Source organism: Leucoraja erinacea, unplaced genomic scaffold (assembly GCF_028641065.1).
Source record: "Leucoraja erinacea ecotype New England unplaced genomic scaffold, Leri_hhj_1 Leri_98S, whole genome shotgun sequence".
Lineage (NCBI taxonomy): Eukaryota > Metazoa > Chordata > Chondrichthyes > Rajiformes > Rajidae > Leucoraja > Leucoraja erinaceus.
In genome coordinates this window covers 108,662-237,137 of record NW_026576938.1, presented here as the reverse complement: position 1 = coordinate 237,137, position 128,476 = coordinate 108,662, and the positions used below count along the sequence as shown (strand labels likewise).

The 128,476-nt window shown below is 48.8% G+C and overlaps 4 protein-coding genes across 4 annotated transcripts; 2 read left to right on the top strand and 2 right to left on the bottom strand.

Moving 5' to 3' along the window:
- The first annotated feature begins 8,806 nt into the window (after positions 1 to 8,806).
- Positions 8,807 to 16,032, top strand: LOC129695211 (serine protease FAM111B-like). The gene is made up of 2 exons (XM_055631986.1): positions 8,807 to 8,917; positions 13,273 to 16,032. The coding sequence occupies exon 2, from the start codon at positions 13,299 to 13,301 to the stop codon at positions 15,105 to 15,107; it is 1,809 nt and encodes a 602-aa protein (XP_055487961.1). The 5' UTR covers positions 8,807 to 8,917; positions 13,273 to 13,298; the 3' UTR covers positions 15,108 to 16,032.
- Positions 16,033 to 19,032: 3,000 nt separating this feature from the next.
- Positions 19,033 to 59,702, bottom strand: cchcr1 (coiled-coil alpha-helical rod protein 1). The gene is made up of 17 exons (XM_055631994.1): positions 59,460 to 59,702; positions 56,640 to 56,847; positions 54,110 to 54,422; positions 52,217 to 52,650; positions 51,971 to 52,106; positions 49,230 to 49,340; positions 46,759 to 46,902; positions 44,272 to 44,382; positions 42,334 to 42,440; positions 37,143 to 37,255; positions 35,240 to 35,318; positions 32,818 to 32,942; positions 29,126 to 29,314; positions 27,392 to 27,493; positions 25,028 to 25,179; positions 21,210 to 21,363; positions 19,033 to 19,640 (listed from the first exon to the last, which is right to left on the bottom strand). Exons 1-17 carry the CDS (start codon positions 59,521 to 59,523, stop codon positions 19,537 to 19,539), a joined length of 2,646 nt encoding a protein of 881 aa, XP_055487969.1. The 5' UTR covers positions 59,524 to 59,702; the 3' UTR covers positions 19,033 to 19,536.
- A 5,037-nt stretch (positions 59,703 to 64,739) lies between these two features.
- On the top strand, positions 64,740 to 81,434 carry tcf19l (transcription factor 19 (SC1), like). Its single transcript, XM_055631989.1, has 3 exons — positions 64,740 to 65,229; positions 70,262 to 71,036; positions 77,150 to 81,434. The coding sequence occupies exons 1-3, from the start codon at positions 64,947 to 64,949 to the stop codon at positions 77,403 to 77,405; spliced, it is 1,314 nt and encodes a 437-aa protein (XP_055487964.1). The 5' UTR covers positions 64,740 to 64,946; the 3' UTR covers positions 77,406 to 81,434.
- Positions 81,435 to 98,908: 17,474 nt separating this feature from the next.
- On the bottom strand, positions 98,909 to 107,629 carry LOC129695202 (POU domain, class 5, transcription factor 3-like). The gene is made up of 4 exons (XM_055631978.1): positions 107,048 to 107,629; positions 103,790 to 103,901; positions 101,761 to 101,891; positions 98,909 to 100,297 (listed from the first exon to the last, which is right to left on the bottom strand). The coding sequence occupies exons 1-4, from the start codon at positions 107,627 to 107,629 to the stop codon at positions 100,115 to 100,117; spliced, it is 1,008 nt and encodes a 335-aa protein (XP_055487953.1). The 3' UTR covers positions 98,909 to 100,114.
- Between the last annotated feature and the right edge of the window lie 20,847 nt (positions 107,630 to 128,476).

The window sequence follows — 128,476 nt, the reverse complement described above, 5'->3', positions numbered from 1 at the left end:
CATTGGAAAGCAAAAGGGGGTTGAGTTTCCAAAGGGGTCGTTCTTTAATATTTAAAGGAAAGCCTAGGTCCAGTATCACAGGTGAGTGATCTGATATTACTATAGCAGTATATTCAATTTTCTTAACCCTAGGGATGAAGGGGCTGGCTATAAAAAAAATAGTCTATTAACATAGAAACATAGAAATTAGGTGCAGGAGTAGGCCATTCGGCCCTTCGAGCCTGCACCACCATTCAATATGATCATGGCTGATCATCCAACTCAGTATCCCGTACCTGCCTACTCTCGATACCCTCTGATCCCCTTAGCCACAAGGGCCACATCTAACTCCCTCTTAAATATAGCCAATGAACTGGCCTCGACTACCCTCTGCGGCAGAGATTTCCAGAGATTCACCACTCTCTTTGTGAAAAACGTTCTTCTCATCTCGGTTTTAAAGGATTTCCCCCTTATCCTTAAGCTGTGACCCCTTGTCCTGGACTTCCCCAACATCGGGAGCAATCTTCCTGCATCTAGCCTGTCCAACCCCTTAAGAATTTTGTAAGTTTCTATAAGATCCCCTCTCAATCTCCTAAATTCTAGAGAGTATAAACCAAGTCTATCCAGTCTTTCTTCATAGTCCTGACATCCCAGGAATCAGTCTGGTGAACCTTCTCTGCACTCCCTCTATGGCGATAATGTCCTTCCTCAGATTTGGAGACCAAAACTGTACGCAATACTCCAGGTGTGGTCTCACCAAGACCCTGTACAACTGCAGTAGAACCTCCCTGCTCCTATACCATTCTGGAAAAAGAATGGTGAACATGAGAAAAAAAAGAGAATTGTCTAGCAGTTGGGTTCAGAAATCTCCAGGGGTCCACATAACCATTTTGTTGCATAAACAGTGAGAAGGTCTTTGCCATACCAGAAGGTGTCCCCTTAGAACTAGACCTATGAAGCAGTGGATTAATAGCACAGTTCAGGTCTCCCGAAAAAATTAGCTGGTGCGTGTTCAGATCGGGTATTAATGACAGAACCTTATTTGCAAAGTGAACATCATCCCAATTAGGGGCATAAACATTCACTAAAACAACAGGCTTTTGAAAAAGACACCCGGAAACTATAATAAACCGGCCATTAGGGTCACTGACTACGTCAGACGGTGTAAACTGTATTCTTTTGTTGATTAATATTGCCACACCCCTGGACCTGCTATTAAATCTGACTGAAAAACCCACGTTTTACGCAGTCTATTATCATCTTGCAGTCTTAAGTGAGTCTCTTGTAAAAGTAGTATATCTGTTTTTAGTTGTTTGTGTGTTTTTAAGTGTTTTAATTAGCTATGATTCAATGGCGCAGTAGACTTGATGGGCCGAATAGCCTGATCCTGCTTCTATCACTACCAAGTTCCTCCAGCACTATGTGATCACAATTCCAGTAGCTGCAGTTCCTGGCATCTCAAACACCTCTTGCCAGTTATACAGGGGCAATGGAAATCTGACAAAGGAGATTTTTGAAGAGTTGTCGAACAAAGTGAAATTATGCCATCCCATGGGAAATGGTTAAAATATGTTTTTAGTTGGATTATGCGACTTGGCACACCCCGCCAACAGATGAGAGCCTTGTATGAATAAAAGGCAATATTCAGCAGATCAGGAATTGAATTGAATCCTTTATTTGTCATTCAGACCTTTCGGTCTGAACGAAATGTCGTTGTCTGCAGCCATACATATAATAATAAACAAAACACAATAAACACAAATTAACATCCACCACAGTGAGTTCACCAAGCACATCCTCACTGTGATGGAGGCAAAAGTCTTAGGGTTGCTGTCTCTTGTGCGTGAGGCGATAAATGGTAAGGTCCCGCGGTTCAATTCCGTGGGGGTGGTCGAAGCTGCCGCCCTTCCTCACACGCTGAAAACAGGCTTCACCTTTGAAAGGTTGATTCGGGCTCACTGAACCTCTTTAAGGTTGAGGGCTCAGGCGTCTGCTATACCAGATTCTGGCTGTGTATTTTTCATTTGACACTGGAACATATCTCAGGTTCGAAATCTGCCTCTTTTGCTTTTGATTATATTCAATGGCTAAGAGAATTCAAAGATTCATAGTTCTTCCAAGAGAAGCAATTCCTCGTCGGGGTAATCATTAATTCTCGACTCGTTATCCTGACGCTGGTGTTGGTTTGTTATTGGGAAACGTACGGAGGTACAGTGAGAATCTTTGTTTGCTTGCTCCAAGGAACTGACCAGACCAGACGCGGTCTGGTGATGGAAGGCACGCTGTCATAATCAAAATAGACAGTGGACAATAGGTGCAGGAGTAGGCCCTTCGACCAAGCACCGCCATTCACTGTGATCATAGCTAATCATCCACAATCAGTACCCCGTTCCTTCCCCCCATATATCCCCTGACTCCGCTATCTTTAAGAGCTCTATCTAACTCTCTTGAAAGCATCCAGAGAACCGGCCTGCTTTCTGAGGCAGAGATGCCACAGATTCTAGGTGAAAATGTTTTTCCTCGTCTCCGTTCCAAATGGCTTAACCATTATTCTTAAACTGTGGCCCCCTGGTTCTGGACTCCTCCAACATCGGGAGCATGTTTCCTGCCTCTAGCGTGTCCAATCCCTTTATAATCTTACATGTGTCAATAAGGACCCCCTCATCCTAAATTCCAGTGTATACAAGCTCCATTCTTTCAACATATGACAGTCCCGCCATCCCGGGAATTAACCTCGTAAACCTAAGCTGCACCTAAAATGCTAGAATGATGCCTCAAACCAGGTCGGTGGGAATAATTTGGGCTGAATGGCCTACTTGTATACTGTACAATCACTAATGAGTACAGTTAAACTACACATAAATACACATATACGTAGTGCAAAGAGAAAAATACCAGAGTACAGAAAATGTAAGAGAACTGCAAATGCTAGTTTAAATCGAATGTAGACAAAATGCTGGAGTAACTCAGTGAGTTAGGCAGCATCTCCGGAGAGAAGGAATCAGCGACCTTTCTTCAGACGGATGTCAGGGAAGGGGGGCAAAAAAAAGATAGAATGTAGTCGGAGACAGTAAGACTAGTGGGAGAACTGGGAATGGGAGAGAGAAAAAGCAAGGGCTATCTGAAGTTAGGGAACTCAATGTTCATAACTGCTGGGGTGTAAACTACCCAAGTGAAATATGAGGTGCTGTTCCTCCAATTTGTGCTGGGCCTCACACTGACAATCAAAGACCTTAGATCTAGCCCCTAGAGTTCCGCTCTGAGATCTTGGCTGACAATGGAGGAGGCCCAGTACAGAGAGGTCAGTGTGGGAATGGGGGGGAGGGGGATTAAATTGCTGGGACATCGGCAGACCCGGTAGGTTAAAACGGACTGAGCAGAGGTGTTCAGCGAAACGATCGCCGAGCCTGCACTTGGTCTCGCCAATGCAGAGAAGTTGACACCTGGAACAGCGGATACAGTAGATGAGGTTGGAGGAGGTGCAAGTGAACCTCTGCCTCACCTGGGAGGTTACAGCATTATAGTGTCACAGTTACAGACTGCTTACAAGGGGAAAGATCCTCTCCCAGATTTAATTTTAGTCCAATGCTGTGTAAGCCTTCTTGCCCACTGTGTTATTTTTTTCAGTTTTACATCCAAAGGCGTAACTATCACCCACCCCCCCCCCCCCCCCCTCCCCCCATAACATTCTGGTCTCTTCTACTCTCTTGTTCCGAGTACAGCCAATGAAAGACACATTTCTTTCCATTTCTCACTCTCTTCCCATCTGGTGAGCTGCCAAGAATTCCACATCCTTGTTTCCTTGGCAACCTGCTTCGAAATGTCGGCCTACGCTGCTAAATTTAAGTGAGTGCCACTTTCTCACAACTGAGGTTGGATCAGCCATTTTGTGTGCTGCAATAATTTCTAATGAGCTACACTGTGCTTCAAAATTATGCATTCTGTCTTTTTTTTTGGCTTCATTTATAATTCCCAGTGTCAGCTAGGGCTCAGCGAGTGGAACTCACAGTTCTACGGCAAAGGATTGCAGGTTTAAGTCCCAATGCTGAACTGTGAACATTTGGTTTGGTCTGAGATACTCGTCTCCAGCCCTCATTATACAGACTCAGCGCACATAATGCTATGGTACACAAAAAAGCTGGCGAAACTCAGTGGGTACATCACTCTTCAGGGAACGGGGGCTCCCCTCCTCCACCATAGATGAGGCTCGCACCAGGGTCTCTTCCATACCCCGCAACACTGCTCTCTCTCCCCATCCCCGCACTCGCAACAAGGGCAGAGTCCCCCTAGTCCTCACCTTTCACCCCACCAGCCGTCACATACAACAAATAGTCCTCTGTAATTTCCGTCACCTCCAACGTGACCCCACCACTCGCCACATCTTCCCATCTCCCCCAATGTCTGCCTTCCGCAAAGACCGCTCCCTCCGCAACTCCCTTGTCAATTCTTCCCTTCCCTCCCGTACCACCCCCTCCCCGGGCACTTTCCCTTGCAACCGCAAGAAATGCAACACCTGTCCCTTTACCTCCCCCCTCGACTCCATTCAAGGACCCAAGCAGTTGTTCCAGGTGCGACAAAGGTTCACCTGTATCTCCTCCAACCTCATCTACTGCATCCGCTGCTCTAGATGTCAGCTGATCTACATCGGTGAGACCAAGCGGAGGTTGGGCGATCGTTTCGCCGAACACCTACGCTCGGTCCGCAAGAACCTACCTGACCTCCCGGTGGCTCAGCACTTCAACTCCCCCTCCCATTCCCAATTCGACCTTTCTGTCCTGGGTCTCCTCCATGGCCAGAGCGAGCAACACAGGCAATTGGAGGAACAGCACCTCATATTCCGCTTGGGGAGCCTGCATCCTGCGGGCATGAACATTGAATTCTCCCACTTTTGCTAGCCCTTGCTGTCTCCTCCCCTTCTTTAGCCCTCGGGCTGTCTCCTCCCATCCCCCAGCCCTCGGGCTCCTCCTCCTCCTCCTTTTTCCTTCCTTCTCCCCGCCACCCCCCATCAGTCTGAAGAAGGGTTTCGGCCCGAAACGTCGCCTATTTCCTTCACTCCACAGATGCTGCTGCACCCGCTGAGTTTCTCCAGCTTTTTTGTATACCTTCGATTTTCCAGCACCTTCTTGAGCACATAATGCTATAATCTCTTCTTGCTCACTGTGTGTCTAATTGAAAAAGAAACATAGAAGGTAGACAAAAATGCTAGAGAATGCTTCGAGACCAGAAACGTCACCCATTCCTTCGCTCCATAGATGCTGCCTCACCTGCTGAGTTTCTCCAGCACTTTTGTCTACCTTCGATTGTTCCAGCATCTGCAGTTCCTTCTTAAACATAGAAACATTGAAAATACGTTCAAGAGGAGGCCATTTGGCCCTTCGAGCCAGCACTGCCATTCCTTGTGATCGTGGCTGATAATCCACAATCAGTAACCCATGCCTGCCTTCTCCTCATATCTCCTTGATTCCGCTAGACCCTAGAGTTCTATCTAACTCTTTGAAATTCATCCAGTGAATTGGCCTCTACTGCCTTCTGTGGCAGAGAATTCCACATATGCACAACTCTAACTCATCTCACCACTCTCATCAGGAAGAAGGTACAGGAGCCTGAAAACTGTAACATCCAAGTACAGGAACAGCTACTTCCCCACAGCCATCAGACTATCGAACACAACAAATAAGCTATGAGCTCTGAACTGCAAAAGACTATATTATTATTTGTTATTTGCACTATATTTATTATTTATTGAACCTGTTTCTTTTTTTTTGCCCCGCTATGTGCAATGTTTACATATTCTGTTGTGCTGCAGCAAGTAAGAATTTCATTGTCCCATCCAGGACATATGACAATAAAACACTCTTGACTCTTGAATTCTTCCGGTTGTATTTCCGGTGGCGCTGGTGCCAGCAGCCTCCACCTTCAGCCCGGTATCTTTTTGTTTTTTTAGTTATGGAGACTGTAGATGCTGAAATGTGGAGCAAAAAAAAAACTGCTGGAGGAACTCAGCAGTTTCAGTTCCTGGAGAGGAGGCGACAATTATTCGAGTCGCGTCCTCGCCCCCCCAGCGGCCTACCTACCTGGATTGGCGCAGCCTTTCCTGCCGGGATCGACCAGAGTCCAGCAGCGGTTCATGTAACGTCGCGGGGCTGGTATTTTTTCGCCGCTGGAAGGTGTGCACCAACATCATGGAGCTGCGGTTTGCGGAGCTCCTAACGCGGGCGGCGCTGATCAACAACGCTCAGCCTGTGGACTCAGGAGCTGCGGACTCCGGCTGCGGGAGGTGGCTGTTCAGGAGGTCCGGGCCGCTGAGGAGGCGGATGTGCACCGTCTGGGATCGGCGTCGGCGTTCCACCAGCTCGGCGTGAGGGCCTGAACATCGGGCCGCCCGTGCGGCGCCTGCGGGTGCTAGAAGGCCCAGCAATTGAACATCTGGGAAATTTAGGGGAGGCAATGGACTAATGCCTTCCTCACCTTGGTGCCACTGTGTTGTGTTGTGTCGTGGACTTTCTGTGTTTGTGCTTTTCTTTTATTTAATTCAATTCAATTTTATTTTTAATATGTTTTATTATTTATTATTTATTTATTTTTATGATACTGCCTGTAAGGAAAATTCATTTTGTTGTCTCTAATTGAGCCAGCACTATTCCTGCCTTCTCCCCATATCCCCTGGCTCCGCTATCTTTAAGAGCCTTATATAGCTCTCTCTTGACAGTATTCAGAGAACCGGCCTCCACCGCCCTCTGAGGCAGAGAATTCCACAGACTCACAACTCTCTGTGAGAAAAAGTGTTTCCTCGTCTCCGTTCTAAATGGCTTACCCCTTATTCTTAAACTGTGTGTGGTTTGCCCCTGGTTTGGGAACATGTTTCCTGCCTCTAGTGTGTCTAAACCATTACAGTCTGAAGAAGGGTTTTGGCCGAAACGTCACCTATTTCCTTCGCTCTATAGATACTGCTGCACCCACTGAGTTTCTCCAGCATTTTTGTGTACCATTAATACGATTAATCCTTATAAACTCCAGACTATACAAGCCCGGCCGCTCCATTCTGCCTTGTTTCTATGTTTTTGTTTTTCTATATATATATATGCATAACAGCATGAATTATAATCTGATTTCCATACATGAGTATACTAATGTGAGATTCAAAAATCACAAATGCTCTTGAGACAAATTCAGACAAAGAAGTGTTTTTATTAATTTCATATTCTGCAGAATAGGTGCCTCTCCTCTGATGTCCCCTAGAGGCACACTGAAGATGGAGATGCTTTCTATCTTTATACATTCCATTTCATTATTATCACATTCTCATCCCTCCCCATTGAGCTTCTTCCAATCATAACATAAAGCCCTGTTTCCCACAAGAACGTCTGGGAACGCCCACCTAACGTCAAAGACACCTCCCCTATCATGCATCGCATGTGCATTTAAATTAGGCATCTTGTCATAGTGGGTGTGTGTACATATTCATGTAATCTCATCAAGCATGCGTAGTTGAGCGTGACTTCGTGTCCCTTTCCCCTTCGTTCTAATTTCTTTCCTATCTCCTGCTGAAGTCTTTTTATCTAGAATTTCTCTCTGTTCTTATATCGTTACTTTCTAATCTACTAGCAGTCTGGTTTCTGCCTTATTTCTTTCTAAGTTATTTTTCTATCCCTAGTCTAAATCAACCATGCCTGTTAACTCTTTCCTCACACTAAGGTAATTCATGTGCTGCACCTGTTGATCAGAGCCTGGCTCTACGGTGCTTCCAAGGGATGCACTAGGAATCAGTGATACTCTTGCCCCTAACTAAGATGGCCGACGCCCCCCTGGTTCAGTGATGCTGGTGCCCCTAACTAAGATGGCCGCCTACCTCCCCGGTTCAGTGATATTTCTGCCCCTAACTAAGATGGCCGACGCCCCCTGGTTCAGTGATATTTCTGCCCCTAACTAAGATGGCCGACGCCCCCTGGTTCAGTGATGCTGGTGCCCCTAACTAAGATGGCCGACGCCCCCCTGGTTCAGTGATGCTGGTGCCCCTAACTAAGATGGCCGCCTACCTCCGGGTTCAGTGATATTTCTGCCCCTAACTAAGATGGCCGATTTGCCGGTGCCCCTAACTAAGATGGCCGACGCCCCCCTGGTTCAGTGATGCTGGTGCCTCTAACTAAGATGGCCGCCGCCCCCCTGGTTCAGTGATGCTGGTGCCCCTAATAAAGATGGCCGCCTACCCCCGGGTTCAGACACTTCTGCCCCTAACTAATGCCGCCTATCCTTGGATTCATGACACTTCTGCCCCTAACTAAGATGGCCGACGCCCCCCTGGTTCAGTGATGCTGGTGCCCCTAACTAAGATGGCCGCCCCCGCCCCCCTGGTGCCCCTAACTAAGATGGCCGACGCCCCCGGTTCAGTGATGCTGGTGCCCCTAACTAAGATGGCCGCCCCTAACTAAGATGGCCGACCCCCATGTTCAGTGATGCTGGTGCCCCTAACTAAGATGGCCGACCCCCCCAGTGATGCGGTGCCCCTAACTAAGATGGCCGACGCCCCCGGTTGATGCTGGTGCCCCTAACTAAGATGGCCGACGCCCCCTGGTTCAGTGATGCTGGTGCCCCTAACTAAGATGGCCGACGCCCCCTGGTTCAGTGATGCTGGTGCCCCTAACTAAGATGGCCGACGCCCCCCCTGGTTCAGTGATGCTGGTGCCCCTAACGAAGATGGCCGACGCCCCCGGTTCAGTGATGCTGGTGCCCAAAGACCTTTGCTGGTGCCCCTAACTAAGATGGCCGACGCCCCCCTGGTTCAGTGATGCTGGTGCCCCTAATAAAGATGGCCGACGACCCACTGGTTCAGAGACACTTCTGCCCCTAACTAAGATGGCCGCCCCCCCCCTCAGCGGCCGCGTCCCTCGTTGACGCCACATCCCGGGCCCGTTGCTGTAGTTACCGGTCGAGAGGGCAGGTGAGTGGGTGAGGGTGAGGGGCAGCGGCTGGGAACCGTGGGTGGCGAGACGGGGGGGGGGAGAGAGAAGTCCGTCCGCAGCGCGTTGGTTGCCGGCCGGGCCTGGAGCCTTTGGGCGGCGGATGCAACAACTAGGCCCGGTGGAGGGGAGACCACGGACTGGAGGTAGACGCCAGATACTGGAGGAACTCGGCGGGACAGGCAAGGCAAGGCGAGGCAAGGCAGCAGCATGTCCGGGTGGGAGGAAAGGCCACCCTGTCTGTCCCACTGAGATAGATATAGATATATAGATATGCCATTTATTGTCACTATACATGTACAGGATACTCCAGCATGTTGTGCCCATCTGTGGTGTAAACTTGCCTCTGTAGTTCCTTCCTGCACTAGTGACGGGGCCGAGTTGTGGCCTCCTGCTAACCCCAGGGACAGGTCCCCTTCTCCCCACCTCTTATCCTCGTTTATCATTGACCTTCCAGGGGCCCACGTTGCTCCCCTCCCCCCACTCCCAGTGGTTGTATGTTGCATGTTATTCACCCCCCTCCCCCAGTGGTGTATGTTACTGCCCCAAGCCAAGGTGGTTGTATGTTACTCCCCCCCCACTCCCAGTGGTTGTATGTTACATGTTATTTTCCCCCCCACACATCCCCAGTGGTGTATGTTACTGCCCCAAGCCAGTGGTGTATGTTGCTCCCCCCAAGCCAAGTGGTTGTATGTTGCATGTTTTCCCCCCCCCCAGTGGTGTATGTTACTGCCCCAAGCCAAGTGGTTGTATGTTGCTCCCCCCACCCAGTGGTTGTATGTTGCATGTTATCCCCCCCCACCCACCCCCAGTGGTGTATGTTACTGCCCCAAGCCAAGGTGGTTGTATGTTACTCCCCCCCCCTCCAGTGGTTGTATGCTACATGTTATTTCCCCCCTCCCCCAGTGGTTGTATGTTGCATGTTATTCCCCCCCACCCTCAGTGGTGTATGTTACTGCCCCAAGCCAAGGTGGTTGTTGGGATGTTACTCCCCCCCCCCCCCCCCCCCCCCCCCCCCAAGGGTTCTTGGTGTCTTGGTCCTCCAAAATATTCCAAACTGGAATTTAAACTGTGGAGGTGGTGAAGGGAGGGCTTAAGCCACAAAGGGTTATTGGGAAGAAAGGCTACTTTAAATTTAGTTGCTCGGGCGAGTAACTATTGGGTGTATGGTGCTCTCTCCCACCCCCAGGGGTCCACGTTGCTCCCCCCACCCCCACTGGTTGTACGTTTTCTCCCCCCACCCCCAGAGGTTGTATGTTGCTTCCTCCACCCACGGTGGTCCACGTTGATTCCCCCATCCCCTCACTGAGGTTTCTCATTGCATCTTTCCCCATCCTCTGGGATCAACACACTATACCCCCCCCCCCCCCCCCCCCCCCTCTCCCTTGAGGGTCCATGTTGCTCCCCCACCCCCTGGCAGAAAACGTTGCCTTCCTCCCCACCTTCTGGGGTCCACATTGGCCCCTTAACCCCCCTCCCCACCTCTCAAACTGCCAGAGACCGCTCTGAAAATAATTGAAGTAAAACTCCTCACTAGTGGTAGTTTCTGCACAAACTGTTAGTACATTGGCTGAAGCCTCTGTCACTGGTCTGTGTGTTTAGGAAGTAGGGTTTGTGTGTGGTCTTGCTTCATCTTCTTTGATTGGAGCGGCGCTATTGGGAATCAGAGAGAATGTGGTATTTTGATCAGGGGAAATATGACAGAGCAACATAGGATTTGGAATCGGTTGAGGGGTAGTTGGTAAAATGCAACACTGAGTGTCAAGGTTTGCAAACGGCTAACCATTCTTCCAAATAATCCACGGATGGCGGGTGTTGAGAGGGAATATTAGGGAGATGTGGCTTCTGACTCCATCAGAACAAACCACTTAGTCCAGAGTCAATGTAGACAAAACTGCTGGAGAAACTCGGCGGGTGAGGCAGCATCTATGGAGCGAAGGAATAGGCGACGTTTCGGGTCGAGACCCTTCTTCAGATTGATGTGGAGGGGAGGGGGGTAAGAAGCAAGGAAGAGGCGGAGACAGTGGGCTGTGGGAGAGCTGGGGAGGGGAAGGAGGGAGAAAGTAAGGACTACCTGAAATTGGAGAAGTCAATGTTCATACTGCTGGGTTGTAAACTGTCCAAGCGAAATATGAGGTGCTGCTCCTCCAATTTGCGGTGGAACTCACTCTGGCCATGGAGGAGGCCCAGAACAGAAAGGTTGGATTTGGAATGGGAGGGGGAGTTGAAGTTGTGAGCGTGTCAAGAGACAAGAGTGTTTCATTGTCATGTGTCCCAGATAGAACATTGAAATTCTTACTTGCTGCAGCACAACAGAATATGTAAACATAGTATGATATGATAAATGGCAGAGAGAAAAATAAATTCAGTGTGTGTATATATACACATACAAGCACACACACACACACATATATATTTATATACACATAGACCCAAACTCAAAAAACACCAATAATGGTGTAATAATAATAATAGTCTATTGTAGTTCAGAGCTTATATGAGGTTGTAGTGTTTACTAGCCTGATGGCTGTGGGGAAGAAGTTGTTCCTGAACCGGGACGTTACAGTTTTCAGGCTCCTGTACCTTCCTCCCGATGGCAGTGGTGAAATGAGTGTGTGGCCAGGATGGTGTGGGTCTCTGATGATGCTGGCTGCTTTTTTTCAGGCAGCGACTCTGATAAATCCTTTTGATTGTGGGGAGGTCAGAACCGGTGAGGATCTCAAAACTATGGGAGATCATAAGGTGGAGAGTGGAGAATTTCTTATGGTGAATAGCCAGTGGGACGTGAGAGTGCACTCCCAGAGTGAGGATGTAACTCCCCTGCTCCCAAGAAGCAGGTAGAGATGTTGCCTTACAGCGCCCGAGGGCCAGGTTGAATACTGACCTTCTGCGCGCTGTCCCTGGAACTTGGTGGGTTTCAATAGACAATAGGTTCAGGAGTAGGCTGCCAGCACCGCCATTCATGGCTGATCATCCCCAATCAGTACCCCGTTCCTGCCTTCTCCCCATATCCCCTGACTCCGCTATCTTTAAGAGCCCTACCTAGCTCACTCTTGAAAGTATACAGAGAGCCACCCTCTGAGGCAGAGAATTCCCCACTCACAACTCTCTGTGTGAAAAAGTGTTTCCTCGTCTCCGTTCAAAATGGCCTACCCCGTATTCCTTCTCTCCAGAGATGCTGCCTGTCCCCGCTGAGTTACTGCAGCTTTTTGCGTCTGTACCTTCGCTTGCATCCAAAGTGAAAGCTGGCTGCCTCGGAGCTAAGGTGGGGCAGGATGGGCTGGGGCTGCGGGGTGAAAAGCAAACGGCAGTATTTTTCAGGCTTTCAAGAGAGATCTAGATAGGGCTCTTAAAGATAGCGCAGTCAGGGGATATGGGGAGAATGGGGTACTGATTGGGAATGATCAGCCATGATCACATTGAATGGTGGTGCTGCCTCGAAGGGCCAAATGGCCTACTCCTGCACCTATTATCTATTATCTACTGAATGGGCGAAGTTTCATAGAAACATAGAAAATAGGTGCAGGAGGAAGCCATTCGGCCCTTTGAGCCAGCACCGCCATTCATTGTGATCATGGCTGATCATCCCAAATCAATAACCCATGCCTACCTTCTCCCCATATCCCTTAATTCCACTGGCCCCTAGAGATCTATCTAACCCTCTCTTAAATCCATCCAGTGATTTGGCCTCCACTGCCCTCTGTGGCAGGGAATTCCACAAATTCACAACTCTCTGGGTGAATAAGTGTTTTCTCACCTTTCAGGGTCGAGACCCTTCTTCAGAGAGATGTCAGGGGAGTGGGGTACTGATTGGGGATGATCAGCCGTGTTCACATTGAATGGCGGTGTTGGCTTGAAGGAGCCGAATGGCTTACTCCTGCACCTATTAAATGCCGACACACTGCACCCCCTCCACACACACCTGGATCCCCTGCCATCAGGCAAGAGACACCGCAGCATCAAAGCCCGGACAACCAGACTGCTAAACAGCTTCTTCCCACAGGCTGTGAGGCTGCTAAACAGTCACTCCACCTGATTCTGCTGCTTTTGCACTGACACTTTAAAAACAAACTCTGGCACTGGCCACTTAAATCAACTGCCCTGGACAATTTATAACTGTTTTTACTTGTTGTTACCTGCACATTTTTACTATTCCTACTGTTTTTATCAGGGACTGGATTGTTTTTATTTATGTGTGAAATGTTTCCGTTTTATGTGCGATGCTCTGGTATTCCCTGGGAAACGTCTTTTCATTTTGCACTGTACAACTGCTGCTTTGCAAGGTGATTATAAAGGTTGATTGATTGATTGACAATTTTTTTTTCTGTCCTCTCAGCTGAAGAAGGGCAGCAGGGGAGCAAAATGATGAGCGACGGTCTCCCGGGAGACAAGCGAAAGCTGCAGACCAGCCGTTACTCGGAGGAGTTCGTGCCGAAGAACGGGAAGATCCTGAAGAACTCGGCGGACCAGATGGACTGCGGGGCGGAGAACTTGGCGAGGAAGGAGTTCACCTTCAGCGTGTGCGGGGACCCGGACAACATCCAGCACGCCTTCACCGGCGACCCTGACGACGCCCTGATCACCGCCCTCAATTCCTCCTGCGACTTCGAGGAGAAGGTGAGGGTGGACAGCACCATCCTGGTGTACGGGGAGGGTGGGCTGAAGGGCCTGGTGAACGTGGACATCCTGTGCCGCTACCTGCCGCCGCACACGCACTTTCGCCTGCTCTTCCTGCGCTGCCCGGGCCCGGGGCGGGAGGGGGCGGGCGGCGAGTTGCGGCGACCCCCGGCGACCAGCCACGACTGCCGCCACGTCCTGTTCTACGTGGAGCCCAGCGGCCGCACGATGGTGAACACCGCCCAGCGCATCGTGCTGTCTGACCGCATCGCCCAGGGCCAGACCAAGCTGTGCGTCCTGGGCTTCGAGGGCCAGACTGTCCGCCAGGCGCTGACCGCCGACGGCCGCTTCGACCCCCGCGTCCACGACGACACCCACAAGCTGCTGGAGAAGGTGGAGCCGCCGCGCAAGATCCAGTTCAACCACGCCGTGGACGGGCTGAACGGCCGCAGCTTCCAGGTGGAGATGAGCAGCTACAAGAAGAAGGTGGCGGGAGACGACGGGAGCGGCGGCAAGAACTGGAAGCCGAGAGCCAGCAAGGTTGCCGAGGCGTTGCCGCCGTCGGACAGCGGCCGCTACCCCTTGCCCCGGTGGCATGTGGAGGCCCGCAAAGCCGCGCTGCTCAGGTTCAAGCTGGCCGTGTCGAGGAACGCCGAGCTGGGCAACATGTCAGAGAGGCAGTACTTGAACCGGCTCCACCAAGAGGCCCAGTCGCCCATCCCAGCCAGAGCCATCCGCCGTATAATCGAACGTCTGGCGAGCGTGGGCTGTCTCAGCTGGCAAACACCCAGTGCACAGGGGGGCGGCAGCTGCTTCTTCCTCAGGGACAGATACCTCCTCACCTCCTACCATGCCGTGGAGATGATGGTGGGGAACACCACCCCGCCCGACAGCTGGCCCGCAGCCGTCCGCGACGCCGGCCTGGTCTTCTTCGGCTACGAGGAGGACGGGCAGAAGGGCCGGCCGCTCAAGCTGGCCGCCTGGCTGGAGATCTTCGACCAGGCCCTGGACTATGCCGTGCTGGAGTTGGAGGAGAGCCCGCCCGGTGTGCAGGGTCTGGCAGAACACTGCACCCTTCTGCCGCCGGACGCTGGCAACCTCTACATCGCCGGACACCCCGATGGGCAGGTGAAGAAAGTGTGTCCTTGCTCGCTCATGACTTGCGACCAGCAGCGGGCAGCTGGAGACTCCGCCAACCTGCTGGAAAACCTGCGGACCGCCATCGCCGGGGGAGACGCCGAGAATTACCTGCCTGACATTGTCATGGTGGCCAGCCACGCCTTCAACAGAGCCAGGTTCCCCAATACAATCCTCTACAAGGCTGACTTCCACCACGCCGCCTCGGGCTCTCCCATCTTCAACGCCGACGGCCTCGTCGTTGGCCTGCACTGCGGGGGGGAGATCCACAAGAAGAACAAGGACCCCGAGAGGTTCTGCGTGGAACTTGGGCGCTCCATCAAGCTCATCGTCCACAACATGGCTTGCAAAAGCGACACGCTGGCAACGGAAAAATCAAAGCAGTTCATCAAGGATTTGCAGAGTTCTTTCAAATGAAATGTGTCTGCCCAGAGAGAACTGACATGCCGTGACCAGGCTGGATGCTGGATGTGGACTTCCTCATGTGTGTGGGAAAAGGTGCATCTGAGTATCGTTTCAAAGGTTTCCACCTGAAAAATGAACCCATCCTTTTCAGAACAGACCCTGCCTATGTTTATTGGAATAGCGATGATTCCAATACAATTTAATTTGCATGTGCTTTACATATTGGGGCCAATGAGGAAAATTGTATACAGAACGTTTGCCCGATGTAATAACATACATTTACCAGGGTGCTAAATACTTGAATTACGGAGTTATGAGTTTGGGAAATGCAGAGAACACATTTTCTTTATTCTAGCATTAGGTGACATTTGCTGTTCTGAAAGTTAATATGGTTAAAAAGGTATTTTGGTATTTTTGGACAGCATCTCTGGAGAAACTGATTAGGTGCCCTTCTTTGCATTTATTTCTTCTCTCCAGACCCGCTGAGTTTCCGCAGCTTTTTATGTCTATTGTCATTCCCATCATTCCAACGTTCCCCTCCATCTTAATCTCCAAAGGTTGTGTGTTTTTTTGCAAATTGCCGGTCCCAGAGCAGCTTAAAAAACCACAATAACAAACAACTTGCTAATAATTCATCGAGTTTAGAAATCAGGTCAGATTGGGCAGGTTTACTGGCTCCAGCCAGATTGGGCAGCTATTCTCGTCTCTTGTCAAAATGTTTACAAGATCTCGTTTCTTCTAAAAGAATGCCTTCATTTAAGGTTTTTGTTGTATGTTTTTGCATTTTTATGTCATTTACAATGAAGCTAAGGCATAAAAAAAAATTAAATGCAAAGTTAGCCTTCTGTCACTGACCACATGATTTAGTTTTCCCCTTGTATAATCTAGGATAATGTCCAGGAAAGTTGTTTAAAAGGACAGTGGTCTTTGTTTTATACATTTTTTTCTATTAGACATGTGAAAATATTTGTCCATGCAGTAAATTTGTCAATTTGACAATAAGCAAATGGTGATAATAACGATTTTAATTTGACTTCTTCAGAGTTGCAATTTCTTGCCTCGAGCACAGATCCCCCCCCCCCCCCCCCCCCCCCCCCCCCCCCCCCCCCCCCCCCCCCCCCCCCCCCCCCCCCCCCCCCCCCCCCCCCCCCACCCCCCCCCCCCCCCCCCCCCCCCCCCCCCCCCCCCCCCCCCCCCCCAATGTTTATGTTGGCATCTAGTCTATTTACATTTATAGAAATAACTTCTGCTCAAGATTCTTGCCAGCCAGAGCAAGATGTTAATGAAGCCTAGAATAGTACAGGAAGTGGCCCTTTGGCTCATAATATCTGAGCTGAAAACGGTAACAGGTTATTCTGCAGTTCCTTGTTTCTACATTTTAGGAAGAGGAAGAATATTTACACTTTTTTTCCCCCTGCCCTCCTTTGGCAATGTCCCCTCGTTATTTTTTCAGGCTACATAAAGTTAACAATTTTTTTCTCTGGACGTTATCAAGAGTGTAACCAGAAATGAATACAGTGGGATTGCGGAACAGAGGCGACTTGCCTAAGCGGGATTAGATGAGGAAAGTGAAACGGGTTCTAATGATGTGGTTACTTGTGTCAATCGGATGCATGAAATCTGGTTGCTTTGTTTATTTGTCTAAACCCAAAGATGCAATGATCAATTGTTTCATTTTGCTTGCCTTCAAACTCAACACAGGATTGGCAATGAAACCAGTCTGTGACTCGAAGAATCAAGTATTGTATTAATTTCTGAGCCAGATTGGCTGATGATTATTCATGAAAGTATTTAGGTGACTACTTACAGTTTAAGTCGGGATCAAAGTTATGCCTTTTCTTTGTAAAGCGGAGTTAAACACCTGGGCTATTGCATGTCATATTTTCACATTTGGATTTATTTTAGTATTGAGTTTGTTTCAAAGTCGTGTTCCTCAGCACTATAAACATGTTATTTACAATTAAAAAAAATCTGGCAAACCTGATTATTGTCTTTCAAATATAATATAGTGCACATAATATATACGAGTTTTCAAACTAACATTAGCGCTTTGTAAAAGGCCCGCTTCAAAAAATAGTTGAGAATTTATAAAATTCCTGATCGGAATAGTTTAAATAAAGCAAGGTTTAGGGATATTGATGCATACTTAAGTTTCGAAGTACACGATGAACATAAGTGATAGGAGTAGAATGAGGCCATTCGGCCCATTCAATCATGGCTGACCTATCTCTCTCCTAACCCCATTCTTCAGCCTTCTCCCCATAACCTCAGACACCCGTACAAATCAAAAATCTATCAATCTCTTCCTTAAATATATTCACTGACTTTGCCCCCACAGCCTTCTGTGGCAAGGAGTTCCACAGATTCACCACCCTCTGACTAGACATTTCTCCTCATCTCCTTCCTAAAATAACATCCTTTAATTCTGAGGCTATGACCTCTAGTCCTGGACTCTGCCACCAATGGAAACATCCTCTCCACACCCATTCTATCCAAGCCTTTCTAGAAACATAGAAAATAGGTGCAGGAGGAGGCCATTTGGCCCTTCGAGCCAGCACCATCATTCATTGCAATCATGGCTGATCATCCCTAATCGTGCCTGCCTTCTCCCCATATCCCTTGATTCCACTAGCCCCTAGAGCTCTATCTAACTCTCTCTTAAATCCATCCAGTGATTTGGCCTCCACTGCCCTGTGGCAGGGAATTCCACAAATTCACAACTCTCTGGGTGAAAACGTTTTTTCTCACCTCAGTCTTAAATGGCCTCCCCTTTATTCTAATGCCCCTGTCCCACTTAGGACACCTGAACGGAAACCTCTGGAGACTTTGCGCCCCACCCAAGGTTTCCGTGCGGTTCCCGGAGGTTGCAGGTGGTTGCTGGAGGTTGCAGGTAGTGGAAGCAGGTAGGGAGACTGACAAAAACATACGGGAACCGCACGGAAACCTTGGGTGGGGCTCAAAGTCTCCAGAGGTTTCTGTTCAGGTTTCCTAAGACCGTGGCCCCTGGTTCTGGACTCGCCCAACATTGTACATATTCTGAAGGTACACAAAATTGCTGGAGAAACTCAGCGGGTGCAGCAGCATCTATGGAGCGAAGAAAATAGGCGACGTTTCGGGCCGAAACCCTTCTTCAGACCAAATATATGTACATATTCTGTATGTTTCAATGAGGATTCCCCCCTCATTCTTCTGAACTCCAGCGAATAGAAACGTGGAAAATAGGTGCAGGAGGAGGCCATTCGGCCCTTCGAGCCTGCTCCGCCATTCAATATCATGGCTGATCATCTAACTCGGTATCCTGTACCTGCCTTCTCTCCATACCCCCTGATCCCTTTAGCCACAAGGGCCACATCTAACTCCCTCTTAAATATAACAAATTAACTGGCCTCAACTACCTCTGTGGCAGAGAATTCCACAGATTCACCACTCTCTGTTGAATACAGGCCCAGTGGCATCAAATTCTCATTATATATGTTAGCCTACTAATTCTTGGGACCATTCTTGTAAACCTCCTCTGGACCGTCTCCAGACCCTGTCCATTTCCCTTAAGCTTGTGACTGCTGTTTATCGCTATGATCTATATCATCTGGTGTTCAGAGGCTGAAAACGTGGTGCTGTTTATAGGTGTTAAATTATCTCTACCCCAGCGGTCACGGTGGCGCAGCGGGTAGAGGGTCTGCCTTACAGTGAATGCAGCGCCAGAGACACGGGTTCGATCCCGACTACGGGTGATGTCTGTACGGAATTTGTACGTTCTCCCCGTGGCCAGCGTGGGTTTTCCCCGAGATCTTCGGTTTCCTCCCACGCTCCAAAGACGTACAGGTTTGTAGGTTCATTGGCTTGGTATAAAAGTGGAAGAATTGTCCCCGTAGGATAGTGTTAATGTGCGGGGATCGCTGGTCAGCGTGGACCCGGTGGGTCGAAAGGGCCTGTTTCCGCGCTGTCTCTCTAAACTAAAAATGTAACTAAAGGAAGGCACATTTTTAAATTGTTTTTATTTTTTAAGTTTCTGTGGTTCTCCTTCACTTTTACAATGAAGCACCAGCTGTAGTGTTGAAACATACTTAATCATTTTACTCGTGATATATCATCTGATGTTTGCTGATGAAACATCGGCTCATATCGCTGAAATTTGCTTCGTCATGTTATTGGTGGTCTGGTGCTTGCTGTGATGGCGGTCTGAAGGGGTCCCAGCCTTGCAGCTACTGCTCAGTCACACAATCGATCCTCACATGACTCTGTATGCGAGGCCCACTCGAAACAAAAGGTGCTTGGAAACCACTGCGATGAAGAACTGCCTCGGCTGAACTCTGGGAGGAGCAAGCTCCAATCTTCATCACTTTCCATCCACTCGTCTTGTTCGTGGAAGACTTTGGTCGGCCGAGAGCATTGGCCAGTCGGTGATCTTCAAGGAGGCGGCTTGGATTTCCCTATCTTCCGCCTAATCTGTCCTTTCCTCCTCGTCAGTCATCTCCCTCTCCTCTTGGTCAGCGATCACTGCTGCACTCAGAGCCTGCAGTTCGTCCAGCACCTCTGCAAGAGAATCTGGAAGAGTAAAATAACCTATTACTCTACAGCTTTCATGACCCTTGATTTCCCTCTCTCCCCGTCCCTCCACCTTCCCAGTTCTCGAACCTGTCTGACCAAAGATCATAGAAGGCATAAGATAGACCACTCCTGCAAAATCCAATGGACAGATTTGTAGTGTAGTACGCAACGGAGCGGAACGTCCACCATTTTAGGAACCCGACTTCCCTTACGCCTCTTGGTGTTGCGGGGGAACAGTATGTGTTTGTGATATAGCTCATCTACCAATTCACCAATTCACATCTTTTTGTTGATTTTCTTTTTAAATGTTTTCCTCCCTGCTTATTCAATCGGGTTCTGCCCATTTCCCTCCCATCCTTCCTCCCCATCCCATGCTCTAGTATCCGAGTCTGACTGCCCCCTGATTACATGTTATCTCTGTTTGCTTTGTTGTCACCTTCTCCTAGCTAACAATGATCTATTCCACACGTTCCGTGATTTCCCCATCTCTTTTGATGTCTCGTTTTCACACCTCACCCTCTCCCCTGACTCTCAGTGTGAAGAAGGGTCTCGACCTGAAACATCACCCATTCCTTCTATCCAGAGATGCTGCCTGTCCCGCTGAGCTATTTCAGCATTTAGAGTCTATCTTTGGTGAAAGGCACGTTTAATACTAGCTGACGCTAGGAGCAACCTCATACAAATTACATTGTTATGATCTAGAAACAAAGAACTGCAGATGCTGGTTAATACACAACAGGATGGAAAGTGCTGGAGTAACTCAGATAATAGACAATGGACAATACGTGGAGGAGTAGGCCATTTGGCCCTTCGAGCTAGCACCGCCATTCAATGTGATCATGGCTGATCATCCCCAATCAGTACCCCGTTCCTGCCTTCTCCCCATATCTCCTAACTCCGCTATTTTTAAGAGCCCTATCTAGCTCTCTTGAAAGCATCCAGAGAACCGGCCTCCACCACCCTCTGAGATCAGGCAGCATCTTTGGAGGAGATGAATAGGTGACGTTTCGAAGCCAGCAGTACCATTCACTGTGATCATGGCTGATCATCCCCAATCAGTACCCCGTTCCTGCCTTCTCCCCATATCCCCTGACTCCGTTATCTTTAAAAGCTCTATCTAACTCTCTCTTGAAAGCATCCAGAGAACCGGCCTCCACTGCTTTCTGAGGCAGAGAATTCCACAGACTCACAACTCCCTGGGTGAAAATGGTTCTCCGCATCTCCGTTCTAAATGGCCTACCTTTTATTCTTTAATACTGTGGCCCCTGGTTCTGGACTCCCCCACCATGTTTTCTGCCTCTAGTGTGTCCAATCCTTTAATATCCTTATACGTTTCAATTTGATGCCCTCTCATCCTTCTAAATTCCAGAGTATACAAGCCCTGCCGCTCCACTCTGGACATATGACAAAACTGACATTGCAGCACCATTTCATGTACAACTTTCATGTATTTTGTGTTTTTATGACTGTGGGCAGATCAATTTCCCTCCTGGGATAAATAAAGTTCTATTGTATCGTATTTTCTGTTGCCATTGTTATCTGAAATCTCTGAATGGCCATCGTTACCTTTGCTGGAGTCCTTGGCTCTGGGCCTTGATGCCTGTGGCGGCTCTAGGGGTCTCGGTGGCTCCTGTTGATCAGACAGGGCAGCGGAGGTGTGTACAGCTGCAGCCCGATTTCTCTTGAACTGGCCGAGCAGCCCTTCCTGTCTCAGCGTGGCCTGCCGGACAAGAAAATCACAACATTCCTGGTCGTGTGTCCCCAGGGAATGAAGCCGGGTGTCGGCTCCGTGGGAACATGGACAAGGGAGAGCCAGTGGATGTGGTGTACCTGGACTTTCACAAAGCATTTGACAACATCCCGCATAGGAGATTAGTGGGCAAAATTAGAGCACATGATATTGGGGGTAGAGTGCTAACATGGATAGAAAATTGGTTGGCAGACAGGAAACAAAGAGTAGGGATTAACGGGTCCCTTCCAGAATGGCAGGCAGTGACTAGTGGGGTACCGCAAGGCTCGGTGCTGGGACCGCAGCTATTTACAATATGCATCAATGGTTTTGATGAAGGCATTAAGAGTACCATTAGCAAATTTGCAGATGACTCAAAGCTGGGTGGCTGTGTGAACTGTGAGGAGGATGCTATGAGGATGCAGGGTGACTTGGACAGGTTGGGTGAGTGGGCAGATGCAGTTTAATGTGGATAAATGTGAGGTTATCCACTTTGGTAGCAAAAAAAAGGAAGGAAGATTATTATCTAAATGGTGTCAAGTTGGGAAAAGGGGAAGTACAACCGGATCTGGGAGTCCTTGTTCATCAGCCAATTAAAGTAAGCATGCAGGTACAGCAGGCAGTGAAGAAGGTGAATGGCATGTTGGCCTTCATAACAAGAGGAATCGAATATAGGAGCAAAGAGGTTCTCCTGCAGTTGTACAGAGCCCTAGTGAGACCACACCTGGAATATTGTGCGCAGTTTTGATCTCCAAATTTGAGGAAGGACATTCTCACTATTGAGGGAATGCAGCGTAGATTCACAAGGTTAATTCGCGGGAGAGCTAGATGGTGCTCGTAAAGATAGCGGAGTCAGGGGATATGGGGAGAAGGCAGGAACAGGGTACTGATTGTGGATGATCAACCATGATCACATTGAATGGCGGTGCTGGCTCGAAAGGTCGAACGCTCCTGCACCTATTGTCTATAACACAGGAGAGCTCTGCAGTGACGTTGCTGATTACAATGCTGGAGTAACTCAGCAGGTCAGGCAGCATCTCTGGAGAACATGGGTACGTGATGCTTCAGGATGAGACTCTTCTTCAGATATCCGACCCGAAACGTTACCAATCCATGTTCTCTAGAGATGCTGCCTGACCTACTCTGAGTTACTCCAGCACTTTGTGTTCTTATGCCCTAGGGACGGCAGAATGGCGCAGGGGTAATGATGATGCCTCACAGCGCTAGAGACCCAGGTTCGATCCCGACTAAGGGTGCTGTCTGTACGGATGTTGCATGTTCTCACAGTGACTGCGTGAATTTTCTCCGGGTGCTCCGGTTTCCTTCCCACACTACAAATGCGTGCGGGTTTGTAGGTTAATTGGCTTCGGTAAAATTGTAAATTTGCCCCTGGTGTGTTGGATAGTGTTAAAGGGCCTGTCCCACTTTGACGACCTAATTCACGACCTCTGCCGAGTTTGCCCTTGACTCATACGCAGCATGGTCGTCACGAGGTCGTAGGAGCTCATAGGTAGGTAGTAGGAGGTTGCGATACTAGTCGTAGGTACTCGTGGCATCAAGTAGGTCAGGGCTTTTTTTTCAACATAATGAAAAATGTCCACGAGTAAAAGAGGTTGTGAATTAGGTTGTGAAAGTGGAACAAGGCCTCTGGTCAGCGTGGACTCGGTGGGCCGATTGGCCTGTTTCCACACTGTATCTCCGAACTAAAACAAAAAAACTAAACTCAGCGGGTCAGGCAGCATCTCTGGAGAACTTTTCGGGACAAAATCAGTCTTCTGGTCCCGACCCAAAACGTTATCCATCTATGTTCTCTAGAGATGCTGCCTGACCCGCTGAGTTACTCCAGCACTCTGTGTCCCATCAAGTATTATGTTTGTTCATCCCAATTTTCCTAGGACTGGGATAAGGGCCTCGCGTTTCACTGGAGACCTTCGGACTATATTTAAGAAGGAATTGCAGATGCTGGAAAAATCGAAGGTAGACAAAAATGCTGGAGAAACTCAGCAGGTGAGGCAGCATCTATGGAGCGAAGGAACAGGTGATGTTTCGGGTCGAGGCCCTTCAGAATGGCAGGTAGTGACTAGTGGGGTACTGCATCGCTCGGTACTGGGGCCGCAGCTATTTAAAATATACATCAATGATTTAGATGAAGGGATTACTAATAACATTAGCAAATTTGCAGATGACACAAAGCTGGGTGGCAGTGTGAACTGTGAGGAGGATACTATGAGAATGCAGGGTGACTTGGACAAGTTGGATAGCTGTAACAGGATCGGTCTGAATCAGCATGATTTACGAAGGGGAAATCATGCTTGACTAATTTTCTGGATTTTTTTTGAGGATGTAACTAGGAAAATGGACAAGGGAGAGCCAGTGGATGTAGTCTACCTGGACTTTCACAAAGCATTGATAAGATCCCACATAGGAGATTAGTGGGCAAAATTAGAGCACATGATATTAGGGGTAGAGTGCTAACATGGATAGAAAATTGGTTAAATTGATTAGACAAAAATGCTGGAGAAACTCAGCAGGTGAGGCAGCGTCTATGGAGCGAAGGAACAGGTGATGTTTCGGGTCGAGGCCCTTCTTCAGACTGATCGGGGGGGGGCGGGAAGAAGGAAGGAAGAGGCGGAGACAGTAGGCCCCGCACTTCAACTCCCCCTCCCATTCGACCCAAAACATCACCTATTCCTTCGCTCCGTAGATGCTGCCTCACCCACTGAGTTTCTCCAGCATATTTGTCCACCTTTGGACTATATTTGATTGGACTTCACTGGCTTTGTCTTGCACTATTCACGTTATTCCATTGGTCGTGTATCTGTATATTCTGAATGGCTTGATTGTAATCGTGTATCGTCTTTCCGCTGACTGGTTAGCACGCAACAAAAGCTTTTCATTGTACCTCGGTACACGTGACATTAACTTAACTGACTAACGAGTGTGGGTGATTCAAACCCGGGCTGATTTAGGGATAGGGGTACAAATTAGACTTTAGAGGGCCATTTGCAGATGTTGGGGGGAGTCCAGAACCAAGGGTCACACAGTTTAAGAATAAGTGGCAGGCCATATGTTGATAGAATGGAACGGCTGGGCTTGTATACCCTGAAATTTAGAAGGATGAGAGGATCTCTTATTGAAACATTTGATTATTAAAGGATTAGACATGCCAGAGGCAGGAAACATGTTCCTGATGTTGGGGGAGTCCAGAACAAGGGGTCACACAGTTTAAGAATAAGGAGCAGGCCATTTTGGACTGAGATGAAGAAAAACCTTTTTACCCAGAGAGTTGTGAATCTGTGGAATTCTCTGCCACAGAAGGCAATGGAGGCCGATTCACTGGATGTTTTCAAGAGTTAGATTTAGCTCTTTGGGCTAAAGGAATCAAGGGATATGGGGAAAAAGCAGGAACGGGGTACTGATTTTAGATCCGCCATGATCCTATTGAATGGTGGTGCTGGCTCGAAGGGCCGAATGGCCTAATCCTGCACCTATTTTTCTCTGTTTCTATGAGTCCGCGCCGACCAGCGATCCCCGTACACTAGCACTATCCTACACAGTTGGGGCAATTTACAATGTTACCAAAGCCAATGGCGACAGGTGTGAGGATCAGTTGGTCAGTGAGAATAAAGAAGCATTCAGCCAGGGAACCACTCACCACCAGCAGGGTCTTGTCCCTCTGCAGCTGGCGCAGCTGTCCGCTCAGCCGCTGCCTCTCCTGCTTGTGCTGCTCCTCCTGGAGCTTCCCGCAGGCTTCCAGCCTCTCCTTGTCCCGGGCTGCCTGGCGATCCGCTTGACGGAGAGCCACAACTGGATGCGTGAGAAAGCAAAACAACGTGACTGGCAAGTTGGGACAAGGGGCAGTACACTGGGTTTGTGTCCCCTAGTGTGAGACCACACCTGGAGTATTGTGTGCAGTTTAGGTCCCCTAATTTGAGGAAAGACATTCTTGCTATTGAGGAAATGCAGCGTAGGTTCACCAGGTTAATTCCCGGGATGGCGGGACTATCATTTGCTGAGAGAATGGAGCAGCTGGGCTTGTATACTCTGGAATTTAGAAGGATGAGAGGATATCTTATTGAAACATATAAGATTGTTAAGGGTTTGGACACGCTAGAGGCGGGAAACATGTTCCCGATGTTGGGGGAAGTCCAGAACCAGGGGCCACACACAGTTTAAGAATAAGGGGTAAGTCATTTAGAACGGAGACGAGGAAACACTTTTTCACACAGAGAGTTGTGAGTCTGTGGAATTCTCTGCCTCAGGGGGCGGTGGAGGCCGGTTATCTGGATACTTTCAAGAGAGAGCTAGATAGGGCTCTTAAAGATAGCGGAGTCAGGGGATATGGGGAGAAGGCAGGAACGGGTACTGATTGGGAATGATCAGCCATGATCACATTGAATGGCGGTGCTGGCTCGAAGGGCCGAATTGTCTATTGTCTAAAATAGGTGCGGGTGGAGGCCATTTGGCCCTTCGAGCCAGCACCACCATTTATTGTGATCATGGCTGATCATCCACAATCAATAACCCGTGCCTGCCTTCTCCCCATAACCCTTGATTCCACTAGCCCCTGGAGCTCTATCTAACTCTCTTTCAAATTCATCCAGTGAATTGGCCTCCACTGCCTTCTGTGGACACCATGTCATAGGAAAGGTGTCAAGCTGGAAAGGATTCAGAGAAGATTTACGAGGATGTTGCCAGGACTCGAGGGTGTGAGCTATAGGGAGAGGTTGAGCAGGCTGGGTCTCTATTCCTAGTCCTGGCGAGATCCTCGTAAATCTATTCTGAAGCCTTTCAACCTTGGCAATATATTTCCTATATCATGGTTCCCCGAACAGAACACAATATACTCCTCCTGTGCTCTGAGATCTTTGTTAGCAGCTGACCGAGTTTGGTCGCAAGAACGGAGTGGGGAGGGTGAAGGGGAGGCACGAGGGAGATGCGTGTGGGGGGAGGAGGGGAGAGGTAGGTATGGGCAATGTTGGAGGCTGGGGGGCTTGGACAACCGTCGGAAGGGCCGTCAGGGAGCAACTGATGAAATCAGGAATTGGTTCTCGAGTGTAGAGCGGAGGCTCTTGGTTGAAGATAAGACACAAAATGCCGGAGTAACTCAGCGGGACAGGCAGCGTCTCTGGAGAGAAGGAATGGACCGCCGTTTTGGGGTCGAGATCCTTCTTCAGACCCGTCTCGACCCGAAACGTCACCCATTCCTTCTCTCCAGAGGTCAAGTCAAGTTTATTTATCACAAGATGTGCAGTGAAATGAAAGTGGCAATGCCTGCGGATTGTGCAAAAAACAACAGAACAGAATAGAACAGAATCAGTATTTACATTATTAGAAAAAAAAACCCAGCAATTTTTAAAAAAGACACAACACAACAGTAAGTAAGTCCCTGGTGGGATCAGAGTTTACAGTCCTGACGGCCTGTGAGAAGAAAATCCGTCTCATCCTCTCTGTTGTCACAGCATGACAGCGGAGGCGTTTGCCTGACCGTAGCAGCTTGGAACAGTCAGTTGCTGGGGGGGGTAGGGGTCCCCCATAATGTTGCTGGCTCTGGATCTGCAGGGGGGGGCAGTGTAGTTCCCATGGTGTGTTCGGCCGAACGCACCACTCTCTACAGAGCCTTCCTGTCCTGGGCAGAGCTGTTCCCAAACCAGATTGTGATGTTGCCGGACAAGATGCTTTCTACAGCCGCTGAGTAGAAGCACTGGTGGATCCTCAGGGAGACTGAATGATCCTCAGAGGTTTGCGTCTAAGTTCAATTTTTAAACCAGCATCTGCAGTTCTTTCCTGCACAAGGCTCTCGGCAGATCGGCTTGGGAGGGGCTGGAGGAAGAGGGGGGTGAGGGGTAGGGGCATGGAGGGAAGGGGAAGGTATGAACAAGACGTTGGAGATGAACTGAGAACGTTGGTCCATGGGGGAGGGTGGGGGGGGGAGGAGGCTGAGGGAGTGGGAGGGGGAGCTATTCCACCACTGGTTCACCACCCCCCTGGAGGAGGGGGGGAAGGGGGTCCCACTCACCAGCCTTGGCGTGCTCCCTGCGGGCCTCGTTCAGATGCTTCTCCATCTCCGACAGCTGCTCAGCCATGAGGCTCTCCGCCGCCGCCATCTTCTCCTGCAGCGCTGCGGGGAACAAGTCAAGTCAAGTCAAGAGAGTTTTATTGTCATGTGTCCCAGATAGGGCAATGACATTCTTGCTTGCTGCAGCACAACACAATATGTAAACATAATACAGAACAGGAGATAAAAGTTCAGTGTGTCTATATACCATAGACCGTATATATATATACACAATAAATAAACGGACAAAGTGAAACAGACTGTTATAGTTCAGAGTTTGTTTGATGGTGAGTTTAATAGCCTGATGGCTGTGGGGAAGCAGCTATTCCTGAACCTGGATGTTGCAGAATTCAGGCTCCTGTACCTTCTTCCCGATGGCAACGGAGAGATGAGTGTGTGGCCAGGATGGTGTGGGTCTCTGATGATGTTGGTAGCCTTTTTGAGGCAGCGACTGCGATAGATCCCCTTCGACGGTGGGGAGGTCAGATTTCCAAGTCACTTCCTGGTTGAAGATACGTCTTTTCTCTGCCGCATCTTCGCCCCCCCCACGGCCTACCAACTGGATTGTGGTGGCGTTTCCTACCAGAGACTGGCCAGAACTTCAACAGCGGCGCAGCACAGAATTCCATCGCGGAGCGGGCCGATGCCTTACCGGGGATCACCACCTTGAAGCTCCGGAGTGTTGGGCCTGCTGCTTTAACACCGTGGAGCTGTGGTTTGAGGAGCTTCCGGCCTCGGGCGGCGCTGAATTTAACATCGCGGAGTCCTGGGATCCTTTGACGGGGGTCGCGGGTGTGTTGTTAGAGCTCGGCCTTCGGGGCTGCAGTCTCCGGTAAGAAGCGGCTGATTCGGAAACTCCAAGCCGCTGAGAGTGTTCTTCCGTTCTGACGTCGGAGGTCCGATCATCCCGGCGAGAGGGCCTGGACATCGGGCTGGCCATAGCGACGACTGCGGGGGGCTCAAAGGCCCCGACCACGGGTGAACAAAGAGGAAGATGACTGAACTTTATTGCCTTCCCTCACAGTGGGAAACCTTGATTCTGCTGTGTGGGGATGTCCATGTTAAATTCTATCGTGTATTGTGTTATTTTTATTCGTGTGGCTGTATGGTAACTCAAATCTCACTGTACCAATTAATGCATGTGACAATAAATGTATCTTGAACTTGAATAGAGGCAAATGCATAAATGACGGGTCTTTGTCCCAAACATTGTTAGTGCAAGGGGCACAAAGAGACAACTTTCACTGCCAACAGGCCCCAGTCACCCGTTGCATTCAAACATATAAGATTGTCATTGAAACATAAAAGATTGTTAAGGGTTTGGACACGCTAGAGGCAGGAAACATGTTCCCGATGTTGGGGGAGTCCAGAACCAGGGGCCACACACAGTTTAAGAATAAGGGGTAAGCCATTTAGAGCGGAGACGAGGAAACACTTTTTCTCACAGGGAGTTGTGAGTCTGTGGAATTCTCTGCCTCAGAGGGCGGTGGAGGCCGGTTCTCTGGATACTTTCAAGAGAAAGCTCGATAGGGCTCTTAAAGATAGCGGAGTCAGGGGATATGTGGAGAAGGCAGGAACGGGTTAGTGATAGGGGATGATCAGCCATGATCACATTGAATGGCGGTGCTGGCTCAAAGGGCCGAATGGCCTACTCCTACACCTATTGTCTATTGCATTGGCGATGGTGGTACTCACCCTCTTGGTACGCCCCCTGCTGGCTGCACAGCTCCCGACGCAGGGTCTCGGCAGTCTCCTGAGTTTCCTCCACCTCACGCTGGGCTTCGGTCAGCTGCTCGGTCAGTCTCTGCTGCGCCTGCACCTTCTCCGCCAACGCCTCCTGCAGTCGCCCCGACGCGGCCAGGCAGTCCTTCGTCTCTGCCTCGACTAAATCCACGACGGGGAAAAGAGAACGGAGAAAATGTCCCCGCTGTCATGAAGTTTCATGTGGATAAATGTGAGGTTATCCACTTTGGTAGCAAAAACGGAAGGCAGATTACTATCTAAATGGCGTCAAGTTGGGAAAAGGGGACGTACAACGGGATCTGGGGGTCCTTGTCCATCAGTCTATGAAAGTAAGCATGCAGGTACAGCAGGCAGTGAAGAAAGCGAATGGCATGTTGGCCTTTATAACAAGAGGAGATGAATTTAGGAGCAAAGAGGTCCTTCTGCAATTGTACAGAGCCCTAGTGAGACCACACCTGGAATATTGTGTGCAGTTTTGGTCCGCTAATTTGAGGAAGGACATTCTTGCTATCGAGGGAGTGCAGCGTAGGTTTACATGGTTAATTCCCGGGATGGCGGGACAGTCATATGCTGAGAGAATGGAGCAGCTGGGATTGTACACTCTGGAGTGTAGAAGGATGAGAGGGAATCTTGAATTATGATTATGAAAGAAAACTGGCAGGGAGCATAAAAACTGACTGCAAAAGTTTTTATAGATATGTCAAGAGGAAAAGATGAGTTAAAACAAATGTATGTCCCTTGCAGTCAGAAACGGGCGAATTGATCATGGGGAACAAGGACATGGCAGACCAATTGAATAACTACTTTGGTTCTGTCTTCACTAAGGAAGACATAAATAATCTGCCGGAAATAGCAAGACACCGGGTGTTAAATGAGATGGAGGAACTGAGTTAAATCCAGGTTAGCCGGGAAGTGGTGTTAGGCAAATTGAATGGATTAAAGGCCGATAAATCCCCAGGGCCGGATAAGTTGCATCCCAGAGTACTTAAGGAAGTAGCCGCAGAAATAGTGGATGCATTAGCCACAGAAACTAAGTGTCCCTCCGATAGATTTCTCCAGTCTCTCCGTCCACATTGTTTGCTTATTCTGTATTTTTATTTCTATATTGCACTATTACTACGGACTGACGCTAAACTGCATTTCGTTGTACCCATACTTGTATTTGTGCAATGACATTAAAGTTGAATTGAATTGAATTGAATTGAATTAGTGATAATTTTTCAAAACTCTTTAGATTCTGGAGTAGTTCCTGAGGACTGGAGGGTAGCTAATGTAACCCCACTTTTTAAAAAGGGAGGGAGAGAGAAAACGGGGAATTACAGACCAGTTAGTCTAACATCGATGGTGGGGAAAATTCTGCAGTCAGTTATTAAAGATGGGATAGCAGCACATTTGGAAAGTGGTGAATTCATTGGACAAAGTCAGCATGGATTTACGAAAGGTAAATCATGTCTGACGAATCTTATAGAATTTTTCGAGGATGTAACTAGCGTGGATAGGGGAGAACCAGTGGATGTGTTGTATCTGGACTTTCAGAAGGCTTTCGACAAGGTCCCACATAAGAGATTAGCATACAAACTTAAAGCACATGGGATTGGGGGTTCAGTATTGATGTGGATAGAGAACTGGCTGGCAGACAGGAAGCAAAGAGTAGGAGTAAACGGGTCCTTTTCAGAATGGCAGGCAGTGACTAGTGGGGTACTGCAAGGCTCAGTGCTGGGAACCCAGCTATTTACAATATATATTAATGATCTGGATGAGGGAATTGAATGCAACATCTCCAAGTTTGCGGATGACACGAAGCTGGGGGGCAGTGTTAGCTGTGAGGAGGATGCTAGGAGGCTGCAAGGTGACTTGGATAGGTTGGGTGAGTGGGCAAAGGCATGGCAGATGCAGTATAATGTGGATAAATGTGAGGTTATCCACTTTGGTGGCAAAAACAGGAAAGTAGACTATTATCTGAATGGTGGCTGATTATGAAAAGGGGAGATGCAGCGAGACCTGGGTGTCATGGTACACCAGTCATTGAAAGTAGGAATGCAGGTGCAGCAGGCAGTGAAGAAAGCAAATGGTATGTTAGCATTCATAGCAAAAGGATTTGAGTATAAGAGCAGGGAGGTTCTACTGCAGCTGTACAGGGTCTTGGTGAGACCACACCTGGAGTATTGCGTACAGTTTTGGTCTCCTAATCTGAGGAAAGACATTCTTTCCATAGAGGGAGTACAGAGAAGGTTCACCAGACTGATTCCTGGGATGGCAGGACTTTCATATGAGGAAAGACTGGATAGACTCGGCTTGTACACGTTGGAATTCAGAAGACTGAGGGGGGATCTTATAGAAACTTACAAAATTCTTAAGGGGTTGGACAAGCTAGATGCAGGAAGATTGTTCCCGACGTTGGGGAAGTCCAGAACTAGGGGTCACAGTTTAAGGATAAGGGGGAAGACTTTTAGGACCGAGATGAGAAAGTCATTTTTTACACAGAGAGTGGTGAATCTGTGGAATTCTCTGCCACAGAAGGTAGTTGAGGCCAGTTCATTGGCTATATTTAAGAGGGAGTTATATGTGGCCCTTGTGGCTAAAGGGATCAGGGGGTATGGAGAGAAGGCAAGGATGGGATACTGAGTTGGATGATCAGCCCTGATCATATCAAATGGCGGTGCAGGCTCGAAGGGCCGAATGGCCTACTCCTGCACCTATTTTCTATGTTTCTATCTTATTGAAACATATAAGATTGTTAAGGGTTTGGACACGCTAGAGGCAGGAAACATGTTCCCGATGTTGGGGGAGTCCAGAACCAGGGGCCACAGTTTAAGAATAAGGGGTAAGCCATTTAGAACGGAGACGAGGAAACACTTTTTCTCACAGAGTGATGTGAGTCTGTAGAATTCTCTGCCTCAGAGGGCAGTGGAGGCCGGTTCTCTAGATACTTTCAAGAGAGAGCTGTATAGGGCTCTAAAAGATAGCGGAGTCAGGGGATATGGGGAGAAGGCAGGAACGGGGTACTGATTGGGGATGATCAGCCAAGGTCACATTGAATGGTGGTGCTGGCTCGAAGGGCCGAATGGCCTAATCCTGCACCTGTTGTCTATTGTCTGTCATTTCAGAAGTATAAACGGTGGCGCTAGCATTGCTCAAGGGGATATTGGTGTTGGTATTGGTGTAGTTTAGAAATAAGTTCAACTAATCTAGCTTGTTTAGCTAAATAATGGAAGATTTATTTGACTGGAAACAGGCCCTTCCAGTGAGATGGGAGATTGCAACCTTCACGTGGTCCGCCCTGTTTCGACAAATGCAATCAACCTGGCGTGCACAATCAAATAAGAAAATAGAACAAGTTGTCCTGCAACTTTAGCCTGTGCACGCCATACACAAGAAGGCCCTTCCAGTCTGTGGTCAATAGACAATAGGTGCAGGAGTAGGCCATTCAGCCCTTGAGTCGCACCGCCATTCAATGTGATCATGGCTGATCATCCCCAATCAGTACCCGTTCCTGCCTTCTCCCCATATCCCCTTGACTCCGCTATCTTTAAGAGCCCTATCTAGCTCTCTTGAAAGCATCCAGAGAACCGGCCTCTGCGTACCCTGCTGCCCGGCGGAGGAAGAGGCTGCCTTCAGCAGGGCAGCAGTCGCGATGGACTCACATTTCAGCCGCGCCTCGGAGACCTTCTTCTCGATCAGCTGCGAGTTCCGCTTCAGCTCAGCTGCCAGTTGGTCCCGCTCCCCGTTCAGCAGCTCCAGCTCCTTCTCCAGCTCCTCGTTGGAGCGCCTGTGGGAGGGGGGAGTGGGAGAGCTAGTGAAGGCGGGTGCTTATGGCCTTCCACCAAGATGTACGTCAACCTCCGCCTGGGCAAGAGCAAACCCCCTTTAGTCTTTAATTTAGTTTAGTTCAGAGATGCAGCGCGGAAACAGGCCCTTCGGCCCACCTAGTCGGTGCCGACCAGCGACCCCCCCCCTACACTCATGCTAACCTACACACACTAGGGACAATTTACACCTCTTGCAAGCCAATTAACCTACAAACCTGTGTGTCTTTTGGGGGGTGGGAGGAAACCGAAGATCTCGGAGAAAACCCACGCGGCTCCATCTACATTCCTTCCTCCGGCTTCACAATTCGCAACTCTTCCATCCATCTGTCTCGCAATTGCTATTGAGGGAGTGCAGCGTGGGTTCGCCAGGTTAATTCCCGGGATGGCGGGACTGTCATATGATGAGTGAATGGAGCGGCTGGGCTTGTGTTCACTGGAGTTTAGAAGGATGAGAGGATATCTTATAGAAACATATAAGATTATTAAGGGGTCGGACACGCTAGAGGCAGGAAACATGTTCCCGATGTTGGGGGAGTCCAGAACCAGGGGCCACCGTTTAAGAATAAGGGGTAAGCCATTTAGAACAGAGATGAGGAGAAACGTTTTCACCCAGAGAGTTGTGAGTCTGTGGAATTCTCTGCCTCAGAGGGCGGTGGAGGCCGGTTTTCTGGATGCTTTCAAGAGAGAGCTAGATAGGGCTCTTAAAGATAGCGGATTCAGAGGATATGGGGAAGAAGGCAGGAACGGGGTACTGATTGTGGATAATCAGCTATGATCACATTGAATGGCGGTGCTGGCTCAAATGCACCTATTGTCTATTGTCTGGAAGGGCCTGTTTCCAATGAAATCAATCTTCCGTTATTTAGCTAAACATTTAGAACTGAGATCACATTTTTTTTTAACGTAGTGAGTTGTGAATTTGTGGAATTCTCTGCCTCAGAAGGCAGTGGAGGTCCATTCACTGGATGGATTTTAAAGAGAGTTAGATAGAGCTCTTTGGGCAAGCAGAATCAGGGGATATGGGGAGAAGGCAGGCACAGGAGGTATTGATTGGGGATGATCAACCATGATCACAGTGAATGGCGGTGCTGGCTCGCAGGGCCGCATGGCCTACTCCTGCACCTATTGTCGATGTATATATGTCACTGGGAGAATGTAGAAACTCCATACGGACAGCACCCGTAGTTGGGATTGAAGGCGGGTCTCTGGCGTTGCAAGCGCTGTACGGCAGCAACTACCGCTGCGCCACCGTGACATCCTCACAGTCCTCAGGGAATGGAGGGGCAATGGGAGGCACAGTTGTGCAGTTGTTAGTGCTGCTCCATCACAGCTCCCCGAGACCCCGATTCAACCGTGGCTCTGGGTGTGGAAGCTGGGAGGCAACCCGTGTCTCTGGCGCCGCAAGGCAGCGACCACACCATCGCTGCGCCATCATGCCGCTCGTGCGGGCATTTGGGCGGGCAAATGGGACGAGCTCAAACAGAGCATCTTGTTTGGCCTCCGTAACTCCCTGGACAATTCGTCCCTTCCCACCCAAACCACCCCCTCCCCTGGTACCTTCCCTTGCAACCGCAGGAAATGCTACACTTGTCGCTTTACCTCCCCCCTCGACTCCATCCAAGGACCCAAGCAGTCTTTCCAGGTGAGGCAGAGGTTCACCTGCACCTCCTCCAACCTCATCTATTGCATCCACTGCTCTAGGTGTCAGCTGCTCTACATCGGTGAGACCAAGCGCAGGCTTGGCGATCGCTTCGCCCAACACCTCCGCTCGGTCCGCAATAACCAACCTGATCTCCCGGTGGCTCAGCACTTCAACTCCCCCTCCCATTCCCAATCCGACCTTTCTGTCCTGGGCCTCCTCCATGGCCAGAGTGAGTCCCACCGTAAATTGGAGGAGCAGCACCTCATATTCCGCTTGGGTAGTTTACACCCCAGCGGTATGAACATTGACTTCTCCAATTTCAGGTAGTCCCTGCTTTCTCCCTCCTTCCCTTCCCCTTCCCAGCTCCCCCACAGCCCACTGCCTCCACCCCTTCCTTTCTTCTTCCCGTCCCCCCCCCCAACATCAGTCTGGAGAAAGGTCTCGACCCGAAACGTCACCTATTCTTTGTCTCCACAGATGCTGCCTCACCCGCTGAGCTTCTCCAGCATTTCTGTCTACCTTCTCCACCATCTGCAGTTCTGTCTTAAACATCTTTGTTGGCAAGATGGGGCGGGTGGAGTGGAAGGGGCACTGTTGCCCGGGCATGGTACCAACCTTCCGATATCTGGCCCCGGCTCTCTGCTTCTCTCCTGCAGATGAAGACGTACGAGGGCCTCCTTCCGAGCCCATAACCCTAGTCAGAGCAAGAAAGAAGTCATGACAATGGTGCCTGTGATTCAATGCCAACTACACCTGGCACGAGGAACACTTTCACCTGTTTACCCATTCACTATCACTAACCCAGGGCAGAGGAGTCTACTACTCCAGGGCATAGTTCTGCTTCAGTTCAGTTTAGCTTATTGTCACTTGTACCGAGTCACAGTGAGAAGCTTTTTGTTGCGCGCTATCCAGTCAGCGGAAAGACAATACATGATTACAATCCAGCCATTTACAGTGTACAGATACCTGATAGGGGAATAACGTTTAGTGCAATTTAAAGCCGGTAATGTCAGATCGAGGATAGTCCGAGCTAGACAAAAATGCTGGAGGAAATACAGCGGGTGAGGCAGCATCTATGGAGGGAAGGAATAGGCGACGTATCGGGTCGAGACCCTTTTTTAGATTAGTCCGAGGGTCACCGATGAGGTAGAAATAGTTCAGGACCGCACTCTGGTTGTCAATAGACAATAGGTGCAGGAGTAGACCATTCGGTCCTTCAAACCAGCACCACCATTCAATGTGATCATGGCTGATCATCCACAATCAGTACCCCGTTCCTGCCTTCTGCCCATATCCCCTGACTCCGCTATCTTCAAGAGCCCTATCTAGCTTTCTCTTTAAAAATATCCAGAGAACCTGCCTCCACCCCCCTCGGACGCAGAGAATTCCACAGACTCACAACTCTCTGTGCGAAAAAGTATTTCCCCATCTCCGTTCTAAGTGGCTTACCCCTTATTCTTAAACGGTGTGGCCCCTGGTTCTGGACTCCCCTATCAGCCAACAAGCGATCCCCGCACATTAACACTATCCTACACCCACTGGGGACAATTTTTTACATTTACCAAGACAATTAACCTACAAACCTGCACATCATTGGAGTGTGGGAGGAAACCGAATATCTCGGAGAAAACCCGCGCAGGTCACGTGCAAACTCCGTACAGGCAGCACCCGTAGTCGGGATGGAACCCGGGTCTCCGGCGCTGTATTCGCTGTGAGGCAGCAACTCTACCGCTGCGCCACCGTGAGCGCCCGACCACAATGGGTCTTCCATTGTTCTTCCCTCCCTGTCACGCCTGGGTCCCCATTATCTTCCCCCTCCCTCACGGCGATCCCATCTCGCCCTCGCCGCCCCCCCCCCCCCCCCCCCCCCCACCCTCTCCCACGCCAGGTCCTCCTTTCTTTGTACAGGATCTTGGTGAGACCACACCTGGAGTATTGCGTACAGTTTTGCTCTCCTAATCTGAGGAAATACATTCTTGCCATAGAGGGAGTACAGAGAAGGTTCACCAGACTGATTCCTGGGATGTCAGGACTTTCATATGAAGAAAGACTGGATAGACTCGGCTTGTACACGCTGGAATTTAGAAGATTGAGGAGGGATCTTATAGAAACTTACAAAATTCTTAAGGGGTTGGACAGGCTAGATGCAGGAAGATTGTTCCCGATGTTGGGGAAGTCCAGGACAAGGGGTCACAGTTTAAGGATAAGAGGGAAGTCTTTTAGGACCGAGATGAGAAAATCATTGTTTTACACAGAGAGTGGTGAATCTGTGGAATTCTCTGCCACAGAATGTAGTTGAGGCCAGTTAATTGGCTATATTTAAGAGGGAGTTAGATGTGGCTAAAGGGATCAGGGGGTATGGTGAGAAGGTAGGGATGGGATACTGAGTTGGATGATCAGCCATGATCATATCGAATGGCGGTGCAGGCTCGAAGGGCCGAATGGCCTACTCCTGCATCTATGTTTCTATGTTTCCCAAAGCAGTAACTTCCCGAAGCGGCCGTGGAAGGCTACCCACCGTGAATGGTATCAATCCGCTTGTTCGCGAAGGTCACCCTCTGACTCAGGTTCACCAGCTGACACAAGGCCTTCCTCAACTCTGCCTCCTGGTCCAAGAACTTCTGGTAGAAACTAAAGGGTCGCAGAAGTGGGGAAACAAAGACTTGGTCAATGAGGCCGCCCGACCTGCTGAGTTACTCCAGCACGTTGCGTGTCCTTTTTTGTTTGTGCAAGCCAGCATCTACAGTTCCCCGTTTCTGCAATTCGTGGATTGGAGTTTAGTTGGAGCTCGCAGGGTCCAATGGCCGTTGGGAAGATGGCCGTTCCTGAGGATGGATGTTCTGATCTGGGACAAGGCCTCCTCAACTCTGCCTCCTGGGCCAAGAATTGGTAAAACTAACGGGGCGCAGATAGTGGGGAAAAGAACTGGTAAATGATGGGGGGCGCCCGACCTTGCGGAGTTATCCAGCACGTTGCGCGTGTCTTTGTGTTTGTGCAAGACAGCATCGTACAGTTCCCAGTTTCGCAATCGTTGGATTGGAGTTTAGTTGGAGCTCGCAGGGTCCAATGGCCGTTGGGAAGATGGCCGTTCCTGAGGATGGATGTTCTGATCTGGGACAATGAGGACTGTGCAAGAAGTGTGTGGTGGAAGGAACTGCAGGTGCTGGTATACACCGAAGATGAGGCACAAAATGACAATAGACTATAGGTGCAGCAGTAGGCCATTCGGCCCTTCGAGCCAGCACCGCCATTCACTGTGATCATGGCTGATCAACCACAATCGGCACCCCGTTCCTGCCTTCTCGTCATATCCCTTGACTCCGCTATCTTTAAGAGCTCTATCCAACCCTACAGGTGATGTGATGGAATTTAGTGGTAACCTTTTGAAGACAGATGTGACAAAATATTTTCTTTCTCGAGGATCTGAGTCTTTGGGAATCTCTCACTCAAAGGGCAAGTGAGACAGAGTCTCTGAATAGGTGAAGATTCTGAAGAAGCGAAATAGTGGAGTATGCTGGAGTAACTCAGCGGGACAGGCAGCCTCTCTGGAGAGAAGGAATGGATGATAGACAATAGACAATAGGTACAGGAGTAGGCCATTTGGCCCTTCCAGCCAGCACCACCATTCAATGTGATCATGGCTGATCATCCCCAATCAGTCCCCCGTTCCTGCCTCCCCCCCCCATATCCCCTGCGCTATTTTTAAGAGCCGTATATCTAGCTCTCTCTTGAAAGCATCCAGAGAACCTGCCTTTGACTCTGACATCGGGGGGAGAGGGAAGTGCAGGGGAGAGATACGTTTTTTTTGCCTTCCATCACAGCGGGGTGGAGTTGCGCTGTGATGGATGTCTGTGTAAATTGTGTTGTGTCTTGGGTCTTTTTTTCTTGTATGTATGACTGCAGAAACAACATTTCACTTGAGCCTCTATGAGGTTCAAGTGACAAATACATTGTATTGTATTGTATCGTATTGCCTCCACCTCCACCTCTGAGGCAGAGGTGATGTTTCAGGTCGAGACCCTTCTTCAGACTGAGATTTGGGGAGAGGGAGACACAGAGATAAGGAGGTGTAAGGTGTGAAAAAAAGACATCAAAGAGGATACAACTCAAGGAAAATGTAGAATAGATCATTGTTAGCGATGGGAAGGTGGCAACAAAGCAAATGCAGATAGGTTACATTTTACGGTCTCGACCCATTGTGTGGAATATCACACATTCCTTCTCCCCAGGGATGCTGCCTGTCCCGCTGATTTACTCCAGCATTTTGTATCTATCTAAGTGTGTAAAAAAGAATAGCAGATGCTGGTTTACATCGAAGGTAGACACAAAATGCTGGAGTAACTCGGGTGGGGCAGCATCTGTGGAGAGAAGGAATGGGCGACGTTTCGGGTCGAGTCTGAAGAAGGGTCTCGACCCGAAACGTCACCCATTCCTTCTCTCCAGAGATGCTGCCTCACCTGCTGAGTTACTCCAGCATTTTTTGTGTCTACCTTTTGTATTTTTTCTCCTGTGCAAGGTGGTTCAGAATCTCTGCTTGGAATCAAATATTTGGGCAGTGAAGTAAACTAGAGGTTGTAACGACTCCAAATGGTCCAGTTTCAGCCGCCCGACCATACACCCACACAAATAGACTGCATCACATCACTTACATTTAACCTAAAATCCATCACTTCACTGTGATGGAGGCATCAAATAAACGGATATCTACTCCATCTGCATCCTCACCTACCCCCGATGTCCAGTCAAAGTGGCCCCCCCCGGCTCTCATGGCCTCCTCCCCCCCATACCAAGCCCCGCCGGTCCTGCGAGGTCCACACACCAGCCGGTCTTGGTCTTGGTCCCCAAGTCCAACCTCCGCAGTCCGGGGACATTCCAGCCGCGCCAGGGCAGCGGTGTCAGGCCGCAGGCTCTGGAACTCCTTCCCCCAACTGATCCGCAATTCCGTGTCCCTCACCATCTTCCAGTCCTGCCTCAAGACCCATCTCTTCACCTCTGCCTATCCTTAGACCCACGTCCTCCTCCCTTTTCATCTGTGCATTAATTGCCTCATATTGTGTTTTGTATTGAATTCTGTCTTTACTTTGTGTACTAGTCATGTCTCTACTATTTATTTCATTCCCCTTACATGTATTTCCTCTACCTGCTAAATTTTTGTAAGGTGTCCTTGAGACTCTTGAAAGGCGCCCATAAATAAAATTTATTATTATTATTATTACTGTGCCCAAGTAGTAAACAACGGTGTTTTTTAATATACAGATATACAAGGCCCTTCAGCCCACTGAGACCATGCTAACCATCGATCACCCGTGCACTAGCTCTATCCTCTTCTCCGTGGATTGTCACCTTGTCGTGGTGGAGAAGCTTGTGTGGACCTGAGATCCTGAGAGCGATGCCGCCTGGAGCTGTCTATGCTCCTGATAGGGCCACCCGTGGCGGCAAGGTCGAGGGGGAGGGTCTCTCTCTAACTCTCTCTTAAATCCATCCAGTGACTTGGCCTCCACTGCCCTCTGTGGCAGGGAATTCCACAAATTCGCAACTCTCTGGGTGAAATTTTTTTTCTCACCTCAGTCTTAAATGGCTTTATTCCAGAACCAGGGCCCACAGTCTTAGAATAAAGGGGAAACCATTTAAGACTGAGGTGAGAAAAAACTTTTTCACCCAGAGAGTTATGAATTTGTGGAATTCCCTGCCACAGAGGGCAGTGGAGGCCAAGTCACTGGACGGATTTCTTTTTTTTTTAAATATTTTATTTTATTAGAAGTAAGTACAATCATATGGCACCAAAGTGCCTAATATATATTTTCATAATTCATTTTATGTACAGCTTCTTCTTTTTTTTTGTTATATTAAAGAAAGATTAGAATAAGAAAAATAAATTAGATAGTAAAGGACAGAAAAGCGTGAGATATATAGCGTGTGAAGAAAAAGAAGAAAGACGAATGAGTGAAGAAAGTTGAGAAAAAGAAAATAGAAAAAAGAGAATAAAACATTAAAAAAATAAAAAATAAAAGTAAGATCATTGTTGATAATCTTGACCAACCCTCGTCCAGTCCTGAAACAGTTATTTTTTACAATTGTGTTGCACCATATGATTCCCACTGGATGGATTTAAGAGAGTTAGACAGAGCTCCAGGGGCTAGTGGAATCAAGGGATATGGGGAGAAGGCAGGCACGGGTTATTGATTGGGGACGATCAGCCATGATCACAATGAATGGCTCAAAGGGCCGAATGGCCTCTTCCTGCACCTATTGTCTATTATCACCAGTTCTATCCTCTTCTCCGTGGATAGTCACCTTGTGGTGGTGGAGAAGCTTGTGTGGACCTGAGATCCTGAGAGCGATGCCGTCTGGAGCTATCGATGCTCCTGGTAGGGCCACCCATGGCGGTAAGGTCGATGGGGGGAGGTCTCTGACAAAGAGCAATCCAACCAAGACCTCAACGATGGAACAGGCGGAGGACCTTAGTGGAACGTCACAGTCACAATGGCTGGGAAGGCGGATGAAGGCTGCAGCAGAAAAGAGTCTCCGGTCGTCTTGGACTCCATGCCACTGGATCCCGACCCAGATCTTAGAATACCGGGGGGTGGCATTTAAGACTGAGGTCTGTGCACTTTTTCTCCCTACAGAGTTATGAAGTTGTGCACAGGCTGCCTCCAGGGCAGTGAGGACAAGTCATACTCGGATTTCGAGTGACCGCCGATGATTTATTAGAAGTCCTACAATCACTAGGGACCAAAGTTAGAAGTTGGCATTTCATTTGGAATGTATGTAAGATTTCTTGTTTTTTTTGGTTTATTTGCAAGAAAGTCGAATTCCCGATAAATTAGATAGTTCGGCCCTCTGAGTGTGACCGACCAGCGTCCCCGCACGTTAAAAAGAATCCTGACGAATGAGTGGGGAAATTTTTTTTAAACATTTATAAAAAAGCCTATTAACCTCCAAACCTGCGCGTATTGGGAGTGTGGAAGGAAACCGGAGCACCTGCAGTTGTACAGAGCCCTAGTGAGACCACACCTGGAGCATTGTGTGCAGTTTTGGTCCCCTAATTTGAGGAAGGACATTCTTGCTATTGAGGGAGCCCAGCGTAGGTTCACCAGGTTAATTCCCGGGATGGCGGGACTGTCATATGCTGAGAGAATGGAGCGGCTGGGCTTGTACACTCTGGAGTTTAGAAGGATGAGAGGGAATCTTAATGAAACATATAAGATTGTTAAGGGTTTGGACACGCTAGAGGCAGGAAACATGTTCCCGATGTTGGGGGAGTCCAGAACCAGGGGCCACACAGTTTAAGAATAAGGGGTAAGCCATTTAGAGCGGTGATGAGGAAACACTTTTTCACACAGAGAGTTGTGAGTCTGTGGAATTCTCTGCCTCAGAGGGAGATGGAGGCCGGTTCTCTGGATACTTTCAAGAGAGAGCTCGATAGGGCTCTTAAAGATAGCGGAGTCAGGGGATATGGGGAGAAGGCAGGAACGGGGTACTGATTGGGGATGATCAGCCGTGATCACATTGAATGGTGGTGCTGGCTCGAAGGACCAAATGGCCTACTCCTGCACCTGTTGTCTATTGTCTATTGTCACCTGGAGAAAGGCCACGCGGTCACAGGGAGAACGTGCAAACTCCGTACAAACAGCAGCTGCGGTCATGATGGAACCCGGGTCTCTGGGGCTGCCGTTATGCCACCGTTGCCGCCCATCACCCCCACCTACCTGCCCGTTAGCTCCTGCAGTTGGCGCAGAGCACTGTCCGCTTGGTCTGCTCTCTCCTGAAGCCGAACCACAGTCTTCCGAGCGCAAGCCAGGTCATCACCGAGAGACTGCAAGGATAAACAGAGCTATGTGAGAACAGGGCTGTGAGGAGCAACAAGAGAAATAAAATGAGTAAAAAGGAAAGAGGAATTATTTAAAATGTAGTGAGACCATTTGCAGCGTTGAGAACTGGCTCCCGGGACATGTCTGAAGAAGGGTCTCGACCCGAAACGTCACCCATTCCGTTTCTCCAGAGATGCTGCCCGACCCGCTGAGTGACTCCAGCATTTTGTGTCCATCTTCGATCCAAACGTGAATCTGCTTCATATTTTGCCTGCTCCACTGTGAAATCTCCTCAAGGTATGCCGACTTTGAAGACATTCTCCTCCTCTCTCTGACGGGAGTTGTGCAACATCCCCTCTCACTGCTGCCCCCCTCCTCCTGCTCCCCGGCCCCCACAAAAGCAGTCTGAAGAAGGGTCTCGAACCCGAAACGTCACCTATTCCCTTCTCTCCATAGATGCTGCCCGACCCGCTGAGTTACTCCAGCATTTTGTGTCTATCTTTTCTGTACATGAAATACAAGGCAATAGACGATAGGTGCAGGAGTAGGCCATTCGGCCCTTCGAACCAGTACTGCCATTCAATGTGATCATGGCTGATCATCCACAATCAGTACCCTGTTCCTGCCTTCTCTCCATATCCTCGCTATCTTTAAGAGCCCTATCTAATTCTCTCTTGAAAGCATCCAGAGAACCGCCCTCTGAGGTAGAGAATTCCACAGACTCACAACTCTCTGTGTGAAAAAGTTTTTCCTCATCTCCGTTCTAAATGGCTTACCCCTTATTCTTAAACTATGGCCCCTGGTTCTGGACTCCCCCAACATCGGGAACATGTTTCCTGCCTCTAACATGTCCAAACCCTTAATAATGTTATATGTTTCAATAAGATCCCCTCTCATTCATCGAAACTCCAGAGTGTATAAGCCCAGCCGCTCCATTCACTCAGCATATGACAGTCCCGCCATCCCGGGAATTAACCTGGTGAACCTACGCTGCACTCCCTCAATAGCAAGAATGTCCTTCCTCAAATTAGGAGACCAAATCTACACACAATACTCCAGATGTGGTCTAACTAGGGTCGTGTACAACTGCAGAAGGACCTCTTTGCTCCTAAACCCGTTATGAAGGCCAACATGCCATTAGCTTTCTTCACTGCCTGTTGTACCAGCATGTTTAATTAGTTTTTACATTTATACCAAGCCAATTAACTGACAAACCTGTACGTCTTTGGAGTGTGGGAGGAAACCTGAGCACCCAGAGAAAACCCACACGGTCACAATGTTCCCGATGTTGGGGGAGTCCATAACCAGGGGCCACACAGTTTAAGAATAAGGGGTAAGCCATTTAGAACGGAGACGAGGAAACACTTTTTTCTCACAGAGAGTTGTGAGTCTGTAGAATTCTCTGCCTCAGGTGGAGGCCGGTTCTCTGGACACTTGCAAGAGAGAGCTAGATAGGGCTCTTAAAGATAGCGGAGTCAGGGGATATGGGGAGAAGGCAGGAGCGGGGTACTGATTGTGGATGATCAGCCATGATCACATTGAATCGCGGTGCTGGCTTGAAGGGCCGAATGGCCTACTCCTGCACCTGTTGTCTATTGTCTTGTATTGCATATACAGAAAAGATAGACACAAAATGCTGGAGTAACTCAGTGGGTCGGGCAGCATCTCTGGAGAGAAGGAATAGGTGACGTTTCGGGTTGGGGAGAATGGCCTACTCCTCCACCTATTGTCTATTGCAGACTCTTACACAGACAGCACTTGTAATCTGGGTGGAACCCGAGTCCTTGCCACTGTGAGTGTGTGTTCACTCTCGCTCCTCCTGTCACCACTGCTCACCTGGTTTTTCACTCGCTCCAGGTCCATCTCTGCCGTTCTGTCTTGGAAGCTGTGGCCCATCACCGCGTGCTCCTGGCCTTTCACCGCAAGCTCCTCCTCCAGGTCTGCTATCTGCATTGGGACAAGAGTTTGAGCTGCGAATGCTTCTCAATAAATGCGCCACTGAGCACAGATCAGACGCAAACTGCAGTGGCGCGGAGCCGCGGAGGATATCGACGCACCCTTGCAACTCCCACCCAGTGCCATCGCCACGGCAACGGGCCTTTGCGGCCATGCCAAGATTCTGACACATTTTTGTCTGATTTAGGTTAGAGACACAGCATGGAAACGAGAGAACTTTATTTATGAGATAAATGTGAAGTTATCCACTTTGGTGGCAAGAACAAGGAGGCAGATTGTTATTTCAATGTTGTCAGATTAGGAAAAAAGGAAGTGCAACGAGACCTGGGGGTCCTTGTACACCAGTCACTGAAAGTAAACATGCAGGTACAGCAGGCAGTGAAGAAAGCTAATGGCATGTTAGCCTTCATAAGGAGGATTTGCGTATAGTAGAGGTCCGTCTGCAGTTGTACAGGCCCCTGGTGAGACCACACCTTGAGTATTGTGTGCAGTTTTGGTCTCTTAATTTGAGGAAGGACATCCTTGCTATTGAGGGAGTGCAGCGTAGGTTCACCAGGTTAATCCCAGGGATGGCGGGACTGTCATATGAGGATAGATTGGAAAGACTGGGCTTTAGAGGGATGAGGGGTGATCTTATAGAAACATATAAAATTATAAAAGGACTGGACAAGCTAGATGCAGGAAAAATGTTCCCGATGTTGGGGGTCCAGAACCAGGGGCCACAGTCTAAGAATAAAGGGGAGCCTATTTAAGACTGAGGTGAGTTGTGAATTTGTGGAATTCCCTGCCTCAGAGGGCAGTGGAGGCCAAATCTCTGGATGGATTTAAGAGAGAGTTAGATAGAGCTCTAAGGGCTAGTGGAATTAAGGGATATGAGGAGAAGGCAGGCACGGGGTACTGACTGACTGTGGATGATGAGCCATGATCACAGTGAATGGAGGTTCTGGCTCGAAGGCCCAAATGGCCTCCTCCTGCACCTATTGTCTATGTTTATCCCAGGAAGGAAGTTGATCTGCGGACAGCCATAAAAACACAAGATACACGAAACATGAAATTAAAGTGACGAGTGGAAAGGTTTGGGGATGTGCAACGATTTGGGGAGCGAGTGAGGGGAGTCAGTCTACCACACAACAGAAGGGCGAGGAGTTGTACAGTTTAATAGCCACAGGGAAGAAGGATCTCCTGTGGCGTTCTGTGCTGCATCTTGGTGGAACCAGTCTGTTGCTGAAGGTGCTCCTCAGGTTGACCAGTGTGTCACGGAGGGGGGTGAGCTGTATATTGTCCAAGTGATGAAACAAGCCCTTCGGCCTCGATGTTATCCAACTTTGCCATTCACTCCCCACACACTTGGGACAACTTACAGAGGGCCATTTGGCCTACAATCCCGCACGGCTTTAGGATGTGGGAGGAAACAAGAGGAATAAGAGGAGTCGAGTTTTGGAGCAAAGAGGTCCTTCTGCAGTTGCACAGGGCCCTAGTGAGACCACACCTGGAGTATTGGGTGCAGTTTTGGTCCCCTAATTTGAGGAAGGACATTCTTGATATTCCCGGGATGGCGGGACTGTCGTATGCTGAGAGAATGGAGCAGCTGGGCTTGTACACCAGAGTTTAGAAGGATGAGAGGGCATCTCATTGAAACATATAAGATTGTTAAGGGTTTAGACACGCTAGAGGCAGGAAACATGTTCCCGATGTTGGGGGAGTCCAGAACCAGGGGCCACACAGTTTAAGAATAAGGGGCAAGCCATTTAGAACGGAGACGAGGAAACAATTTTTCTCACAGAGAGTTGTGAGTCTGTGGAATTCTCTGCCTCAGAGGGCGGTGGAGGCAGGTTGTCTGGATGCTTTCAAGAGAGAGCTAGATAGGGTTCTTAAAAATAGTGGTGTGAGGGGATATGGGGAGAAGGCAGGAGCGGGGTATTGATTGAGGATGATCAGCCATGATCACATTGAATGGCGGTGCTGGCTTGAAGGGCCGAATGGCCTACTCCTGCACCTATTGTCTATTATTCAAGGTGAAGGGGTTAAAGATTTACTAGGAATCCAAGGGGTAACTTTTTCACACAGAGGGTGCTGGGTGTATGGAACGAGCTGCCTGAGGAGGTAGTTGAGGCTGGGACTATCCATCGTTTAAGAAACAGTTGGACGGGTACATGGATACGGACCAGGGGCAGGCAAGTTGGACTAGGGTAGCCGGGATATTGTTGGCCTGGGTGGGCGAGTTGGGCCTGTTTCCACACTGTATCACACTATAACAGCAAGATAAAGCAAACATTGCAGTCATATCGAAGGCCGTTTCTGGCTTGTTTGGGTCAACAAATCCTTTGCTAAAGAGGCACGGAGAGAGGCATCAGGTCCAGGGCCTACCTTGACGTGGAGGTGATTGACATCGTTGGTGTGACTGATCTCCTGGGACTTCAGCTGCACCATCAACGCAAAGACCTTCTCCCTCCAGCGAGTCACCAGCGTTGCCTTCTTCCCTTCGTCACCGCCCCCGATGTCCAGCTTCGGCTGGCAAAAACACAAGTCAGGAGGAGCCTCACTAACCGCTGCCTTTCCTTCTCCTTCGATGGAGGTCTGTGCTGGCTCGAGACCCAGTCCGTGTATCCAGCTCCCAACGATCTGTCCCTTCAATCCAAACCCACTCTGCCCTCAGCCCCCCCCATGAAGCTCAATGCAAACATAGACAATAGGTGCAGGAGGAGGCCATTTGACCCTCCGAGCCCGCACCGCCATTCTTTGTGATCATGGCTGATCGTCCACAATCAGTAACCCGTGCCTGCATTCTCCCCATATCCCCTGACTCCGCTGGCCCCTAGAGCCCTCGCTTTTAAATTCATCGCCTTTCAATTTTACCCCTCATGAGGTTAATTCCTGGGATGGCGGGACTGTCATATGCCGAGAGAATGGAGCGGCTGGGCTTGTACACTCTGGAGTTTTAAAGGAGGAGAGGGTATCTTGTTGAAATACGTAAGATTATTAAGGGTTTGGACACGCTAGAGGCAGGAAACATGTTCCCGATGTTGGGGGAGCCCAGAACCAGGGGCCACACAGTTTAAGAATAAGGGGTAAGCTATTTAGAACGGAGACAAGCAAACACTTTTTCACACAGAGAGTTGTGAGTCTGTGGAATACTCTTCCTCAGAGGGATGTGGAGGCCGATTCTCTGGATGCTTTCAAGAGTGAGCTCTTTAAGAGATAGGGCTCTTAAAGATAACGGAGTCAGGGGATATGGGGGAGAAGGCAGGAACGGGGTACTGATTGTGGATGATCAGCCATGATCATATTGAGTGGCGGTGCTGGCTCGAAGGGCCGAATGGCCTACTCCTGCACCTATTGTCTCATCTCTAGTCTTTGACATTTCCACCCTCGGGAAAAGGTTTGGACTGTCTACCCTATCCTTATCCAGGCCTTTCACTATTCAGTATGTTTCAATGAGGTCTCCTCTCATTCTTCAAATCTCCAACAAGCCCAGTGGCATCAAACGCTCATCGTATGTTAACCCACTAATTCCTGGGATCATTCTTGTAAACCTCTTCTTGACCATCTCCAGAGCCAGCACATCCTTCCTCAGATAGACACAAAATTCTGGAGTGGCTATCTCTGGATGGCAGGTATGGGTGACGTTTCGGGTCGAGACTCTTCTCTCACGTCAAATAGCCCTTGCTTTCCCTCTCCCTACATCCCCTCCCGCTTCCCGGTTCTCCCACCAGTCTTACTGTCTCCGACTACATTCTATCTCTGTCCCGCCCCCTCCTCTGACATCAGTCTGAAGAAGGTTCTCGACCCGAAACATCACCCATTCCTTCTCTCCAGAGATGCCGCCTGACCCGCTGAGTTACTCCAGCATTTTGTGTCTATCTTCAGTGTAAGCCAGCATCTGCAGTTCCTTCCTATATCGGTCCTTCGAGCCAGCACGGCCATTAAATGTGATCTTGCCTGATCATCCTCAATCTGTACCCCGTTCCTGCCTTCTCCCCTTGTCCCCTGCACCATCTTTAAGAGCCCTATCTAGCTCTCTCTTGATAGCAGCCAGAGAACCTGCCTCCACCACCCTCAGAGGCAGAGAATTCCACAGACTCACCACTCTCTATGAGAAAAAGTGTTTCCTCGTCTCCGTTCTAAATGGCTTACTCCTTATTCTTAAACTGTGGCCCCTGGTTCTGGACTCCCCCAACAGCGGGAACATGTTTCCTGCCTCGAGTGTGTCCAAGCCCTTAACAATCTTATATTTCGATTTGTTGTGACCTGAAATTCACTGACTGAGAACGATGGAGATCAGATTATAGACAATAGGTGCAGGAGTAGTCCATTTGGCCTTTCGAGCCAGCACCGCCATTCAATGTGATCAAAGCTGATCATCCCCAATTACTACCCTACCCCAATCTATTTACATCTATTGCCTCCCCTTTCCCATCGTCCAAAACCTCTCGGTCCGCAATAACCACCAGTCCCTTACTGTCTGCGATTCTACATTCTATCTCTGTCCCACCCGCCAGCCCCTTCCTTGGTTAGTTTGACACCCAGCAGTATGAACTGAAAAAGGTTCTCTCCTCCCAAACATCCCCATTCCTTCTCCCACCAGATGCCGCCTGACTACCGCTGAGTTACTCCCTGCATCAGTCTGAAGAAAGGTTGACCCGAAACGTAGTCTATCTTCGAGTTGTGTAAACCAGCTGAGTTACTCCAGCATTGTGCTATCTTCCTGTAAAGCCAGCATATGCAGTTCTTCCTATATCGGTCCTCAGAATGGGGCCAAACGTTACTCACAATACTCCAGATGTGGCCCGAACAGCGCCGTATAGAGCCTGCCCTTTAGCCGCGGGCTGGGAGTGTACCTTGCCGCCGCGGTGGCTCTCCTGGATGGCGAGGATGTCCGTCAGCGAGGTCAGACGCACGTTGAGCAGCTCCACCGTGGATCGCAACGTCTCCCGCTCCTTCTCCAGATGCTGGCAACACAAAGCAACACAACAGTGACCGGCTACCACTCCTCATCCCATTCAACCAGCCTTCCATCGTCCCACCACAACCCGACAGTAGCCATAGATACATAGAAAATAGCTGCAGGAGGAGGCCATTTGGCCCTTCGAGCCAGCACCGCCATTCATTGCGATCAAGGCTGATCGTCCCCAATCAATAACCCGTGCCTGCCTTCACCCCATATCCCTTGATTCCACTAGCCCCTAGAGCTCTATCTAACTCTCTCTTCAATCCATCAAGTGATTTGGCCTCCACTGCCCTCTGTGGCAGGGAATTCCACAAATTCACAACTCTCTGGGTGAAAAAGTTTTTTCTCACCTCCGTCTTAAATGGCCTCCCCTTTATTCTAAGACTGTGTGTGGCCCCTGGTTCTGGAATCGCCCAACATTGGGAACATTTTTCCTGCATCTAGCTTGTCCAGTCCTTTTATAATTTTATATGTTTCTATAAGAACCCCCTCATCCTTCTAAACTCCAGTGAATACAAGCCTAGTCTTTTCAATCTTTCCTCATATGACAGTCCCGCCATCCCAGCGACTGCTCATCAGTCTCGGACTACTCATCAGTCTGAAGAAGGGGATATGGACCAAGCGCAGGCAGGTGGGACTAGTGTAGCTGGGACACGTGGGCCGGTGTGAGCAAGTTGGGCCGAAGGGCCTGTTTCCACACTGTATCACTCCATGACTCTGCGACCGTCTCAGTCTCGACCCGAAATGTCGCCCATTCCTTCTCTCCAGAGATGCCGCCTGTCTCGTTGAGTTACTCCAGCATCTTCGGTTTCAACCAGCATCTGCAGTTCCTCCCTACACTACTATCTACATCATTGGTGACCCTCAAACTATCTTTGTTCAGATTTTACTGGCTTTACCTTCCACTAAAGAGAGAGTCAGATAGAGCGCTTTAAGATAGCGGAGTCAGGAGATATGGGGAGAAGGCAGGAACGGGGTACTGATTGTGAATGATCAGCCATGATCACATTGAATGACGGTGCTGGCCTCGAAGAGCCACCTATTGTCAATTGTCTATTGACACCATCCTACACCCACTAGGGACAATATTTACATTTACCAAGCCAATGAACCTACAAATCTGTACATCTAGTACAGACACTAGACAATAGGTGCAGGAGTTGGCCATTCGGCCCTTCGAGCCATTCAATGTGATCATGGCTGATCATCCCCAATCAGTACCCCGTTCCTGCCTTCTCCCCTGACTCCGCCAATTCTCTCTTGAAAGCATCCAGAGAACCGGCCTCCACCGCCCTCTGTGGGAGAGAATTCCACAGACTCACAACTCTCTGTGAGGAAAAGTGTCTCCTTGAGTACAAACTCCGTACAGACAGCACCCGTAGTCGGGATGGAACCCGGGTCTCCGGCGCTGCGTTCGTTGCAAGGCAGCAACTCTAGCGCTGCGCCACTGAGGTGGAGGACGGAGGTGGAACGTGTTTCCAGCTTCAGGTTTCTGGGGGTCAACATCTCCGATGACCTCTCTTGGACCCACAATACCTCAACTCTGGTCAAGAAAGCTCACCATCGTCTCTTCTTCCTGAGGAGACTGAAGAAAGTCCATTTGTCTCCTCAGATTCTGGTGAACGTCTACCGCTGCACCATTGAGAACATCCGTACTAACTGCATCACAGTATGGTATGGCAACTGCTCTGTCTCCGACCGGAAAGCACTGCAGAGGGTGGTGAAAATTGCCCAATGCATCACCAGTTCCACACTCCCCTCCATTGAGTCTGTCCAAAGCAAGCGATGTCTGCGAAGGGCACTCAGCATCGCCAAGGACTGCTCTCACCCCAACCACAGACTGTTTACCCTCCTACCATCTGGGAGTCGCTAGGTAGAAGGTACAGGAGCCTGAAGACTGCAACAACCAGGTTCAGGAATAGCTACTTCCCCACAGCCATCAGGCTATTAAACCTGGCTCGGACAAAACTCTGATCATTAATAACCCATTTTCTGTTATTTGCACTTGATCAGTTTATTTATTCATGTGTGTATATATTTATATTATGGTATATGGGCACATTTATCTGTTTTAGTACTGCCTACATCTATTTCTGTGTGCTGAAGCAAAGCAAGAATTTCATTGTCCTATACAGGGACACATGACAATAAACTCACTTGGAAACTTGAACCTGTCGCCTCCACTATATTAGTTATCATTGGTTCTGGGTTTGAGGGGGAGGGGGAGAGAGAAGTGGCGAAGTGAGGAGCCCTACTCTCCCCTACTCTCCCTTCTCTCTCTCCCCTCCCTCCCACCCCCCCCCCCCCCCCCCCTCCCCCCCCCCCCCTCCCCCCCCCCCCCGGACACTCCTTCCCCCAGTGACTGATCTCCCCCCCCACCTCGAAATTTGCACTACTGCTACTGTATATACATATATATATATAGTTTACTGTTCCATTATTCTGTGTTGGCACATCTGGGTGAGATGCTAACTGCATTTCGTTGTCTCTGTACTTGTACACTGCACAATGACAATAACGTCTGCATCTGAATCAGTGACCGTTGTGTAACTCTGTGACTCTGTTGTGTTGTTGTTGTTGGGGGAACAGTGCCGTGTGCTGGTGGTGAATCGGGCCATGAGGCAAGCTGACCTGGACCCTGTCGTTCAGCTGTTCTTTCTCCTGCCGGGCCTCTTCCAGTTGCTTCTCGTCCGGCACCAGTTGTCCAATATAAGTGCGGAGTTGTTGGATCAAGGAGCTTTGAGAATCCAACTTGCCTCTGGCTTCACTGCAGCAGGACAAGGAAGACAAACCTTTTATAGTCTTTTGAACACATTGAATGGCTCGAAGGGCCGTATGGCCTACTCCTGCACCTATTGTCTATTGTCTTTCACTAACCTCATCTCCTCCTGCAGTGCGTCCCGCTCCCGACCCATGTCGTCCAGCCTCTCGCTCGAGAGCATCACCTCGCGCTGGCCTTCCTCTCGACACCGCTGCAGCTCCTCCCCCAACTCAGCCGCCCTTTGTCTCAATGTCTCTCCATCCACCTCCAACTCCGCCAACCTTTGCCGCAGTCTCTCCCGAACACCCTCCAGCTCGGCCACACGCCCCTGCAGCCTCTCACGGTCCTCCTCCACTTCCGCCACCCTCCGCCGCAGCCTCTCACGGTCCTCCTCCACTTCCGCCACCCGCCCCCGCAGCCTCTCACGGTCCTCCTCCACTTCCGCCACCCTCCGCCGCAGCCTCTCACGGTCCTCCGCCACTTCCGCAGCCCTTTGTCGCAGAGTCTCTCCATCCTCATCCACGCACCCTTTGACATCCGGGGATAACATCTGTTGGAACCAGGCGGGGAAAGATTTTAAATCAGTGGGATAATTGACCTCTGTGATTGCCCAAAGTGAGTTTAGAGTATCCTCCGACATTTCCGCCACCTCCAACGGGATCCCACCACTGGCCACATCTTCCCATCTCCTCCCCTTTCCGCTTTCCGCAGAGACCGCTCCCTCCGTAACTCCCTGGTCAATTCGTCCCTTCCCACCCAAACCACCCCCTCCCCTGGTACTTTCCCTTGCAACCGCAGGAAATGCTACACTTGTCACTTTACCTTCCCCCTCGAATCCATCCAAGGACCCAAGCAGTCTTTCCAGGTGCGGCAGAGGTTCACCTGCACCTCCTCCAACCTCATCTATTGCATTAGTTGCTCTAGGTGTTGGCTGTTCTACATCGGTGAGACCAAGCGCAGGCTTGGCGATCGCTTCACCCAACACCTCCGCTCGGTTTGCAATAACCGACCTGATCTCCCGGTGGCTCAGCACTTCAACTCCCCCTCCCATTCCCAATCTGACCTTTCTGTCCTGGGCCTCGTCCATGGTAGTTTACAGCACAGCGGTATTAACATTGACTTCTCCAATTTCAGGTAGTCCCTGCTTTCTCCCTCCTTCCCCTCCCCTTCTCAGCTCTCCCACAGCCCACTGTCTCCGCATCTTCCTTTCTTCTTCCCACCCCCCCTCCCTCACATCAGTCTAAAGAAGGATCTCGACCAGAAACGTCACCTGTTCCTTCGCTCCATGGGTGCTGCCTCACCCGCTGAGTTTTTTCAGCATTTTTGTCTACCTTAGAGTACAGAGCAGCGTTTCTCAACCTTTTTAGGAGCAAAGAGGTCCTTCTGCCGTTGTACAGGGCCCCAGTGAGACCACACTTGGAGTATTGTGTGCAGTTTTGGTCCCCTAATTTGAGGAAGGACATTCTTGTTATTGAGGGAGTGCAGCGTAGGTTCCCAAAATTAATATGCGGGATGGCGAGACTGTCATATGCTGAGAGAATGGGTCGACTGGGCTTGTATACTCTGGAGTTTAGAAGAATGAGAGGGGATCTTATTGAAACATATAAAATTATTAAGAGTTTGGTCACGCTAGAGGCAGGAAACATGTTCCAGATGTTGGGGGAGTCCAGAACCAGGGGCCATTGTTGAAGAAAAAAGGGGTAAATCAATTAGAACGGAGACGAGGACACACTTTTTCTCACAGAAAGTTGTGAGTCTGTGGAATTTTCTGCCGCAGAGAGCGGTGGAGGCCGGTTCTCTGGATACTTTCAAGAGAGAGTAAGATAGACCTCTTAAAAATAGTGGAGTCAGGGCATATGGGATGAAGGCAGGAACGGGGTACTGATTGGGGATGATCAGCCATGATCACATTGAATGGCGGTGCAGGCTCGAAGGGCCGAATGGCCTACTCCTGCACCTATTGTGTGTGTTGTCTGTGTTTCCCAGCCACAAGCAGCCGGCACACTGACCTGTGAATGCGTTCGGCTGCTCCGGTCTCTTTGCCTGGTCGCCCCATCCCGCTGTTCCCCGTGCTCTGGCACCGTCTCCCCGGCGGGACGGCGGTCCCGTTGCCGCGGCGTCGGCAGCTGGATCCCGGCGGGCGGCAAACCCTCCGGCCTCTCCCCCTCCAGCCTCCGCAGCTGCTGACCCAGGCAGGCCAGCAGCGCGTCCTTCTCGGCGATGGCCGCCGCCGCCTGCCGCAACACCGCGTTCGTCTGTATCCTCCCGTTCGGCTCGTCGGCAGGGCGGCCGGTCTCAGACGCCCTCTCCTGCTCCAAGGACCTGTGCCGCCGGTCGGGAAGAAGAGAAATACAGCGGTAAAAGCAAGGCAAGTGTTTGGAGCGCCCTCGGACACCTCAAGGTGGCGCAGCAGTAGAGTCGCACACCCAGCTTCGATCCCGACTGCGGGTGCTGTCTGTGCGGAGTTTGCACGTTCTCCCCGTGACCGCATAGATTCCCCCCGAGATCTTTGGTTTCCTCCCACACTCCAAAGATGTCCAGGTTTGTAAGTTAATTGGCCTGGTATAAATGTGTGTCGGGATCAATGTCACAATAGACAGCAGGTGCAGGAGTAGGCCATTCGGCCCTTCGAGCCAGCACCGCCATTCAATATGATCATGGCTGATCATCCCCAATCAGTACCCCGTTCCTGCCTTCTCCCCATATCCCCTGACTCCGCTATCTTTAAGAGCCCTATCTAGTTCTCTCTTGAAAGTATCCAGAGAACCGGCCTCCACCGCCCTCTGAGGCAGGGAATTCCACAGACTCACAACTCTCTGTGAGAAAAAGTGTTTCCTCGTCTCCGTTCTAAATGGCTTACCCCTTATTCTTAAACTGTGTGGCCCCTGGTTCTGGACTCCCCCAACATCGGGAACATGATGCCCGATCGCTGGTCAGTGCGGACTCGGTGGGCCGAAGGGCCTGTTTCCGTGCTGTATCTCTAAACTAAACCTCCCTGCTCTCACTGTTGCTTTAGTTTGGAGATGTGTTATGTAAACAGGCATTCGGTGGTGGATGGAGTGATGTTCAAGAGGTGCATTTAGTCCTGAATCATTGTCATAGAGCATCGAAACAGGCCCTTCGGCCCAGTTTGCCCATGTCGACCAATGTGCTCCATCTACACTAGTCCCACCTGCCCCACATTTTTGCCAATATCACTCTACAACGCTCCTATTCATGTACCTGCCCACATGTCTTTTAAATATCCCTTAAAAAAAGGGTGGCATGGTGGTGCAGCGGTAAAGTTGCACCGGAGACCAGGGTTCGATCCCGACTACGGGCGCTGTCTGTACGGAGTTTGTACGTTCTCCCCGTCAACTGCGTGGGTTTTCTCCGAGATCTTCGGTTTCCTCACACACACCAAAGACGAACAGGTATGCAGGCCAAAGTGTATTTGGGAGAAAATACCACTGGGAGATGTCGAGGCGGGTAACGTTGGAACATGGTGTAGGAAGGAACTGCAGATTCAATTCAATTCAATTCAATTCAACTTTAATGTCATCGCACAAATAAAAGTATGAGTACAATGAAATGCAGTTTTGCGTCAGTCCGTAGTAGTTGTGCATAAAGAAATTAAAAATATAGAAAGAGAGAAGATACAGAATAATCAAAAAATACAGAATAATTAAACAATGGGGATGGAGGGACCGGAGAAATCTATCGGCGGGACTCCGAGTTCAGCAGTGTGGTTGTGTTGTTGTAGAAGCTGTTCCTCATCCTACTAGTACGTGACCTGAGGCTCCTGTACCGCCTCCCTGATGGGAGGAGGGCAAACAGTCCATGGTTGGGGTGTGAGGGGTCTTTGATGATCTTCCCAGCCCGTCTCAAACACCGTTTTCGGTGGAGGGCATCCATGGCAGGGAGCGGGGCTGGTTTTTACACCGACGATAGACACAAAACGCTGGAGTAACACAGCGGGACAGGCAGCATCACTGGAGAGAAGGAATGGGTGATGTTTCGGGTCGAGACTCTTCTTCTGACGTCACCCATTCCTTCTCTCCAGAGATGCTGCCTGTCCCGCTGAATTACTCCAGCTTTTTGTGTCTATCATCGGTTTAAACCAGCATCTGCAGTTCCTTCCTACCTGCAGGTATGGCTTGGTGAATGTGTAATTTGTCCCTGGAGTGTAGGATATTGTTAAATGCGCGGGGATCGCTGGTCGGCACGGGGCCGGTGGGCCGAAGGGCCTGTTTCCGCGCTGTATCTCTAAATTAAACGTCATAGTTTCTGCCTCAACTACCTCCTCCCCGGCAGACAATAGACAATAGGTGCAGGAGTCGGCCATTCAGCCCTTCGAGCCAGCACCGCCATTCAATGTGATCATGGCTGAACATCCCACAATCAGTACCCCGTTCCTGCCTTCTCCCCATATTATTCCCGGCAGCTCATTCCATGCATCCACCACGCTTCCACGTGAAGAAGTCGCCCCTCGGATTCCCATTACACTTTTTCGCCCGTCCCCGTAAACCTATGTCCCATGCACCTGTGTCGAAACGTTACCTGGGTTTAATGCAAGCCGTTTCCTCTTCAACTCCTGGGCATCGTCTGCTCGATGGGACCAGCATCCTCCTCAGATGTTCATTCTCTTGCCTCAGTTCCAGGATCTCTTTGGTCGCCTTGGACAGAGCAGCCCAGCGGTTTGAGTCCGCTGGCGATGGGGCGTAGCTTCGGCCGCTGAAGTGCGACGGGGGAATCAGGCTCTGCGCTCCTGTAGATGTGAACAGGCGTCTATTAACACTCAGTGGGCACATCACTAAGACAGCAGAACCTCTTTAACCGTCCCTGAACCTTGGATGAATTAAACTCTAGTGAAATATTCACTGCCCAAAGCATTCAGTTGAGGCTTCAAAGGTAGACAAAAATGCTGGAGAAACTCAGCGGATGAGGCAGCATCTGTGGAGCGAAGGAATGGGTGACGTTTCGGGTCAAAACCCTTCTTCAGACTGATGTGGGGGTGGGGGGGGCAATAGACAGTAGGTGCAGGAGTAGGCCATTCGGCCCTTCGAGCCAGCACCGCCATTCAATGTGATCATGGCTGATCATCTTCTCCCCATATCCCCTGACTCTGCTATCTTTAACAGCCCTATCTAGCTCTCTCTTGAAAGCATCCAGGGAACCGGCCTCCACCGCCCACTGAGGCAGAGAATTCCACAGACTCACAACTCTCTGTGAGAAAAAGTGTTTCCTCGTCTCCGTTCTAAATGGCCTACTCCTCATTCTTAAACTGTGGCCCCTGGTTCTGGACATCGGGAACATGTTTCCTGCCTCTAGCGTGTCCAAACCCTTAACAATCTTACATGTTTCAATGAGATCCCCTTATATGTTTCAATAAGATCCCCTCTCTGGGGCGGGAAGAAGAAAGGAAGAGGCGGAGACAGTGGTCTGTGGGAGAGCTGGGAAGGGGAGGGGAAGGAGGGAGAAAACAAGGACTACCTGAAATTGGAGAAGTCAATGTTCATACCACTGGGGTGCAAACTGCCCAAGCGAAATTTAAGGAGCTACTCCTCCAATTTACGGTGGGAGTCACTCTGGTCATGGTGGCCTATTCCTTCGCTTGTCTATTGTCACCTGGAGAAAACCCAAGCAGTCACGGGGAGAACGAACAAACTCCGTACAGACAACGACCGTAGTCAGGATCGATTCCTGGTCTCTGACGCTGTGAGGCAGCAACTCTACTACTGTGCCACTCTTGTTGAATCATGGCCCATATTTTTTGCAAGCTTTTCTCCACACTAGTATTTCCCTGACATTGTTTGATGCTACTTTATTATCACATGTACCTAGACACTATTAAATTCCTTTTGGTGCATACTGTTCAGGAACAAAAATAAGTGCCATACACAGACACAATCCTACTGCACTAAGAGTGGTTGTTTACACTGAGACCCAAGAGTTGCCACGTTTCTGGCACCATTTTGGGTGATTGCTCGGTTGGCAACCCATTATCCAGCCACTCTTTCCCCACCCTCCTGCTTCACCCCCATCCCTTCCCTTGGTGTGCGCCCATTACACCATCCCTCTTCCTCCGCCGTCCTCCAGAACTCTTTCCCTCAAAGCGCGCCCATTTCCCTGCCCCTCGTCCTCCCCGTTGGATGTCAACCTCGCCGTGTGTCTCAGTGACCCCTAGAGCGATGCCAGTGGGAGAATCGTCTCCTGTTAGGGTCTCCCGTGCTGGACAGGTCGAAGGGTAGAGGCGAGACGAAGAGACGAAGAGCGATCCACTGCTCCTCCAGGTTGGAGGTTGAGCACAGGGCTAACAACCCTGCCTCATAGAAACATAGAAAATAGTTGCAGGAGGAGGCCATTCGGCCCTTTGAGCCAGCACCGCCATTCATTGCGATCATGGCTGATTGTCCCCAATCAATAACCCGTGCCTGCCTTCTCCCCATATCCCTTGATTCCACTAGCCCCTAGAGCTCTATCTAACTCTCTCTTAAATCCGTCCAGTGACTTGGCCTCCACTGCCCTCTGTGGCAGGGAATTCCACAAATTCACAACTCTCTGGGTGAAAAAGTTGTTTCTCACCTCAGTCTTAATAGAAAAACAACACCCGGAACATCAGGATTGATTCCTGGTCCTCCTAATTCCTGATCTCCTGAGTTCCTGAGTTCTCGTAAAACAAATATGTTACGGAAACAGCAACTGAAGAAATCAACACTGCTGGGCATGATGGACTTGCCCAGAACAGACAGAAGGACCTTCGTTGCTGCCCTGCATGCCAGGAGGCATAATATAATAAGTAAGTTCCTCCACACCCCACCCCATAAATTATCGGGGCAGAATTAGACCATTCGGCCCATCAGGTCTACTGATCTATCATTCCCTCTCGACCCCATTCTCCCCATCTCTGACATCCTGGCTAATCAAGACCTCCCCCCTTTCTCCCATTATCCCAGCCCTCTTTCCTCCTGTTCCTCCCCCCTCCTGCCGACCCATTTCTCCCATTATCCTGCCCCCGCTCCGTTCCCCATCCCCTTCCGCCAACATCTCTCCCCTCCGGCTTTAAATTTCATTATTCTTCTCTCCCCTCCTCCGAAAACCCTTTCGCCTCCTTTCTCATTTACTCCAGCCATCTGCCCACACACACCCACTACCCTCACCTCTACCCACCCGTTCCCTGCAAGGCTTTTGTCCTGCCCTCACCTTTCCTCCAGCCCCCCTCCCCCCCCCCCCCCCCCCCCCCCCACACCCCCAGTCAGTTCATCCTCCCACCCCCCATCCCCCATCCCACCCGCAGATGCTGCCTGACCCGCAGCCTTCCTCCCCTCCAGCACTTTGTGTTTCGCTCAAGATTATTTTAATTTTAAACAATCTTTGTACCTATTTTGCCCCAGAAAGCAGACGGCGGCTCCAGGCCTCTGCCAGGTCCCGGCCTCTCCTCCATCGTCCCGGCGATGATGATGTCCCTCTCCCCTTCCTCCGCCTCCACTCTCTCTCACCTCAAACCAGTGGCAAGCCCTTGTGTCCTTTTCCTCTCCCCCACTCCTCCTCCACTCTACTTCTGACCCCCCCTCCCCTCCCCTCCCTACCCCCTCTCTCCCTCCCACCCTCGTCCCCTCTCTCTCCCTCTCCCCCTTCCTCTCCCCTCTCTCCCTTCCCCTCTCCCTCTGTATCCCCTCCCTTCCCTCCACCCCCGTCCCCTCACTCTCTCTTCCTCCCTCCTCTCACTCCCACCCTCTTCCTCCCTCCCTCTCCTCTCTCTCCCTCTCCTTCCTTTTCTCTCTCCTTCACCCTCCTCCTCTCTCTCTCCTTTCCCCTTCTCTCTCTTCTTTCCCCTTCTCTCTCCTTTCACCTTCTCCTCTCTCTCCTTCCCCCCTTCTTCTCTCCCTCCTTTCCCCGTCTCTCTCTCCTTTCCCCTTCTCTCTCCCTTCCTTCTCTCTCTCCTTTCCCTCTCTCCCCCTCCCTCTCCTCTCTCTCTCTCTCCTTTCCCCTTCTCTCCCTCCTTTCCCTTCTCGCTCTCCTTTCCCCTTCTCTCTCTCTCCTTTCCCCCCTTCTCTCCCTCCTTCACTCTTCTCTCTCTCTCCTTCGCCCTTCTCTCTCCTTCACTCTTCTCTCTACTTTCCCCTTCTCTCTCTCCTTTCCCCTTCTCTCTCTCCTTCCCCTTCTCTCTCTCCTTTCCCCTTCCCTCCCTCCTTCTCTCTTTTCTCTCCCTTCCCCTTCTCTCTCTCCTCTCTCCTTTCCTCTCCTCTCTCTCTCCTTTCCCCTTCTCTCCCTCCTTTCCCTCTCTCTCTCCCTTCCCCTACTCTCTCTCTCCTTTCCCCTTCCCTCTCCTCTCTCCTTCTCCCCTTCTTTCCCCTTCCCCTCCTCTCCTTTCCCCTTCTATCTCTCCTTCACTCTCTTCTCTCTCCTTCACCCTTCTCTCTCTCCCTCCCCCTTCTCTCCCTCCTTTTCACCTCTCTCTCTCCTTTCCCCTTCTCTCTCTCTCCTTTCCCCTTCTCTCTCTCCTTCCCCCTTCTCTCTCTCCTTTACCCTTCTCTCCCTCCTTTTTCCCCTTATCTTTCTCCTTTCCTCTTCTCCCTCCTTTCCCCTTCTCTCTCTCCTTTCCCCTCTCTCTCTCCTTCCCCCTTCTCTCTCTCCTTTCCCCTTCTCTCTCTCCTTCCCCTTCTCTCTCTCCTTTCCCCTTCCCTCTCTCCCGCCTCCCACCAGCGCCAAGCCCGTGTGCCGCACCGTCCGTCCTCCGGCTGGAGAACGCCAGCAGCGCCCTCTCGGTCCCACCTCCACGATGCTGCCGCTCTCAAAGTCTGAGCCCTAAAGATTCATTCAGATTCAGATAAAGTTGCAAAGTGCTGCAACTTTCTTTATCACCCCGCCCCCTGCTTACAGGCATTGGTTTGGTCTTTTTGCAGTATTATTGTTGGTTTGTTTTTATCTGTATGTAATTATAAATGTAGAAGATAGACACAAAATGCTGGAGTAACTCAGCGGGACAGGCAGCATCTCTGGAGAGACCCTTCTTCAGACATCTGCCCTGAGTCCCCCTTCGCTTTAAACCAGCATCTGCAGTTCTTTCCTGCACATTATGTTTATGTATATAAGTGTGTGTGTGTGTGTGTATAATATAATTAAGAGCAAACAACATAATAAACCATACATTAAGTTATAATGTATATGTAATATATATTGGTTATATTTAAGAGGGAGTTAGATGTGGCCCTTGTGACTAAAGGGATCAGGGGGTATGGAGAGAAGGCAGGTACAGGATACTGAGTTGGATGATCAGCCATGATCATATTGAATGGCGGTGCAGGTTCGAAGGGCCGAATGCACCTATTTTCTATGTTTCTATATCAGCCTATTAAAGACTCCAATCTTCAAATAAGCTCTGAACTACATAGACTTGGGGGCATTGGTCTTGGCTTCTGGTACTATTATTGTTTGTTTTATGTCTGGATCTGGATATGGATGTAATACACTGAAAAGCTCAAGGTAGAGCATCTCTCAGCACTATGATGGTGGTGGACATGCTAGTTGAGGAGTGTATGTATCTGTACGTATATAGAAACATAGAAAATAGGTACAAGAGGAGGCTATTCGGCCCTTCGAGCCAGCATCGCCATTCATTGTGATCATGGCTGATCATCCACAATCAGTACCCCGTGCCTGCCTTCTCCCCATAGCCCTTGATTCTGCTAGCCCCGAGAGCTCTATCTAACTCTCTTTGAAATTCACCCAGTGAATTGGCCTCCACTGCCCTCTGTGGTATTGAATTCCACAATTTCACAACTCACTGGGTGAAAAAGTTTTTTCTCATCTCAGTTTTAAATGGCCTCCCATTTATTCTTGGACTGTGGTCCCTGGGTCTGGACTCGCCCAACATTGGGAAACATTTTTCCTGTATCCAGCTAATCCAGTCCTTTTATAATTTTATACGTTTCTATAAGTTCTCCTCTCATCCTTCTGAATTCCAATGAATACAAGCCCAGTCTTTCCTCATATGACAGTCCCATCCCGGGGATTAACCTCGGAACCTACGCTGCACTGCCTCAATCACAAGGATGTTCTTCCTCAAATTAAGAGACCAAAACTGTAAACAATACTCCAGATGTGGTCTCACCAGAGCCCTGTACAACTGCAGAAGGACCTCTTTACTCCTTTCCTCAAATCCTCTCATTATGAAGGCAACATAAATGTGTAATTGTGTTTTTATATGTATGTAAATGCACACACTGAACATTTTTTTAATTGTTTATTATATTGTTCAAGAGTAGAGGAAAGATAATAGGTGCAGGAGTAGGCCATTCGGCCCTTCGAGCCAGCACCACCATTCAATGTGATCATGGCTGATCATCCCCAATCAGTACCCCGTTCCTGCCTTCTCCTCATATCCCCTGACTCCGCTATCTTCCAGAGCCCCATCTAGCTCTTTCTTGAAAGTATCCAAAGAACTGGCCTCCACCGCCCTCTGCATCAGAGAATTCCACAGATCACCACTTTCTGTGAAAAAGTGTTTCCTCGTCTCAGTTCTAAATGGCTTACTCCTTATTCTTAAGCTGTGTAGCCCCTGGGTCTGGACTGCCCCAACATCAGGAACATGTTTCCTACCTCTAGCGTGTCCAAACCCTTAACAATCTTTAATGTTTCAATAAGATACCCTCTCATCCTAAACTCCAGAGTGCACAAGCCCAGCTGCTCCATTCTCTCAGCATACGACAGTCCCGCCATCCCGGGAATTAACTCCAAGAAGACCAAGGAGCTCATTGTAGACTTCAGGAAGTCCAGAGGCGGCACGCACACCCCATCCACATTAACGGGACGGAGGTGGAACGTGTTTCTAGCTTCAGGTTCCTGGGAGTCAACATCTCCGATGACCTCTCTTGGACCCACAATACCTCTACTCTGATCAAGAAGGCTCATCAGCGTCTCTTCTTCCTGACGAGACTGAAGAAGGTCCATCTGTCTCCTCAGATCCTGGTGAACTTCTACCGCTGCACCATCGAGAGCATCCTTACCAACTGCATCACAGTATGGTATGGCAACTGCTCTGTCTCCGTCCGGAAGACAGTGCAGAGGGTGGTGAAAATTGCCCAACGCATCACCGGTTCCTCGCTCCCCTCCATTGAGTCTGTCCAAAGCAAGCGCTGTCTGCGGAGGGCGCTCAGCATCGCCAAGGACTGCTCTCACCCCAACCATGGACTGTTTACCCTCCTACCATCCGGGAGGCGCTACAGGTCTCTCCGTTGCCGAACCAGCAGGTCGAGGAACAGCTTCTTTCCGGCGGCTGTCACTCTACTCAACAACGTACCTCGGTGACTGCCAATCACCCCCCCCGGACACTTATTAGTATTTATTCAAATCATTTGCTATGTCGCTCTTCCAGGGAGATGCTAAATGCATTTCGTTGTCTCTGTATTGTACACTGACAATGACAATTAAAATTGAATCTGAATCTGAATCTGAATCTAACCTGGTGAACCTACGCTGCACTCCCTCAATAGCAAGAATGTCCTCCCTCAAATTTGGGGACCAAAACTGCACACAATACTCCAGGTGTGGTCTCACTCCCCCAACATATTCTGTTGGAGGAGAGAGAGGGGAGAAATAATCAAATTTGTTCCATCTGTGACAGATGACAGTGAAGCACTCATGAGCCTGGAGCCTTGGGCACAGCAGCTGCTGACAGCTCTGCCTGGCGCCCATGGTCACGTCCGCCAGCATCAAAGATGGCGCCGCCCTGCCCCGTGTGCCCCCAGGTCGCCGACCCGCATGCGCGGAGCGTGAGATCTCGCGATGCGAGCCCGCCCGCCCGCCGGCCGGCAGCCGCAGCGCGCCAATTTTCAAAGGCGATTTCCTGTAAACAGAAGGAGAAGAGCGGGCGAGCGCGGGAGTTGCTGTCGTCCAGGGGAGCGAGCGAGCGAGCGCGCACCGTGGTCCTCCGGGTGACCGAACAATCGCCGCCTGGTCCTCCGGGTGACCGAACAATCGCCGCCTGGTCCTCCGGGTGACGGGACAATCGCCGCCTGGTCCTCCGGGTGACCGGACAATCGCCGCCTGGTCCTCCGGGTGACCGGACAATCGCCGCCTGGTCCTCCGGGTGACCGGACAATCGCCGCCTGGTCCTCCGGGTGACCGGACAATCGCCGCCTGGTCCTCCGGGTGACCGGACAATCGCCGCCTGGTCCTCCGGGTGACGGGACAATCGCCGCCGACCCCGGCTTTCCATGACGTGACCCCCCCCCCCCACCCCCACCTCCTTACCCGAACCCCACTTTCGATGACGTTCAACCTCCTGACCCCCGATTCCGATGACGTGACACCCACCCCCCCCCCCCCCTCCTGGCCCCGATTCTGATGACGTGTTGCCCCGAACCCCGAATTCGATAACGCACCCCCTCCCCCCCTCCCTCTCCGGATTTTGATGACGTAGTGTGGGGGGTCGGGTTGGAAGCGCGGGTTTCGATGAAGTGATGCCTCCAACCCCGATTTTGGTCACGTAAACCTTCCCCCTCCCCCCCGGGTTTTGGTGACGTAGTGTATCGGTGGGGTCGGGGAGCGCGGGTTTTGATGACGTGACCCTCTAGTGTGTCCCCCCCCGGGTTTTGATGACGTAGTGTATTGGTGGGGTCGGGGGAGCGCGGGTTTTGGTGACGTGACCCTCTAGTGTCCCCCCCCCGGGTTTTGATGACGTAGTGCATTGGTGGGGTCGGGGAGCGCGGGTTTTGATGACGTAGTGCATTGGTGGGGTCGGGGAGCGCGGGATTTGATGACGTAGTGTATTGGTGGGGTCGGGGAGCGCGGGTTTTGATGACGTGAGGGCGGCCCGGCTCCCGCCCGCCCGCCAGCTGTGGGACAGAGACAGACAGGGCGACGATGCTGTCGGAGGTGCAGCCGTGTCTGCAGCTGCTGCGGATCGGCCCCGGGCCCCAGCCCAGCCCCGGCCCCAGCCCCAGCCCCAGCGACCTCTACACCTTCCTGCCCCGCGGGCAACGCTGCACCTTCCGCCTGGGCCGACAGGCCGACCTCACCGACCTGCGCCTCAGCTCGGGCCGCGCCGACCAGCTCATCTCCCGGGTACACGCTGAGCTGCAGGCCCACAGGAGCCCGGAGCCGGCCGGGGAATGGACCGTGTACGTCGTGGACAGGAGCACCAACGGTGAGGACAGGGGAGAGGGGAGTGGAGAGGGGTAGAGAGAATCAAGTCAAGAGTCCAGGTGGGACAATGACATTCTTGCTCGATGCAGCACAACACAATATTGTAAACATAATACAGAACAGGAGATAAAAGTTCAGTGTAGGGGATAGGGGGGAGAGTCATGTCAAGAGTGTCCCAGATATAACAATTACATTCTTGCTTTGATGCAGTACAACACAATATTTTAAACATAATACAGAACAGGGGATAACAGTTCAGTGTAGGGGATAGGGGGGAGAGTCATGTCAAGAGTGTCCCAGATGGGACATTGATATTCACACAATGCAGCACAACACAATATTGTAAACATAATCCAGAACGGGAGGTAAAAGTGTGGGGAGGGGAGGGGGGCAGAGGTGGAGAGTCAAACCAAGAGTGTCCCAGACAATGAAATTCTTGCTTGCTGCTTGCAACAGAATATTGTAGACATAATACAGAACAGGAGATAAAAGTTCAGTGTAGGGAGAGGAGAGGGAGGGGGGAGAGGAGAGTGGAGGAGCGGAGGGGGGGGGGGGGGGAAGACAAGCCAAGAGTGTCCCAGACAATCAAATTCTTGCTTGGCTACAGCACAACAGAAAATGCGAACATAATACAGAACAGGAGATACAAGTTCAGTGTGGGGGGGGAGAGAGTCCTTGGAGAGGGGGGGGGGGACATTGGAGAAGGGGAGGCAACAACAATATTGTAAACATAATACAGGGAGGAGGGAGGGGAGGGGGGAAGGTGGAGAGTCAAACCAATTGTGTCCCAAGACAATGAATTCTTGCTAAACATTGCAACAGAATGTGTAAACATAATACAGGACAGGAGATAGAGTTCAGTGTAGGGAGAAGGAGAGAGGAGGAAAGAGGAGGGGGGGGAAGAGTCAACTCCAAGAGTGTCCAAAATGGGACAATGAAATTCTTACTTGCTGCAGCACAACAGAAAATGTAAACATAATACAGAACAGGAGATAAAAGTTAGATCGGAAGGCACACGTCTGAACTCCATTCAGACGTGTGCCTTCCGATCAAGTAACTTTTATCTCCTGTTCTGTATTATGTTTACATTTTCTGTTGCAGCACTGCAGAAAATGTAAACATAATACAGAACAGGAGATAAAAGTTCAGTGAGGGGAGAGGGGGGAGGAGTGGGGAGGAGAGGAGATAGGGAGGGGAAGAGGAGGGGGGAAGGAAGAGAGAGGGGGAGAGTGGATGTAAACAAAGGAGAAGGGGGAAAAGTCAGGAGAGGAGAGGGGAGGGGGGGGGGGGGGGGGGGAAAGGGAAGGAGATGGGGGGGGGAAAGAGTCAAGTCAAGTTGGTTTGTTGTCATGTGTCCCAGATAGGACAATGCAATTCTTACTTGCTGCAGCACAACAGAAAATGTAAACATAATACAGAACAGGAGCTAAAAGTTCAGAGGGAGGGAGGGGGAGAGGGGGGAGGAGATGGGAGGGGGGGGAGTGAGAGGGGGATGGAGAGGGGAGAGATGGGAGAGGAGAGGAGGGGGGGGGGGGGAGGTCAGTCAGAGTCGAGAGGATGTCTTGGGTCCCAGATAGGACAATGCAATTCTTACTTGCTGCAGCACAACAGAATATGTAGGAGGAACATGAGATAAAGGTTCAGTTGGGGGGGGAGAGAGGGGAGAATAGGGGGGGAGAGGGGAGGGGGGCGAATGAGGGAATGGAAAGCAGGAGAGAGGGGAGAGAGGGATTTACAACACGGCGAGTGGAGGGAGATGGGGGATAGTGAGAGAGGGGGTAGAGGAGAAGGCGAATTCAATGGAAAAGACAAATCTCTATTTAAACGAGGGATTCATGGGGGATAGATTTTCGTAGAAGAAGGCGAAGAGGGTAGGGAGTGATAATGAAGAAGGGTCTCAATAAACAATAGGTGCAGGAATAGGCCATTCGGCCCTTCGAGCCAACACCGCCATTCAATGTGATTATGGCTGATCATCTACAATCGGTAGCCCGTTCCTGCCTTCTCCCCATATCCCCTGACTCCGCTATCTTTAAGAGCCCTATCTATCTAGCTCTCTTGAAAGTGTGGAAATCATTATGTCTCACTTTGTCAACTGCCTCTGGCTGTCACTCTCATGACATTTGGCATTTGGGGTTGGGGATATATTAACGCAAGCTGCTTCCATTTGTTCATTAGAGGCCCACAATTGTAAATTGAGATGACTGCCCTGTTCCTGTAATCCCTCTCCCCAGACAGATGGCCCATTAGAAGGCAGCGCCATGTGGTTTGACAAGCGATCACATCTGTGATTTGCTCTCTAAACCAGCGCGGCATTCTGGTGTTTGTAATCCTGTTTACGCTGGGGCGCAGAGCCAGGTGCTTCTTCACTGAGAGGGGAAAGCAAAGCAGAGTCATGGGTCACTAAGTCTACATTAACGGGGAACTGTCTGACTTGCACCTTCTGAGTCAATGCCAAGAAATGCAAAAACGCGCACCGACAGATTCAGAATAGGTGCAGGAGTAGGCCATTCGGCCCTTCGAGGTCATGGCTGATCATACCCAATCAGTACCCCCCGTTCCTGCCTTCTCCCCATTTACCCTCACTCCGCTATCTTTAAGTGCCCTATCTAGCTCTCTCTTGAAAGTGTCGAGAGAACCTGCCTCCACCGCCCTCTGAGGCGGAGAATTCCATAGACTCGCAACTCTCTGTGTGAGAGATGCTCTGTGTAGGAAGGATCTGCAGATGCAGGTTTAAACCGAAGGTAAACATAAAAAGCTGGAGTAATTCCACAGACTCACAACTCTCTGGGTGAAAATGTGTTTCCTCGTCTCCGTTCTAAATGGCTTACCCCTTATTCTTAAACTGTGTGGCCCCTGGTTCTGGACTCCCTCAACATCGGGAACATGTTTCTTGCCTCTAGCGTGTCCAAACCCTTAGTAATCTTATATGTTTCAATAAGATGCCCTCTCATCCTTCTAAACTCCAGAGTGTACAAGCCCAGCCGCTCCATTCTCTCAGCATTTGAGGAATCAATTTCTCCTCAGCCGTTATTGGGCATCCAAACCATCCTATCATCAACTAGAGAGCGGTCCTGACCTACCATCTATCTCGTTGAAGACCCACGATGGCGCAGCGGTATAGTTGCTTTCTTACAGCGCCAGCAATCTGAGTTTGATCCTGATTCATTGGTGCTGTCTGTTTGGAGTTTGCACGTTCTCCCCATTACCTGCGCAGCTTTTCTCCGGGACTCCAGTTTCCTCTCACACTCTAAAGACGTCCAGGTTATAGGTTATTTGGCTTGATAATAGACAATAGGTGCAGGAGTAGGCCATTCGGCCCTTCGAGCCAGCTCCGCCATTCAATGTGATCATGGCTGATCATCCCCAATCAGTACCCCGTTCCTGCCTTCCCCCCCCCCATATCCCCTGACTCCGCTTTTTTAAAGAGCCCTATCTAGCTCTCTTGAAACCATCCAGAAAACTCCACACCACTGCCCTCTGAGGCAGAGAATTCCACAGACTCACCACTCTGTGAAACATAGACAATAGGTGCAGGAGGAGGCCATTCGGCCCTTCGAGCCAGCACCGCCATTCATTGGTATCGTGGCTGATCGTCCCCTATCAACAACCCGTGCCTGCCTTCTCCCCATATCCCTAGATTCCAATAGCCCCTAGAGCGCTATCTAACTCTCTTAAATCCATCCAGTGATTTGGCCTCCACTGGCCTCTGTGACAGGGAATTCAATAAATTCACAACTCTCTGGGTAAAAACGTTTTTTCTCACCCCAGTCTTAAATGGCCTCCCCTTTATTCTAAGACTGGTTCTGAACTCGCCCAACAATGTTTCCTGCATCTAGCTTGTCCAGTCCTTTTATAATTTTATATGTTTCTCCCCTCATCCTTCTAAACTCCAGTGAATAAAAGCCTAGTTTTTTCAATCTTTCAATCATGAGAAAAAGTGTTTGCTCGTCTCCGTTCTAAATGGCTTCCTCCTTATTCTTATGTGGTTGGAATTTGTCCCTGGTGCTTGTGGGATAATGTTAGTGCACGGGGATCGCTGGTCAGTTTCCTAGCCCGTTTCCACTCCGTATCTCCAAATGAAACTAAACTAATTAGACATTACTGGACTTTATCCTGCACTAAACATTATTCCCTTTATCCTGTTTAAGAAAGAACTGCAGGTGTTGGAAAAATCGAAGGTCGACAAAAATGCTGGTGAAACTCAGCGGGTTAGTTTCTCGAGCATTTTTGTCTATCTTCCCTTTATCCTGAATCTGTATAGTGTTGTCTGCTTGAATGGAATGACGTATAGTCTTCCTACCGATTGGATAGCATGTCATTATTGGATACCTATTCACTGTACCTCTGGAGCAAAGGAAATAGACAACTTTTTGGGTCGAGACCCTTCTTCGACCCGAAACGTTGCCCATGTCCTTCGCTCCGTAGATGCTGCCTCACCCGCTGAGTTTCTCCAGTATTTTTGTCTACCTTCGATTTTCCACATCTGCAGTTCCTTCTTAAACTGTATAAGATTGTTAAGGGCTTGGACAGGCTAGAGGCAGGAAACATGTTCCCGATGTTGGGGGTGTCCAGAACCAGGGGCCACAGTTTAAGAATAAGGGGTAAGCCATTCAGAACTGAGACAAGATGAAACACTTTTTGTCGCAGAGAGGGGTGAGTCTGTGGAATTCTCTGCCTCAGAGGGCGGTGGAGGCCGGTTCTCTGGATGTTTTCAAGAGAGAGCTAGATAGGGCTCTTAAAGATAGCGGAGTCAGGGGATATGGGGAGAAGGCAGGAACGCGGTACTGATTGGGGATGATCAGCCATGATCACATTGAATGGCAGTACTGGCTCGAAGGGCCGAATGGCCTACTCCTGCACCTGTTGTCTATTGCCTATTATCACAAAAAAGCTATTTACTGTACCTCGGTACTTGTGACAATAGACTGATCGAAATGTTTGCAAGCTGATTGTCATCTTACTTCATCGAAAATTGATTATTCTTATGGCTGTGTGTATGTGTATGTGTGTGTGTGTGTGTGTCTCTCCAGGTACTTTTGTGAATGATGTCCGCATACCCAAAGGAGAAAGGACGGAGGTGGCGGATGGAGACACGGTGACCTTCGGCCACCCGGATGCGGCGAACATTCCGGAGGGTTGTGTGGCAAGTCAGCAGGACTCCGAGTTTTACTTCCTGTTCCAAAAGGTCCGGGTGCGTCCGGCGGACTTTGACGCCATAACGCTCCCCAAGGTCCGGGAGCAGAGCGGATTCCGGCCCGTCCGCTCCACGGACAAGTGCATCTCTCCGCAGGGCGCCAGGATCCGCAGCTTCACCGAGGCGCCAGCGGCCTCGCGGGCCACGCTGATCCTCAACTCCATCGGCAGCATCAGTACGCTGAAGTCGCAGCTGCCCCCCTTCCAGTCCGAGTGGGGGGGCGGAGACGCGAGGGGGATCCCGGGCAAGTTCCGACGCTTCTCCCTGGACGGGCGCCGCCCGAGCGACTCCGCGGCTGCCGTTGCTACCGTCCCTACCCCAACGCGGCCGGCAGCCAAACACAGGCGGAAGACGGTTCACACTGTCCTCCCCGACATCGAACTGGAGGAGGAGATACAGCGGTTTTCGGTGGAGGTTCAGCAAAGTGCCACCAGTCGCCGGCACTGTAAGTCCGAGTCTGACGTCGACCCTGATCTCCTACGGCAATTGACTCTGGGCGTTCGGGCACTGACGCCGCCCGGTCCAAAGCCAACGGTCAAGAAGCACAAACTGGAGCACAGTGCTCATATTCTCCGAAGCCCGACGGATAATGCCCACCTCACCCCCACTGGGTAAGTCGTATGAAGAAAGACTGGATAGACTCGGCTTGTACACGCTAGAATTCAGAAGATTGAGGGGGGATCTTATAGAAACTGACAAAATTCTTAAGGGGTTGGACAGGCTAGATGCAGGAAGATTGTTCCCGATGTTGGGGAAGTCCAGAACAAGGGGTCACAGTTTAAGGATAAGGGGGAAATATTTTTGGACCGAGATGAGAAAAACATTTTTCACACAGAGAGTGGTGAATCTGGAACTCTCTGCCACAGAAGGTAGTTGAGGCCAGTTCTTTGGCTATATTTAAAAGGGAGTTAGATGTGGCCCTTGTGGCTAAAGGGATCAGGGGGTATGGAGAGAAGGCAGGGATGGGATATTAAGTTGGATGATCAGCCATGATCATATTGAATGGCGGTGCAGGCTCGAAGGGCAGAATGGCCTACTCCTGCACCTATTTTCTATGTTTCTGTTTCTATTCATTTATGATCATGTCATAAGAGCACAATTAGGCCATACGGCCCATCAAGCCTTCTCCGCCATTCATTCATGGCTGATCTACCTCTCCCTCCCAACACCATTCTCCTGCCATCTCCGCATAACCCCTGACACCCGTACTAATCAAGAATCCATCTGTCTCTGCCTTAAAAATATCCATCGACTTGGCCTCCACAGCCTTCTGCCCATTCGGCCCACTGAGTCTACTCTGCCATTCACTCATGGCAGATGTTTCTTTCCCTCTCAGCTCCATTCTCCTCCCTTTGCCCTGTAACCTTCGACACTCTTACCAATCAAGTATACACTGGAATTTAGAAGGATGAGAGGAGATCTTATTGAAACATGTAAGATTATTTAGGGCTTGGACCCGCTCGAGGCAGGATACATGTTCCCGATGTTGGGGGAGCCCAGAACCAGGGCCCACACACAGTTTAAGAATAAGGGGTAAGCCATTTAGAACTGAGATGAGGAAACACTTTTTCACACAGACTTTTGAGTCTGTGTAATTCTCTGCCTCAAGAGAATTACACAGTGGAGGCCAGTTCTCTGGATACTTTCAAGAGAGCTAGATAGGGCTCTTAAAGATAGCGGAGTCAGGGGATATGGGGAGAAGGCAGGAACGGGGTACTGATTGTGGATGATCTGCCATGGTCACGGTGAATGTCCCATTAGACAATAGGTGCAGGAATAGGCCATTAGCGCCCCCCCCCCCCCCCCCCCCCCCCCGAGCCAGCACCATCATTCAATGTGATCATGGCTGATCATCCACAATCAGTACCCCGTTCCTGCCTTCTCCCCATATCCCCTGACTCTGCTATCTTTAAGAGCCATATCTAGCTCTCTCTTGAAAGGATTGAAGGCCTACTCCTGCACCTATTGCCTATAAGAATGCGAATCATCTCTGCCCCCTAGTTTCAGAATTCCCTATTTTGGGGAGCAAAGAGACTGAGCATCCAACATATTTCTGCCACCCTTGATTTCATTATATACGCCTCGGGTCACACCTCAGCATTCTTTGCTCCAGAAAAAAAAAATGGGTTCAAATGATTCAATTTAGATCAATGTTGCATGTGGATGAAAAGTGTAATAATAAACTTCATGTTTTCTCGAGTAATACTGCACTTTGCAGATTGCACATTTGTGTAGGAAGGAACTGCAGGCACGCATTGCCAGGTATCAGAGGTTTTGGGGAGAAGGCAGGAGAATCGGGTTGAGAGGGAGAGATGAATTAGCCATGATAGGCCATTCAGACTATCAAGTCTAATTCTACTCCTGTTCCTTATGCTGGTTAGCAGCGAAGATAGGCACGAAATGCTGGAGTAACTACGGGACAAGCAGCCTCTTTGCAGAGAAGTCACCCCCCCCCCCCCCCCCCCCAGCCATCCATGCCCCCCCCCCCCATTCTATGAATCATTCTACGTTTCCTTAATCGTCATCTGCTTTGATCAGTCGTTTTCACACCTGACCCTTCCATATCTCCAGTTTCCCTCTCCCCCGACTCAGTTTGAAGAAGGGTCTTGACCCGAAACGTCAACCATTCCTTCTCTGCGAAGATGCTGGCTGACCCGCTGAGTCACTCAAGCTGTTTGTGTCTATGCTTAAGTCAATAGACAATAGGTGCAGGAGGAGGCCATTCGTCCCTTCGAGCCAGCACCGCCATTCAATGTGATCATGGCTGATCATCCACAATCAGTACCCCGTTCCTGCCTTCTCCCCATATCCTCTGACTCCGCTATCTTTACGAGCACTATCTAGCTCTCTTGAAAGTATCCAGAGAACCGGCCTCCACCGCCCTCAGAGACAAAGCATTCCACAGACTCGCTACTCCCTGTGTGAAAAAGTGTTTCCTCATCTCCGTTCCAAATGGCTTACCCCTTATCCTTAAACTGCGGCCCCTGGTTCTGGACTCCCCCAACATCGGGAATATGTTTCACGCCTCCAGCATGTCCAAAACCTCACTGATCTTATATGCTTCAATAAGATGCCCTCTCATCCTTCTAAACTCCAGAGTGTACAAGCCCAGCCGCTCCATTCTCTCAGCATATGATAGTCCCGCCATCCCGGGAATTAACCTGGTGAACCTACACTGCACTCCCTCAATAGCAAGAATGTCCTTCTATCAAATTAGGGGAGCAAAACTGCACACAATACTCCAGGTGTGGTCTCACTAGGGCCCTCTGTACAACTGCAGAAGGACCTCTTTGCTCCCGTACTCAACTCCTCCCGTTATGAAGGCCAACATGCCATTCGCTTTCTTCACTGCCACCTACACTCCATTCGTTTGCAATGGAAATATCGGATGGGAACTCAGATTTGTCCTGGTAACTCGTATTTCACTCTACCGTAACTGGTACATGTGACAAACTGACCTTGATATCTTGTTTTGTCGCGATGCATGCTGATTACGTGTGTTGCCAGCACTCTTCTCCCCTGTTTCCCCTCCATTGCCAGGGTGCAGCCATAGGCTTTACTTGGGTAGCTTATTGCCCAATGGTACAAACCAGGGATGGGAAACCGTTTCATGTTGGAATGCCGCATTAAGTTAGCTGTAATCTAATATGGTCGCATCCAGGAAACATCAATTAGATACACCTCAAAATGTACATTATTTTGTAAAAATCCAACTACTATGTACTAACTTCAAGAAAATGAAAAAAGTTTGTTCATTCTAAAGTTAACTAACTTTTTAATCAAAGATCCTATAGCAGAGCAAGATAGACCACTCCTGCTAAATGCAATGGGCTGATGTGTAGTACGCAACGGAGCGGAACGTGGGCCTTTTTTTCATCCATTTCAGTAACCCGACCCGCAGTGTAATCAACGTTGCGGGGGAACAGTTTGTGTTAATAAATTTTAATTCTGAAAATGAGGAGAAGAATTTTCCCAAATAACTTTTATTTTTACGAGGATGTTTCCGTAACCGGCTTCCGTCTCCGCACTAGTATCCTATGGGATCTTTGGTGCGGAGACGGAAGCCGGTGCTGGAAATGTGGCTGAAAATTACCCATGAATCTGCCCATGACCGTACTATGTCTTTTTCGTCGAGTGATCGATCTTGCTCACTATAGGATCTTTGGTTTTAATGACTTTGTTGTGACTGCTGTCCAGAGTCGCATTAGAACTAAATCACGAGCATAACAGGTGTTAAAACAGCCCTCATGACTTACTAATGTTTTAATTATGTCCGTCAGTCGGGGAGGATTATTTAGTTGAATCTTCTTTACTCTTTGGTATTTTAAATACGTTCATTTTAAGATTAAAATTAAAAAAAATAAAAGACGAATAAAGGCATTAATAAAAATAAAAGGATTTGTTCTACAAAATTCGGATTCATTCAAATGGCGGCACTTAATGGCCTAGAAGGCCACAGGTTCCCCACCCCTGATACAAACATTCAATTCTCCATTTTAGTTCCTAGTTTCTCACCAATTAAGAGGGAAATTAGCTATTTGCAAGCATATGGGCAACACTTAGTTATCCAATGTGCAATACTCCAGCAGTGTGGGGAAAAAAAAGAACTGCAGTTGCTAGTTCCTGTCGAAGATCGATACAAAATGCTGGAGTAACTCAGCGGGACAGGCAGCATCCGACAGGCAGACAGACTAGTCTGAAGAAGGGGCTTGATGCAAAAAAGGTCACCCATTCCTTCTGTCCAGAGATGCTGCCTGTCATAGAAACATAGAAATTAGGTCCAGCATTTTGAGGTCATTCTGCCCTCGTGATCTGCACCTCCATTCCTTGCTGATCATCCTTCAGTACCCCGTTTGCTGGATCCCCTTTTGGAAAAGTCCGCTATCCTGTGGTGCCCTATCTAGCTCTCTCTTTTGCAAGAGAACCTGCCTAACCGATTGCTGAGGCAGAGAATTCACAGACTCACACTCTGCTGTGATAAAAAAGGTTTCCTCGTCTCCGTTCTAAATGGCTTACTCCTTATTCTAAGCGGGTGGCCCCTGGCAGTCTCCCCCAACATCGGGCAGTTTCCTGAATAGTGTGTCCAAGCCCTTATAATCTTATGTGTTTCAATTTGTTGTGACCTGAAATTCACTGACCGAGAACGATGGAGACCAGACAATAGGTGTAGGAGTAGGCCATTCGGCCTTTCAAGCCAGCACTGCCATTCAATGTGATCGTGGCTGATCATCCCCAATCAGTACCCCAATTTCACATCTATAGCATCCGCTGCTCTAGGTGTCGGCTGCTCTACATCGGTGATACCAAGCGTAGGCTTGGCGATCGTTTTGCCCAACACCTCCACTCGGTTCACAATAACCAACCCGATCTCCCGGTGGCCCAGCACTTCAACTCCCCCTCCCATTCCGAAACCGACCGTTCTCTCCTGGGCCTCCTCCATGGCCAGAGTGAGTCCCACCGCAAATTAGAGGAGCAGCGTCTCATATATCGCTTGGGTAGTTTACACCCCAGCGGTATGAACATTGACTTCTCTAACTTCAGATAGCCCTTGCTTTCCCTCTCTCTCCATCCCCTCCCCTTCCCAGTTCTCCTACTAGTCTTACTGTCTCAGACTACATTCGATCTCTGTACCGCCCCCTCCCCTGAATCAGTCTGAAGAAGGGTCTCGACCCAAAACGTCACCCATCCCTTCTCTCCAGAGATGCTGCCTGTCCCGCTGAGTTATTCCAGCATTTTGTGTCCATGCAGATAAGTGATAGGAGCAGAATTAGGCCATTCAGCCTATCCCGTCTCCTCTGCCATTCAATCATTCCCAGCTCTCCCACAGCCTACTGTATCCGCCTCTTCCTTTCTTCTTCCCCGTTTCCCCCCACATCAGTCTGAAGAAGGGTCTCGACCTGATACGTCACCTATTCCTTCACTCCATAGTTGCTGCCTCACCTGCTGAGTATCTCCACCATTTATGTCTACCTTTGATTATTCCAGCATTTGTTTCTTTCCCACACAGCAATCTTTTACATGCAACCTTCCAAACTCCTTTACTCACCACAGGTAACAGACTTTTCCAAAAGTCAACCCAGCAAAAGGGAAGGAATGTAGAAGCAAGGAACTGCAGGTGCAGATCACAGACAGACTGACACAAAATGCTGGAGTAACTCAGCCGGACAGGCTAGATGCAGGAAGATTGTTCCCGATGTTAGGGAAGTCCAGGACAAGGGGTCACAGCTTAAGAATAAGGGGTAAGCCATTTAGAACGGAGACGAGGAAACACTTTTTCTCACAGAGAGTTGTGAGTCTGTGAAATTCTCTGCCTCAGAGGGCGGCGGAGGCCGGTTCTCTGGATGCTTTCAAGAGAGAGCTAGATAGGGCTCTTAAAGATAGCGGAGTCAGGGGATAAGGGGAGAAGGCAGGAACGGGGTACTGATTGAGGATGATCACATTGAATGGCGGTGCTGGCTCGAAGGGCCAAATGGCCTACTCCTGGACCTATTGTCTAAATCATTTTAAAAAAAAACTATTCTCCGTGTTTCGTTTTTTCTAGTATATTCAACTCTGTTTCCTGCAACTATCGACATTAGCACAATCTTTCACATGTTTTAGACAATATCCAATAGGTGCAATTCGGCCCTTCGTGCCAGCACCACCATTCAATGTGATCATGGCTGATCATCACTGCTCGGCAACGAGGAGGGTTTGTTGACTTTCGTGGGCTTTTGTCTTTCAGGAAGAAGCGGGGGAGACCACGGAAGCACCCTTTGGGCAACGTTCCCCTTGGCTCCAAGGTGACGTGTCAGGTCTTCAGCCGCACGCTGTACTCTGCCGAGCAATGTGCCGCTGAGCAGTGCCAGCTGCCGCAGGAGGACACCCTGGAGTGGGTGCAGTGTGATGACTGTGACGCTTGGTATCACACGGAGTGTGTGGGTTGCAACTACTCTGCCATGAAGGAGTCATCGGCGGAGTTCCACTGCGGCTGCACGTAATGGCCACCCGGCGTGCGCCAAAAGACAAAATATCCCCCACACCCACCCACTGCCCGCCCGCCGCCTCCCAGTCGTGCTTTGCCTTCAAGCTTTGTCAGCTCGAGTGAAAACGTCAGTGATCTGCAAAGTCCCTTTATCCATCATTTCCTTCCAGCGAACTCCACACTTTAAAAGGGCCCTCGCGCTTAAACTGGAGACGTGCTGGCCACATTGCGGGCACTGACAGCGGAACCCGACGAGCAAATTGAAACAAAAAGGCACCAAGTGCTGGAATAACTCGGCTGGGTCGGGCAGCATCCCCGGAGAACATGGGCGGACCGGTGCTTTTTTGAGTCGAACCTTCCTGGGACTGAAATGTTGCAATTTTGGTTGGTTTTCTCCAAAGGGGGACTCTACTACATTTGCCTCTGTGGTTGTATCCACCCAGACGAAGCCTGTATGGCAACCCTCAGACATCAGCACGGTCTTCAAACTTTGAAAAATGACTGTGAAGATCTGAGGAATTTAATTTCTTTGGCTGAATCGGGCTAGATCAAATTGCCCGCAACTTTCTTAATTCCGTTTACCAAAACTTTTTTCATGCCACAAGATTAACGTTCTGAACACATCTTTAAACAGAAAGAGGGAGCAAGCGTTACTTTTGCTGAATTCGGGCCATTATGGACTAAAGGGCCTGTCCCACTTGGCTGTCTTTCGCATGCCATTTAAGCGACCTGCTAGCGTGTGGGTAGTGCGGTGGCGGGCGCATGGAGTGGCGTGGAGGAGTGTGTACTTCGTCCTGCACTAAATCTTCGCCCGCCAACGGCCTGTCGCGTAACTGACGGCCAAAGTGGGACAGCCCAAGACCCTGGCCGACGCAACGTCTCACCTCCAACAGCAGCAGAAGCAGGCATACGATCGCCGAGCTCGGCCTGAGGCTCACGGCCGTTGCTGATCCGGATCAGCTCCTACTCCCAGAGCGGGGCAAAGAAAATTGAAAATAGACACAAAATGCAGGAGTAAATCAGCGGGGCCGGCAGCATCTCTGGAGAGAAGCAATGGGTGACGTTTCGGGTTAAGCCCCTTCTTTCCGACTGAAGAAGAGTCTCGACCCGAAACATCATCCATTCCTTCTTTCCAGAGATGTTGCCGGTCGCGCTGAGTTACTCCTGCATTTTGTGTCTATCTTCAAATGACGTCATGCGCTCCAGACGGCTGTGCGGACGCATGATGATGCGCGCGACTCTCACGGGACCGTCTCACTACCGGCCTGTCGCGTAAATGACGGCCCAAGTGGGACAGCCCCTTAATTGTTTCCTTAAAGGGACAGAACCATGGATGTTGCATTAATCTGGCTGCAATCTGACAACTTAGCTAATTGCAATAGCCTTTGCTATTCATCTACGTCTTCATAGGTGACAGGCGAAGAATTAGGCCATTCGGCCCATCGTCCATTCCTATTCAATCATTGCTGATCTATCTCTCATTCCTAACCCTGTTACATAGAAACATAGAAAATAGGTGCAGGAGGAGGCCATTCGGCCCTTCGAGCCAGCACCGCCATTCATTGTGATCATGGCTGATCGTCCCCAATCAACAACCCGTGCCTGCCTTCTCCCCATATCCCTTGATTCCACTAGCCTCTAGAGCTCTATCTAACTCTCTCTTAAATCCATCCAGGGATTTGGCCTCCACTGCCCTCTGTGGCAGGGAATTCCACAAATTCACAACTCTCTGGGTGAAATAGTTTTTTCTCACCTCAGTCTTAAATGGCCTCCCCTTTATTCTAAGACTGTGGCCCCTGGTTCTGGACTCGCCCAATATTGGGAACATTCTTCCTGCATCTAGCTTGTCCAGTCCTTTTATAATTTTATATGTTTCTATAAGACCCTCCTGCCTTCTCCCCAGAACACCTGACACTCGTACTAATCAAGAATCTATCTATCTCTGCCGTTAAAATATCAATTGATTTGGCCTCCACAGCTGTCTGTGGCAATGAATTCCACTTGTTGTTTATCATGAAGGGGTGAAAATCCATTTGGTTTCGTATTTGCCGATTGCCTGGTACGTTTATGTCAGTTGTCTGGTAGGTTTATGTGAAGACTGGATCCAAACACTGCTAGCATGTGCTGCAAATGTTGCCAGTGCCGATATGCATGGGCAGCTTGGCTCTTGGGTAAAGCCATGCCTGATGGCAATTGGTGCTTGACAGGATCCGGTGATTCCTGGTCGGGCAGCGTCTCTGGTGGATGTGGACAGTCAATGTTCTGTGTTGCACCATCTCTAGCACTTTGTGTTCAACGGGAAGATTCCAGCATCCTTGGTTTGTTTGTTTTTTTGTTTTAGTCAGGATTTGATGGTTGCAACATCAACCTACTACTCAGTCTTGTGGGAGGAGATTGCCTTAAATGCTGGAAGATAGACACAAAAGGCTAGGAGTAACTCGGCGAGACAGGCAGCATCTCTGGAGAGAAGGAATGGGTGACGTTTTGGGTCGAGGCCCTTCAGACAATGCAAAATTTGCCTGGTTAGAGTTGGATATTCAGGAGGTGGGCAGGAAGGCAAAGGGTCAGTCTGAGGAAGGGTCTCGACCCGAAACGTCACCCATTCCTTCTCGCCAGAGATGCTGCCTATCCCGCTGAGTTACTCCAGCATTTGATGTCTATCTTCGATGTAAACCAGCATCTGCATGTCCGTCCTGCACAAAGGATCAGTTGTTTAAGAAGGAACTGCAGATGTTGGAATAATCGAAGGTAGACAAAAAAAAAATTTGGAGAGTGGAGGAGAACTTCTTCAAAGGATCGGTTGATTGTTTTAACTGATTCAAGAAACCGATTTAGTTTCTTGCATCATTTCCGTAGATGTCAGCGATTCTTTTTGCTGCTGAGCTCCCTGCCGCATGAAGATACAAATTGTATTTATGTTATACAGTTTCTCATCCATCTTTGGATAGCAAAATGGGCAGTCGCTTGCAGGGAATTACGTTCATATACAGTTGTCAACCAATTTTTTGCATTTGCTTCTCGACTGTGCTCGGGTTTGTTTGATCATGTAAAGCCAATAGGCAATAGGTGGTCTTCCTCTAGTACGTCTTTGAGGAAGGACATCCCAAGCATGTACGGGTTTGTTGGTGAAGTGCATTTAGTAAAATGCCCCTAGTGTGTAGGGAGTGGATGAGAAAGTGTGAGTGGGTGATCGATGATGGGAGTGCACTAATTGGACCGAAGGACCTGTTTCATTTGCTGTAGACAATAGACTATAGGTGCAGGAGTAGGCCATTCGGCCCTTCGAGCCAGCTGTGATTCCCAATCAGTACCCCTATCCTGCCTTCTTCCCATATATCTTTATCAGCTCTATCTGTTGTGTATTTGGGTGCTTGGAACAGACTTAAAATAACACTCGGACATGGGAGTACACTAACAAGCTTCTTTATTCCACGACGCCACCTTCAGTCTTGCACAAGACATCACATATGCTAATTATATCACATACCTAACACTCCTCCCCCTTTAACTTGGAGGCAGGTAACACCATTTCTATTACATGCACCACACTCCTCCCCTTTAAACTCAATTTCACCTGCACGGTATATGCTCTTTACTTAACATATCATTGATTAATACACTTGCACAATTGTATTATTACAGTCATCTTACAATACATCCTCATAACTGTAATAATCCTATCTAAACCAGCACATTTGTACTCCTCCACCAGGCTTGAGACTGGCAATGAGAGGGCTCCATTCTTATACAATACAATACAATTTACTTGTCACTTGAACCTCATAGAGGCTCAAATGAAATGTTGTTTCTGCAGTCATACACACAAGAAAAAAAGACCCAAGACACAACACAATTTACACAGACATCCATCACAGCGCATCTCCTCCTCGCTGTGATGGAAGGCAAAAAAACGTATCTCTCCCCTGCACTCCCCATTCCCCTCCCGATGTCGGAGTCAAAGCCCCCCGGCGGGCGATGGCAATTGTCCCACGGCCATTAACGCCGGGTCTTGTTGTTAGAGCCCCCGGAGGGCGCTAGCAAAGTCCCACAGGGCGCTATCAAAGTCCTGCAGCCATTGAAGCCGCGCCGGGCGATGTCAGGCCCTGCTCCAGGCACTCCTCGACCCCGCGACTCGGGCGGGAGAAGTCGCCGTTGCGGAAGCCCCGAAAAGCGGTCTCCCAGCAGGGACCCGCGGGCTCCCGATATTACTGTCCACCGAACCTGCGGTGGAGCCTCCGAATCTCCAAGGGTCGGGTCGCAGCAGCGCGCCACCACAGCTCCACCCGCTCCGAACTCGGCCAGCTCTACGATGGCGAGTAGGACCGCAGCTCCGTGACTGGAGCCCCAGGTCGTTCCTGCTGGAGGCCGCTCCACGTTGCAGCCCCAATGACATCGGAGACCCAACAGGGAAAAGGTCGGGTTCTCCGTGCAGGGGAAAGATTTTAAAATTCCCCCCCCCCCCCACACACAAACACATACATACCCCACTAAAAAAAAGAAAAACTACATTAAAACGGGACAAAAAATAACAAAAAGACAGACGGACTGCAGAGGCCGCTGCGACGTGAGTCGCGCCGCCCACCGTATAGAGTCCTATGCTGCTGAGGCATCTCGGTAGCCCAAGCCACTTCCTCACTTGGGAGTTCACCAGTCTCTCCAGCTGGTTGACATGGGATAAAGTGAGCTCGTAGATGGTAATTGGCCACATGAGTCGGGGCAGTAGACTGAATTGAAGGCACCAAAGCTTCAGCTTCCCTGGGAGAGCAGTGTTGGTGATTTGCTTGAGGCCACTGATTATATCCTGCCTGAGTTGTTCCACCTGCTCTGCATCCTTGAGGTATGCGGTGTGCTATCACCTGAGGCTTTTGACGGGCTTCTCCGGGACAGTTGGTATTGACTTGTTATTGATGCGGAACCTTTCATTAGCGAGCCGGCCTTTTGACGATGGAAATAACGCTGGATTTGGTGCATGCTTTTGTTGTTGTTATTGATAATATGTCTGTATGACCTTCGAACGACCATTCCTTGGTAGACAGTACAACGCTGCTGCGTATCTTTTTTTTTCACTTAAATCTTTATTGATTTTTAAGAGATATTTTCAAAACAGTGCAATACCATGAATAAAACAAAGTAAGAAAAACAGCAATCAAAATAAAAAAAATAAGTAGATGGGGGGGGGGGGGGGAAGAAGTAAATTTAAAAAAAAATTGGAATAAGACCGTGTGGTTCACTTACCAAATTAAAAAAAGAAAAAAATCTTACATTGATTAGTTATCTGGAGATAATTCAACATTCATACCATCGAGTTCTATATAACGCAATCTTCCCATATCTAGCTTGGCATTTATCTAATTGGTGTCATGGCTCAAATAAACAGTCCATTTTTCCCAGATCTTCTCAAATTAATTCTCCTTGACTCTCAAGGAATATGTCAATTTCTCCATATTAAAGATGTCTCGCACAATTTCTAACCACTGTTCCTGTTTTGGACTTTTTTCAGTAAGCCACTGCCTGGTAATGGCCTTCTTACTTGCTGCAAGCAAAACCTTAATCAAATATGTATTTTCTATTTTTACACTATCTTTAATACGCTCCAGATACATCACAGGGCAGGTATTTGGGATCTTATAACCCAAGATATTATTTACAGCTGCATTAACATTTTCCCAGTATGGCCTTATCTTTACACAGTTCCAGAAAATATGCTAGTGGTCTGCCTCCGTACTCCCACACAGCCTCCAACAGTGTTGTTGGACAGCAAGTTGTCTGCCTTTTATTTTAGGTGTTATAAAAAAGCGAGATATATTCTTCTAGCAAAATTCTCTCCATACTAGTGAGCTTGTGGATGAACATTGTGTTTCACACATTTGATACCATTCTTCTTCTGTTATTTGAATCTTTAATTCTGCTTCCCATTTTGTTTTTATGTAGAGCGTTGATTCTCCCCCGCTTTCCACCAGAGCTTGGTAGAAAGCAGAGATGACCCGAGATCCCTTCTGTTTGTATGCATCCACAATCACCTTGATCACATTATTTGAAGTTTCATCTAGTCCTGGCCTTATCTCTTTTATAAAGTAGTCTCTTAATTGCAAGTATCTAAAAAAATCTTTGTTTCCGAGACCATACTTTGACTAAATCTTGGAAGCTCTTAAACTCGCCATTTTCTGAAACTATACATTGCCGTTATGCCTTGTTGTGCCCATTCTTTGAATTTTGAATCATACACCACCTGGCTTAAACTTTGAGTCATATGCGAACCACTTCAATGCTCTTTTTAATTTGTATTTTTCCACTATAACATTCCATATTTCTAACTTAAATGCTACTATTGGACCCATAGCATGTCTCAAAGCCCATCTCAGATATTTGTCTCCCACCAAAATCTGGGTCTGGTAACCCTGTATCTCCCTTTCCATTTCTTTCCATCGAGATTCATAATCGGGTCTACACCAACAAGCCAGAGATCTGAGTTGAGCTGCACAAAAGTATTTCTTCAGATTTGGTAAAGCCATTCCACCCTTGCTTTTCGGCAGTTGAAGTGTTGTTAATTTTATTCTTGTTTTTTTGTTATTCCAAATGAATCTAGAGATCATTTTATCCCAGGCTATGAATTTATCTCAGGGAACATTAATTGGGAGAGATTGGAATAAATATAGTAATTTAGGTTTGAGATTGGCCTGCAATGTTTACATTGCTGTTTGTCTTTGCCTTCCTTGGGTAAAATGGTAATAATTGCTTCCTTCCATGATGGGGGAGCCCTGCCCTCTTTAAGGGTCCAGTTAAAGCAAGGCAGGAGCAGAGGTGTTAGCTCTTTCTTAAAGGCCTTGTACCATTCTGGTGGAAACCTATCGCTGCCTGGTGATTTACTAGCCTTGAGTCTACTGATTGCAGCTTCCAGCTCCTTAACTGTAAATTGTGACATAATGGTATTACTTTGTGTCGCACCAATGGATGGCAGATCAAGTGAGTTAAGAAAACTTCTCATTGTCCTTTCGTCAGCTGATGGTGGTTTAGAATAGAGTTTCTTATAGTATTCTTCAAATATTCTTTCTATCTCATCTGGCTCGTGTGATAATTGATTGGTTTTAGGATCTGTTATTTTATGAATTGTATTAGAGGCCTGCTGTTTACGCAGGCGTCTGGCCAGGAGTCTAGTTGCTTTTGGACCTGCTTCATAATAGGTCTGCTTTACAAATCTTGCCCTTTTTTCCATATCTCCCCTGAGGATCTCATCTATCTCCCCCCTTTTTTCCTTAATCTGTTTTAGTACCAACTGATCCTGTATGTTTTTATGTTTTTTCTCCAATTCTTTCAGTTTTTCTACTTTATGTTCATACGTAGCTAGCCGGTCCTTTTTTTGTGATGATGTCAGGGCGATCAGCTTTCCACGTATAACTGCCTTCATAGCATCCCACAGTATTACAGGATCCACATCCCCGTTATCATTCTCTTCTATGTACCTTTTTATCTCTTCCCTTATTTGTTCCACATTTGCCTTATTATTCAAAATACCCACATTGAGCCTCCAAACAGTATTTCTTTTTCTACTATTCAGGTGTACTGTCAAGCTGATCGCACTGTGATCAGATACATCTGCCACCCCGATTTTACACTCTGTGATCCTGTGACTTTCACCCGTATTCATTAAAAAGTAGTCAATCCTGGAGTAGACTGAGTGAGGTACTGAATAGCGTGTGTAGTCCCTTTCTAAAGGGTGAAGTTCTCTCCAAACATCAATCAGGCCCATTTCCTGTACTGATGTGTTAATAAACTTGGTCAGGTGCATCTTGGTTTTTTTAAGCTTGTTGTATCCAAATTATGATTCATGACCACATTGAAGTCCCCTCCACATATCAAAATACCTTCAGTCTCTAAAGCAATAATGTCAAACAGAGTTTTGAAAAAAACATTTGCTACAAATGGGGAGGCTAGTTTTAAACTTGCTATCGGGAGCTCGAAATTAAGCAGCCATCTGCTCGCGTCGCCACTGGTAATCGCTGCTGCGTATCTTAATGTAAGTTTTGCAATCACTTTGCATTTGAAGGTTTGCCCGATAATGGGTTTGTACTATTATAGCTGCCAATCTCATTGCCCTGTACAGACGGTTTACTCTGTGCATTCTAAATGCTGCTTGGATTACCGTTGCTGCCTTGTGTTTGTTCCGGATCTCTCTCCGTACCTTCCTACCCCTGAATGCAGCTTGAATAGTTAGCGTTGCCCTCTGGATGGCAATGTCTCTTAGCCTTTTTTTTCCTTTGCCTTTTACATTTGGCCTTTTGCACTTGACCTTTGTCATTTGTCCACTTGACTTTTGTCACTTTGCACCTCCCGTTTGTCCTTTGAGGGACTCCCTGCCCTCTTTAGTTCAGGCTCCTTGTCTCTGGATGCCCTTGGCGGTTTTGCCGATAAATGAGCCATTAATGCCTCCTTACACTCCTCGTTCATTTTATCCCTGGGTGTTGCTGGCCACAGCAACGTACGTAAGGTGTGATAACCCTCTCTTCCTAAGCCTAATATGAACCATGATGTCTCATCTGCAGTGATATCATTGGAAATGAACGAAGCTTCCAAGACTTCAGTCCATTTCTCAAAATTAATCCCAGAATCTAACGGGGGCAACTTTCCTGCCATTTGAAAAGCCATGCTCCCTGTTGCTATTCAGGTGCCCTATATTCTGTTCTCTCACTGTGTTTTGTGTTTTCTGCCCTGGACTTAATCCTTTTACATTATAAGAGATTATCCAGCTCACTGACCATTACTTAATCTTATAATAATAGATTTATACTAATAACCAACATTTCAGGTTAATGCCAACTAGAACATTTTAAGCCATATTCCTTCTATGCACACAGGTTTACTGTTAATAGCAGTGACCAATACATTACATCCAAACAGTCCTGCTTTTACTGTGAAGGAATAGTGAACAACGCATTTCATTCAACCGGTGCTTTTATTATGAAGGATTTCACCGGTCCAGCTTTTAATTTGAATGATTTCACCTGTCCAGCTTGTCGGCCTGTGGACTCTGGTGCATCCTCGACTTCTCGGATTCTGCAGAGCTTCTCCCAAGGACACTGTTGCTTTTGTTGCTGGCCTCACCGGACCTCCACTGCTGCTTTCGCTGGCTCCCCCGGGCCTCACCGTCACCTTTTAAATACTGCTGGCCACTCTGGACTTCTGCCACTGGCTCAGCTGTTGCTGTTGCCTCCTCTGGCTCGCTGCCAAGTGGACTCCCGCTGCTCCGCTGACTTGCCTGCTGTCTCCCTTGGACGCCCTGCGGAAGGTAAGTCTCTGGCTCCCCGCTGCTCCGCCCTTCGAGGCTCCACAGTGCGGCCTCACTCTGCTAGGCCCCGCTGCTCGGCTCGTCGCTGGCTCCCCGTTCATCAGTACCCCGTTCCAGCGTTCTCCCCATATCCCCTGACTCCCCTATTTATAAGAGCCCTGTCTAGATCTCTCTTGAAAGTATCCAGATAACCGGCCTCTGAGGTAGAGAATTCCACAGATTCACAACTCTGTGAGAAAAAGTGTTTCCTCATCTCCGTTCTAAATGGCTTACCCCTTATTCTTAAACTGTGTGTGGCCCCTGGTTCCGGACTCCCCCAACATCGGGAACATGTTTCCTCCCTCTAGCGTGTCCAGACTCTTAACAATCCATGGTGAAGGTGGCATGTAATTGAGCTGACAGCCCCCCAGACTGTACCATGCTCAATTCACATCCGTTATCCTGGGCAGGGAAGTACATAACTAGGGCATTAGCAGGCCTGGTTTTTATAGGAAAGTGAAAATAAGGCTGGCGTTGTCTGTTCTCCTGATTATGACTTCCTTATCCAAAATCATTTCATCCGAAATCTTTTCAGCAACTAGACAGTCGCCGGCAGTCCTCGAAAAATCACCTAAGTGGGACAGGCCCATGAAGCTCTGAATTCTGAAATTGGAACGATGTATGTGGGTGTGTTGCTGAGAAAATGACACTGTTTTATTTGACCAATAAACCAAACACAAGCAGGTTGTAATTTCAAAGAACAGACTTCAGCTGATCTGCATTCTGATGGAAAAGTATTTTGGCACTAAAAGTATTAACATAGCACTTATGGGCTATTTATTTTAATAATCGGTGGTGTTGTAAATGGGGTTGGGGGTGGGAGGGGCGGGGGGGGGTGGGGGGTAATATGGTGTACTCGAGTAAGAGTGATGTAAAACTTTGTTAATTCAGCATTCACAACATTAGAATTCCGTTTAAATCTAGATCGATTGTAGGAATGATTTGAAACAAAATCTCTCTGGATGTTGCACAGAGGTTCAGCTCGAGTACAGCAAATGTTCTTGGAGCAAAGGAGGATTGGAGCTGAAATGAAATGGGCTGAATGGTGTGAGTGTGTATGCGGGTCGGTGGGGAATTTCCACAACTTTGCAATGCTTGATTTGCAATTGAATAGCATTGCATGGTCTCTGCAGGTCCCAAAGCACCTTACAGTGAGCTACGGTAGACAAAGATGCCGGAGAAACTCAGCGGGTGAGGCAGCATCTAGGGAGTGAAGGAATAGGCAACGTTTCAGAAGTGCAGTCCCTGGTCTAATGTCGATAGTTGCAGGAAACAGAGTTGAATATACTAGGAAAAACGAAACGGGGAGAATAGATTAACAAAAAAAATTGTTTAAAGTGATTTGTTGTGACCTGAAATGCACTGACGTAGAACGATGGAGATCAGATTATAGGCAATAGGTGCAGAAGTAGTCCATTCAGCACCGCCATTCACGATGATCATGGCTGATCGTCCCCAACCAGTACCCCGTTCCTGACTTCTCCCCCATATACCCTGACTCCGCTGTCTTTAAGAGCCCGATCTAGCTCTCCTTCAGATTCCTTGGTAATTATGTGTAGGAAGGAACTGCAGGTGCTGGTTTAAACCGAAGATAGGCGCAAAATGCTGGAGTAATTCAGCGGGACAGGCAGCATCTCTGGAGAGAAGGAACGGGTGATGTCATGGGTCGAGACTTTGTCTAGCTTTGGTATGAACCAGCGTCTGCAGTTCTTTGAATTTGAAAACTTTATTATCACATGTGACAAGTCACCTTCCCATGGTGTGCATATAGTCACCCATAAAGGGCACTTACAAAAAGTTACAGATTTCCCCCCCCCCCACACACACACAGTTCCCTTTTTTCACCCCACACACCCCCCCCCCCCCCACACACACACACACACACACTGGGTGTACCAAAGATCCTATAGTGAGCAAGATCAATCACTCGACGAAAAAAAAAATGTAGTACGGTCATGAGCAGATTCATGGGTAATTTTCGGCCCCATTTCCGTAACCGGCTTCTGTCTCCGCACCAAAGATCCCGTAGCGGAGCAAAGATACTAGTGCGGAGACGGAAGCCGGTTACGGAAACATCCTCGTAAAAATAAGTTATTTGTTAAAAATCTTCTCATTTTCAGTATCAAAATTTATTAACACAAACCGTTCCCCCACAACGTTGATTACACTGCGAGTCGGGTCGGGTTACTGAAATGGATGAAAAAAAGGCCCACGTTCCGCTCGGTTGCATACTACACGTCAGCCCATTGCATTTAGAAGTGGTCTATCTTGCTCCGCTATAGGATCTTTGGGGTGTACATCGTACATTCATACTGTGTTGATACCATTGTTATAATCTAACTAGACTAAGTGGGACCCGTTGGGTCCCAGTCACACGGGAGGCCTGGTCCCCCCCCCCCCCCCCCCCAACGCAACCCATTCCCCAACGGTATGCTCCACCACCCTGGGGAGGGGGTGTGGGGGAAAACCTTCATAACTTTTGTACCGATTTCACCGATCGGAACAAAAATTATTGACTTGCAGCAGAGGACAATGGTGAGTAAGGTGGCGAAAAATCGTAGCGCTATGGGGGATCGTTTTTGCGCAAATTTAATTACAACGTAGACAGGAAGTGGCCAAGATGAGACTTTTAGTAATAGTATAGATATTTTCTTCACCCTCCGCCTCCTACCCCACATTAAAAAAACAGCAAGTGTAATGAATCTTCAAAGAATCAGTTCATACGCTCCTGCTTTTGTTAGCAGGGAGTAGGCAGCTGGCTACCTACATTGCTTCCAAGTGATGACTATGTAGATTAGCTCAATGCTCCCCTGTTTCTTTATCTTGCCTCTTTCTTCCTTCCCCTGCTGTGGCACGATTGAATTCTCACTATTTATCTGCTTCTGTGCGATGCTGTTTTAAGCAGAGTGTGTCTGGTCTTTGTTGAAGCAAATTTCCTCTCAAATTTGAACCAAATGATAAAGCCATCAGCTTTATTTGTTAAAAAAGGATCGTGTATCGGCACTGAGTCCAGAGTTTTTTTAAGTTTGATATATAAATATCTCTTTGACAGTAGTAAATCAAATATGAGCATACGTTATAGACAATAGTTGCAGGAGTAGGCCATTCAGCCCTTCGAGCCAGCACCGCCATTTAATGTGATCATGGCTGATCATCCCCAATCAGTACCCCGTTCCTGCCTTCTCTCCATATCCCCTGACTCCGCTATCTTTAAGAGACCTATCTAGCTCTCTCTTTGTTGTAATAACTGTCGGCTGTTGTAATAAATGAAGCCTCACATAGAAACATAGAAAATAGGTGCAGGTGTAGGCCATTCGGCCCTTCGAGCCTGCACCGCCACTCAATATGATTATGACTGATCATCCAACTCAGTATCCCATCCCTGCCTTCTCTCTATACCCCTGATCCCTTTAGCCACAAGGGCCACATCTAACTCCCTCTTAAATATAGCCAATGAACTGGCCTCAACTACCTTCTGTGGCAGAGAATTCCACAGATTCACCACTCTGTGTAAAAAATGATTTTCTCATCTCGGTCCTAAAAGACTTCCCTCTTATCCTTAAACTGTGATCCCTAGTTCTGGACTTCCCCAAAATCGGGAATAATCTTCCGGCATCTAGCCTGTCCAACCCCTTAAGAATTTTGTAAGTTTCTATAAGATCCCCCCTCAATCTTCTGAATTCTAGCGAGTACAAGCCAAGTCGATCCAGCTTTTCTTCATATGAAAGTCCAGACATCCCAGGAATCTGTGATACACCATGATATAGGTCCAAAGACTTTATTAACGACATAACATATATAACTTCATGCTAGCATGTCTTTCTAATGCTGAAGGGAACAGGCAGGGAGGACTACTGTAAAAGCAAGTGGGCGCAACTACCAAAGCATGGCTCATAACATGAGTGACATTGATCTACACTCATGAAAGTATCCAGAGAAATGTTATTAAAAGTTAAAGGTAGACGATGCTGGAGAAACTCAGTGGATCAGGCACTTATCTTTCAAATGTAACTATTTTGTACCTGTCAGGTTGCAAGTTGGAACTTTTTTTAACGTTATAACAAACTTTATGACGTTGGGGAATAAATCGTGGAGTAAATTATAAAGTTATTATAAAGCATGGATGCTGTGCGCCTAAGGGCCTGTTTCCATGCTGTATCTTTCAATCAATACATGTGTGCAATGAAGGTTAAACCCTAGCTCTTCCCTTTTTTCCCCCAATTTCTCCTTTTCCTAGAATTGCATAATAAAGCAGATTGGTGATTAAAAATCAAAACTCAGGAGATGGAGTATTTATGTCTAAGGACAAGAAGTCCTAGTCTAGAATTTGAGTATTGTTGGTACGGCATCTGTCAATCATGATGCATGCCCTGTACGGTGTCACTGGCATAACAATTACAGTACCAAACGGACAAAGTGCTGGAGTAACTCAGCGGGTCAGGCAGCGTCTGTGGAGAACATGGATAGGTGATGTTTCACAGAGTGCTGGAGTAACTCAGCGGGTCAGGCAGCATCTGTGGAGAACATGGATAGGTGACGTTTCACAGAGTGCTGGAGTAACTCAGCGGGTCAGGCAGCATCTGTGGAGAACATGGATAGGTGATGTTTCACAGAATGCTGGAGTAACTCAGCGGGTCAGGCAGCGTCTGTGGAGAACATGGATAGGTGATGTTTCACAGAGTGCTGGAGTAACTCAGCGGGTCAGGCAGCATCTGTGGAGAACATGGATAGGTGATGTTTCACAGAGTGCTGGAGTAACTCAGCGGGTCAGGCAGCATCTCTGGAGAACGTGGATAGGTGACGTTTCAGGTTGAGATCCTTTAGACTGATATGCCTGAAGAAGGGTTTGGGCCTTGAAACATAACCCATACTCACCGGAGATGCTGCCTGCCTCCCTAATTTCCTCCAGCACATTGTGTCTTTTTCCGTAAACCAGCCTCTGCTGTTCCATTTTACTGGTCCATTTACAGTATCAAATCTGCTTATTTTTATTGCTGTTATTCATTTGTTTTTACGAGCCCTTTAAGCACAAGTCTTTGAGGGAACCACACTATTAATCATTATTCAGTCTTCTCTATTTGAAGAGGAGTGTGGTATTCTGGGTGGGTGGTTGTGTAATTACGTCTGAAAATCAGGTTATAACCAAAAAGAAAAAAAATCAGCTAAATAACAAATCATAACATATATATTGCATTTTCAAGTTATATTGTACAAGCAATTTGTAAATTGCACTGAAGCTTTACTGTCTGAATAGATTTGGTTGTGGACTTGCATTAATTATGAAACCATTAATTATTACAACTTATCATTTGCTTGTTTCTGATTGTAGAAAGATTCTTGCTGTATACCACTGCCGATGTTGAATAAATTAAATCACAAGGAGCGGTGGAGCCTTTTATTTTAATTGTTGGATACAACACAACAGACACACTTGTCCCCCCTTGATTCCATCCAAGGACCCAAGCAGTCTTTCCAGGTGAGGCAGAGGTTCACCTGCACCTCCCCCAACCTCATCTATTGCATCCGCTGCTCTAGGTATCAGCTGCTCTACATCGGTGTGACCAAGCGCAGGCTTGGCGATCGCTTCGCCCAACACCTCTGCTCAGTTCACAATAACCAACCCGATCTCCCGGTGGCTCAGCACTTCAACTCCCCCTCCCATTCCGAATCAGACCTTTCTGTCCTGGGCCTCCTCCACTGTCAGAGTGAGCAACAGCGGAAATTGGAGGAACAGCACCTCACATAGAAAATAGGTGCAGGAGTAGGCCATTCGGCCCCTCAAGCCTGCACCGCCATTCAATATGATCATGGCCGATCATCCAACTCAGTATACCTGCCTTCCATCCCTGCCTTTAGCCACAAGGGCCACATCTCTCCTCCCACTGGCCTCAACTACCCCAGAGAATTCCACAGATTCACCCCTTTAGCCACAAGGGCCAGCCCTCTGGCTCCTCCTCTTCCTTATCTAACTCCCTCTTAAATATAGCCATAATGCCTCAACTGGTCTACCTCAGACACTACCAAGGTTCCTCTGTGGCAGAGACCCCATTCCACAGATCTTCACCATTCTCTGTTTGTAGAGACATAGAAAATAGGTGCAGGATCATTCCTCATCTCGGTCTCTCCATAAAGTTTAGCCACAAGGGCCCTCTTATCCCTAAATAAACTGTGTGACTACCCTTGGCCTCCAGACTTTCTGTGTAAAAAAAATTTCCTCATCTTGGTCCCTAAAAGTCTTCCCTCTTTTTACTGTGACCCCTTCCAGATCCCATGACCCAAAATGTCCAGAGATGCCGACCCGTCACGCTGAGTTCTTCCAGCAATTTGTGTCCATCTTCGGTGTAAACCAGCATCTGCAATTTCTTACTACACATAAAATCTTGCGTTACGCCAGATTCGTAGGTTGATTGGCCTCTGTAAATTGCCCCGAGTGTGCTGGGAGTCGATGATAATAGGCAATAGGTGCAGGAGTAGGCCATTCGGCCCTTCGAGCCAGTGCAGCCATTCAATGTGATCATGGCTGATCATCCACAATCAGTACCCCGTCCCTGCCTTCTCCCCATATCCCCTGACTCCGCTATCTTTAAGAGCCATATCTAACTCTCCATTGAAAATATCCAGAGAACCGGCCTCTGAGGAGGAGAATTCCAGAGCCTGCACTCTGCTGAAGTGGTTTACCTGGCTGAATTGCTTCGATCAATTGGCCCTTCTGGTTGGGGGGGGGGGGGGGGGGGGGGAGGGCATTATGTGCTGTGGTTGCAGCATCTGCCCCCTGCTGAAGTACACAAACAAGTCTCAGGCAGAGGCTCAGCTTTGATTCAATGTCTTTCAAAGGCAGAGCATCCATTGTCCCTTTGTTTGTGCGTGCATGTTAAGAGGGGGACATGAATAATGGAATCTGTGCTTGGAGAACTACATAATCATGTTATGCAGGGTGAATGGTGACAGAAAAGGTGAAGGTTTCCTGCAACATTTTGAAAATAACATTAGCCAGAAGCCATATCTGCCACATTGAACCAGTTTATGCCTCTTGGTTCTTGGTTACTTGGCCCTCCAAAATATTCCAACTGGAATTTAAACTGGAGGTGGTGAAGGGAGGGATTAAGCCAGAAAGGGCTATTTCTAGTCGGTCTCAAACTGCACTCCTCCTTACTTTAATATTTCAGGATTTTTCAGATTATACACAATTTCACATCTTATTGAGGTATTTCATGCAGTGTTATTATAGTATTATTATAGAGTTATTATATTGTAGTGATAGTGTTATTATCACCATCACAGTGCTGAATGATGGTCTACCTGCAGCGTTTCAGCGTATTACATCCAGATCCAGGGTCAATAGTAGCTGAATTCAATTCAATTTATTTGTCATTTGGACCCCTTGAGGTCCAAACGAAATGACGTTTCTGCAGCCATACATTACAAACAAATAGACCCAAGACACAACATAATTTACATAAACATCCATCACATTGCTGTGATGGAAGGCCAAAAAAACTTATCTCTCCACAATAAAATTGTGAAAAAGATACATCTTCTAGATGCGCTGGGATGCATTCTGTGATGTGACATGGGGTCATCGGGTCTCACAACCTCAGACACCCTCACCCTGGCGACCCAGCCGGGGTTGATCAGGCCCCGACTTGCCTCCCAGCAGCAACCGCCCACGGATCAGCCATCTTGGTAACCACTCTGCAGGGGCTGGGAGATTCCAGTGCTGGGCTCTGTGGCGTGAGATCTGGCCAGGCTGCTCCTGCGTCTCGCCGGGTTCAAGGCCCGTGCGTGCGCTGCACCTTTCTCCTTCTCCGAGCATTTCATTCTCACCTGATGGATTTTTTAGGCCACGTTGGTTCATTAGGCCTTCCCGTAGCTTTTATTGGGTGACTTTCTCCCGAAAGACACAGACTGGGGTGCTAACCCAGCCTGTCCCGGGTGCCATCAACTCTCTCCAATAGCCACCAAACTATTCCTGGTTGTCACCCAGTCTATTCCTAGGTGCTGCTGGCTGAGCCAGTCTTCAGTGAGAAAAATATACATCTTCGAGAAGACATTTGGACTATGGTAAGTTCTTCTGTATGTGCAAGATTTAAAAAGACATTCTCTCCAGGATGTGGGTATTTTAGGTCAGGCTGGTTTTTTTTGTGGGTGGTAGAGCTGCTGCCTCACAGAGCCAGAGACCCAGGTTCAATCCTGACCTCGGGTGCTGTCAGTATGCAGTTTGCATTTTATTTGTGACTACGTGGGTTTCCACCAATTACTCTGCTTTCCTCCCATATCCCAAAGACATGCCCGTGCAGTTTTGTAGGCTTCTGGCCCCTGTAAATTCCCCCTATATTGTGTAGGAAGCAAAAGTGTGTTTACATACAACTAGTGTGCGCAGTTGATCGATGGTTGGTTGGGACTCACCAGGCCAAAGAAGCCCATTTCCATGCTGTATCTCTAAACTACATTGGACAAACAGCGGGTAGTTTCCCTATTTCCATGCAAACATGGCAGTCATTTGGCCCATTGAATGTTTGGTGGTTCATTGTAGAACAATTGAAGAACCTCCAACGCCATTCTCCAACTGTTCATCAGTCAATGGAAGTAAGCAGGGTACACAAAAATGCTGGAGAAACTCAGCGAGTGCAGCAGCATCTATGGAGCGAAGGAAAATAGGCAACATTTCGGGCCGAAACCCTTCTTCAGACAGAATGAAAGTAAGCATGCAGGGACAGCAGGCAGTGAAGAAAACGAATGGCTTGTTGGCCTTCATAGCAAGAGGAGTTGAGTATAGGAGCTAAGAGGTCCTTCTGCAGTTGTACAGGGCTCTAGTGAGACCACACCTGGAGTATTGTGTACAGTTTTGGTCTCCTAATTTGAGGAAGGACATTCTTGCTATTGAGGGAGTGCAGCGTAGTTTCACCAGGTTAATTCCCGGGATGGCGGGGCTATCATATGCTGAGAGAATGGAGCGGCTCGGCTTGTATACTAAGTTTAGAAGGATGAGAGGTGATCTTATTGAAACATATACGATTATTAAGGGTCTGTACACGCTAGAGGGGGGAAACATGTTCCCGATGTTGGGGGATTCCAGAACCAGGGACCACAGTTTAAGAATAAGGAGTAAACCATTTAGAACGGAGATGAGGAAACACTTTTTCACAGAGTTGCGAGTCTTTGGAATTCTCTGCCTCAGGGCGGTGGAGGCCGGTTATCTGGATACTTTCAAGAGAGAGCCAGATAGGGCTCTTAAGGATAGCGGAGGCAGGGGATATGGAGAGAAGGCAGGAACAGGGTACTGATTGGGGATGATCAGCCATGATCACATTGAATGGCGGTGCGGACTTGAAGGGTCGAATGGCCTCCTCCTGCACCTGTTGTCTATTGGGACAGTTCACTGTGAAAACTTGACTTACCAGTGAAAGGAAAAACTTGCATAAAAATAAGTAAACATCATTGGCGCTAGATCCTCCAAATATCGTTTATCAGACAACATGTATCAACATTTGTAAAGAACAAAGATTGAAATGAACACCATAAGCTAAAATTATTAAAAATAATTCCCATACTGGCCTAGCATGCTGCTGGCAATATTAATAAAAGAGAGATCTATGAGGTTATTTAAAAAAATAATAATTAAAGTGAATATGCTGGAAGTCCAGAATAATAATCAGAACACACGCAAGGCCAGAGAACAGTAGTTAATGCTTCAGGCTAAACACTGGTAGAATTCTCAAAGTAGAAACAAGGAACAGATGATGGTTTACAAAAATAAAAAAAGACAAAATGCTGGAGTAACTCAGCAGGTCAGGCAGCATCGCTGGAGAACACAGATTGGGAACAAAAGGTCTGGATAAAGGGTCCCGACCTAAAATGTCATCTATCTCTGACCTCCAGAGATGCTGCCTGCCCTGCTGAGTTACTCCAGCACTATGCTTGCTAAATAACGATACACTCCTTTGTGTCTCTTAAGTGACTGTTAGTAAGTTTTCACACAGAGAGTGGTGAATCTCTGGAACTCTCTGCCACAGAGGGTAGTTGAGGCCAGTTCATTGGCTATATTTAAGAGGGAGTTAGATGTGGCCCTTGTGGCTAAGATTCAGATTCAAAGGGGACCAGGGGGTATGGAGAGAAGGCAGGTACGGGATACTGAGTTTGATGATCAGCCATGATCATATTGAATGGCGGTGCAGGCTCGAAGGGCCGAATGGCCTACTCCTGCACCTAATTTCTATGTTTCTAAATGAGGATAGACAAAAATGCTGGAGAAACTCAGCGGGTGAGACAGCATCTCTGGGGGGAAGGAAATAGGCGACGCTTCGGGTCGAGACCTTTCTTCAGACTGAACGTACAGCCCCTCCACTCACTCTGCAACAACCCAGACTGGGTAATCAAAGCTGCCGACAAGGGAGGTGCCATGGTAGTCTGGGGCGCTGATCTGGACAAGTCTGAGGCCACGCGCCAACTCTCAGTCACCATATTTCCTTCCCTGCATAGATGCTGCCTCACCCGCTGAGTTTCTCCAACATTCTCGTCTACCTTCTATTTTCCAGCATCTGCAGTTCCTTCTTAAACATAACGCTATCAAATGAGGAAGTAGTCTAGGAAAACAAGTAGATGGAAATTAGTTTCTGAATTAGTCCGTGGGGCGAAGGCAATACATGGAGTCGACTTCTGGAAAATGATCTTCAAACCAGGCATTAAATTCATTCCTCATTCCAGATGCTGCCTCTTGCCTCTGCGGTCTCCCCTGGATTTTCTGCCATAAAATTTCTGTATTGTGCACATTTCTGATTATTGTCCATTTAATCAGAACCTCCCCTTGGTTAAAAGGATTAAAAAGTACTGGACAATACCAAGTTCGATTTGCAGCCAGTCCACAAACCCACTTCAAATAGGTTCTCCTGACACCATGTAAAATGCTGTCCATCGAGGTGTTATACTGGGCGCCGGTGTCTAGTGCTGCCCGCCAGGGGTGCTGTGCTTCACGGGTTCCTAACTCGAGTGCATTGTTCTGGCCACTGGGGCAGCCTGCGCGGCCTCACTGCAGTGGTACGAGTCCGCTTGGGGAACGTAGAGGGCGGTGGCGGAGATGGCAGCCGCGTTGTAGCCCTGCGCCCCGAACCCGCCCGGCAGCGGGGGCTGGAGAGGGGGCATTCCGTAACCGGCGAGCTCCACAAACTCATCCCCGTACTGGAATGCAGCCCGCTTCCCCTTCTGCCGTCGATTACAGAACCAGACTCTGACCACCTGGCGAAGAGAGACGCACACACAGGGTTAATACACGCACATACACACACAGGGTTAATGAAGAGAGACACAAAAAGCTGGAGAGACTCAGCGGGATAGGGTGCATCTCCGGAGAGAAGGACTGGGCGACATTTAGGGTCGAGACCCTCCTTCAGACTTCCCAATTCCACCCCTGTCCGCCTTCCACAGAGACCGTTCCCTCCGCAACTCCCTGGTTAACTCATCCCTTCCCACCCAAACCACTCCCCTGCCCCAGGTACCTTCCCCTGCAACCGCTGAAGATGCAACACAACGCTATACCTCCTCCCTCAACTCTGTCCACGGACCCAGACAGTCCTTTCAGGTGAGGCAGAGGTTCACTTGCACCTCCTCCAACCTCGTCTACTGTATCCGTTGTTCAAGATGTGGACTCTTGTACATCGATGAGACCAAACGCAGACTGTGCGATCGTTCCGTGCAACATCTTAGCTCAGCCCGCCTGAACCAACCTGATCTCCCGGTTGCTCAACACTTCAATTCTCCTTCCCATTCCCACACTGACCTTTCTGTCCTCGGTCTCCTCCATTGTCAGAGTGAGGCTAAATGCAAATTGGAGGAACAGAGTCTGATATTTTGCTTGGGCAGCTGGTATGAATATCGATTTCTCTCACTTCAGGTAACCCCGGCATTCCCTCTCTCTCTCGCTCTCTCCATCTATCCCTCCCCCACCCAAGTCACACTAACGTCTCATTTTCACCCTACAAACAGATACAGATTCAGATTCAATTTTAATTGTCAGTGTAGTGTACAGTACAGACAACAAAATGCATTTAGCATCTCCCTGGAAGAGCGACTGTTTGGCCTGTTTCCTTTATCATACTTTCTTTTTTGCATATCTTTCATTCATTATTCAGTGTGAGGTGTTACATTTTGGGACATCGAACAAGGACAGGACCTACACAGTGAATGCTCGGCCTCTGGGTAGTGTTGTAGAGCAGAGGGATCTAGGAGTACAGGTGCATGGTTCCATGAAGGTCGAGTCGCAGGTAGATAAGGTGGTCAAAAAGGCATTTGGCACTTTGGCCTTCATCAGTCAGAGTATTGAGTGTAGAAGTTGGGAGGTCATGTTGCAGTTGTACAAGACGTTGGTGAGACCCCATTTAGAATATTGTGTTCAGATCTGGGCACCATGTTATCGGAAAGATATCGTCAAGCTTGAAAGGGTTCAGAATAGATTTACGAGGATGTTGCCAGGACTAGAAGGTGTGAGCTACAGGGAGAGGTTGAGTACGCTGGGTCTCTATTCCATGGAGCACAGGAGGATGAGGGGAGATCTTATAGAGGTGCACAAAATCATGAGAGGAATAGATCGGGTAGATGCACAGAGTCTTTTACTTAGAGTAGGGGAATCGAGGACCAGAGGACATAGGTTCAAGGTGGAGGAAAGATTTAATAGGAATCCGAGGGGTAACTTTTTCACACAGTGGGTGTATGGTACAAGCTGCCAGAGGAGGTAGTTGAGGCTGGGACTATCCCAACGTTTAAGAAACAGTTGGACAAGGACATGAATAGGACAGATTTGGAGGGATATGGACCAAGCGCAGGCAAGTGGGACTAGTGTAGCTGGGACATTGTTGGCCGGTGTGGGCGAGATGGGGGCCGAAGGGCCTGGTTCCACGTTGTATCACTCTGTGACTAGTGTAGATGGGACATTGTTGGCTGGTGTGGGCAAGTTGGGCTGAAGGGCCTGTTTCCACACTGTATATCTAAACTTAATAAACTACACTGAAGTGAACTGACGTCAGATTGTTAAGGGTTTGGACACGCTAGAGGCAGGAAACATGTTCCCGATGTTGGGGGAGTCCAGAACCAGGGGCCACACAGTTTAAGAATAAGGGGTAAGCCATTTAGAACAGAGACGAGGAAACACTTTTTCTCACAGAGTTGCGAGTCTGTGGAATTCTCTGCCTCAGAGGGCGGTGGAGTCCGGTTCTCTGGATACTTTCAAGAGAGAGCTAGATAGGGCTCTTAAAGATAGCGGAGTCAGGGGATATGGGGAGAAGGCAGGAACGGGGTACTGATTGGGGATGATCAGCCATCATCATATTGAATGGTGGTGCTGGCTCGAAGGGCCAAGTGGCCTATTCCTGCACCTATTGCCTATTCCTACCAGACTGACTCGCATCCAATTCCTACTCCCTGATACTCACGTCCTTTTCCAGGTTCAGGTCATCCGCGATCTTGGTGATCTCCTGGGTGGATGGCTTTGGGCACACGGTGAAGAAATTCTCCAGCCCCTCCTTCACATTATTATCAATGCTGGTCCGTCGCTTTCTCTTGCGGGATGAAGCCAGCGTCTGTTCTATGCTGCATAGCTGTTAAATATTCACCGAATAGTGACGGACGTTAACGTACATCATCCCCACCCACCATATAACAATTACAGCACGGAAACAGGCCATCTCGGCCCTACAAGTCCGTGCTGAACAAAAATTTTTTTCCCCTTAGTCCCACCTGCCTGCACTCATACCATAACCCTCCATTCCCTTCTCATCCATATGCCTATCCAATTTATTTTTAAATGATACCAATGAACCTGCCTCCACCACTTCCACTGGAAGCTCATTCCACACCGCTACCACTCTCTGAGTAAAGAAGTTCCCCCTCATGTTACCCCTAAACTTCTGTCCCTTAATTCTGAAGTCATGTCCTCTTGTTTGAATCTTCCCTATTCTCAAAGGGAAAAGCTTGTCCACATCAACACCAACACTAAAAAATAAAGGGCCTGTCACACTTGGCCATCATTTGGCCTCATTTACGTGTCATATGTTAAATAGGTCGACACGTCGTATCTCCACACAGAGGGTGGTGGGTTCTATGGAACAAGTTGCCAGATGAGGTAGTTGAGGCTGGGACTATCCCAACGTTTAAGAAACAGTTAGACAGGTACATGGATAGCACAGGTTTGGAGGGATATGGACCAAGCGCAGGCAAGTGGGACTAATGTAGCTGGGACATGTTGGCCGGTGTGGACGAGTTGGGCCTGTTTCCGCACTGTTTTACGACTTGTTTCATGTACTTTGTGGGGGTTTTTTTTATGACTGTTGGCAAATTAATTTCCCACCCGGGATAAATAAAGTCAATCGTATCATTTCCTCCAATTCGACGACCTTGAAAAGATCATCCACGCATTCATCTCCTCCCGCCTTGATTACTCCCTGTACACTGGCATCTGCCAATCAACCCTGTCCCACCTGCAATTGGTCAAAAAACGACGCAGCGAGACTTCTGACGGGTGCCCGTAAAAGGGATCGCATCATCCTAATTCTGCCCCTCTCCACTGGTTCCCAGTACTGTACAGAATCAACTTCAAGCTCCTCCTATATGTATACAAAGCCCTTAACGGGCTTGCCCCCACCTACACCAAAAATCTTCTAACCCACCATTCTACCTCCAGGTCCCTCAGGTCGGCCAGCTTGGGGCTACTGACAATCCCGCGGTCTAGGTTTAAGCTCAGGGACGACTGCGCTTTTGTGGTGCAGCATCTAGACTGTGGAACAGCATCCCTCTCCTCATCAGAACTGCCCCCTCCATCAACTCCTTTAAGTCTAGACTCAAAACCTATTTCTACTCACAAGCCTTTCTTGAGGTCCTCTGAGGGAGCACTGTATGTGTGTATCTATGTATGTATTGTTAGATCTATGTACCACTGTATGTAGCATGTTAGCACCTGCACTGATGTAATGCACTTTGGTCAACAAGAGTTGATTTTCAATGTGCTATAGAAATAAAACTGATTTGACTTGACTTCGTACCAATTAATTCCCTTCGCACTCACCTCTTGAAAGTTGTCACTGTCCTTGGCCTCCTCCAGCCACCGCTGCAGCAGCGGCTTCAGCTTACACATGTTCTTGTAACTCAACTGCAGGGCCTCAAATCGACAGATGGTCGTCTGGCTGAACATCTTTCCTGGAAAGAAATTAGAGCTTCAAAACCCCCAAATCCAAGCTGAAGGGACATGATTGAGGCAGTGCAGCGTAGATTCACGAGATCGATCCCTGGGATGGCGGGACTGTCATACGAGGTAAGATTGAAAAGACTAGGCTTGTATTCACTGGAGTTTAGAAGGATGAGGGGGATCTTATAGAAACATAGAAAATTATAAAAGGACTGGACAAGCTAGATGCAGGAAAAATGTTCCCAATGTTGGGTGATTCCAGGGGCCACAGTCTTAGAATAAAGGGGAGGTCATTTAAGACTGAGGTGAGAAAAAAATGTTTTCACCGAGGGAGTTGTGAATTTGTGGAATTCCCTGCCACAGAAGGCAGTGGAGGCCAAATCACTGGATGGATTTAAGAGAGAGCTAGATAGAGCTCCAGGGGCAAGTGGAATCAAGAGATATGGGAAGAAGGCAGGCACAGGTTATTGATTTTGGACCATCAGCCATGATCACAATAAATGGCTGATCATAAATGGCTGACTCGAAGGGCCGAATGGCCTCCTCCTGCACCTATTTTCTAAGTTTCTATGATTGAGTGAGGCCCAGAGCAAATTGGAGAAGCAGCACTTCATATTTCGCTTGGGTAGTTTACACCCCAGTGGTGTGAACATTGACTTCTCCAATTTCAGGTAGTCCCTGCTTTCTCCCTCTTTCCCCTCCCCTTCCCAGCTCTCCCACAGCCCACTGTCTCCGCATCTTCCTTTTCTTCTTCCTGCCCCCCCACCCCCACATCAGTCTGAACAAGGGTCTCGACCCGAAACGTCGCCCATTCCTTCTCTCCCTAGATGCTGCCTCACCCGCTGAGTTACTCAAACTTTTTTGTGTCTACCTGTAGTTTAGTGATACAGAGTTTAGATGACCTTCGGCCCACTACACCGATCAGTGATCACCCGGTAAACTAGCACTATGCTACACACTTGGAACCATTTACAATCTTTACCGAAGCCAATTCACCTACAAACCTGCATGTCTTTGGACTGTGGGAGGGAACCGCAGCACCTGGAGAAAACCCATGGGGAGAACCTACCAACTCCATACCGACAGCACCCACAGACAGGATCGAACCTGGTTCTCCGGCGCTGCAAGGCAGCATCTCCACCACTGAGTTGAGGATAGGAGCAAAGAGGTCCTTCTGCAGTTGTACAGGGCCCTGGTGAGACCACACCTGGAGTATTGTGTGCAGTTTTGTTTCCCCCAGTTTGAGGAAGGACATTCTTGCTATTGAGGGAGTGCAGCGTGGGTTCACCAGGTTAATTCCCGGGATGGCAAGACTATCATATGCTGAGAGAATGGAGCGGCTGGGCTTGTACACTCTGGAGTTTAGAACGATGAGAGGATATCTTATTGAAACATGTAAGATTATTAAGGGTTTGGACACGCTAGAGGCAGGAAACATGTTCCCGATGTTGGGGAAGTCCAGAATCAGGGGCCACAGTTTAAGAATAAGGGGTAAGCCATTTATTAGAGAGATAAGGAAACACTTTTTCTCACAGAGAGTTGTGAGTCTGTGGAATTCTCTGCCGCAGAGGGCGGTGGAGGCCGGTTCTCTGGATACTTTCAAGAGAGAGTTAGATAGGGCTCTTAAAGATAGCGGAGTCAGGGGATATGGGGAGAAGGCAGGAACGGGGTACTGATTGGGGATGGATGATCACATTGAATGGTGGTGCTGGCTCGAAGGGCCGAATGGCCTCCTCCTGCACCTATTGTCTATTGAGCCACCATGCAGGCCCAAAAGAGAACAATCTCTTCCCTGAAGCCACAGGTGGAACAGACAATGCTTCAGTCACAGTTTTTTAAATCATAGTGGATTATTTTAAACACTGAGATTAAAACCATAGCTGTCTCTGGACCAACAGTTGATACTCACCATACAAAGCCCCAAGTGCCAGGCCCACCTCTGCCTGTGTGAAGCCCATTGTGATACGCTTCATCTTTAGCTCCTTTGCAAACTGCTCCAAGTCCTCTGAAGTGGGAGAATCCTGCATTGGTAACATAAATACATAGACAATAGGTGTAGGAGTAGGCCATTCGCTCCTTTGAGCCAGCACCGCCATTCAATAGGATCATGGCTGATCATCCACAACCCGTACCCCGTTCCTGCCTTCTCCCCATATCCCCTGACTCCGCTATTTTTAAGAGCCCTATCTAGCTCTCTCTTGAAAGTATCCAGAGAACTGGCCTCCACAACCCTCTGAGGCAAAGAATTCTACAGACTCACAACTCTGTGTGAAAATGTGTTTCCTCATCTCCGTTCTAAATGGCTTACCCCTATTCACTGTGATCATGGCTGATCATCCACAATCAGTACCCCATTCCTGCCTTCCCCCCCCCATATCCCTCGATTCCACTAGCCCTGAGAGCTCTATCTAACTCTTTGGAAAGCATCCAGTGAATTGGCCTCCGCTGCCTTCTGAGGCAGAGAATTCCACATATTCACAACTCTCTGGATCAAACAGAACAAGTTGTCCTACAACTTTAGGCTGTGCACGCCCCATACGCAAGAAGAACAGTATATGGACACACTGATCTGTTCTGCATTTATTTATGCCTACTATATTCTGTTGTGCTGAAGCAAAGCAAGAATTTCATTGTCCTATCTGGGACACATGACAATAAACTCTCTTGAATCTTGAATCTAGTTCAGAACTACACTGATCCAGCCCTGCAAGTCCATTTTATCAGTGTTTTTTGGAGGGGGCTCGCATTCCTAACTCTGCTTATGTGTAAATAAAAGCATCTTGCACAATCAGAATGACCTGTTCCCTTCCCTTCCCCCTCAGGAGAGTCACAGAATCAGGCCGGCCAGCTCAACTTGCCCTTGCCAACCGAGATGCTGCATTTACACTAGTCCCACCTGCCTGCGTTTTGATACTAGTTTAGTGTAGAGATACAGCAAGGGAAACAAGCCATTTGGCCCACCTGGTCCAAACCGCCCGTTCCCACAAGTTCCACGTTACCCCACTCCCTACACTCTGGACAGAGCAGCGTTTCTCAACCGGGGTTCCCCAACCGAGGGTTCCGCGAGAGGTCCCTAGGGGTTCCGAGCCGAGAGAAATAGTGATACATAGGCTAATCACATGTAAATGCATTGGAGTCATTTGTGCTTAATATCATATTGGTAATTTTATTATACACGTGCGGCATATTTAGCGACGAGTGCTTCCTGGCGTGCAGGTACAGTCCCGCATGCACCCACGTTATTTAGCAATTTTCACCCATCGTTAAGGGAATTTTATATGAATGTTACCTGTATTTACCAGAGTTATCTGTCTACCCACCTCCCCTCGTCACCAGCGGTGTAGTGGGCTATAGGCGAAGCGGGCGTATTAAATCTCAAAGGCTTCATGTTTAAGAAGGAACTGCAGATGTTGGAAAAATCGAAGGTGGATAAAAAATGCTGGAGCGAAGGAAATCTATGGAGCGAAGGAAATAGGCAACGTTTCGGGCCGAAACCCTTCTTCAGACCGAAACGTTGCCTATTTCCTTCGCTCCATAGATGCTGCCTCACCCGCTGAGTTTCTCCAGCATTTTTAAATATCTACCTTCGATTAAAAACTAAACCCTTTGTGGTATAGTTTCGGCCTTGGGTTTATCATTATCATACATGCAAGGTACAGTGGAAAACCTTTGCTTTGCACACAGACAGATTAAAAAGCGGGGGGCGAGAAAACCGCAAAACTGGAACTCGACACAAGGTACAGGAGTAACATCGAAGATATTAGACACAAAATGCTGGAGTAACTCAGCGGGACAGGCAGCATCTCTGGGGAACGTGGACGGGTCTGGACCCTTCTACTGACGGGGCTCATTCCACGAGTAGAGGTCGAGTCAATCTAGGTCCTTGGTGTGGAATTATTTATAGGGATATGGGGCGATTTTACCAATAGAACAGCAACGCGGCGGTGAAGCTGCCGCCTCAGCGCTAGAGACTCGGGTTCGATTCTGACCTCGGGTGATATTTGTGTGTGGTGTTTGCACGTCTCCATTTGACATAGAAACATAGACAATAGGTGCAGGAGTAGGCCATTCGGCCCTTCGAGCCTGCACCGCCATTCAATATGATCATGGCTGATCATCTAACTCAGTATCCCGTACCTGCCTTCTCTCCATACGCCCTGATCCCTTTAGCCCCAAGGGCCACATCTAACTCACTCTTAAATATAGCCAATGAACTGGCCTCAACTACCTTCTGTGGCAGAGAGTTCCAGAGATTTACCCCTCTCTGTGTGAATTTTTGTTTCTCATCTCGGTCCCAAAAGATTCCCCCCTTATCCTTAAACTGTGACCCCTTGTTCTGGAGCGTGGATTTCCTTCCACCACGCCTCACGTAGATGAATTGGCCTCTAAATTGCGTGGAAAGATATAGCGTGGAAACAGGCCCACCGAGACAATAGGTCATTCGAGCCAGCGCCGCAATTCAATACAATACAATACAAATTTATTGTCATTTGAGCCCCAGTGAGACTCAAACGAAAATTCAATGTGATCATGGCTGATCGTCCCAAATCACTACCCCGTCCCTGCCTTCTCCCCATATCCCCTGACTCCGCTATCTTTAAGAGCCCTATCTAGCTCTCTCTTGAAAGTATCCAGAGAACCGGCCACCACCGCCCTCTGAGGCAGAGAATTCCACACACTCACAACTCTGTGTGTGAAAAAGTTCCTTCATCTCCGTTCTAAATGGCTTGCCCCTTATTCTTAAACTGTGTGGCCCCTGGTTCTGGACTCCCCCAAAATCGGGAACATGTTTCCTGCCTCTTAGCGTGTCCAAACCCTTAATAATCTTATGTTTCAATAAGATCCCCTTAATAAGATTCAATAAGATACCACGCCATCATCCAACAATCACTGGTTCACACCCGTTCTATGTTAGTACCACTTTCACATCCACTCCTTGCACGCTGAGAGGGGGCAATTTACAGAGGCTAATTAACTTACAGCCCCGCTCGAATTTGGGAGTTTCGAGTTGGGTTTCGGTCGCCGGAAGAACGTGCAAACTCCACGCAGACAGCAGCCGAAAGCTGGATCGAACCCGGATCTCTGGAGCTGTGAGGCGGCGAGCGGCTCTGCTAGATGCGCCGCTGTGGCCCCACCACCGCCCAAACAGATCTGGCGAGTTACTCACCTCATTGCCACCGTCCGGGGCGACCCACTTGGTGTCGTGGTCTGCGCTGGGGCTGGGAGACGGGTTGCTGGGTCGCATTTGCGGGCTGGCCGGCTGGCTCCGGTGGTCCGAGGATGGGGAGTGACCCTGGTTCTGCAGCCCAGCCGCGGTGCGAGCGGTGGGCGGGCTGGGAGCCGCCGGCAGCTGCGGCAGGTAACAGGAGCTCCAGGGCGAATTGTACAACGACGGCAAAAACTTGGCCTCAGTTCCCTTCTCGTCCTCCTCTCGGCCCGGGGCCGGCGGGGCGTTGGGGTAGCGAGCCACCACCGAGCTGTGGGGCCAGTGCTCGGGGGCGGGGAAGGGGTACCACGGTCTCGGTAGGTGAGGCGAGACCCCCGCCGTGCCCGGCTCGCCCAGCCGATACTCGGGGGCCATGTGGCCCTGGCAGTCCCCCCTGAAAGCGGGGCCACAGTGGAGCCCTTGAACGATGCTGGGCCGCTCCGGCGCCAACTGAGAACTCATCTCCTGACTCTGTAGTTGGCGAGGATCATGGAAGAGCGGTGGAAAGGACCTGTGGATCTCATGTTGGATGCGACTGGTCATAACTGCTGGTGGGAGGGGGTGAAATTTAAAAAAACACGGGGGGGTTGTAGAGGTGGGAGAGGTGTCTCGACTCGATCCGGAACGAGCAGGGCAAACACTTCAACCTCCAGGTTAGGTCAGTCCCAATCAATGAACTTGGACGATTCACGCCGCCCTTGATTGAACAGGCAGGTCAAGTGATTCCCGATTTGCACGTTAATCTCCTCTCCGTCCCTCCCCCGGGCTTGCTTGCAAACTGAGCCACTTTCTACCCCTCCCTCTTTTACATCAGAGATGCGGACGTGCCGACAGGCCCTTCGGCCCACCGAGTCCACGCCAGCCCTCGGTCAAGAGTGCTTTATTGTCATATTGTCATGTCTCTGAACAATAGCAGTCTATTGCACTGTATCTGCTTATTTATTGGTCTATGGGGGATCCCCCCTCTCCCCTCTCTCTCCCCCTCTCCCCCCCCTCTCCCTCACTCTCTCTCCTCCCCCCTCCCTCCCTCCCTCCCCCCCCCTCTCTCTCTCCCCTCCTCTCTCTCCCCTCCTCTCCTCTCTCTCTCTCTCCTCTCCCCCTTCCCTCTCCTCCTCCTTACATAGCAACATAGAAAATAGGTGCAGGAGTAGGCCATTCGGCCTTTCGAGCCAGCACCGCCATTCATTGTGATCATGGCTGATCGTCCCCTATCAATAAAGCGTGCCTGCCTTCTCCCCATATCCCTCGTCTCCACTAGCCCCTAGAGCTCTATCTAACTCTCTCTTAAATCCATCCAGTGAATTGACATCCACTGCCCTCTCCCCTCCCCCCCCCCCCCCCCCCCCCTCTCTCCCCCCTTCCTCTCCTCTCTCCCAACACTGACTTTTATCTCCTGTTCTGTATTATGTTCACATATTGTGTTGTGCAGCAGCAAGCAAGAATTTCATTGTCCTATCTGGGACACATGACGATAAAACTCTCTTGACTCTTAGAACAGTGACACTTTTACTTGCAACAGGACAACAGAATATGTAAACATAGTGCTCTTCAAACAATATCATAAACGTGAAAAAAAAGTTCAAAAGAGAAGGGAGTCGTCCCGAAACGTCACCTATTCCTTCTCTCCAGAAATGCTGCCTGACCCACTGAGTTACTCCAGCTTTTGTGTCTATCTTCATTCACATGTATACACACACACACACACACACACACACACACACACACACACACACACACACACACACACACACACACACACACACACACACACACACACACACACACACACACACACACACACAGTCAATCGTACATTCACACTAGTTCTATGTTATTCATTTTCCGCTTCCACACTCTGAGGGCATTTTACCGAGGCCAATTAACCTACAACCCCTTCTAGACTAAGGAAGGTACACAACGTGCTAGAGTAACGCAGCCGGCCAGTCTTCAGTCTCGACCCATGCTAGTCCTCCACAGATGATTCAGATTCACATTCAATTTTAATTGTCATTGTCAGTGTACAGTACAGAGACAACGAAATGCATTTAGCATCTCCCAGGAAGAGCGACATAGCAAATGATTTGAATAAATAATAATAAGTGTCCGGGGGGGGGGGGGGGGGGGGGGGGAGGTACGGAGTAGAGTGACAGCCGCCGGGAAGAAGCTGTTCCTGGACCTACTGGTTCGGCAACGGAGAGACCTGTAGCGCCTCCCGGATGGTAGGAGGGTAAACAGTCCATGGTTGGGGTGAGAGCAGTCCTTGGCGATGCTGAGCGCCCTCTGCAGACAACGCTTGCTTTGGACAGACTCAATGGAGGGGAGCGAGGAACCGGTGATGCGTTGGGCAATTTTCACCACCCTCTGCAATGCCTTCCGGTCGGAGACAGAGCAGTTGCCATACCATACTGTGATGCAGTTGGTAAGGATGCTCTCGATGGTGCAGCGGTAGAAGTTCACCAGGATCTGAGGAGACAGATGGACCTTCTTCAGTCTCCTCAGGAAGAAGAGATGCTGGTGAGCCTTCTTGATCAGAGTTGAGGTATTGTGGGTCCAAGAGATGCTGCCTGACCCGCTGCGTTACTCCAGATATTTGAGTCTATCTTCGGTACAAACCAGCGGTATATATATACCTGCGGTTCCTTTCTACATAGTCTGAAGAAGGGTCTTGATCGGAATTTTTGAATCTTTCCTTTTTTTCCCCTGCCATTATGAATGTGGGAGGCAACCGGAGCACCCGCAGGGTCACAGGGAGACGTTGCAAACTCCGCACAGACAGCAGCCGAGGTCAGGGTCGAACCCGAGTCTCTGGCGCTGTGAGGCAACAACCAAAGATCCTATAGCGCGCTGTAGGATCCTTGGCAGCAACTCGACCAGCTCGTCTGTAAACAGTTCATTCACCCCCCCCCCCCCCCCCACCCCCCCTCTCTCCCATCTTCCTTTTCAAGATCTTCAATTGGTCCCCGACTGTCATCGTGAAACATAGAAACATAGACAATAGGTGCAGGAGTAGGCCATTCGGCCCTTTGAGCCTGCACCGCCATTCAATATGATCATGGCTGATCATCCAACTCAGTATCCTGTACCTGCCTTCTCTCCATACCCCCTGATCCCTTTAGCCACAGGGCCACATCTAACTCCCTCTTAAATATAGCCAATGAACTTTGGCCTCAACTACCTTCTGTGGCAGAGAATTCCACAGATTCACCACTCTCTGTGTGAAAAATGTTTTTCTCATCTCGGTCCTAAAAGATTTCCCCCTTATCCTTAAACTGTGACTTGTTCTGGACTTCCCCAACATCTGGAACAATCTTCCTGCATCTATCCTGTCCAACCCCTTGTGGAAGAAGGGTCTCGACCGAAAACACCACCATTCCTTCTCTCCAGAGATGCTACCTTTGACCTTCCGAGTTACTCCAGCTTTTTTTATGTCTATCTTCAATTTACTGGCCGACTTCAAAAAAAAAAAAAAAAAAACAAGTTTGTCGGAGCCCCATTGTCAAAGTGAATTCAAGGTGGAAGCGTGGAAGATGGTTAAGACCAAATATACTCCTCTGGGATCTTTGGTTAAGACATGGACAAAGCGACCCTGCCTCCAATCGCAGCCGGTAACATCCGGCTTCCTTGGAACCAAGGCGAAATTCCAAAGCGCCTCCGCTCAATCTTTCAAAAGACCCAACCCCCATTATCTTGCTAACAAATCTGGCAGCAATGTTAATGCGTTCCCCCTGAGCCAGACTCTCTGGCTGGCCTCCAACGGGCACCCGGAGATCAACTTCCGATAAATTCTTCACACTTTTAACGTCTGAACAATCAAAGAATAGTTCTCACCTTTGCTCTCCCGCAGTTTCGTGGGGCGCAGTCAATGGACGCCACCAAGATTGTCTTGTTGGGTCGGCAATCTGAGGGAAACTGGCGTTTAGCACCAAATTAATTTCCATTTCTGTTCCTTCCACCGAAGCACTTTTGAAATCCTGACAATTCTTCATAGCATGTAAACATTTTCAACGACCCCCCCCCCCCCCCCCCCCCTCACACCCCACCCTATCACCAGTCAATAGTGAAGAGTTTTTATTATCATATGTCATGTCAAGTCAGGAGAGTCCCCCCCCCATCAGTCTTAAGCAGGGTTTCGGCCTGAAACGTTGCCTATCTCCTTCACTCCATAGATGCTGCTGCACCCGCTGAGTTTCTCCAGCATTTTTGTCTACCTTCGATTTTCCAGCATCTGCAGTTCCTTCTTCAACAAATAAATAGTTTATTGTCACGTGTCCCAGATAGGACAATGAAATTCTTGCTTGCTGAAGCACAACCGAATATTGTAAGCAAACATACTGAACAGTTCAGTTCAATATGCGCATACTGTACACTCTATGGGCCAGGAAGCGAGCGGGCAAGATCATCTCTGACCCCTCTCACCCTGGCCACAAACTCTTTGAATCACTTCCCTCTGGAAGGCGACTCCGGACTGTCAAAGCTGCCACAGCTCTACTCAACAGGCAAAAATCTGTAGCCTCCTTTGATCTGGTATTTTGTTGGTTCACATGCATGATCAATGGTGTTTTATCATTAATGTTTTATTATTAATGTGTAGTGTTTTCTGAGTCATTCGTAACTGTCACTGTATGTCATGTTGTTACTTGTGGGCAGAGCACCAAAGCGATTGTCCCAAGGCACCTCCCAATAGGTGCAGGAGTAGGCGATTCGGTCCTTCGAGCCAGCACCGCCATTCAATGTGATCAAGGCTGATCATCCACAATCAGTACCCCGTTCCTGCCTTCTCCCCATATCTCCTAACTCCGCTATTTTTAAGAGCCGACTTAGGCCATTCGGCCCATCAAGTCTACTCAAATCATGGCTGAATGAGCTCTACTCAATAACCAAAAACCTGTAGCCTCCTTTTGCTCTGGTATTTTATTTATTTCACATGTTTAATCGATAATGTTTTATTATGAATGTTTAATGTTTAATGTGTCATTCTTAACTCAAGTCCAAGTTCAAGTGAGTTTATTGTCACGTGTCCCTGTATAGGACAACGAAATTCTTGCTTTGCTTCAGCACACAGAACATAGTAGGCATTTACTACAAAACAGATAAATGTGTCCATATACCATGATATAAATATATACACACATGAATAAATAACAAATGAAGTGCAAATAACAGAAAGTGGTTATTAATAATCAGAGTTTTGTCCGAGCCAGGTTTAATGTACTAATGGCTGTGGGGAAGTAGCTATTCCTGAACCTGGTTGTTGCAGTCTTCAGGCTCCTGTACCTTCTACCTGAAGGTAGCAGGGAGATGAGTGTGTGGCCAGGATGGTGTGGGTCTTTGATGATACTGCCATCCTTTTTGAGGCAGCCACTGCGATAAATCCCCTCGATGGAAGGAAAGTCAGAGCCGATGATGGACTGGGCAGTGTTTACTACTTTTTGTAGCCTTTTCCTCTCCAGGGCGCTCAAATTGCTGAACCAAGCCACGATGCAACCGGTCAGTATGCTCTCGACTGTGCACCTGTAGAAGTTAGAGAGAGTATTCCTTGCCAATCCGACTCTCCGTAATCTTCTCAGGAAGTAGAGGCGCTGATGTCACGTTGTCACTTGCAGGCGGAACACCAAGGCAAATTCCTTGTATGTGAATACTTGGCCAATAAACGTATTCATTCAAAACTGCGCAATTCTTGCAGAAACAGCAATAATAATAACCAAAAAGTAGAAGGAACTGAATAACAGTCTTGAGCTGAAAAGTCATCTATTCCTTTTCTCCATAGATGTTGGCTGACCCGCTGAGTTACTCCAGCTTTTTGTGTTTATCTTTGGTTGAAAACAGCATCAATTGGTGTCCCACCCATGTTGCTCGGCCCACACTCCTTTCCAAAGTTCAATTCTAGTTTATCGAGGCACAGTGAAATACTTTTGTTGCGTGCTATCCAGTCAGCAGAAAGACAATACGTGATTACAATCAAGCCTTTTATACTGTACAGATACATGATAAGAGAATAACGTTTAGTGCAAGGTAAAGCCAGCTAAGTCAGATATGTCAGGGCATTCTGAAAAAATAACAAATCAGAAAGATCCTTCTTCATATCTGACCTCAAGTGGGAATGTTTAAGAAAGAACTGCAGATGCTGGAAAAATCAAAGGTAGACAAAAATGCTAGAGAAACTCAGCGGGTGAGGCAGCGTCTATGGAGCGAAGGAATAGGTGACGTTTCGGGTCAGTCTGAAGAAGGGTCTCGACCCAAAACGTCACCTATTCCTTCGCTCCACAGATGCTGCCTCACCCGCTGAGTTTCTCCAGCATTTTTGTCTACCTTCAAGTGGGATAAGAGGGATTAATCTGGCAGTAATATATCACCACACCATCTTTATAAATAGTCTTATCACCTGGATACAATGCCATGCTGCACAAAGAACCTCTTGTGATTCAATTTCCAGTGTAACATGCTTACTGAAGTTACAACAGCATCACACCCCCATCCACATTAACCGGACGGAGGTGGAACGTGTTTCCAGCTTCATGTTCCTGGGGGTCAACATCTCTGATGACCTCTCTTGGACCCACAATACCACAACTCTGGTCAAGAAGGCTCACCAGCGTCTCTTCTACCTGAGGAGACTGAAGAAGGTACATCTGTCTCCTCAGATTCTGGTGAACTTCTACCGCTGCACCACCGAGAGCATCCTTACCAACTGCATCACAGTATGGTATGGCAACTGCTCTGTCTCCGACCGGAAAGCACTGCAGAGGGTGGTGAAAACTGCCCAACGCATCACCGGTTCCTCGCTCCCCTCCATTGAGTCTGTCCAAAGCAAGCGTTGTCTACTAAGGGTGCTCAGCATCGCCAAGGACTGCTCTCACCCCAACCATGGACTGTTTACCCTCCTACCATCCGGTAGGCGCTACAGGTCTCTCCGTTGCCGGACCAGCAGGTCCAGGAACAACTTCTTCCCTGCGGCTGTCACACTACTCAACAACGTACCTCGGTGACTGCCAATCACCCCCACACCCCCCCACCCCCCCCACCCGGACACTCCTCCCACAGGAAAAACACTGTGACTGTATGCATGTAAATAGATTTATTTATTGAAATCATATTCTATGTCGCTCTTCCAGGGAGATGCTAACTGCATTTCGTTGTCTCTGTACTGTACACTGACAATGACAATTTTACTTCGGAGTCACGTGAGTGACTACGTGAAGAACCCACCCAGCGCGCAGGCGCGGCATTACGTCAGCAGTGCAACAGCGGCAGCAGCTGGAGCCAGGCTCTCCAGCGGCAGCATAAAGACAAGACCTCAGGTAAGTGCCTTTTTTGTGTTACAGAGTCGCTCAACGGTGGAGAATTATGGCCACCCGAAAGCGACCAGCCAGGAGGACTGCCTGCCCAACTCCACCCGAGGAGGGGTCCATAGCTGGGCGGCAGCCACTCGTAGCGGAGGAGCCATTTCAACGCTCCCGCTCACCCGACACCGAGCCGCCCCCTGTGCTGCCGATATCGACGCCCCGCACAGGGAGGAAGGCTACCCATAAAACAGACCGGCCGGTGTCCTCCGATTCGTCGGAGGAACGGGAACGCTCTCCACCGCCGAAACGGGGAGACGCCCGCATCAGCTGCATGAGGCAGCTCCTGGAACAGATGATTGATGAGGAGATGCAGGCTAGGCATCTCCCAGGAGGACGGGCTTTGGCCTCCTCCTTACCATCGCCACACCCTTCTGTACCCTCTCTGTTCGAGGGCAGTAAGGGAGGCCAGGACTGGGCTGGCCTATCCCAAGGGCAGGCGGTCGACAACATCAGTATGCCGGGCGTGCTAGAAGAAGAGCTACTGGGTGTAGTGGGTCGGTACGCAGCGCCCCCAACGACCGGGATGGTACTACCACCTAGACTGGCGGCTAGTATCAATAGGCTTTCCAACAAGCCGCTGCAGGAAAAGGTCGTCCAGCAGGCCCTTGATACCTATACAGCGCCAGAGAATTGCGAGGCGCTGCGGGTGAAAACTGTCAACGGGCAAATATGGAACCAGCTGGGGCAGCAGATCAGGACTCAGGAGGTAGAAATGCAGCGGGTCCTGAAGCTCCACTCTGCAGCCATCACCGCCTTTGCTCGGTCCGTCGGGAACGAAGAGCTCTCCATACCCCAGCAGGATGCACTGGCGTTGATGTGCAACACCACGTACGAGCTCAACAGCCTACGGCGGGATAACATCAGGCCTGCCCTCAATCCGAAATACGCAGGCCTCTGCAAAGCTCCAGCGCCGGAACGGGAGGCGCTGCTATTTGGTGCAGACTTGGCCAAGAAACTCAAAGAGTTGGAAGAGGCGGCCAAACCTGTAGGCCTCATGAGGGCAGCGCCAGGACCGAGCAGGGTGAAGCCACCCAGTTGGCAGCACGCCTCAGCATCCACCAGCAGGTACCGAGCTGGTGAAAGCCTGGTGACCGCCTCCCACTACCCCCAGAGCTCTTTTTTAGAGCGGGGCCCAGGGCGGAGCCGTGGGAAGATGCGCCGCCCCACCGCAGCACCAACACGGACAACCTTGGGCCAAACCTATCGGAAACGCCCCCACAAATAAACATGGAGGTAGGTGGGTCTGGTTCCTGCCAACATGCACAGACAAAGGGTGTTGTATTAACAGGAGGACGTTTGAGGTTCTTCAAGCATGTTTGGTGCTCCCTTACTAACAATAAGTTTATACTCAACAGTATCAGTGGATACAAAATTGAATTCAAACCAGGCATAGAACCGCCAGTTCAGCACATGCCCCAAAGGGTATTCCTTCCCTCAGCAGTTGAGAAGGTAGAAGGACAAGTTGAACTAGATCGGCTCGTGGCTAAAGGCATCATAGAAATGACCACACACGAGCCGCACGAATTTGTATCAAATATTTTTCTCAAATCCAAGAAAGATGGTGGATGTCGCATTATTATTGATCTGACGTCACTTAATCAGTCTGTTGAGTATCAACATTTCAAAATGGAGACATTTGTCACTGCCAGACAACTGATCTCCAAGGGATACTACATGGCAAGCATAGATATCAAGGATGCTTACTATTTAGTACCCATTCATAAGGATTATTACAAATATCTGAAATTTATCTGGATGGGCCAGCTATGGCAGTACAGAGCCTTGCCCAATGGTTTAACGACAGCTCCCAGATTATTTACAAAAATTCTCAAAGTGGCCATGAAAAAATTGAGAGAACAAAAACATTTAGTCGTGGCCTATCTGGACGATGTTCTCATATTAGGGAGAACAAGGGAACTAGCTGTCGCAGGAGTTTTAGCCACTAAACAACTCCTTGAAACTTTGGGATTTATCCTACACCCAGATAAATCAATATTGGAGCCTACTACTAACATGGATTACCTAGGCTTCACTATTGACACTATCCATATGACTGTCACTCTGCCCAGAGACAAAAAAGTTTCACTCATCGAAGCTTGTAACCATTTAATTGCTATACCGCAACCAAGGATACGGCACGTAGCCAGAGTCATTGGCTCTATAGTAGCAACATTCCCGGCTGCCCAACATGGGCCCTTGCATTATCAAAATTTGCAAAGAGCAAGGACTCATGCATTACGTCTTAATAGGGGGCATTATGACCGCAAAATGGAGTTACCCACTGAAGCTAGATCAGAACTTCAGTGGTGGGTCGATAATATTTGGCACAGTCACAGTCCTATCGCCATCACCAATCCTAACACAACCATTACAACGGATGCCAGTGCTTTAGGCTGGGGAGCTACTAACTCCATAGACAGCACAGGTGGCAGATGGACTAACTCAGAGGCATCGCTACTACAATCACTGGGCATTAACTTCTTGGAAATGCTCGCCGCCTTTTTGGGCTAAAAGCATATGCATCTGATATGCGGCATGTGCATGTTAGGATTATGATTGACAACACAACGGCGGTATCTGATATCCAGCACATGGGTGGCATAAAATCAGTATCATGCGACAAATTGACTACTATAATCTGGCAATGGTGTGTCGAGAGACATATTTGGCTATCAGCTGCCTATTTACCAGGCAAGCTAAATTTAGTGGCGGACACCAGGTCACGAAAATTCAATGACAACATCGAATGGATGTTAGACCCGAAACTATTTGCTAAAATTGTCAAGCAATATGGTACGCCAGATATAGATTTGTTTGCGTCTAGACTAAATCACCAACTACCCATGTATGTGGCTTGGGAACCAGACCCAGAGGCAGCAGCGGTAGATGCCTTCACGCTGGATTGGGGAAATTTCTTTTTCTATGCTTTCCCTCCCTTCTGCCTCATCAGTCGGGTACTCCAGAAAATTCAGGCAGACTCAGCCTCCGGCATTCTGGTCGTGCCCGACTGGCCTACCCAACCATGGTTCCCAATGTTCCACGACATGGTGGTAGAGACACCTATGGTCCTTCACAACCACCCCCAATTATTGACTCACCCGGTAAAACTGGCATTAGTCATCCATGCCACCAAAAATTGAACCTCCTGGTTTCCAGATTCTGAACAGACCTTACCGGGGATTGGGGTTATCAGAGAGAACAATCACCACCATGTCGGCATCCCTGCGAGTTTCCACCAAGAAACAGTACCTGACCTACATCAGGAAATGGGAACAGTACTGTCTGGAAGCAGGGACATCTTACAAGACGGCTTCGATCTCGGATGTGCTGGAGTTCCTGGCCCACCTGCACCATGACCTAAAGATGAGCTACAGTGCCATCAATGCAGCCCGGAGCGCCCTGTCCGCATACCTTATGCCCATAGGACAGCATAGTGTTGGATCCCACCCTCTGGTTATCAAACTCCTTAAAGGGATTTATAACACCAAACCCCCTACACCTAGATACACCCATATGTGGGATGTTAGTGTAGTATTGTCACACCTTCGAGGTTGGCCTCCGGTGGGAACCCTGAACCTGGAACAGTCCACTTATAAGACCCTCATGCTCATGGCGCTTGTCCCATGCTCAGAGGGTTTTCAGTCGCTGCTATCAGTTAAATGAACCAATGTGAGGACAGATTACTGCAAGTGGAGGGAAGTTTACCCAGGCCGGGATGGGTCACTTCCTAAGACCCACATCGATGGTGGCTCACAGTTACTTGATACTTTGCATTGAGGGGTTGGTCAATTCTGAGCAACCCAGATACCATTACTTTTTACCATGCCGGGGTTGGTCAAATAGAGCAGACCAGGTACATCCAACTCCCCGTTGATCTTCCGGGCATACCCTCCAGAACCTAGGCTGTGTGTGGTGACCCACCTTTATAATTACATAGACACAACCCAAACTCTTAGAGGGAGAGAAAAAGCCTTATGGGTCAGCCATAAAAAGCCTTTTGGACGGGTTACCAGCCAGACAATATCCAGATGGTTGAAACAGGTCCTTAATATGGCAGGGATTAACACAGATGTTTGTAAATCCCATTCAACCAGGGCAGCGTCCACGTCAGCGGCGGATCGGATGCAGGTTCCCCTAGACCACATCCTCAGTGCAGCGGGATGGTCAAGGGAATCGACATTCCAAAAATTCTACCGCAAACCGCTGATGGAGAAGGACGTCTTTGCGGAGAGAATTTTAGAAACCGCAAATTTATAATTTAAAGCCCAGGGGAGCTATTTTTTGTTGTTGTTAATAAACATTTGTTTTTTAAAACTAACAAACTCGTTGGTCTTTAGCTACCACTTCCTCCCTCGATGATCTTTCGGCAGTGAGTGATATAACTGTTACACGGTTTGAAATCACAGACCTTTGAAGTCTTCACGTAGTCACTCACGTGACTCCGAAGTAAAATAGTGAGATTAAACGAGTACTTACCAGTACGAAGTTTGATCTGTATTTTATGAGGAGTTACGATGAGGGATTACGTGCCCTCCGCTCCCACCCTCATTGTATAGATCAAACTCGGACTGATGTCTCATTAATCTTTACTATCTTTACTTCAATTTGTGTCTATCTGTGATTCCACACCGCTGCTTGGAAGTATGCCGCGCCTGCGCGCTGGGTGGGTTCTTCACGTAATCCCTCATCGTAACTCCTCATAAAATACAGATCAAACTTTGTACTGGTAAGTACTCGTTTAATCTCACTATTAAAGTTGAATCTGAATCTGAATCTCATACAAAAGGAATTGCTTTCTGACCCATCAGTTTCCCTCTCAGTAACACTTCTTTCTACAAGAGGTTTTCGAGTGCCACTATCATGGAGTTGCACTTCACAGACTCATGTCCCTATTCTGTGCAGGAAGGAACTGCAGATGTTGGTTTACGCCGAAAATATATTTAAAAAAATGCTGGAGTAACTCAGCGGGACAGGCAGCATCTCTGGAGAGAAGAAATGGGCGATGTTTTGAGTCACTCAGACTTCTGAGGATGGGTCTCGACCTGAAATGTCACCCATTCCTTCGGACATTCCTTTGCTGCATAGATGCTGCTGCACCCGCTGAGCACTTTTGTCTACCTTCTGACATCCCTGTTCTTTGACATCCTTTTACCAGGGATCACTATTAACTCCTTCTGCAGTGCAAACCATGGAAAGTCTGGCTCCAGCTCCAGCTATTGAGATGGATCAAGTCAAGTCAAGAGAGTTTATTGTCATGTGTCCCAGATAAGACAATTAAATTCTTGCTTGCTGCAGCACAACAGAATATAGTAAGCATAAATACAGAACAGTTCAGTGTGCCCATATAGCATAGACCAGTGGTTCTCAAATGGGGGTACGTGTACCCCTGGGGGTACGTGAAGGCACTCCAGGGGGTACGTGAGATTTTAAAATATAGGGCTACATATACAGGGCCGGCCTTAGGATGTGCGGGGCCCAATTGGGAACAATTTTGGTGAACCCCAGGTTCCCAGCCAAGGTGTGTCAGCCCAGTTATTTAGTATATATTATGAAATTGTACACTAGGTGCTATGGATTGTACACTGTGTGAATCTCTCCTGCTCCCTCCCGTTTGACTGTCAGTAGCTCCGCGGCTTCCAACCTTCACCGTAGCTGCTAATTACCATTAAACTGCATTATGTGATTGGACACAATGCCCTTGGAGACAGCGGCTGATTGGACGGGAGGAGACCTATTTGTTGATTGGACGGGTATTTTAGGGAAAGCTGGTTGGTGATTGGATGTAACCCCCTTAGAGACAGCGTTTGATTGGCCGCCAAATAAAATGGTCAAATCTGTAACAAAAATCGCTGGTCGGTGCGAACTCAGTAACTATCTGGTTGTTTCTCCAAACTAAACAGTATAACATACAGGTACATTCATTTAAAATTAAAGTCAGTGATGATTTCACATGATTTCTTACTGTGTAAAGCTCAATATCTGACCAATTTCTGTTTAACACGTTTGGTCTGCCGTGAGCATTTTTCTCTCCCAAAACAGTTCATATCTAGCAAACCGATGATAAATATTTTTATTTTTTATTTTTAGCAATTTCTGCTTTTATTTAAAATCAAGTTAATAATTTCTTTTTGAGCACAGATCTTTACTATGATCCCAAAAGAGGACACTTTATGTTGATAATTATTTCTATGTGCACAAATCTTTATTTATAATTAAGTTAATTATTTCTTTCTTTTTTTTAGTTATATCTTTTTATTTCCAAATAGTTCAAGAGAGACCACTACAAATGAGCAGTGTTTTGCACATTTATGGAGTTTTAAATGGTTCATTTTATAGTTTTAAATGGTTATATGGTCACTGTTTTCACTACATTAGTTTGAATCACTACATTTTAGTGATGAGAAATATTTGCAATAAATTTAGTTGCAATTAACATTTAAAATGTTCGAAATAGTTTTTTTTCAAATGTTTGAATTTTGTATGTGTTTACCAGTTCCAAAGTTTAATAAATCAGACACTGATGGCACAGTGCTCTGTTTTATGTTTTTTTTTCAACCAAAAATGCTTTGCGCTGGTTAGGGGGTACTTGGCTGAAAAAATATTTCACAGGTGGTACATCACTGAAAAAAGGTTGAGAACCACTGGCATAGACCATATATATACACATCAATAAACAGATAAAGTGCAACAGGCTGTTATTGTTCAGAGCTTGTTTAGAAACATAGAAACATAGAAATTAGGTGCAGGAGTAGGCCATTCGGCCCTTCGAGCCTGCACCGCCATTCAATATGATCATGGCTGATCATCCAACTCAGTATCCCGTACCTGCCTTCTCTCCATACCCCCTGATCCCCTTAGCCACAAGGGCCACATCTAACTCCCTCTTAAATATAGCCAATGAAGTGGCCTCAACTACCCTCTGTGGCAGAGAGTTCCAGAGATTCACCACTCTCTGCGTGAAAAAAGTTCTTCTCATCTCGGTTTTAAAGGATTTCCCCCTTATCCTTAAGCTGTGACCCCTTGTCCTGGACTTCCCTAACATCGGGAACAATCTTCCGGCATCTAGCCTGTCCAACCCCTTAAGAATTTTGTAAGTTTCTATAAGATCCCATCTCAATCTTCTAAATTCTAGAGAGTATAAACCAAGTCTATCCAGTCTTTCTTCATAAGACAGTCCTGACATCCCAGGAATCAGTCTGGTGAACCGTCTCTGCACTCCCTCTATGGCAATAATGTCCTTCCTCAGATTTGGAGACCAAAACTGTACGCAATACTCCAGGTGTGGTCCTGTACAACTGCAGTAGTTGTTTGATGGTGAGTTTAATAGTCTGATGGCTGTGGGGAAGTAGCTATTCCTGAACCTGGATGTTGGAGATATCAGGCTCCTGTACCTTCTACCCAATGGCAACTGAGAGATGAGTGTGTGGCCAGGATGGTGTGGGTCTTTGATGATGTTGGCAGCCTTTTTAATAATAATAATAATAATATATTTTATTGTCATTGCACATAAGTGCAACGAGATTTGGTATGCAGCTTCCATCCGATGTCATAACATAAATAATTAATAACATTTAGATTTAGATATCCCGAGAACATGGTTTGTAAAAAGAATAGTTAAACAGTCAAAACAGTTCAAACAGACTAAAGTGCAGATGTGCTTGTGTGATGTGACCATCTGAGGGAGACAGTCCAGGGGGGGTGGGGGGGACTCAGCAGGGCCGGTTCAGAGCCACTATAGCTCTGGGAATAAAGCTGTTCCTGAGTCTGGAGGTTCGGGAGTAGAAGGCCTTGTAACGTCTGCCGGAGGGAAGTAGTTCGAACTGTCCGTTACAAGGGTGTGAGGAGTCTTTATGGATGCTGACGGCCTTCCTGAGGCACCGTGTGTGGTAGATGCCCTCCAAGGCTGGTAGTCGGTGTCCCAATGATCTGCGCTCTGTGGACGACGCGCTGAAGAGCTCTCCTCTCCGCCTCCGTGCAGCTGAGGCAGCGACTGCGATAGATCCCTTCGATGGTAGGGAGGTCAGAGCCGATGATGGACTGGCGTTTGCTCTCTGGCAAATTTAAATCCAGTCGCTGGTATTTTCCTTAGGCTGCTCCTCTGGATTAAGGACAATTCAAATCCACTTGTCATGTAGCAGTCACAGTGGCTGCAGCCTCACAGTGCCAGAGGCCCAAGTTTCAATGATATTTTATTGTCACTGGCCCCTAGGTCCAGTGAAATGATTTGTTCTTGCATACAAGACGGTAATATCATACAGCAGACTTCACCGAGGCAGTACGCAAAGAGTCGCCACATTTCTGGCACAGAAAAAAAATATCAAGCTTTTTAGCATGGTTGCGCAGCTATAGCGGAGTCAGGGGATATGGGGAGAAGGCAGGAACGGGGTACTGATTGGGGATGGTCAGCCATGAGCACATTGAATGGCGGTGCTGGCTCGAAGGGCCGAATGGCCTCCTCCTGCACCTATTGTCTATTGTCTATTGTTTTGCACAGATCACACCTGCACGAGCCGCCATATTTTGGCAAAGTTTTTAAAAAGTCCAAAGTCCGGCTCACATGTTCGATGTACGAGAGCGGCTCCCGATCCAGGCGAGCCCCAGGCTGTGGCAGGGCCTACTCCATCACCCTCAACCGGCTCGGCTTGGCCCGCCAACTCACGTCCCTCTCCTCAAACAAACGCCTTTGCGTCCCGGCATTGTCTCCTGCAGCTGATCTTAAAGGTGCTGGGCGCAACACCCCGTCACTGCCTTCCAATAAAAAATACACAATAGACAATAGACAACAGGTGCAGGAGGAGGCCTTTCGGCCCTTCCAGCCAGCACCGCCATTGAATGTGATCACGGCTGATCATCCACAATCAGTACCCCGTTTCTGCCTTATCTCCATATCCCCTGACTCCGCTATCTTTAAGAGCCCTATCTAGCTCTCTCTTGAAAGCATCCAGAGAAGCGGCCTCCACTGCCCTCTGAGGCAGAGAATTCCACAGACTCACAACTCTCTGTGTGAAAAAGTGTTTCCTCATCTCTGGCTTACCACTTATTCTTAAACTGTGGCCCCTGGTTCTGGACTCCCCCAACATCGGGAACATGTTTCCTGCCTCTAGCATGTCCAAACCCTTAATAATCATATATGTTTCAATCAGATCCCCTCTCGTCCTTCTAAACTCCAGAGTGTACAAGCCCAGCTGCTCCAATCCCAGAGATACTGCCTGACCCACTGAGTTACTGAGGCAATCTGTGTCTCACACACATGTACACAAATAGTCTCACTCTCTCACACACACACACACACACACCAATCTCAAACACATGCTTACGAACACCCACACTTTGAATCTCACACACAATTTGTCGCCCTGTCTCTCTCTCTCTCACACACACACACTTAAACATACACTCCAAAACACACGCACATGCATTGGAGGACCCACAGATGGAATCTCATACACCTGAATCTCACGCACACTTGAGTCTCACACACACACACACATACGCACGGACAATAGACGCAAAATGTTGGACTACCCCAGCAGGACAGGCAGCATCCCTGGATGGAAGGAATGGGTGACGTTTTGGTCCAAGATCCTTCTTCATTGATATCCAGCGATGCTGCCCGTCCCGCAGAGTTACTCCAGCATTTTGCGTCTATCTTCGGTGTTTAACCAGCATCTACAGTTCCTTCCAACACATGCACAGACACACACACATAGATGCACAGACACACACACACACACACAGGCACACACACACACACACACACACACATGCGCGCACACACACACACACACACACACACACACACACACACACACACACACACACACACACACACACACAGGTGCGCGCACACACACACACACACACACAGGTGCGCACACACACACACACACACACACACACACACACACACACACACACAGGTGCGCACACACACACACACACACACACACACACACACACACACACACACAGGTGCGCGCGCTCACACACACACACACACACACACACACACACACACACACACACATACAGACAGATACACACACACACATACAGACAGATACACACACACAGATACACACACACAGAAGCACATACACACACACACACACACACACACACACACACACACACACACACACACACACACACACACACACACACACACACACACACACACACACACACACACACACAGACAGATACACACACACAGATACACACACACAGACACACACAGACAGATACACACACACACAGATACACACACACACATATATATACATGCACACACACACACACACACACACACACACACACACACACACACACACACACACACACACACACACACACACACATACACACACACACACACACACACACACACATACACACACACACACACACACACACACACACACAGGTGCGCACACACACACACACACACACACACACACACACACACACAGGTGCGCACACACACACACACACACACACACACACACACAGGTGCGCGCGCTCACACACACACACACACACACACACACACACACACACACACACACACACACATACAGACAGATACACACACACACACACATACACACAGATACACACACACACACACACACACACACATAGATACAGACACACACACACACAGGTACACACACACACACACAGATGCACATACGCACACACACACACACACACACACACACACACACACACACACACACACACACACACACACACACACACACACACACACACACACACACACACACACACACACACACTCCAGGCCCTCCTTTGTGGTGAAGGAATGTCAGATGTGAAGCTCCCTGGTTGCAGGTTTTCTGAAAGATCATCTGAAATTGCCCTTGGCCATACTGCCATTGTTATGCAAGTTTCAAGCCAGAAGATGAGTGAAAGAAGGGTGATTGGCAGCTCTTGATGTTGCGGGTCAGATAAGCTGAGGAACACCTTCAAAGAGACAATGGCACTGAGCTCCTGATTAAACAGCGAGCCTCTCCGCCAGTCCCACTGAGAACAGTGATTAACAAGCTCAGAGACAAAAGGCAACACTTCAACTCATCCTTACAACAAGTTTCTCTTCACGTTACTTCCTTTTCCAACCTTGACGCTCAGAAATATTTCATTGCTGCAAGGAGGCTGCTGGCTACAAAATCAGCGAAGGTAGACAAAAATGCTGCAGAAACTCAGCGGGTGCAGCAGCATCTATGGAGCGAAGGAAATAGGCAACGTTTCGGGCCAGAGCCCTTCTTCAGACCTTTGATTTTCCAGCATCTGCAGTTCCTTCTTAAATACAAATTCAGCGAGACGTTTTCATGAGAAGAATAGATCGGGTAGATGCACAGAGTCTCTTACCCAGAGTAGGGGAATCGAGGACCAGAGGACATAGGGTCAAGGTGAAGGGGAAAAGATTTAATAGGAATCTGAGGGGTAACCTTTTCACACAACAGACAATAGACAATAGGTGCAGGAGTAGGCCATTCGGCCCTTCGAACCAGCACCGCCATTCAATGTGATCATGGCTGATCATCCCCAACCAGTACCTCGTTCCTGCCTTCTCCCCATATCCACTGACTCCGCTATCTTTAATCCCCGCATTATTTCTCCCCCTCTCCCTCTCCCTCTCCATCATCCCCCCCCCACCCCCGTCCCCAGCCCATTCTACCTATTTCTTTCCCTGCCTTCACCATTCACACCTCTTCTATCCTTATCTCACACTCTTTGTCTGCTCATCTCTGGTCTTTGTCCACCCATCTGCCCTATCGAAACCTCCCCTCCTCCATGTAGGCAGGAATTGCAGTTGCTGGTTTTTGCCAAACATGGACACAGAATTCTCCAGAGATGCTGCCCGACCCGAGAGTCTGGAGAGGTCTGCAAGGGTCCCTGTCATGGTTTATCCCCAACAGCTCCGTCACAGAGGACTCTGTGATTTACGGACTGTTCCCAGGGACACATTCAGAGACTGACATCGAGTGCTGCTGGAGGGTCATCAACTCGGTCAAAGACGCTCTTTGGTCTGCCCGAGCGTTGCTCACCACCCAGCAGAGTGAGATGTCCGTCAGGGAATGTTGCCGACTGGCCCACTGCAGACTGCAGGAGTACGTGCTAAGGGACTCGCTGAAGCTTGGTGCAGCCAACGCCAAGGCTCGGTGGGGGAGGGCCACAGTCTAGGGTCCTTCCGCTGCTGGACATGGGGGGCAGGGTGTGGTGGAGACACCCCTCAAAATAAGAGAAGGGATCCCACACACCAGGGGGCCACATGAGTGGCAAGGGTGGGGGACAGATTTGTGACATTTGAGCAATGTATGTAGACTGTATTGAACAATTTGTATAGCCTCCGAAAATGTCAGGTTATTTTTTTGCATGGTTCATGTATGTATATATTTATTACCTGAATAAAGTCTATTTTGAGATATTAAAAAAAAGTTACTCCAGCACTCAGTGTGTCTCTCCACGCATCTGTATTGTGTTATCTCCTGCCAGGCTGTGTCCCAACCCCACCCCCACCAACTTCACTTCCAGCTTTCTCCCACCGCCACCCGCACCCACCACAATGAGGCCGAAGAACTGTCCCAACCTGAAACATAATCGATTCATGTTCTGCAGAGTTGCTGCCTGACGTGCTGAGTTACTCCAGCACTTTGTGTCTTTGCAAGAGAACTTTACTATTTGCATCCAGATTTATTGGCTCCAGAAATTCTTGCTATTGAGGGAATGCAGCGTAGGTTCACGAGGTTAATTCCCGGGATGGCAGGACTGTCATATGTGGATAGAATGGAGCGGCTGACAATAGACAATAGGTGCAGGAGTAAGCCATTTGGCCCTTCGAGCCAGCACCGTCATTCACTGTGATCATGGCTGATCATCCCCAATCAGTGCCCCGTTCCTGCCTTCTCCCCATATCCCCTAACTCCGTTAGCTTTAAGAGCCCTATCCAGCTCTCTCTTGAAAGTATCCAGTGAATTGGCCTCCACCACCCTCTGAGGCAGAGAATTCCAAAGGCTTACATATGAAGAAAGACTGGATAGACTCGGCTTGTACACGCTAGAATTTAGAAGATTGAGGGGGGATCTTATAGAAACTTACAAAATTCTTAAGGGGTTGGACAGGCTAGATGCAGGAAGATTATTCCCGATGTTGGGGAAGTCCAGAACTAGGGGTCACAGTTTAAGGATAAGAGGGAAGTCTTTTAGGACCGAGATGAGAAAATCATTTTTTACACAGAGAGTGGTGAATCTGTGGAATTCTCTGCCACAGAAGGTAGTTGCGGCCAGTTCATTGGCTATATTTAAGAGGGAGTTAGATGTGACCCTTGTGGCTAAAGGGATCAGGGGGTATGGAGAGAAGGAAGGTTCGGATACTGAGTTGGATGATCAGCCATGATCATATCGAATGGCGGTGCAGGCTCGAAGGGCCGAATGGCCTACTCCTGCACCTATTTTCTATGTTTCTATGTAAAAAGTGTTTCCTCATCTCCGTTCTAAATGGCTTCAACTGTGGCCCCTGGTTCTGGACTCCCCCAACATCAGGAACATGTTTCCTGCCTCCAGATTCAGGGGAAAGGGAAACGATAGGTATAGATGGCGATGTAGAGAGATATAGAAGAAAGGAATGAAAGATATGCAAAAAAGTAATGATGATAACGTACCGAGTTCCAGTGAAAAGCTTTATTTTGCATACGCTATTGAGATCAGAAAATGCTAGATATAAACAAAGATGGATATAAATACAATCAAGTTAAAGTCAAGTATGATAGCTAGCATGATAGTAAACTGCAGAATATCATTCTCAGCATTGTAATGCACCAGTTCCATAGAGAAACACAATGTCCGCAATGTGGTAGATGTGAATCGGACAGTCCCCGAGCTTATGGAAGGACCATTCAGAAGATTGATAAGAGAGGGGAAGAAGCTGTTTACGAGACTAGTGGTGTGCGCTTTCAAGCTTCTGTACCTTGTGTCAGGTGGGAGCGGGGAGAAGAAGGAATGATCACGGTGGGACAAGCCTT

Excerpts from the sequence above, each read along its gene's own strand:
- LOC129695211 (XM_055631986.1), top strand. The coding sequence starts at position 13,299 with ATGATGAGCGACGGTCTCCCGGGAGACAAGCGAAAGCTGCAGACCAGC.
- cchcr1 (XM_055631994.1), bottom strand. The coding sequence starts at position 59,523 with ATGGAGGAGAGGCCGGGACCTGGCAGAGGCCTGGAGCCGCCGTCTGCT. Across the intron at positions 44,383-46,758 it reads TCAATCACCTCCACGTCAAG|ATAGCAGACCTGGAGGAGGA; the intron begins GTAGGCCCTGGA and ends GTCCCAATGCAG. Across the intron at positions 25,180-27,391 it reads CAGGGAGCACGCCAAGGCTG|TTGTGGCTCTCCGTCAAGCG; the intron begins GTGAGTGGGACC and ends TCACGCATCCAG.
- tcf19l (XM_055631989.1), top strand. The coding sequence starts at position 64,947 with ATGCTGTCGGAGGTGCAGCCGTGTCTGCAGCTGCTGCGGATCGGCCCC. Across the intron at positions 65,230-70,261 it reads CGTGGACAGGAGCACCAACG|GTACTTTTGTGAATGATGTC; the intron begins GTGAGGACAGGG and ends GTGTCTCTCCAG. Across the intron at positions 71,037-77,149 it reads GCCCACCTCACCCCCACTGG|GAAGAAGCGGGGGAGACCAC; the intron begins GTAAGTCGTATG and ends TTTGTCTTTCAG.
- LOC129695202 (XM_055631978.1), bottom strand. The coding sequence starts at position 107,629 with ATGACCAGTCGCATCCAACATGAGATCCACAGGTCCTTTCCACCGCTC. Across the intron at positions 103,902-107,047 it reads CCCCGGACGGTGGCAATGAG|GATTCTCCCACTTCAGAGGA; the intron begins GTGAGTAACTCG and ends TTACCAATGCAG. Across the intron at positions 100,298-101,760 it reads ACAGTGACAACTTTCAAGAG|CTATGCAGCATAGAACAGAC; the intron begins GTGAGTGCGAAG and ends AATATTTAACAG.